Below are 121,896 nucleotides of genomic sequence, written 5' to 3'. Positions count from 1 at the left end.
CATTTTTTTACATGGAAAATTATTCTCAGCACATTTTTCCGGTGTATTTTCACTTTGGAGACATGATTGATCTGGTTTGAAGTCAGAAGCATGTCCCCATGTTGATGCATGGACAACAGTATGTCCTTCTAGGGATGGTCAAGGTCAACTTGGAGAGAAGACCTTTCACATTGCAACACTGTGCACTGACTTCTGAGAGTTGCCGACGCTACCAAGTGGAGTTCCTGTCTGGTTGCTGTTAGAGCAGCTTACAGATAGGTCATTTTCTGTGGCTTACGTCTGAGTAGAAGGGAGGCCAGTAACACGAGGCAGCTCAAGAGCAGGAGCCCAGATGCACCCCACAAATGGACATGGTGCTGCCTGAAGGATCCAAACCTCCAGTTTCCATTCCTGTTTGCTAATGAGCTGCACCACTTGGGAACCAGTCTGGAAGTCTGGCTTTTTTAGAATGGTTCAGGGTGATATGCTGAGTATGAGTGCCCTTGTTTTTATCAGCTCCTATATCTGGAGAGAGAGTCAGGAGCGAGTGCTAAGGGCACTCAGCACTATAACCTGGAAAACAGGAAGAGGATGAAGGCATCACTGTAGTTGGAATCTGCTTGTCCAGCATCAGTGGACAAAGAAAGGTTGGGCCTTTTGTTCTTAACTGTTGACTTAATTGACGACTGGGTTTCATAGGCCTTGGTGACAAAGGAAAAGGAAAAAGGAAAAAGCAGAGCACAGTCTAATAATCCTTCCTAGGCTTATTCTTTCTCTTTATATTTTCATACAGTTGCATAAACTACACTTGTACATATCACCAGAATGTATGTAACACCAATGACAGTACAATACCATTGATATACCAGGGTTGCAGTGATCTGGAAACTTGTTAGGAGAACTGCTTTGGCTGCTTCCTCTCCTTTAAAGTCTTTCAACCAAAAGGAGGACAAGCACTCTGCTTACAGTCAGTGACGGTGTCATTGATGAAAATGGTGGTTTTATTGGGTTCTCCAAGTGCTGCACCCAGCGGCATCTGAAGAAGTAATTCAAACCGCTCTGGACCCTCAAAGATGGGCTGTCCCAGGTCAGCAAGGATTGTCACTCGGAACATCTGAACACGTACTCCTGGAGTGAAGTTCAGTTTTTGGCTGACGCCAATGTAATCTAATCCAGCTAGTGGGAAAGAAAAGGCCAAGAGTAAGATGCAGGAGTCACTACCCGCAGTTTCCCTTCAGAGAAAGACGGCTGGTCCTTAGCATTTTCCTGTGTATATGGCACCTTCAAACTCATATTTTGGCTTGATCCTCAGAAAGGGGAAATTTCCACGTTCCACAAAATGCCACAACCACCACACATCCGTCACCACGTGCGATCCCCACCAATGCTCCCAAGCACTTCCACAAAAATCCCACCGATACACTGAAGGCGCTCAAGGCAACTTCAGTTTTAATGAAGGCATTTCCCTTTTCTATTTGGAACTGTTAAGACCACGATTGTGACTTTCGTTTTGACCAGGTTTCAATCATTCACCTTTCTCAGACATCTAGTTTAACCTTAGAATATTCTGCTCAGTTTTACTGGGCCATGAAGTTCCTGCCATTTTCTCAATTATTAATCATTTTGTAAGCTGGCTCACCTCATTGTATCACTTCTTTGCTATTTAAAAAGTCATCCAATGTCATGACAAATTATAATCAAAGAGAACAGAACAAGAAACCCTGAGTAATGTATGTAAATAAATGGAAGAATAGAATATTTATGTTGTCTCATTATCTCCCCATAAAAGACTTCTTGGGGGCTACCTCAGATGGTAAAGAATCTGCCTGCAATGTGGGAGACCTGGGTTTGATCCCTGGGTTGGGAAGATCCCCTGGAGAAGGGAATGCCAACCCACTCCAGAATTCTTGCCCAGAGAATCGCATGTACAGAAGAGCCTGGCAGGTCCATGCGGCTGCAAAGAATTGGATGCAACTGAACAACTAACACAAAAAGACTTCTTAATTACAAAGGAAGAAAAGTAACTTCATAGTAAAGAAACCTGGCACATAGCAGCTTAACCACGTGAACAAAGTTAATATCACCAACAGCGGGATAAGTTGCAATTGTGTCCCATTGGCTAGAAGGCAGTGAAAAGGCAGTACCATTTCTGTGATATTCGTCCTGAAGATGCAGAGCCTGAATCTAATTATGAGGAAAATCAGACAAGCCCAACCTGGTGGGTATTTTACAAGACTAATTTGTAATATTTCTTTAAAATTTTTATTTTATATTGGAGTATAGTATAGTTGTGTCCGACTCTGTGACCCCAGGGACAGAGGAGCTGGGTGCGTTACAGCAGCCCACCCGACTCCTCTGTCCATGGTATTCTCCAGGCAAGACTACTGGAGTGGTTGCCATTCCTTTCTCCAGGGGATCTTCCTGACGCAAGGATCGAACCCAGGTCTCCTGTAATGCAGGTAGACTCCTTACTTCTGAGCTCCCAGGGAAGCCCCCTAGTTGATTGACAATGCTGTGTTCATTTCAGGTGTACAGCAGGATATTTCAGTTACACGTATATGCATATCTATTCGCTCTCAAAGTCTTTTCCCATTTAGGTTATTTCAAGACTATTAAGTACAATTCTTTGTGCTATACAGTAGGTCCTTGTTGATTACCTATTTTTATATATAGTAGTGTCCATCTGTTAATCCCAAACTCCTAATTTATCCCTCCCCCTGGTTTATAATATTGAAAAATATAAGTCATGAAAGTCAAAGAAAGCCCAGAAACTGTCCAGATGGTATACAAAACCAAACTACACGGTACTACATAGAATGTGATTTTGAACTGAGCTTTTTCGCTTTAAGAATGATCTGGGGGACAGCTGGTAGAATTTGAATGAGGTCTGAAGATGAGAGTGTAGTCATGTATCAGTACCCTGATTTCAAGCTTGTATTGTGGGTATACAGGAGAATGTCTCTATAGGTGTTGGCCTCCACATTTTTGAAGAGATGGTTCCAGATTTATCGGCAACTTGCTCTCAATGGTTCCAGAAAAACTGTTTTTTTTTTCTTTTTTTTTTTTTTTACTGTACTTATTACTTTTCTGTAAGTTTGAGATAATTACATTATGAAAAAAATAAGCTAATGTTAGAAAAGCACCAAGGCAGGAGAGTAAAGGAAAGGGGATTTGGGATCTTATGAGTCTGGGTTCACATGTTAATTCGGCTGTTTACTTGTATAAACTATTTCGTTGTTTGAGTCTCAATTTCTTTAACATCAAAATGGAGAAGATTATTGCTGTTTTCCAAAGTTGTTGTGAAGATAAGAGATAATACAGCAAGGATGCTAGCACAGAGCCTGTCAAATAGCAAGCATTCAGTACATAGAAATTATAATTTTTATGTCATAAATAATGATGAAATACACATGGGTTCATCATTATCACTGTTAATTCACCAACCTGAGCAGATGTCAAGTGCTTTCTAGACTCTAGAGATTATCAAGTCTAAACTGTTACCTCTGCATAGCTCCTGTTCAAACCCATGAGTCATGACCTCAAGCATAGATCACTTCCATCTGTCCATCCCTCCCTGAGGGCTAGCAGAGGGTCATTACTGGTATGAAAAGGAGTTCACCTAAATAGAATTTTTTTTTGAGGTGCTAAATACTCTTTATTTGATGCTATACATAAACCACACTAAAATGCCTTTCATTAGGTAAAAGGCTAAATTTTAGACAGAATTTTAATTAAATTGGCATAAAGTGGACTTTGTCAGTGATTTCCAGTCCTTGCCTTAACAGGCTAATGAACACAACTTGAAGTACACATGAATCCTACTCTGTTCTATGAGACAGTGAAGGGACCTTTTCAGTATTTAAATATATTAATATAACCAGTTCAGTTCAGTCGCTCAGTCGTGTCCGACTCTTTGCAACCCCATGAATTGCAGCACGCCAGGCCTCCCTGTTCATCACCAACTCCCAGAGTTCACCCAGACTCGCGTCCATTGAGTCAGTGATGCCATCCGGCCATCTCATCCTCTGTCGTCCTCTTTTCCTCCTGCCCCCAATCCCTCCCAGCATCAGAGTCTTTTCCAATGAGTCAACTCTTTGCATGAGGTGGCCAAAGTACTGGAGTTTCAGCTTTAGTATCATTCCTTCCAAAGAAATCCCAGGGCTGATCTCCTTTAGAATGGACTGGTTGGATCTTCTTGCAGTCCAAGGGACTCTCAAGAGTCTTCAACACCACAGTTCAAAAGCATCAATTCTTCGGCACTCAGCCTTCTTCACAGTCCAACTCTCACATCCATACATGACCACAGGAAAAACCATAGCCTGGACTAGATGGACCTTAGTTGGCAAAGTAATGTCTCTGCTTTTGAATATGCTATCTAGGTTGGTCATAACTTTCCTTCCAAGGAGTAAGCATCTTTTAATTTCATGGCTGCAGTCACCATCTGCAGTGATTTTGGAGCCCCCCAAAATAAAGTCTGACACTGTTTCCACTGTTTCCCCATCTATTTCCCATGGAGTGATGGAACCAGATGCCATGATCTTTGTTTTCTGAATGTTGAGCTTTAAGCCAACTTTTTCACTCTCCTCTTTTACTTTCATCAAGAGGCTTTTTAGTTCCTCTTCACTTTTTGCCATAAGGGTGGTGTCATCTGCATATCTGAGGTGATTGATATTTCTCCCAGCAATCTTGATTCCAGCTTGTGTTTCTTCCAGTCCAGTGTTTCTCATGATGTACTCTGCATAGAAGTTAAATAAGCAGGGTGACAATATACAGCCTTGACGTACTCCTTTTCCTATTTGGAACCAGTCTGTTGTTCCATATAACCAGTTATAGAAATCTAAATATAAAGCCAGTCTCTCATAGGTTTTGAGAAGGAATGCCCCATCTCCCTGAAAAGTTTAATATTCCTTATTCAAGTTCAATCATCTCTCTAGAAAGGGAAAAGTGATAGTACTTGTTGAACCGTTATTACTATCAAAATTAAAAAAGCTGACTGTATTCATTTAGCCACAAACCAATCTTATTTAAATCAGGAGTGTCCAACAGAATTATTCCATTAGCCGTTCATGATCTGAATTCTAGTGTATGAGATCCATTTAAATATGGTACACATAAAAAGTCATGAGACACTTCTGTTTCATAGTAAATAAGGCAGTGGCCAACTATTACTCATTGCTAGCTTTTTGGGATAAGCTATCAAGTCCTCCCTCTCTCCCTTCTTCTCAATGCCAGCAAAGATCATCTTGGTTCCAGGGATGTACTTCTTGGGATTCTCCAAGTACTCCATCAGCGCCTCCTCTCCCCAGGTGAAACCTTTGTTCTTGTTGGCATCTGTGTAAGAGAATCCAGCAGCCTGACCTGCCTTTCATCCAACCAGACCATGGAGGTTTGGCCCAGCCTTGTGCTCACCTCCCTTTTCCACAGTATGGCACTGGGCACACTTCTTTTTTTTTTTTAATTTTTTAATTTTTTTTTAGTTTTTTATTTTTTTAATTTTAAAATCTTTAATTCTTGCATGCATTCCCAAACATGAACCCCCCTCCCACCTCCCTCCCCATAACATCTCTGTGGGTCATCCCCATGCACCAGCCCCAAGCATGCTGTATCCTGCGTCAGACATAGACTGGCGATTCAATTCTTACATGATAGTATACATGTTAGAATGCCATTCTCCCAAATCATCCCACCCTCTCCCTCTCCCTCTGAGTCCAAAAGTCCATTATACACATCTGTGTCTTTTTTGCTGTCTTACATACAGGGTCATCATTGCCATCTTTCTAAATTCCATATATATGTGTTAGTATACTGCATTGGTGTTTTTCTTTCTGGCTTACTTCACTCTGTATAATCGGCTCCAGTTTCATCCATCTCATCAGAACTGATTCAAATGAATTCTTTTTAACCGCTGAGTAATACTCCATTGTGTATATGTACCACAGCTTTCTTATCCATTCATCTGCTGATGGACATCTAGGTTGTTTCCATGTCCTGGCTATTATAAACAGTGCTGCGATGAACATTGGGGTACATGTGTCTCTTTCAGTTCTGGTTCCCTCGGTGTGTATGCCCAGCAGTGGGATTGCTGGGTCATAAGGTAGTTCTATTTGCAATGTTTTAAGGAATCTCCACACTGTTCTCCATAGTGGCTGTACTAGTTTGCATTCCCACCAACAGTGTAGGAGGGTTCCCTTTTCTCCACAGCCTTTCCAGCATTTATTGCTTGCAGATTTTTGGATCGCAGCCATTCTGACTGGTATGAAGTGGTACCTCATTGCGGTTTTGATTTGCATTTCTCTAATAATGAGTGATGTTGAGCATCTTTTCATGTGTTTGTTAGCCATCGGTATGTCTTCTTTGGAGAAATGTCTATTTAGTTCTTTGGCCCATTTTTTGATTGGGTCGTTTATTTTTCTTGAATTGAGCTGCAGGAGTTGCTTGTATATTTTTGAGATTAGTTGTTTGTCAGTTGCTTCATTTGCTATTATTTTCTCCCATTCAGAAGGCTGTCTTTTCACCTTGCTTATATTTTCCTTTGTTGTGCAGACGCTTTTAATTTTAATTAGATCCCATTTGTTTATTTTTGCTTTTATTTCCAGAATTCTGGGAGGTGGATCATAGAGGATCCTGCTGTGATTTATGTCTGAGAGTGTTTTGCCTATGTTCTCCTCTAGGAGTTTTGTAGTTTCTGGTCTTACATTTAGATCTTTAATCCATTTTGAGTTTATTTTTGTGTGCGGTGTTAGAAAGTGATCTAGTTTCATTCTTTTACAAGTGGTTGACCAGTTTTCCCAGCACCACTTGTTAAAGAGATTGTCTTTACTCCATTGTATATTCTTGCCTCCTTTGTCAAAGATAAGGTGTCCATATGTGTGTGGATTTATTTCTGGGCTTTCTATTTTGTTTCATTGATCTATATGTCTGTCTTTGTGCCAGTACCATACTGTTTTGATGACTGTGGCTTTGTAATAGAGCCTGAAGTCAGGCAAGTTGATTCCTCCAGTTCCATTCTTATTTCTCAAGATTGCTTTGGCTATTCGAGGTTTTTTGTATTTCCATACAAATCTTGAAATTATTTGTTCTAGTTCTGTGAAAAATATGGCTGGTAGCTTGATAGGGATTGCATTGAATTTGTAAATTGCTTTGGGTAGTATACTCATTTTCACTATATTGATTCTTCTGATCCATGAACATGGTATATTTCTCCATCTATTAGTGTCTTCTTTGATTTCTTTCATCAGTGTTTTATAGTTTTCTATATACAGGTCTTTAGTTTCTTTAGGTAGATATATTCCTAAGTATTTTATTCTTTTTGTTGCAATGGTGAATGGAATTGTTTCCTTAATTTCTTTTTCTACTTTCTCGTTATTAGTGTATAGGAATGCAAGGGATTTCTGTGTGTTGATTTTATATCCTGCAACTTTACTATATTCATTGATGAGCTCTAGTAATTTTCTGGTGGAGTCTTTAGGGTTTTCCATGTAGAGGATCATGTCATCTGCAAACAGTGAAAGTTTTACTTCTTCTTTTCCAATTTGAATTCCTTTTATTTCTTTTTCTGCTCTGATTGCTGTGGCCAAAACTTCCAGAACTATGTTGAATAGTAGCGGTGAAAGTGGACACCCTTGTCTTGTTCCTGACTTTAGGGGAAATGCTTTCAATTTTTCACCATTGGGCACACTTCTGAACAAAAATCTTCTTGCCCTTCTCAACATCACCCATTTTTAAAGCGTTTTTTCTCTGTGCGTGACCGAGAAGTTCCCACTCACAAGCTGAACGTCCCGCTTTCTCCACCTAAATACATTTTAATTCTTTTCCCCAACCATAAAAAGAGTCCAAGGAGCCAAGTGGTCTATTCATTTTTGGCTTCACAAATATATATAGAGAGAGAAAGAGCCTGGCCTGAAAATTAAGCAAAGAAGGAGGGAAGAAAGAAAAGCCAAAAAAAAAAAAAAAAAAGCAAGACAACAAAAGAACTCAGAAGGAGTACCACTGGTGTCATGTACAGTATGATGGGACATATTTACTGACATGTTATAATATGGTAATTCTCCCAAGAGCAAGTTGTCTTCAGTTTCCTTAACTGTTTCTTGGATACATGATGAATCTGGGTGCACATTTCCATAGACACATTTTCTCTTCATGTCCTGTCAGTTCCTGTAGGTTTTCAGATTGCTGAGTTTTATTCACAAGATTTGTGCTTTTACTTAGTTTCTACCTTAACATATCCTCATGTGTCTTGGACTGTACGATACTAATCCTGAATTATGCTGCCTGTCACATCCCAGGAGATTAAGGTCCCTGTTTAGCAATGAAACAAATGTGGATTTCAATGCAGATGGAAATTTCCCTTTCTCTTCCTGAATCCTACTATGTGTGTGTGTGTGTGTTTTTCTTTATTTGTTTTGGTTTTACCAGCAGCTGACAGCTTCAACACAGAGAAAGTGATGTTCACAACCATTTAACTATACTGCCCGCCAGGCTTTGCTTGTCCACATCAAGAAAGGCAAAGGGGAGTAGGGTGTGAGAACATGCTGATTGAAGCTGAGGAAAATGCTGGAGAGTCAGAAGTGAGAGCCTCCTACCCTCCCAGGGGGCCAGTAGGTGCCTGGATTCTCCCAGGAGCTGGAATACCTGCTCAGTCATCTCAGGTACACTTTGGTATGACATAGTGTTTATGAGCAGCTTCAAGTCTCTACAAATGTTCTTTTTCGAATTAGTTAATTATTTTGGCCCTTGTCACTCCGCGCGAGCTTTCTCTAGTTGTGGGGAACGGGCTGCTCGCTGTGTGGTTCCTCTTGCTGGGGAGCGCGGGCTCCAGGGCACGTGGGCTCGGTAGTCATGGCGCATGGGCTTAGCTGCCCCGCAGCGTGTGCAGTCTCCCCGGCCCAGAGATGGAACCCTTGTCCCCTGCCCTGGCAGGTGGGTTCTTATCTGCTGGGCCACCAGGGAAGTCCTACAAATATTCCTTTTTTAAAAAATTTATTTTTAATTGGAGTGTAATTGCTTCACAATATTGTGTTGTTATATGCCAGTACATCAACATGGATATCCTTATGTCCCCTCCCTCTTGAGTCTCCCTCCACTTCCCACCCCATTCTACCTTCCCCCCTAGGCTGTCACAGTGAATATTCCTAACTTCAGAAGGTTAATCTGGACCCAAGCAAGTAGTTAATGGGACTTCCCTGGTGGCTCAGACGGTAAAGCATCTGCCTACAATGCAAGAGACCCGGGTTCAGTCCGTGGGTAGGGAAGATCTCCTGGAGAAGGAAATGGCAACCTGCTCTAGTATGCTTGCCTGGAAAATCCCATAGACGGAGGAGCCTGGTAGGCTATAGTCCATGGAGTTGCAAAGAGTCGGACAGAACTGAGCGACTTCACTTTCCTAAGCAGTTAATGAACGAATCAACAAATCATAAGGCCGCTACTCAAATATTCCGTCTCTTCCGTAAACAGCAGAAGTCATTCTATACAGCCAGGGAGGAGAAAATTTAAATCAGAGCCTCTCCACAAAGACTTGGCAAGCTACACTTGAACAGACCAGACCTCACCCTATATGAATGTCAGGATGGTGACACATTTTAAAAATGGGCTGCTCACCTTCTGCTGAGGCCGGCTCTGTTCTCTTGGAGCGCACGGTGACAGAGGATGCTTGGGAAAGATCTGTGCCTGTCCTCCGGACGCAAACCTCCACGGAGCCAGCACTTTCATCAATGTGATATTCAGCATCTCCAAAGTGCAGGGCAGGCTCTGGGGAGACAGGAAGGGACAGATTAAGAATGCTGCTGCCTCCCAGGACCCTCATTTCCTCTGGCCCCACGGGAGCCTGGGCGTTTGTCTCCGTCACCAGACTTGGCAGGTCCCACGGGCTCGAGAGGAAACAGGCAAAACACACAAATGACCACATCAAGGAGGAGTCTTATGCCATGATGGCTTAGATTCCAGGACGTGCAGTGAGAGAAAATCAGAATTCTATTCGTTTTCCTCCTTTAAGAGAGATCTGTTGTGCAAAGAATTTTCCCACTTGGGGAAAACTGGTCAACTAGCTGTAACTCCGGCAAGCCAGCTATCGTTTGGGAAAAGATTTTGGGGAACTAGGGAGGCTTTTTTTCTCAAGGGAGAAGGGCCCTTCATGTTGAGGCACAGTCCAGCCAAGAGTCTGAACTCAGCATCTGCTGCTGCACCTTTGTGTGTCACAAAGACAGACAGAAATTCTATTCCTGAACTGCTTCCCCCAGAGGCAAAAAAAGGGGTCCCCTAGAATAGAAGGCTGAGGGCAGCCAGGGTGGGCATCAGACTCTGAGAGCAGGTGAAAGCGACTGTGTTAGTTGCTGAGTCATGGCCGGCTCTGTGTGACCCCATGGTCTGTGGCCCACCAGGCTCCTCTGTCCAGGGGAATTCTCCAGGCAAGAGTACTGGAGTGGGTAGCCATTTCTGTCTCCAGGGGATCTTCCCCACCCAGGGATCAAACCCAGGTCTCCTGAATTGCAGGCAGATCCTTTACCATCTGAGCCGCCAGGGAAGGCTGAAAGCAGGTGAAAGAGAGGAATGCATCTAATGGGGGGAAAATCTGCCAAGTCAAGACTTGTCCAAGCAGACATACTCGTCCACTTCCAGTTCTCTCAGTTCTAGAAAGCAGCCTATGACTCTTCAAAGCTTATCCAAGTTTCAGCTGTTACACTTGACATGATAAAAGTCAGAAACGAATGCTTTTCCTCAGACTGTGACATTCAGAGGCAAAAAGATATCCATACCAGGCAGCAGCTTCACCACAGAGGCCTGACCACTGAGCTGGTAAATGGAAAACGGTGAATCAGCACCACAGAGACGAAACCTTGGCAAGTACAATACAACACAGAAGCATATCAGAATGGAATTTGGATTTTGGAAGGTAGAAATCCACTGTAATAAACAGTATTTGCCCAGGATGTATTTTAGCAGATCTCTTCATGCTGCAGAGAGTTTTACCAAACGTTTCACGGTGGTGTGCCAGAGCTCTCATAACCTGACTACCGTCCGTTCTTTCTGGAGTCTTCATGTACCGTTCCTGACCCTGCGCCCTGTGTGCCTGTTACACAGAACAGCTCTCCAGGCAGCCAGCACAGCACGTGGTCAGGGCCTCCATCTTCACTGGTGATGTCCTCGGAGCTGAAACTCCCTCCGCAACATGTTAACTTCACACACTGCTTTTGTAAGACTTTGACTGAGTAACCTGCTCTGGGAGGTCATGTGCGTGCCTGCATGCTAAGTCGCTCAGTCGTGCCCGACTCTTTGCAGTCCTATGGACTGTGTAGCCCGCCAGGCTCCTCGGTCCATGGGATTCTCCAGGCAAGAATACTGGATTGGGTTGCCATGCTCTCTTCCTGACCCAGGGATCGAACCCGTGTCTCTTATGTCTCCTGCGCTGGCCATCAGGTTCTTTACCCCTAGCGTCACCTGGGAAGCCCCGGGAAGCCATATATATGCCCTTAAGGGGGAAGCTGTTCCTTATCCTGTGCTCCCCTGACACTTTGCACAGCTTGCTAGTTGCAGTGATGGGTCATTCTTGCTATTTGCTGTCCTCAGATGCATCGCAGGTGGGGGTCTGCACTCAGAAAAGGGTGTGGGGAGGTCATTCTCTCTTAAACATTTTTATTTCTATTTTTGGCTGCACTGGGTCTTGGTTGTGGCAAGCAGGATCTTCAGTTGCTGCAGGTGGGATCTAGTTCCCTGACCAGGGGTGGAGACCAGACCCCCAGCGCTGGAAACACGCCAAGTCTTAGCCACTTAGACCAGTGAAGTCCCCATCCTCTCTTTTTGACTCAGAAGTTTCACTCCACCTCCCCATTGTTGCTGGCGGATGTTTTGGATACCTCTAAGCTTGGACAGGAAACAGGGTGGACGAGAGAAGCAGACAAGATCTTGATGGGTTTTATCACGGTGACTGCACTCTTGGGTCTTAGAAGATTGAAAGAGAGCAGATTCTGTTTCTCACGGGCACTTTGGTGTGTTCTTTGGAGATCTCTCATTCCCATGGCGGAGTACTTCTCATCTGCAATCCCTTTGATAAGGATGTGTGCGTGCTAAGGCCTTTCAGAATGCACCCCTAACCTGGCTGATCATCAATCCTTCCTCATGTTATCAGCATTTGGCGGTGCTTCTGTGGGGATTGTTCATCCCTCTAGATGGCGCTATTGGACAAGGCCTAAGACGGGTCCATTCTGGATCTCTTCTGCGAGGGTGGCTCGCATCTGGTCCAGGACAAGCCTCCCGCATCCTTTGCTTGATACACCCTAGGGATACTGCCTCATCCTAATGCACTCCCTCTTGTTTGATCATTTATCAGAGCAGCTAATCAGCATATCTCCTACACTGAGGTTTTCCAGATAGAGCCAGTTTCCTCCACACCGTAGGTGACACACTTTACCCTTATCGTGGTCTCATGGTTTAGCACCTCTTTAAAGAGTTAAAATGTTAAAGCCACCACTCTTATATACTGTTCTGTGTTATCAGAGCCTTACCAATACCTCAAGACCAGCGACCACATTCCACATCCCCTTAGAAACAGTTTGGTTGGTGTGTTATATTCAAGAATGTGTCGGGTGGCTAATTTTAATTTCCTTCTGATATACTTTGAACTTACTACAAATTATATTTTTTTTAAAGTTGAGACTAATGGATCTGCTTATTTAGCAGAGAATTTCCTCTGTGTGGTATTAGGGAAGGAAGAAAGGTAAGATTTAAAAAAAATTGAGTTATGTCACTGTTCAGAAAAAAAAAATGTAAGAATCAAGCTTCTCTGAATACCTTAAGATACAGGATGTAAGAAGAGGACAGCGTCACTTAGAAGAAAAAGCACTAAATTCTTCTGAGATGCTCTGTATACTGAGCATAAGGAGATTTGTTCAAATAGAGGAAAGAGATGCTCTGTGCAGCCCAGTGGTATCTCTAAGTAGTTGTCACTCAAGATCTGTTTAAAAAATTGAGATGCTGGCAATGATTCTTATGCGTGGGCAGTTATGAGAGTAGAATGTTTTGACCACTTATGTTAAATGGATTCTACAACCATAGCTGTGTTTTTCTTTCCTTTAAAAGAAAATGAACTTTAAATGGAAATAAGAAAAAAAAATATGACAAAGTAGAAAGGGAAACTTTCGAGAGAGGTATGACCATCATTTAAAAATGAGTTCACTGTGCAGATTCAGAGAAATTTCATACCAAGGTACAAAGAGGACTTACAGGGGAAGGCACAGACACGCTGTTGTTAAACTTTGCCAAACCACCCTGAACAGGAGAGAGGCCGAGAGATGGAAGACTGGGAGATGTTTTCTCAGTTATCTCGGAAGACAAAATAGATTCTGGAGACAAGAGGGAAAGCTTAATCACTAGAAAAACTCTGGACCCGTGTATTTCAACAGTTTCTGGATCTTTAGAAAAGGAAGAGGCAATACCGATGGGTCAGTATCAGGTTTTTAACATCTGGTTTCATGAAGTTAAGTTTAATGTTTTTCAGTTCAGCTAAACAGACATCTTTTGAGCATCCTCTATGTATTCTAACTATGGGGCAGCCACTCTGATGCCCATCAGCTGACCCTGAGTGCGCTGACAAAAGAAGGGACCACCTCAAGGCTCAGAAGGAGGAGTTTTGGAAGAAAATAACTGTGCTAGACTCAAAGAATGAATGAGAATTGATCCACGAGAACAGGGGAAGAACGTCCCTAACAGTGAGGCTCATATGAAAAAGAAAGGCCCAGAAGCATGACAAAGCCTCGGGTTTGGGAAGGTATAAAAAAGGGCGTTTCTTGGAAACGTTTAAGGTGAGAGTAGATGAACGAGGGGATGAGTTTTGAGAGGAAAGGAGAAATCAGAGCCTACAGAAACTTGGATCCACTTTAACTAGATAGGACTTCACTTTCTAGACTCTCCTTAGAATATAGGGGCCAATTTAAAAAATTTTTTTAAAAATTTTATTCATTTTAATTGGAGGCTAATTACTTTACAATATTGTAGTGGTTTTGCCATACATTGACATGGATCTGCATGGGTGCACATGTGTTCCCCTTCCTGAACCCCCATCCCACCTCCCTCCCCATACCATCCCTCTGGGTCATCCCAGTGCACCAGCCCCGAGCATCCTGTATCATGCATCAAACCTGGACCGGTGACTCATTTCAGATATGATAATATACATGTTTCAATGCCATTCTCCCATATCATCCTGCCCTCGCCCTCTCCCACAGAGTCCAAAAGACTGTTCTATACATCTGTGTCTCTTTTGCTGTCTTTCGTACAGGGTTATCATTATCATCTTTTTAAATTCCATATATATGTGTTAGTATACTGTACTGGTGTTTTTCTTTTTTGGCTTACTTCACTCTGTAAGTGGAAATCCAGTTTCATCCATCTCATTAGAACTGATTCAAATGTATTCTTTTTAATTGCTGAGTTATACTCCATTGTGTATTTGTACCACAGCTTTCTCATCTGCTGATGGACATCTAGGTTGCTTCCATGTCCTGGCTATTATAAACAGTGCTGTGATCAACATTGGGGTACACGTGTCCCTTCCTTTTTTTTTCTTTTTTTGCTCAACTTTTTTTTTGTCTCTTTTGATTCTGGTTTCCTTGGTGTGAGAATGGTTTGAAATGTTCACTGGTGTATATACTAGTAATGGAGTGGGAGATGATGACGGTGTGGGAGAGATGGATGTAGTTCGTGTCCTGAGCAGCATCCAGGGATTGGACATAGGTGGCTTCTAGGATGCCCTGCTGGTGTGGGATGGGGTCATCATAAACTCAGTTGGGAAGATAGGAGGGGAAACAGTCTTGGCTAGGGGTGGAAAGGCGTTAATGTGTGAATCGAGTTCGAGAATCAAGTCAGGGCTGGAGATTTAGGAGTCGCTAGTGTACAAGTTTGGAGAAGGCAATGGCACCCCACTCCAGTACTCTTGCCTAGCAAATCCCATGGGCGGAGGAGCCTGGTAGGCTGCAGTCCATGGGGTCGTGAAGAGTCAGACACGACTGAGCGACTTCACTTTCACTTTCCACTTTCATGCATTGGAGAAGGAAATGGCAACCCACTCCAGTGTTCTTGCCTGGAGAATCCCAGGGATGGGGGAGCCTGGTGGGCTGCAGTCTATGGGGTCGCACAGAGTCGGACACGACTGAAGTGACTTAGCAGCAGCAGCAGCAGCAGCAGTGTACAAGTTGTGGACAATCCTGTATTATTTTAGAGGGTATGATCATCCAGTGTGAATGAGTAAAGAGAATGGTTGTTGAGGTGTCAACCACCAGGGAGACTGGCAGAGGGGAAGAAACTCAATAAAACAGAGACAGAGAAAGAGTGATGGAGAGAAGAGTGGATCCAGGAAAATTGAGAGAGTAGAAAAAATTGAGAAATATAAGTGACCACAATGCAGCAAGTATAGGCAGAAAGATGTGTGCAAGCCAACAGTGCTAATCAGTGGCACAACAACCAAAATACACTTATTAAACTTCAAACGGTGTCAAGTGAGCTATAATGCCTAAAATAAGAACTGAAATAAAACTCTTTCTGCATTTAAAACCGTTAACAACTGTATTATCATATGACTAACCTTCTAAAGCATAGTGTTACTCTTCATTCCGAACAGTTTTCTGGTTTTTACAGTACAGCAATGTGTCTTTCAAGTTTTAAAAACATTTTGTGTTGAAGTTTATCTTGGCCCATAGCAATAGTATTAAGCATATTGAAAAAAAATTGGATGTAATTTCACCAAAATAACACTTTGTTTTTGTGCAAGTTTTCCTTACAGACTTTTCTTAAATCTGTCATTATTCTGTTATACGCCCATTACTGATAAGACCCTCATCTAGCTGGCAATCTTTACAGGCAAATTTAAACTTTTTTTTTTTTTTTTTTTGTATTGGGGTATTGGATTGGGGGCAGGAGGAGAAGGGGACGACAAAGGATGAGATGGCTGGATGGTATCACCGACTCAATGGATGTGAGTCTGAGTGAACTCCGGGAGATGGTGATGGACAGGGAGGCCTGGCATGCTGCGATTCATGGGGTCGCAAGAAGTCGGACACAACTGAGTGACTGAACTGAACTGAATTGACTGATAGCCAATTAACAATGCTGTGATAGTTTCAGGTGAAGAGCAAAGGAACTCAGCCATGTATATAAATGTATCTATTCTTCACCAAACTCCCCTCCCATACAGGCAAATTTTATGCATGTTATACAAATCTTATTACCTCAGGACAAAACTAAGAACCATCTGAAATTGGACAGCAATTCTTTTTTGTGGCAGATACAAGAATTTTCAAATGGCATGTTAGAAGTGCAGTGTCCAGCAGATAGGTGGAGACCTGCTATAACGTATTAACAAACAGAACAGACACATTGTGCTGATTAACCAGGGTCTTTAGTTTCATCTTGGCCTTGTTAAGTGCAAGTAGAAGCTAAGGTCTTTAGCAGGTGAATGCACAGGAAGCGCACTGTGCATCAGTTCAGTGAACATTTACTAGCCATATTCTGTGGCCTCTGTCTGCATGGAGCTGGTGTACCGGGATTTTCCTGTCAGTGCGGGGCCAGGGGCTTGAGTTGTTAGACTGTCTCTGCCCCTGTGCAATTTCTTTGCTTAGCATCACCCCACAGTAGTTGCCTTTACAAATACGTTCCTGCAGGTGACCCATCTGATGAGGGGATAGTTGATCTCTATTTAAGGAAGCTAAACATTTCCCAGAGTCTAGCTGGTGAGTCACTTCAGTGTGGCGACTCTGTGTGACCCCATAGACGGCAGCCCACTAGGCTCCCCTGTCCCTGGGATTCTCCAGGCAAGAACACTGGAGTGAGTTGCCATTTCCTTCTCCAATGTATGAAAGTGAAAAGTGAAAATTGAAAGTGAAGCCGCTCAGTCGTGTCCAACTCGCAGCGACCCCAGGGACTGCAACCTATGAGGCTCCACTGTCCACAGGATTTTCCAGGCAAGAGTACTGGAGTGGGTTGCCATTGCATTTCATCCCAGCTCTAACTCTTGAGCTGCTTGGCTGCATCTTTATGTTGCTATATATCGTGTCATCACTTGGCCTAAAGGAAAACAAGCTTTTGCTATAAGATGATGGACTTGATACTTCTGAAGAAAGGAAGCATTACTGGTATTTAACATGCGCTCAGACTGGCCTACTAGACACAAACGCTAACCCTGGAAAATGAGTATGGACTTTTCCCAATTTCTTTCAAGTAGTCAGTTTTGTAGGACACATGTTTTTATTCCTGGCTGAAAGAGCAATGGAACTACTTCCTGAGATGTGATAGAATTTGATCAATGTTTTTGCTTAAACACTGAATTAGGAGACGTGTCATTTCGCAAAAGTAGTCCAAAAGATTAGAATCATGTAGTAGGTGTGCTAATAATCACTGTGGTTGTTTCCTCAAGGCCAAAATATGATGGCACCATTCAAAGGAACCATTGGTATCATGAATGGCAAAATTTGCTCTTGGTAGACAGTCCCTAATATCTCTTTGGTTTCACAGAGAATATAATAGAAATTCTAAATTTCTGTTCAGCATACTGAAAATTGAGTATACTGAGCAAATTCCATTGTATGTATATACACACCACATCTTTATCCGCTCATCTGCTGATGGACGTTTAGGTTGCTTACATGTTGCTACTGTAAACAGTGCTGCAGTCAACACTGGGAAGCATGTATCTTTTCGAATTACAATTTTCTCTGGATACATAGTCAGAAGTAGGAATGTAGGATCATATGACAACTGTGCTTTCGAATTCTTAAGGGACCTCGATACTGTTCTCCAAAGTGGCTACACTAATTTACATTCCCACCAACGGTATAGGAGGGCTTCTTTTTCTCCACACCCTCTCCAGCATTTATTAGTTGTAGGCTTTTTGATGATGGTCGTTCTGACTGGAGTGACGTGATGTCTCATTGCAGTTTTGACTTGCCATTTCTAATAGTGATGTTGAGCATTTTTTCATGTCTTTATTGGCCATTGGTATGTCTTCTTGGGAGAAATGTCTATTTAGATCTTCTGCTTATTTTTTGATTGAGTTGTTAGCATTTTTTATATTGAACTGTCATATGCATTATTTTAAGAAAAACAATAGTTATCTTTATTCTAAGGGGGCACTTTTTTAAAAGAAATTATACAATGAAGAATGCATAGACATCAGAAGTGAAGTGAAGTTACTTAGTCGTGTGTGACTATTTGCGACCCCGTGGACTGTAGCCCACCAGGCTCCTCCGTCCATGGGATTTCTCCAGGCATGAATACTGGAGTGGGTTGCCATTTCCTTTTCCAGGGGATCTTCCTGACCCAGGGATTGAACCCAGGTCTCCTGCATTGTAGGCAGACACTTTACCATCTGAGCTACCTGGGAAGCCCTGGTATAGACACCAGACACTTATTCTTCTCTCTTGAGACTTGTGAAAATATATTTGGGAACTGAACTTAGTCCCTGGCAACTTTTTTTTTTTTGAGTAGAGCAAAATTGGCCTTTCACAGCATTCTGAGATTTTGTCCACAAGATACAATATCAACAAACAAAATTTAGGAGACAAAACAAACAAAAACCAAACCAACTTTAATCTCACTCATATTTTCCTTTGTCCTAGAACAACAGGACCCCTTGGACTGTAGCCCTCCAGGCTCCACTGTTTGTGGGATTTCCCAGGCTAAAATACTGCAGTGGGCTGTCATTTCCTCTTTCAGGGGATCTTCCTGACTCAGGGATCAAACCTGGGTCTCCTGCTTTGCAGGCAGATTCTTTACCATCTGAGCCATCAGGGAAGCCCCAGAATGATATGTTCAGTTGCTCAGTCATGTCCGACTCTTTGCAACCCCATGAATCACAGCACGCCAGGCCTCCCTGTCCATCACCATCTCCCGTAGTTCACTCAGACTCACGTTCATCGAGTCCATGATGCCATCCAGCCATCTCATCCTCAGTCGTGCCCTTCTCCTCCTGCCCCCAATCCCTCCCAGCATCAGAGTCTTTTCCAATGAGTCAACTCTTCGCATGAGGTGGCCAAAGTACTGGAGTTTCAGCTTTAGCATCAGTCCTTCCAAAGAAATCCTAGAGTTGATCTCCTTCAGAATGGACTGGTTGGATCTCTTTGCAGTCCAAGGAACTCTCAAGAGTCTTCTCCAGCACCACAGTTCAAAAGCATCAATTCTTCGGCGCTTAGCCTTCTTCACAGTCCAACTCTCACATCCATACATGACCACAGGTAAAACCATAGCCTTGACTAGACGGACCTTAGTCAGCAAAGTAATGTCTCTGCTTTTGAATATACTATCTAGGTTGGTCATAACTTTTCTTCCAAGGAGTAAGCATCTTTTAATTTCATGGCTGCAGTCACCATCTGCAGTGCTTTTGGAGCCCCAAACAATAAAGTCTGATACTGTTTCCACTGTTTCCCCATCTATTTCCCATGAAGTGATGGGACCAGATGCCATGATCTTCGTTTTCTGAATGTTGAGCTTTATGCCAACTTTTTCACTCTCCTCTTTCACTTTCATCAAGAGGCTTTTTAGTTCCTCTTCACTTTCTGCCATAAGGGTGGTGTCATCTGCATATCTGAGGTTATTGAGATTTCTCCCGGCAAGCTTGATTCCAGCTTGTGTTTCTTCCAGTCCAGTGTTTCTCATGATGTACTCTGCATAGAAGTTAAATAAGCAGGGTGACAATATACAGCCTTGACATACTCCTTTTCCTATTTGGAACCAGTCTGTTGTTCCATGCCCAGTTCTAACAGTTGCTTCCTGACCTGCATACAGATTTCTCAAGAGGCAGCTCAGGTGGTCTGGTATTCCCATCTCTTTCAGAATTTTCCGCAGTTTATTGTGATCCACACAGTCAAAGGCTTTGACATAGTCAATCAAGCAGAAATAGATGTTTTTCTGGAACTCTCTTGCTTTTTCCATGATCCAGCAGATGTTGGCAGTTTGATCTCTGGTTCCTCTGCCTTTTCTGAATCCAGCTTGAACATCAGGAAGTTCACGGTTCACATATTGTTGAAGCCTGGCTTGGAGAATTTGGGGCATTACTTCACTAGCATGTGAGATGAGTGCAATTGTGTGGTAGTTTGAGCATTCTTTGGCATTGCCTTTTTTGGGACTGGAATGAAAACTAACCTTTTCCAGTCCTGTGGCCACTGCTGAGTTTTCCAAATTTGCTGGCATATTAAGTGCAGCACTTTCACAGCATCATCTTTCAGGATTTGAAATAGCTCCACTGGAATTCCATCACCTCCACTAGCTTTGTTTGTAGTGATGCTTTCGAAGGCCCACTTGACTTCACATTCCAAGATGTCTGGCTCTAGGTGAGTGATCACACCATTGTGATTATCCAGGTCGTGAAGATCTTTTTTGTACAGTTCTTCTGTGTGTTCTTGCCACCTCTTCTTAATATCTTCTGCTTCTGTTAGGTCCATACTATTTCTGTCCTTTATCGAGCCCATCTTTGCATGAAATGTTCCCTTGGTATCTCTAATTTTCTTGAAGAGATCTCTAGTCTTTCCCATTCTGTTGTTTTCCTCTATTTCTTTGCATTGATCACTGAAGAAGGCTTTCTTATCTCTTCTTGCTATTCTTTGGAACTCTGCATTCAGATGCTTATATCTTTCCTTTTCTCCTTTGCTTTTCGCCTCTCTTCTTTTCACAGCTATCTGTAAGGCCTCCCCAGACAGCCATTTTGCTTTTTTGCATTTCTTTTCCATGGGGATGGTCTTCATCCCTGGCTCCTGTACAATGTCATGAATCTCATTCCATAGTTCATCAGGCACTCTATCTATCAGATCTAGGCCCTTAAATCTATTTCTCACTTCCACTGTATAATCATAAGGGATTTGATTTAGGTCATACCTGAATGGTCTAGCGGTTTTCCCTACTTTCTTCAATTTAAGTCTGAATTTGGCAATAAGGAGTTCATGATCTGAGCCACACTCAGCTCCCGGTCTTGTTTTTGCTGACTGTATAGAGCTTCTCCATCTTTGGCTGCAAAGAATATAATCAATCTGATTTCGGTGTTGACCATCTGGTGATGTCCACGTGTAGAGTCTTCTCTTGTGTCTGGTTTATCTCTTGACATGGCTCTCAGTTTCACAGAAGCCCTGCACTGTATCTATGCATTCACACAAATTTTGAGTCTGTGATAGCTGCCCAGTCTGATCCTATTTAGATCTGAACACAGCAACTCACAGCCACTCAAATCCTGAGAGAGGTATATTTGAGAGATGAAGTGCTCAATCAAATTTGAGACTCATAATAAAATAGTCAGATGCTGGCCTTGTCTTTATCAATATTTTCTCTTAAAAGTGCCTCTTGTAGAAAGAGCAATTACTAAGAAAGTAATACTGGGCTTGGTATTGGGAGTCGGGGGTTGGGAGGGGTTGGTTTTGAGGAGTGAAGAGCATCCTATTCTTTCCTGTCTCTATGCTTCAGCTGGGACTAGAGCCAAACTCCCAGGCGGGTAGGGCTGGGAAAAGAGAAGATCTGGATGGCTACACATGGGAGCTTCATGGCACCCTTGTACCACTTGTAGCCCTCATGTTCCTATTGTTGGGAGGGAGGCTCCTTGGACTGCTAAGTTGAGGGTCCTGTGGGGCAGTCCTGGTTGAGTGATCAGACATTTAACCTAGGTCCTCTTCTTGGCTTCCTTAAAGTCTTAGGTCACTTCCTTGGGATGTGCTTTTTAAAAATAATTTAACACACTCACACACAAATGTTTAATCTTTCTGCATCACTGCCTTGTTCTTGGTATTGGTGATAATTATGTATCTGAAAAGCCACTCAGAGATGTTAGAGAAGGAGCAACATCAACAATTTCTTTCATAGGTCACTTAAGCTTGATTTGTCTTTCAACTGTTGAGGGAAAGGATGAGAAGAAAGCAGCTATAACCAAGAGTGGAGAACAGGAAATAGGCTTACCATCATCACGATCAGCCAGAAGAATCACCTTGGCGGTGGGGAATTTGGCCCCCAGATGTCCTCCCTTTGGCAGGCTCAGTGAAATGCTGAAGGATTCTTCCTCTTCATAAAGAGAGTCATTGATGATCAGGACCCGGCAGGTGCTCTCAGCCTCATCCTTGTCAAAGTGGAGGATGCTGGTGTGGTCGCTTGGACGTGAGACGTAGTCAGAGAAGGAGAACTCTGCAGAAGAAATGGTGCCTGTGGCAGAGCCTATGTAAACAGGAGACAGAACAGAGCGAGTGAGAAGAGACAATTCTAAGCAGGGGACCTGGCCCCGTGGGGTCTTCAAACTATTTTTAGATAATAGAGAATGAGAACAGTTGCTGTCGTGTTTGACTGGTGTTCGACTGTAGCCCACCAGACTCCTTCGTCCATGGAATTCTCTAGGCCAGAATACTGGGTATTCTTGGGGTACCCATTCCCTTCTCCAGGGGATCTTCCTGACCCACGGATTGAATCCAGGACTCCTGCATTGCATGCAGATTCTTTATTGTCTGAGCCACCAGGAAATGGCATTTTAAAAATAACAGCTCTCTGAATTATAACGTACACTTGTCTCTTACTTGTCTCTCATGAGTAGCCATCATGGTCAACAAAAGAGTCCGAAATGCAGTACTTGGATGCAATCTCAAAAATGACAGAATGATCTCTGTTGGTTTCCAAGGCAAACCATTCAATCACAGTAATCCAAGTCTATGCTCCAAGCTGTAATGCTGAAGAAGCTGAAGTTGAATGGTTCTATGAAGACCTACAAGACCTTTTAGAACTAACAGCCAAAAAAGATGTCCTTTTCATTATACGGGACTGGAATGCAAAAGTAGGAAGTCAAGAAACACCTGCAGTAACAGCCAAATTTGGCCTTGGAATGCAGAATAAAGCAGGGCAAAGACTAATAGAGTTTTGCCAAGAAAATGCACTGGTCATAGCAAACACTCTTCCAACAACACAAGAGAAGACTCTACACGTGGACATCACCAGATGGTCAACACCGAAATCAGATTGATTGTATTCTTCGCAGCCAAAGATGGAGAAGCTCTATACAGTCAGCAAAAATAAGACCGGGAGCTGAGTGTGGCTCAGATCATGAACTCCTTATTGCCAAATTCAGACTTAAATTGAAGAAAGTAGGGAAAACAGCTAGACCATTCAGGTATGACCTAAATCAAATCCATTATGATTATACAGTGGAAGTGAGAAATAGATTTAAGGTCCTAGATCTGATAGATAGAGTGCCTGATGAACTATGGAATGAGGTTCATGACATTGTATAGGAGCCAGGGATGAAGACCATCCCCATGGAAAAGAAATGCAAAAAAGCAAAATGGCTGTCTGGGGAGGCCTTACAGATAGCTGCGAAAAGAAGAGAGGTGAAAAGCAAAGGAGAAAAGGAAAGATATAAGCATCTGAATGCAGAGTTCCAAAGAATAGCAAGAAGAGATAAGAAAGCCTTCTTCAGTGATCAATGCAAAGAAATAGAGGAAAACAACAGAATGGGAAAGACTAGAGATCTCTTCAAGAAAATTAGAGATACCAAGGGAACATTTCATGCAAAGATGGGCTCGATAAAGGACAGAAATAGTATGGACCTAACAGAAGCAGAAGATATTAAGAAGAGGTGGCAAGAATACACAGAAGAACTGTACAAAAAGATCTTCACGACCTGGATAATCACAATGGTGTGATCACTCACCTAGAGCCAGACATCTTGGAATGTGAAGTCAAGTGGGCCTTCGAAAGCATCACTACAAACAAAGCTAGTGGAGGTGATGGAATTCCAGTGGAGCTATTTCAAATCCTGAAAGATGATGCTGTGAAAGTGCTGCACTCAATATGCCAGCAAATTTGGAAAACTCAGCAGTGGCCACAGGACTGGAAAAGGTCAGTTTTCATTCCAATCCCAAAGAAAGGCAATGCCAAAGAATGCTCAAACTACCGCACCATTGCACTCATCTCACATGCTAGTGAAGTAATGCCCCAAATTCTCCAAGCCAGGCTTCAACAATACGTGAACCGTGAACTTCCTGATGTTCAAGCTGGTTTTAGAAAAGGCAGAGGAACCAGAGATCAAACTGCCAACATCTGCTGGATCATGGAAAAAGCAAGAGAGTTCCAGAAAAACATCTATTTCTGCTTGATTGACTATGCCAAAGCCTTTGACTGTGTGGATCATAATAAACTGCGGAAAATTCTGAAAGACATGGGAATACCAGACCACCTGAGCTGCCTCTTGAGAAATCTGTATGCAGGTCAGGAAGCAACTGTTAGAACTGGGCATGGAACAACAGACTGGTTCCAAACAGGAAAAGGAGTACGTCAAGGCTGTATATTGTCACCCTGCTTATTTAACTTTTATGCAGAGTACATCATGAGAAACGCTGGGCTGGAAGAAACACAAGCTGGAATCAAGATTGCCAGTAGAGATATCAATAATCTCAGATATGCAGATGATACCACCCTCATGGCAGAAGGTGAAGAGGAACTAAAAAGCCTCTTGATGAAAGTGAAAGAGGAGAGTGAAAAAGTTGGCTTAAAGCTCAACATTCAGAAAATGAAGTCATGGCATCTGGTCCCATCACTTCATGGGAAATAGATGGGGAAACAGTGGAAACAGTATCAGACTTTATTTTTTGGGGCTCCAAAAGCACTGCAGATGGTGACTGCAGCCATGAAATTAAAAGACACTTACTCTTTGGAAGGAAAGTTATGACCAACCTAGATAGCATATTCAAAAGCAGAGACATTACTTTGCTGACTAGGTCCGTCTAGTCAAGGCTATGGTTTTACCTGTGGTCATGTATGGATGTGAGAGTTGGACTGTGAAGAAGGCTGAGTGCCAAAGAATTGATGCTTTTGAACTGTGATGTTGGAGAAGACTCTTGAGAGTCCCTTGGACTGCAAGGAGATCCAACCTGTCCATTCTGAAGGAGATCAGCCCAGGGGTTTCTTTGGAAGGAATGATGCTAAAGCTGAAACTCCAGTACTTTGGCCACCTCATGTGAAGAGTTGACTGGTTGGAAAAGACTCTGATGCTGGGAGGGATTGGGAGCAGGAGGAGAAGGGGACGACAGAGGATGAGATGGCTGGATGGAATCACGGACTCGATGAACGTGAGTCTGAGTGAACTCCGGGGGTTGGTGATGGACAGGGAGGCCTGGTGTGCTGTGATTCATGGGGCCGCAAAGAGTCGGACACGACTGAGCAACTGAACTGAACTAAACTGTCTCTTACAGTCACGAATATTAATATGGTAATTAGAGGACTTTGAAAACAGCCCCGGGTATTTTGGCGTGATTCACATTTAGTGGTCTTTGAACTGTTGTTGCTGTTCAGTTGCTCAGTCGTGTCCAACTCTTTGTGACCACATGGACTGCAGCATGCCAGGCTTCCCTGTCCTTCAACATCTTCCAGAGTTTTGCTCAAACTCAGGTCCATTGAGTCGGTAATCCCATCCAACCGTCTCATCCTTTGTTGCTCCTTTCTCTTCCTGCCCTCCGTCTTTCCCAGCATCAGGATCTTTGAATAGGATATATACTGAATAAGTTTCGTTTAGATTAGGGACTAAATAAACCGAGGGATCATAGGGTGGTTTAGCTTAATTTGTTCATATTATAGACTGGAAGACTGAAGAACAGATAAATTATGACCAGAGAATCTATACCATGATTATGCATGGATTTGCTCCCGCCCCTACCCTTCCCGTGGCAGCTGTAAGTTGTCACTCACCTTCAGTCTCTAAGTTGTGTCTGACTTTGCGACTCCATGAACTGTAGCATGCCAGGCTTCCCTGTCCTTCACTCTCTCCCTGAGTTTGCTCAAACTCTTATTCATTGAGTCAGTGATGCCATCCAACCATCTCATACTCTGTTGCCTCCATCTTCTCTTGCCCTCATTTTTTCCCACCATCAGGGTCTTTTCCAATGAGTCACATCTCAGTACTCTGACCCTCACGCCCTAGGTAGAGTTCTTTGTGTGATACTAAAATATAGCCATGGAATTACTTGTTATTTTATAAAGAATGCAATGTTGACTGAATTTCAGTTTAGAGACAGTGCATTTAAAATTTTAATTATAGTAATTTATACATGTCAAGATTCCCTAATTTAAATGCACTATTTGATGAGTTTTAACAAATACATATAATCATGCAACCATTACCACAAGCGTAGGATAGAACATTTTTTATCCACCAACACATGTACCTCTGGTAATCCATCTTCTTCCTTGTCTCCAAGCCCTGGAAACCACTCATCCATTTTCTTGTCACTACAGATTTATTTGCTTTATGAGAATTCCGTGTAAGTAAAATCACGCAGTTATTAGTCTTTTGCATCTGATTTGTTTCATTTAGCATAATGCGTTTAAGATTCATCAATGTGTCAGGATTTTGTTCCTTCTTACTCTTGAATAGGGTTCTCTATTGTGTGGTTACATCACTATTTGTTTTTCCATTTACCGGTTGATAATTTAGGTTGTTCCCAGTTTTTTAGCTATTCTGAATAATGCTGCCACGGACACTCAAATTCAGGTCTTTGAGTCAGTATGCCATGTTTATTTCTCTTGAGTAAATACTTAGGAGTGGGGTTTCTGGGATCGAGTGCATTATTTTCCTTGTGATAAAATAAATATAACCTAAATGTACCATCTTAACTATTTTAAAGTATATCTGTTCATGTTACTGAACAGATCTTCATACCTTTTTTCATCTTACAAAAAAACCTGAAAGTATGTACCCATTAAATACTTCGCCACTTCTTCCTGCCCCGTCTCTGGCAGCCACCTTTCTACATTTTGTCTCTATGAATTTGTCTACTCTGGGTACTTCAGTTAAGTGGAATCTTACAGTACTTTCTGGCTTATTTCACTTAGCATAATGTCCTCCAGTTTCATCTATATTGCAAGAATCTTCCTTCTTTCTTAAGGTTGAACAAAGTTTCATCGCGTGGATATACCACATTTTGTTTATCCATTCATCCAGTCAGGGATACTTGGGTGGTTTAACCTCTTGGTTATTATGAATAATGTTGCTACAAACACAGGTGCAAATATATTGTGACCTTGCTTTTAATTTTTCTGGATATATACCTGGTTGTATAGGTATATGTATTGGGCTTCCCTGGTGGCTCAGCTGGTAAAGAATCCACCTGAAGCATGGGAGACCTGGGTTTGATCCTTGGTTTGGGAAGATCCCCTGGAGAAGGGAATATATATTCACTCCAGTATTCTGGCCTGGAGAACTCCATGGACTGTATGGTGTAGGCCATGGGGTTGCAAAGACTCAGACACGACTGAGCAATTTTCACTCACCTGGATGTAGGATTGTTGGACCATGAAAGTGAAAGTCATTCCATCGTGTCCAACTCTTGGGACCCCATGGATTATATAGTCCATGGATTCTCCAGGCCAGAATACTGGAGTGGGTAGCCTTTCCCTTCTCCAGGGGATTTTCCCAACCCACGGATCAAACCCCAGTCTCCCACATTGCAGGTGGATTTCTTTACCAGCTGAGCCACAAGGGAAGCCCAGGAATACTGGAGTGGGTAGCCTAACCCTTCTCCAGCAGATCTTCCTGACCCAGGAATTGAACTGGGGTCTCCTGCATTGAAGGCAGATTCTTTACCAACTGAGCTATCAGGGAAGCCATATGATAGGTCTATTTTTAATTTTTGAGGCCCCTTTGTAGTGTTTTCCATAGCAATTAGATATCATGTCACAATCCCACCAACAGCGCAATTTAATGCATTTTTTTTTGGTGTTAAAAACATAGTAACACACAAGTATAGAGCTAAAAGAGTAAAGAGTCGTTACAGTAATTGAAATGATTTAGACAGAACAGTTTTAGGAGACAAAGACTGTTTAAAATAACTCTATGGTTAAGTCCAGTGGTTAAGACTCCATGCTTCTACTGCAGGGGCACAGTTTTGAATTTTGGCTGGGAAATTAAGATCCCACGTGCTGTGTGTGGGGAGAGGGAGTGAATGGGGAGACTCTGATGCCAGAATATACAGTGAACTCTTACAATCCAATATCAAAACTGGAAACACCCATTTAAGAAAGAAAAATAACTCAGTATATCAAATAAGCGATTTTTGTAAAGCACAGTTATTTCCCATCACACTTCTTAACAAGAAGCAATGGGGATGTGACAGTGAGCTTCTAGATGGGACATTCGAGGTCCTGCAAGGGTCTGTCTTGCTTATAGCTAAGGTAAATGCATATATGCATGCTGACGCCAATATCCACCTTCTTCTTGCTAATATGAATCAACGCACGTACAAGCTGATGTCTATGAGTGTGCACTACACGTATAAATATAGCTTGTTAAAACATAAGAATTGTTTCCAAATTGACTTCAGAGGACTTGCCCAGAAAAGCATTGACTCACAAAGTGTCTCAGGATGATTTTCCAATGGAACAAATTTTAGAATTAATAGGAAACAACAAATTAACTGGTTTGTCATTCCAGGAACCTAGAAAAGATTAGAGCTGGAAAAATCAATGAGCATAAAACATACTGGCTAGGGCAGACAGAGAAACTGTTAGAAATGGACGGCTTACAGGGGATTATCACCTGGTGAGGAACTTCCGGGGCCAGCCTGTGCTTTGGCTCCAGTCCATGGGGTCACTAAGAGTCGGACACGACTGAGCGACTTCACTTTCACTTTTCACTTTCATGCATTGGAGAAGGAAATGGCAACCCACTCCAGTGTTCTTGCCTAGAGAATCCCAGGGACAGGGGAGCCTGGTGGGCTGCTGTCTATGGGGTCGCACAGAGTCGGACACGACTGAAGCGACTTAGCAGCAGCAGCAGCATGACATTTCCACCCTGCTCAGTCCTGGGAAATCTACTCATGAAAGAGCTCTTGAAGCTCAAGTAAGGAAGGAGAAGTTGGTTCTTAGAATGTCAGAGGCAAGAGCTATCAAGTAGTAGAGACAGGCAGTCCCCAAGTAAATAAGAAAGTAAGTGGCCGGCATTCTAGAAAGGCCATTGGAAGCAATGAGAAACTCTGTCAAGGAGACTTTTTATGTTCCAAGGTATACATACAAAAAGGAAAAAAGTCATAAATTCTTATAACAATCTGATTAAGTAACAAGCAATGGTTGATATGTTTTTTAAGAGCCTGAAATTTAATATACATTGGAGAATATACTTTTTTATTTTCCCCTAGTCATCTAGAATGCAGAATGTTGGTAAGAAAGGCTGTGTAAAAAAAAAAAAGATCCCTGTCAGAAGCTACACATTTAGCCATTCTGAATAAATATTAAAAGCAGATACACACCAGACTTGCAGAGTAAGTACCCAATATTATCTTTATAAATCTTTATTAAATATATTTCTCAATATATTTCACCTAATGAATAGTCAAATATAGATTTATCACAATTCATGAAACAAAAGTGACTGGTATTTTTCCCCTTCCTGTTTAATTTTTTTTCAGCTGATAGCTCCATTGGTTGAAATACAAATGCATTTAAGTAGGTAGATTTCTGGGTCAAATAAAAGACTGAAATATAACTCTTATTGAAAATCATTTGACTTGTGGAATTCTGCTAAAACAGAAAGCAAAACAATCCATACAAGCTTTTAACAATGAGAGTTGATGGGGGAAAAGAGATAGTTTAATTATGTCTCATGTAATCAAAATATTCAGTTTGCCTAAATGGCCCCTTCTTCCTAGGATTCTGGAAATTTTACTTTGGGGAACCATTTGATCAGTTATATTCATGCATTGGAGAAGGCAATGGCACCCCACTCCAGTACTCTTGCCTGGAGAATCCCAGGGATGGGGGAGCCTGGTGGGCTGCCGTCTGTGGGGTCGCACAGAGTCGGACACGACTGAAGCAACTTAGCAGCAGCAGCTGCATGGAACAGTCAAGAACATGGAATACTGGTATTTATTTTAGTTATAAAAAAGGCTCTATTTTATTGACAGCAAGTTAAGAATCCCCAAGAGTTAGAGGAGAAAGTTTTGTTTCCAAAACATCAAATGTGACTTGAGATATACACTGAGGTCTCTTGCTATGATCTGGACAAATCCCTTATTTAATAGAGTCTCCAAGGAGTACTGAGGTGTCATTTCCAGGTTGCTTTCATAAAGACACTTTAGCAGCTGGCTCTGAAGCTGTAAGGGAAGCTTCCCAGGTGGCGCTGGTGGCAAAGAATCCACCTGCCAATGCAGGACATGCAGGAGAAACGGGTTCGGTCCCTGGGTCAGGAAGATCCCCTGGAGGAGGAAATGGCAACCCACTCCAGCATTCTTGGCTGGAGAATCCCATGGACAGGGAAGTCTGGTGGGCTACAGCCTGAAGGATCCTAAAGAGTTGGACATGACTGAGTGACTAAGCATGCAGGGTATTTATCAGTGAAGAAACTGAGGCAGAGAACACCCCAGTGTCTTGTCCAGGAGTCAAAGATTCATCTTCCGATTAGAGCATTTTTTAACTTCCCCACTTTGTCTTATTATATTACTTGATTATACCTTCTTGATTATACATGATACATTCTTTTAAGCATACAAATTTCCTTTAATACGTATTTTTAATAGGGCAGTGAGACAAGAAATCACCTTTCTTTAAAAGCACAGCATCTAATTCCTGATTAAATCAGACAGTGTCAGAAGCCCCCGGCACAGTTCATTTCATACCTAGAAAGGTCCATGACTTGGGGGAGGGGGACAGATTTGGAGCAGCGTGGGACTGTCTATCTAGAGGAGTCTTTGAGACTTCTGTTCCCAGCAATTTGGCTGGCTAGGTATTCTGAGATGCTCTCCCACTACAAAATATCTAGAAGAACTAATTACTCCATCTTTTCTGGGCTCATAGGAAGTAAGAGAAATCATCAAAGGGCAAAACAAAACAAAAAAAATACCCTAAAACCACCGAGCCCTAACCCCTCGATAGCTAGAGAAGCAAATCCCACTCTAGCTGGAAGTCAGAGTCGGCACTGAAGGGAGACTGGGCTGTGGCCCATCAGGGAGCTAAGCCTGAGACTCTGGGATCTGGTTCGGGATGCAGGGGAGCAGGAGTGTTTCTGGGTCAACATTGTTCTCAGATGCCAGAAGAGGCAATGCAAATCCTCCTTGGAGAAAAACTTCTTCAAGGAAAGTCCCCAGATCTTCCACAGATTCAGATCAAATCATGTGAGAAATCACTTAAATGCACAGAAGAGATAGTTCATTACAAAGGTGACTTTCAGACTAAGAGCAGACTTCTTGACAAGATGATGGAAGCTGGAAGACAATGGAATAATAACTTCAAAGTGCTTTGAGATAGTAACTGTCAATCTAGAGTTTCAAGACTGAGGTTGAAATAAAGACATGTTTTGATATGCAAGAGCATTTACCCTCAGTAGACCTAGAGTCAAGGAGCTTTTAAATCATCCAAAGAACTCCTCTGAGGTGCAAGGTAAAACTTCTCTAACTTAACATACACAACTATGACCAAATAAATGAACAGATTTTTTTTAAAGGAAAGAAAAAAGAAAGTCTTTTGCTGAATGTGCTTGGAAACTGCTTTTCATCTCCTCCTTAACTTTACCCAGAGAAACAGCCAATCAGAGAAGTGGGGTGACACATGACTGTGGCTGACCACACCATCCCTTTCAGCTGGATAAAGTTGATTATTTAAAAGCCTCAGCATGTTTGACTTGGGGTTGACCAAAACCACAGGATGATTCAATACTGTTCCTGTTTTCTTGGTTTTACATCCTGTGGTTTGCTCTTCACTGGCTGTCTTTCCAATAAAGAATAATTTCCTAATAAGAAAGTGACTAATGAGAAGAAAAAGACAGATGACATTTATCTTGAGAATAAGACACGGCTAGGAAGTGTCTAATTTGCATGTACTTTTCCAACATAGCCAATGAGGGACAATTTATTCCTCTAGCCCTTTTCCTCTCCCAACCGTTTTTTTTTTTTTTTTTTTTTTTTTAGTATAATACCTCTACATCATTGTCTGAGGACACTGATGACATTTTGGGACCTTGTGGTCCCCGTGAAATCAGAGCATAAAACTAGTTACTTCTTTCACCTGCTTGTAAGTAGAATACATATTTAGCATCCGTAAATTATTATTAATGTACAAAGAATGAGTCTGCTTTCCATTCAGCTGTTTACACATCAGCTTATACTTATTTTATTCATGAGAATAAGTAATTGGTAAGCATTTATTTTAGCAAGACTTTCAGAAAGGTTTAAATAACCAAATTAAACTTTTATGTACTGAGATATTTAAGCATCTATGGAGAGTAGGTGACGACGAATACCACAATGCTGCTTGAATGCGCATGCAAATTGTACAAGTGTTTGCTGTCTTATAATCTCACAGAGGTGTAGAAGAATCAGGATGCGACTGTGCACGCCCTGGTTTCATACTGTAGGTAAGGACCCTGACTCTGTCATACTGTCTCTCTTTAAACTTTTTGCTGCAAGCATGAGAATGAGAACAGTCCTTAGTGTGAGGAATCAAAGGGTAAAGCTCAGGGGCCAAGCAGTCTGAGCTGCGTGTGTCAGCTATGCAGGGAGTTTTCTGGAACACCAGCTCTTTTGAACCTAATGCCCTTGCCGGGAGGTGAGTTTGGGTGTAACTTTTCCCACTTGAGGTGGAGACATCTCCATATCACACTGTCAGACCTTCTGAGCTCTCTATTTCCTCTGCTTGTCATTCCACAGGGTAGCTCTTTCCAGAGGCAGAGGGGTGGCCTCTCCCAATTTAGCAATTATATACCATCTTCCAAATTGGATTGTTTATCACTTTATTTCTCCCATGCATAGAATCATTGTCCTCCAGACACTCTGCTTGGGGACAGAAAATATGCCACCGGTACCAGAAGTAGCCCAGCAGGAATCCTGAGCAGAGGATGAGGGCACTTCCTCCATCAGTGGCTCCGCCCACCTGTGGCCACGGCCCCAAAGATCCAGGCCCTTGTTCCTCTGCAAAGACTCCAACTAAAGCTCTGTGTGGACATGGGAGAGAGGGCTGGCACATTCTTCTGGGGATCAACTAGCAAAGAAGTCCTCAAGGACTACCTCACCTTGTTTTTCTTCTTGCTGCTTTTCCCACATGGGGTAATACCAGGGAAGAAGTTGAGTCATCCTGGAGTGTGAAGTCAAGTGGGCCTTAGGAAGCATTACTACAAACAAAGCTAGTGGAAGTAATGGAATTCCAGCTGAGCTATTTAAAATCCTAAAAGATGATGCTGTTAAAGTGCTGCATTCAATACACCAGCAAATTTGGAAAACTCAGCAGTAGCTACAGGACTAGAAAAGGTCAGTTTTCATTCCAGTCTCAAAGGAATGCCAAGGAACACGCCAAGGAATGTTCAAACTACCGGGCAATTGCACTCATTTCACATGCTAGCAAGGTTAAGCTCAAATTCTTCAGGACAGGTTTTACCAGTGCATAACCGAGAACTTCCAGGTGTACAAGCTGGGTGTCAAAGAGGCAGAGGAACCAGGGATGAAATGGCCAGCATTTGCTGGATCATGGGGAAAGCAAGGGAGCTGCAGAAAAACGCCTACTTTTGCTTCATTGATTACAGCTTTGACTGTGTGAGTCACAAAAAGCTGCGGAAAATTCTTAAAGAGATGGGAATACCAGACCACCTTACCTGTCTCCTGAGAAACCTGTACGGAGACCAAGAAAGAACAGTTAGAACAGGACATGGAACAATTGAGTGGTTCCAAATTGGGAAAGTAGTATGACAAGGCTGTGTATTGTCACCCTGCTTAGTTAACGTCTGTGCAGAGTACATCCTGTGAAATGCCAGGCTGCATGATTCACAAGCTGGAATCAAGATTGCTGGGAGATTTATCAATAATCTCAGATATGCAAATGATAACAATTCAATGACAGAAAGTGAAGAAGAACTAAAGAGTCTCTTGATGAGGGTAAAAGAGAAGAATGAAAGAGCTGGCTAAAAACTCAAGTTCAGAAAACCAAGATCATGGCATCCAATCCCATCAATTCATGGGGGCAAATAGATGGGGAAACAATGGTAACAGTCACAGATTTCATTTTCTTGGGCTCTGAAATCACTGTGGCTTGTGATTGTAGCCATAAAATTAAAAGACACTTGCTTTTTGCAAGGAAAGCTATGACAAGCCTAAACAGCATATTAAAAATTAGAGACATTACTTTGCCAATAAAGATCCATATAGTCAAGCTATGGGTTTTCCAGTGGTCATGGATGGATGTGAGAGTTGAACCATAAAGAAAGCTGAACACCAAAGAATTGATGCTTTTGAACTGTGGTGCTGGAGAAGACTCTTGAGAGTCCCTTGGATAGCAAGGAGATCAAACCAGTCAATCCTAAAATAAAGCAACCCTGAATATTCATTGGAAGGACTGATGCTAAAGCTCCAATACGTTAGCCACCTGATGTGAAACGCCAACTCATTGTAAAAGACTGGATGCGGGGAGAGATTGAGGGCAAGAGGAAAAGCGATGGCAGAGGATGAGATGGTTGGATGGCATCACCAACTCAATCGACATGAATTTGGGCAAACTCTGGGAGATAGTGAAGGATGGGGAAGCCTGGCATGCTGCAGTCCATGGGGTTGCAGAGAATTGGGCACAACTTAGCAGCTGAACAACAGCAACAAAACTTGAGTTGCTGAAGGTACAGGTAGTTGGCATATCTGGTGCTTTTGCGAGGGGAGCAGACTACAGGACTTCCCAACTCTAAACATAGCCAAACATGAACATCGTGCTACAAGGCCTTGTCCTTGTATTTGGTTATGTCCTATGCAATAATGTTATAGTCATGAAACAGTGCAGGACCCTATGGTCCTTACCTCCCCACCATGTCCTTTACCTGCCTTTTATCTGTGGAAAACTTTAGTCAAATAAAAAAATAAATAAATGTAATTGGAGAGGTGAGAAATGCAGAAACAAAGGAAAACAGTCAAAGGAGACAGAATATCAATGATGAGGTCATGAAGCATAGTCAGGGGCCTTTGGTTCTTTCTCAAGGGCATAGACAATAGTTTGAGCCATAGCCTATCAATGGTCTTACATATTAGAACACCAGGGTGAAGAAGCTGACCACACGATGACCAGAGTGTACTCATGACATAAGCTGCCACAATTCTGAGAACTGGCCTCAAGAAATGGGAACAAACAGATCCTGGAACTGAAGATTAACTGTGCCTTAAACAGTCAAGATGATGCTGGTCAGACCACCAACAACCAGTCTGAAGATGACTGTCAGAGCTGACTGGCTATTTCTGCAGATAGCCCCCTCTGTCCGTCTATAAAAGCTCTTGTCACTCTGGACACCAGTTGGGGCAGAGCAGGCCTTTGGACAGATGTCTGCCATCCACCCACCCCAGTTGCCAGGATCTGAAATAAAGCAAACTTTCTTTTCCACCGACCTGACTTGTCTCGCGGCTTTTGAGTGGCAAGCAGCCGGACCCCACCTCACTCTTTCAGTAACAGCTGGTATTTCAAAATGAATTCCTGACTTACTGCCCAATCCCCTGTCCCCTGGGGCAGAGGATAATTCATTCCTATTTCTCTTCTCAACGTTGGCACCACTGATATTTTAGACACCAGCAGTGTTAGATTCTCAGTTATGTGCAACTTTTTGTGAACCCCGTGGACTGTAGCCTATTAGACTCCTCTGTCCATGGGATTCTCCAGGCCAGAATACTGTATTGGGTTGCCCTTCCCTTCTTCAGGGGATCTTCCCAACCCAGGGATTGAAGCTGGGTCTCCTGCATTGCAGGCAGATTCTTTACTGTATGAGCCAAAGGGAAGTCCCTGTATTTTAGATAGATAATTGTTTATTGTTGTGGCTATGCTGTGTGTTGTCAAGTGTTTAGCGAGTGTAAGCATAGATTCTGACAGCCTGGACATATGGAAGATCAGATCATGTATAAAAATAGAACTCTGACACACAACCTGCAGCAACTAGCTGCTGCTAAGTCACTTCAGTGTCAAACCGCAACCACTATTAATCACCTATCCCAAACTGTGAGAACTTAATCAATAACCCCCAGCTTTTCTGATTCATGCCTGGCTTCCAATTTGGGAGCAACCAGAGAAAGCCGACTATGCTCCCCTGTCCATCCACAGGCTGCCTCCAGTTTATCCAAGATGACAGCGTCTAATCAGGGCACACCCTTTCTTCACTATAAAGCTTCCCACTCCTCTGCCTGCCTTTGCCATTACGGCCGTTCAACCCCTAAGGCTTCTCTGTCCTTCACCATCTCCTGGAACTTGCTCAAACTCATATGTCCATTGAGTCGGTGATTCCATCCCCCCATCTCATCCTCTGTCACCCGCTTCTCCTCCTGCCCTCAGGCTTTCCCAGCATCAGGGTCTTTTCCAATGAGTCAGCTTTTTGCAATAGGTGGTCAAAGTATTTGAGCTTCAGCATCAGTCCTTCCAACGAATATTCAGAGTTGATTTCCTTTAGGAGTCTCTGGCTCTGATCTCCTTGCTGTCCAGGAGATTATCAAGAGTCTTCTCTAGCACCACAATTCGAAAGCATCAGTTCTTCAGCACTCAGTCTTCTTTATGGCCCAACTCACACCTGTATATGACTACTGGAAAAACTGTAGCTTTCGCTGTATGGACTTTGTTGGCAAAGTGATGTCTCTGCTTTTTAATACGTTGTCTAATCTTGTCATACCTTTTCTTGCAAGGAACAAGTGTGTTTTAATTTGATGGCTGTGGTCACCGTCCACATTGATTTTGAAATTCAAGAAAATGAAATCTGTCACTGTTTCCACTTTTCCCGGTCTATCTGCATGAAGTGATGCCTGCCTTTGAGTCTCTGCCAAATGCAGTGATGGTGGTTGACCCTCTTGCTGTGGTGAACTCTGAATAAATTAGCTTGTGATGTAATAAAGTTTTGGATTTTGTCCCCATTTCCCAACACGCATCTCCTAAGTCTTTGAAGCCAGGTACCTTCTCTATGCTAATGGGCTTACCTTGTGGCTCAGGAGTAAAGAATCTGCCTTTCAATGCAGGAGACATTGGTTCAATCCCTGGGTCAGGAAGATCCCTTGGAGAAGGAAATAGCAACCCACTCCAGCGTATTCTGGCCTAGGAAATCCCGTGGACAGAGGAGCCTAGCAGGCTACAATCCATGGAGTGGCAAAAAAATCAGTCATGACCTAGTGACTGAAAACAAACAATGACTGGTAGCTGGTGCTCTCAGGGAGCTATCAGATGGGGACTGGTTGCCAGGGAAACCAACCAGGCGACAGTTGTAACTTTCAGTCCCACTCCCTGACCTCCAGGGAGAGGAAGGGCTGGAGGTTGAGTTAATCATCAATCATGCCTAAGTAATGAAGTCTCCATAAAATAGTCCTAGTCAAGGAGTTCAGAGAGCTTCTAGATTGCTGGGAGGGCGTGAAAGTTCTGTGTCCCTTCCACCCTCCTTAGCTTATGCGTCTCTTCCTTCTCCCAGTACTGAGGCTCCTCTGTCCATGGGATTCTCTAGGCAAGAATGCTGGAGTGGGTAGCCATTTTCTCCAGAGGATCTTCCTGACCCAGGAAACAAACCCAGGTCTCCTGCACTGTAGGCAGATTTTTACCGTCTGAGCCACCAGGGAGGCTCATCCTTTCTGATAAACCTGTAATCTAATAAGTGATCTGTTTTCCCGGGTTATGTTAACTGTTCTAGAAAATCACTGGACCCAAAGAAGAGGTGGTGGGAACCTCCACTTTATACCCCATCAATTAGAAGCACAGGTGACAACTTGGACTTGCTTTTGGCATCTGAAGTGGGAGCAGTCTTGTGGGACCGAGTTCTTAAACTGTGGGTTCTCTGTTGTCTCTGGGCAGATAGTGTCAGAATTGAATAGAATTTTAGGAAACCCACTCGGAGTCTGCATAAACCAGAGAATTACTTGGTGTGGGAAAAACCTGCACACATCTGGTGTCAGCAGTGACATGCGTACAGAAAAGTGTAGCTAACTTTCACAGAATTTGCATGTGGTTCCGTCATTTTTGCCCATCACATAATTCTAATGAGCTAGAAAACATGACCTTTAGGGAGTGGACACAGCTACATTCTGACTGTATAGCAGTGGTGAGGTCAGAAAGAATAGGGCATTGTGGCCTATTATAATTGGGGGGCATTTTTAGTTGTTGGCAGGGCTGGAGGGAGGAGAAGAAAGAGATTGAGTATATAGTGACTATTTCACACTGTCTCCAAGATGCAAACATGATTATTAAAAATAAGAATCCTTACTATATTTTTCACCAGCATATATAAACTAGTTTACATCAAATGTCTCATTTGACCCTCACAAAATTTTGTGGGTAGTCACAACAGAAGTTTTGTATTACTGTTATCATCACTGGCTGCACTGGGTCTTTGCTGTGATAAGCAGGCTTCTATACTTGTGGCCCATGGGCTTAGTAGCTCTACAGCACATGGGATCTTATTAACAGTTCCCTGACCAGGAATCGAACCTGCATCCCTGGCATTAGAAGCTCAGAGTCTTAACAACTAGACCACCGTGGAAACCTCACAACAGAGGGGCTTATTTTTTAAATTATTTTGCTTTGCACTATTGTGATGGTTTTTGCCATACACCAGTATGCACTGGCCATAGGCACACATGTGTCTTCCACCTCCTGGACCCCCACTCCCACCCCCCACCTCCCTCCCCACCCAGTCTCTCCAGGTTGCCACGGAGCAGCTGCTTTGGGTGTCTGGCACCCTCCATCACACTTCCACTGGCTGTCTATTTTACATATGGTAATGTAATGGAATCCTCATTTTGAATACGATTTTATCCCTGATCTAGGAGACCAGGGCAGAGGAGTTAGGATACCTTCACAGGGTTGCACGGGAGTCACCGTGAATGGTCCAGGCTTCCTTGTCTTCCCCAGCATTTGACTCACCACCCAGCTACTCCCAGCATCACCACAGTCCTGTACTAAGGGCCCTATTCCTGGATATCAGTGCCAGCAAAGTCTCATACCTTCATGCGTCGAGCAAATGACCGTGAGTTCCTGGCTTATGTCTCCAGACCGTCTTACAGGAATCAAAAGCTCCCCAGCATCCTCCTCTATTTTGTATTCTGCCTCTGGAATATAAACTGTTGATTCTAGAAAAGAGGAGAGATAACATTTTAGCAAGACTTAAGTTTGATTGGTGATACTGGTGATATTTCAACCCGAGTGGAAATGTACATAACCTTGACCTCTATATATTCCAGCTCTATGGAATATAGTAAGAATAGGAAATATCTGTCATTAAGTGGAGTTGGAGAGGTAGTGAAATTAAGTTTAGGAGGTTCCTTTTGAAATGTTAAAAGGGTTATCCAGCACTGAAATGGGAAGGAATATCAGCAATTCTTTTTTGGAGGTCACATTTTAGGTTTTCTAAATAAAGATCACAGATTTCCGTGTTTTACTTTTAATTTTTTTTAATGCTTTTAACAATCAGGTTATCTATTCATGAGTGTAAAGAAATGTTTTTGCTTTATTCAGCAAACATTTGATTCAACACATATCAAGCAGACACCATGGGTAAGACACAGGGCTGAGAAAAATAAGCTACTCATACTGCTCTTAATTCTTAAAATAATATTCCCATTGAAATTTTCTGAGCTGGATGTGTGTGTGTGCACATCTGTTATATTACCGTTCTCTGTCACACAGTTTGGGATGTAAAAACACACACATAGGCATCATCAGAACAGTGGCTGCAATATGAGTATGAATATTGGTCATTTCTTGATGTGTACTATTTTTCTTGGGGTTGTTCAATGTTTTCCAAGGCTTCTCATTAAGAATGCAGTGTATAGTTGAAATACATGTATTTGTTTTAAAAAAATAAAAATTTGAAGTGGATTGTTTCCACTCATAGAGTCAAGTGGCGAACTGAAGTGACTTTCTGAATCAAACCACATTTAATAGACCGAAATCTCTCCTCTGTATGATATATACATATATATTTATATTATATATATATATATTTATATATACACAAACAGTGCTCAGTCCGCTCAGTCATCTCTGACTCTTAGAGACCTCATGGACTGTAGCCCACCAGGCACTTCTGTCCATAGGATTCTCCACGCCAGAGTACTGGAGAGGGTTGCCATGCCCTCCTCCAGGGGATCTTCCTGACTCAGGGATCGATCCTGCGTCTCTTGGCAGGCGAATTCTTTACCACTGCGCCATAGGCACATAAACAAATTCTTCCTCTTGACAATGGATGCATGAAGAAAAATACTGTAGTTCACCATCCATTCTTCTTTTGAAAATACTACTAAGAGTTTGGGCTTCCCTTGTGGCTCAGGTAAAGAATCTGCCTGCAATGCGGGAGATCTGAGTTCAGTCCTGGGTTGGGAAGATCCCCCACCTACTCGAATATTCTGGCCTGGAGAATTCCACGGATTGAATAGTCCACGGGGTCTCAAAGAGTCGGACATGACCGGGTGACGTTCACTTCACTTCACTACAAGTTTACCCAGAATTCAGTGTTGAATTATCTAGTTATCATATGTTAATTTTTTTCTCCTTTATTTTCCTGCCTAAAATGATCTCAACAGATACTGGTGTCAGTCTTTAGAAAACACTGGTCCCGATTACAGAGGGAAAAGACGGGTGATCGTTTTCATTCTGCCATTTTAACCCCCTGTGGTATTCTACTGTCTGGACGCCTCTTGATTCAAAAGACTGTTATCATGGAAGAAGCTAAAAGTAATGTTATTAATGTTAAGTGAAAAAAACTGATACACTGGAACTCAGTTATCTAGTCATGTTCTCTATTTTCCCATTCTGAAAAGCCTGCTCCTATCCATCTATGAATCCAAATCCCATTTTATTCTTCAAGCCTCAGCTGGAATCCTGCCTACTACAAAAAGCTTAATAGTTGCAAATGGCGGTGATCTTTCTACTTTCTTAGCTCAGAACACTGGTTTTGGCATGTACCCTCACATGCAGCTTTCTTAATTGATTAATGTGTTTAAGCGTTTTTAATCACAAAACTAATGAAATACCTCTTCATTGGGTGGTGAGGGCAGTGTTTTCTACTTTTGTCTACTGGAGTGCCAAGCACGTGAAAAACAGTATTTCTCAAATTGTGTTTCAAGAAAATTGGAACTTAAAGATTTCAAAAGATATTTCTTGGGTACAACAAATTAAAAAAAATATCTATATTCTAATTTGAGAAAACTGGTTAAACAAAGTTAAACAGATTTCTTTTTTTCTTTAACTGAGATATAATTGATTTGCAATGTTGCGTTAGTTTAAACAGATTTCTTTGAAGAAGAGTTTTCTCAGGAACCTAATAAGCTAGTGTGAATTATGATGCTTCAAAGGAGATATCTGAAAAGCTTCCTAGATTTCTTTGGTCCATGGAAAGTTTACTGACTGTATTGTATAAATTGTATTCTATTTTCTGCTCTGCAGTTTGGGACATGCTGATATGGGGGATTCTTCAGCGATTCTTATGGCATTTAACTAAGACTTCCTTCCTGATAGTTAAGTCACCCACTTCTAGGGGATATTCAAACTCTTTCAGTTCTCATGATAATTGATATGTCTAATTAACATTCAGATGTGAATACTAAGATCCTCTTTTAGGGCCTATTTTTCTACTTTCACAAAAAGGAGCAGGAAAAACGTGACAATCATTGGCTAATTACTTTTCTTTTTTAATTTCTCTGGGGAGATATTTGCTGAATGAATGAACCAATAATGAACTGATGAATTCAAGACTGTTATGCAGAGCTATAACAGAACTTTGTGGAATGCACGCTAAAGTGAACCAGCTGGCTGATTCCCAGCAGCCGCATCTAGAGTGAGGGATATATGAAGTTCCCACCTGATCTAGTGGGGAGCTCCCAGAAAATTGTGAGAAGATGGAGCAAGCCCTGAGGATTAGCCATTTGGGGTCCAAGCTGTGCCATACTGAGTATGCAGAGTACTGAGAGTGAGGACTTGGGCATTTGTTAAAGTAACCTTGGCAAAGTCCTGTCTGTTTCACTCTCCTATATCCCTGAATATACAAAGATCCTAAACACAAAGAAAAATTCCTGCATTGAGGTGGTTTACCGAATTTGAAATCCAAAGTGCTATGAATGTGTCTAGTGGCGTATGGAGCTTGGTGGAGGTATAAATACCTGAAATGAACCCAGGAACCCATGAATAGATTGTACCAATAGGAAGCACGTACCGTCTTCAGGGTCCACAATTTCCACAGTTGCCACTTCTGGAAACTCCAGTACAGCCCCGACAGGGTTTGTCAGAATGATCTGGAAGGTCTCTGAAGCCTCATATTCATAGTCTGATAGAATTCTCACTTTCCACGTGGCTGTAGTCTGTCCGGGACTGAACTGGACTTGTTTCTGGGCCTTTCCTTTAAAATCTTTATCTTTTTTTGCAGTTTCATCTTTGGTTACAACGCCTAAACAAAAATCAGGAAACTATGAATATAAAGCCAAGTAACTGAAGGGAGTTTTTTCACAGTGGGTTCTACTGTTGATGAAATGCTAACAGCACAGAAATTGCTGCTTTTAATGTTCCCAGCAGACACTTATAAGCTAAATATATATTTTGGCTGTGTGGCATGTGAAATCCCAGATCCCTAACCAGGGACTAAACCTAGGTCATAGCAGTGAAAGTCTGGAATCCTAACCACAAAGCCACCAGAAACTGCCACTTTTGTGATTTTTTTTTAAAAATACAGTGGATTTACAATATTGTGTTAGTTTCCCATGTAGAGCAAAGTGGTTCAGTTACAGGTATCTATAATATATATTTCAGATTATTTCTGATTATATGTTCTTATGAGGTATGGAATATGGTTTCCTATGATATACAGTAACTCCTTGTTGCTAGTCTAGTTTATGTAGAGTTGCTTGTATCTGTTAATCCCATACTCCTAACTTATTCCTCCTCACTCCCTTCCTCCTTTGGTGACTATAAAGTTACTTCCTGTATCTGTGAGCCTGCTTTTATTTCATATATAGTTTCGTTATTTTTTAGATTTATTATTTATATATATATTTCATTATTTTTTAGATTCTATACATCAATGATATAATACAGTATTTATCTTTCTCTGTCTGACTTACTCAACCAAATACAATATTCTCTAGGTTCATTCACATGGCTGACAAGGGCATTATTTCATTCTTTTTTAGTGGCTGAGTAATATTGTATGTACACGTACTCACATATATGTATGTACTACATTCTTTTAATCCAATTGTCTTTTGATAGGGACTTGGGCTGTTTCCACATCTTGGATATTGTAGATGGTGCTGCTAGCAACACTGGGGTATATGCATCTTTTCGCATTAGAGTTATAAACTACCTTTGGCCAAGAGAGTGTGTCTAAGCAGAGGGGCACACAAAAAGAGCAGTGACAGAGAAAGGGAATAGGCATTCACTTCCTTATTTTAGCAAATGTCTACTGAGAGCATCTGAAGTGTCACACTCTGCCAGCTGCCTGGGATTCAGAAATGAGTAAGAAACTGCCCCAGCTCCAGAATGCTCAGAGTCTCTGTGAGCAAGGAGAGGAACAGGCTGAGCTGACTCCATCTGGAAAAAGAAGGAAACTCGATCTTGCACTTTCAGTGAGCTTTGGACTATGTGCCTGGTAGCCGTGGGGATAAAATACCTAGAGCCGAACTGGCCTCCCGGACTGATAAACACCAGATTCCATACCAAGATTTCCCGTTGCCAAAAAGAATGTAATAATCCCCTATGCAGTCAATCACCTTTGTAATCTTTATGGCACCGATTGGTGTAGGCTACAATGTATAACCAGCTGACCCTTCTGATTGTGAATCATGGTTATAACCTAATTGTATCTCCCTTTAACACTTTCCAGGCTAGGTTTGAGGAATCTGGGGATGTGGGCTTGAGCAGTACACTTAAGGTATATAAGGTTTTCACAAAAGTCGGTCAGGGTCCTTGGCTAAGAGGAGACTCTGCCTTGGGCCCGCCGCTGTAATAAACTGCATTCCACTGCCTGCATCGTCCTTCTGAGTGAGTTGTTTGCCGGAACGTGTGGCTATAACATCTGGACTCCAGAATGTGAACCCCATGGAGGTAGAGACCTTGGGCTGTTTGTTTCACTGGAGGACTCCTGGTAACTGCAACAGTGCTGGGCATCTTTGAGTTAATATTTTGGATCTGATCATTTCTGCAGTCTCTGGGAGTATTTATTGTTTAGTCTCTAAGTCGAGTCTGGCTCTGTGACTCCATGGACCATATCCCGCCAGAAACCTCTGTCCATGGGATTTCCCAGGTAAGGATACTGGAATGGTTGCCATTGCCTTCTCTAGGGGATCTTCTGACCCAGGGATTGAATGCACATCTCCTGCATTGCAGGCAAATTCTTTACCACTGAGTCACTAGGGAAGCCCTTCTGGGAGGATAACTATAGGTTATTTTCTCAGACAGACATTTAGTCACAGTGGCTTGACTTTTCATGTGTTTACTGATTTTTTTTTTGTCTTTATCTACTGGTGTGTTTCTTTTGTGTGGGATTTAAAAAAACCGTTTGTAGTCATATTTTTTTTAAGAAAAACTTTATTTTTACTTATTTATTTATTTGGGATCTTAGTTCCCTGACCAGGGATCGAACTCATGTCCCTGCAGTGGAAGCACAGAGCCCTATCACACTCACTAGACTGCCAAGGATTTTCCCTATGTGTGACTTTTTAACCATTTAAAAAATCAAAGCATAGTTACTTTACAGTGTTGTGTGCTTACTGATTTTTGATGATAAGAAAATTGTTAGTAATTTTCCAGACAATTAGGGCACCGTTGGTGGAGATGGAAAGCTGGGAATAGATTTCAGCTGTGTTAGGAAATAGAAATTAATAAATTACTGAAGCAAATGAACAACACCACAGTAGTGTTAAAAATGCCCACTGTGAGTGGTTAAGACTCCACCTTTCAATACAGGGAACATGGGTTTGATCCCTGTTCAGGGAATTAAGATCCAACATGTGGCACAAGGCAGCCAAAAATAAATAAATAAACACATTTTTTAAAAAAATCAAGGGGGTTCCCTGGTGGCTCAGTGGTAAAGAATCTGTGTGCCGATGGAGGAGACGTGGGTTCGATCCCTGGTCCGGGAAGATGCCACATGACACAGAGCAGCTGGGGTGGTGTGCCGCCACTGTTGAGCCTGTGCTCCAGAGCCTAGGGGCCACAAATCCTGAGCCCACGTGCTGCAACTACAGAAGCCCATGCACGCTTGAGCCTGGGCACCACGAAAAGAGAAGCCACCGCAATGAGATGCTAGCCTAAGGCAGCTAGAGAGTAGCCCTCACTCGCCACAGCTAGAGGAAAGCCCGAGCAGCAGTGAAGACCCAGCACAGCCAAAAGTAAATAGTTTTTAAAAAATCAAGAAAACTATTTATTGTGAGATACAAGGGTGGCAGATGGTAGCCCCTCAAGACTGAATTGATCCTCCCCTCTCCACAGAATGTTCAAGAAGTATTCTAGTATTATTTGGTTTTGATTTGACACCCCAGTGAGTACCCAGTGGAGTGCAAACAACCATGTCTCATCACTTCAGGCCTCATTATAAGGTTTAGACTCTGCAGTTGTTTGAATGTATGAAATCAGATATCATGACCTGACACCAGTTATCACGAACAAGCTTTACATAAAATGAGACTCATAGCCCCTTGTGCCATTGTCTCTGTCTCATTCTCAGAGAATCTGATGTCACGTAAAAGACACCCAAAGCTCTAATGTGTGAAAATAATTTCCAGGATAGAAGAGCTGGAGTTGACTTTTCAAAAGCGTTGAAGAAAGTCGGCATTAATCCTAGTTTGGTGACTGAGAATGGATGTCCAGTTTTGAAGCGCCTCCTTTGGTCCCATGTTGAGGTGAAGATATGGAAGAGGGGTGTATCCTTGGCTACACTTTATTTTTCTCATTTTTAAAAGTTGGAGTATAATTGTTGTACAATATTATATAGGTTACATATGTACAATAATGTACATGTGCAAAATAGTCACAACTTTTAAAGGTTATTCTCCATTTATAGTTATTATAAAATATTGGCTACATTCCCCATGTTGTCCAGTATATCCTTTTAGCTTATTTTACATGTAATAGTTTGTGTCTCTTACTCCTCTATCCCTATACTGCTCCAGCCCCTACAGATAACCTACTAATTTGTTCTCTGTATCAGAGTTGTTTCTTTTCTGTTATATTCACTAACTTGTCTATATATATAGTGTCTACACACACACACATACACACACATGTACACACAATACATCTTTATCCATTCATCTTTTGATGGACACTTTGCTTGCTTCCATGTCTTGGCAATTGTAAATAATGCTGCTAAGAACACTGGGGTGTGTGTATCTTTTTGAATTAGAGTTTTTGTTTTCTACGTACATACTCAAAAGTGGAATTGCTAGGTCATGTGGTAGCTCTATTTTTAGTTTTCCGAGAAACTTCCATGCTGCTTTTCCAGTGTTCAGCCAGAGTTTAAACAGAGCTAGTGAGCACTGCTATATACATCGTGCAGGCAGGTGGCTGCTTATTTAATTTTGGGTGGGTACTGGCTACCAGGTGCTAAGGATGTAATGCTGAATCAGGTCCAGCCGCCACTACCGCTGAGGGGTCTACAAGTCTGTGGGGGAGATAAAGAGGTGATTTCAACTCTGATGTATGAAAGCCATGTGAGAATAATGGCAGGTAACATTACTGAGTATTCCATGTGTGCTAGGGACCAGGCAAGGTCAGGGACCTTTGGTTCCTTCTCAAGGGCTCTAGATTATATTCTAAGCCATGTCCTGGGAGCTGCCTTATAGACACTGCCAGATGGAGGAAGTTAACAAGCATGGCATAAGGTGCCACTAGACACTGCCAGATGGAGGAAGTTAACAACAAGCTGGCCAGACAGTAGCCATGGCATAAGGTGCCACAGTTCTGAGAAGTGGCCTCAAGAACTAGAAAAAAATCCACTCTGGAACTGAAGATTGAAGTGAAGTGAAGTCGCTCAGTCATGTCCGACTCTTTGTGACCCCATGGACAGTAGCCTACCAGGCTCCGCCGTCCATGGGATTTTCCAGGCAAGAATACTGGAGTGGGCTGCCATTTCCTTCTCCAGGGGATTTTCCCAACCCAGGGATTGAACCTGGGTCTCCTGTATTGCAGACGGACGCTTTACTGTTTGAGCCACCAGGGAAGCCCCAGTTGAAGATTAACTGTACCTAAAACAATCAAGATGATGCTGGTCAGACCACTGATGACCAATTTCAAGAAGACAGTCAGAGCCGACTGGGCTGTTTCTTCCTGTAGCCCCCTCCCTCTATCTATAAAAGCTCTTGTCCCCAGATTGTCAGGGGGGAGTTGGCCTCTGGACAGGCATCAGCACCTCCTCCCACCTCCACTATTGCTGGCGTCGAAAATAAAGCAAACCTTCCTTTTCACTCCTCTGGCCTCTTTATTGACTTTTTTTTTTTTTCCCATTCCCCTCCCCCTCTTTATTGACTTTTGAGTGGTGAGCAGCCGGACCCTGCGTTCAGCAACAGATTTTTGCACTCTACTAACGTTTAGACTACTAACTCCAGCATCAGATAGGGTGAGGGGATTAGGAGGGCTTCCTAGAGCCCTGAGTGAGGTATTTTATAGGCTCTCTTCTGTGGTTTGACATGTTTGTTTTTAGTATTTATTTATTTAATTTTTTGGCTGCATCGCGTCTTAGTTACATGTGGACTCTAGTTACTTGACCAGGGATCAAACCCAGGTCCCCCACATTGGGAGTGTGGAGTCTTAGCCACTGGGGCACCAGGGAAGTCCCTGATGTCATTTTAGGTGGCATTTTAGAGGACAAAAGAGCTGATTGTAGTTTGCATAACAACAAATATTAGGTGACTACCATATGTCCCAGGCTGTTTTGAGGATTGGCCATCACCCAAGATGTTGTTCCTGCCCTTTTGGAGCTGGAAATCTGCTGAGGGAATCAGGGCAGTTGGACCTGAGATGCCCGTCAGGGGTGGTTAGTGCTCTGAAGAACTTACGAGCAGGGCACGGAGACAGTGTATAAGGAGGTGCCGAATCAGATAGGAAGACCTTTGCACCTCTCTGAGGAGTGTAGTTCCTCTACAAATATTCAAATGACTCTGGGAAGATGGACAGTGTTTTCCTCCTGAGTCATACAGGATATGAAAATACCTCTTGACATAAAAACCCAAATCGTTGCCTATAAGAAATGCCCAAGATAAAGAATTATGGAGACAGCCCTACAAGAGAAGGGAAGAGTGTTTCAGCTGAAGTTCTTGGCAGAAAGTTCCACTGTGTGTTGATGAAGTAACCTCTGGGTAGTAACTGAGGCCCAGGGCCGTGCAGAAATCATGGTGCTCTCTGGCTGACCTCATCTCCTAGGAGAACTGTCCCAACTCAGACACCCCGAGCCTGGAGAACAGACCTGGGAAAAGCTTGCCTTTCCTTGATTGCCTGTTCCCAGCCATCTGCCTCCTGGCTTCTCTCCAGTGGTTTTGGCAGAACTCTAATTAGACCCCAAAGGTCTCGGAAATTCACAATGCCCACTTGTAAAATGAAGGCATTTTATTGTCTTCTATTTGTCTTCACAACAGATTATGAAAAAGATAAAATGATCTCTGAAATTTCTGGCAGCTAGAGATGTTATAAAAATGTAATGCATCATTAGAGCAATTACTGTTGATTATTAGTGATGATAATGGGATGTATTATGTGGGCATTATACATCCATTTATCCCAAAGAGGCCTAGGTCTTTGTAGAATGCAGAAAAATTTCACACTGTACATGTCTTGGAGGAATTTATAACTTAATAGCAGGGTGGAAACAATTATACATAATCAAAAGAAACAGCTACAACTAAACCCAATAATGTGTCATGTACTCATAAATAATTTTTAAAAAGAAATGCTAGAACTAAGCATAATAATGTATTCTACGCTTAAAAACAATTGTGAAAGAAATTGAGTGATTTGGGGATTGTGGTATATGGTTACAAAATGTCTTCATTTTCCTAGAGTCCTTCAACTTAAAGAGGAAGGGGGAAAATAGAAGAAGAAAAATTGCCGTATATAAACCTGTAACTCACATGGAGTGAAAACCATGGCATAAATTCGCACATTAACCTTTTAGAAGTTCCCCCAAATATGTTTACTGGTTCTCTTCCAATCTATTCTCTTATACTTATTTTTAAGCTTTAATTTCACGTTTTTGTTACCTTTTGCCAATAACCAAATCAAAGTTACTTACTGATAAAGGATGTTTCTCCAAGGGATCCTCTGCGTGTCAGGGTAACTTCTAAGAACGTGGAGTCTTCATCCACAATGTAATACTGTTTCTCCAATGCAATCCAAGCCCAGGAGAGGCGGAAAGGTTGATTCGTCAGCTTATTTCCTCCTGTAATTGACAGGGGTCAAAGAGGTGCTAGATGAACTATTGGATGAAAAAATATGAATGACCAAAGTTTGCATTTTACTTCTGAAGTCGAGTTTTTAAAAATAAGTGCTCATTTTTATATAGAGAGGAAAAGAGCTTTGCTTTTTTTTTTTTTTTTTTTTTTTACAGTGCGAAGAGCACCATTTAGAGCCCTGTTTCCCCTGCTTGGTGTGGGATTATTACTGTGGGTCTGTTCCTGAAAGGCCTAAGGCACCAGAATTCTAAAGAGCTTCCCTGGTGGCTCAGTTTGTAAAGAATCTGCCTGCAGTGCAGGAGACCTGGGTTTCAATCCCTGGGTTGGGAAGATTCCCTGAAGGGAATGGCAACCCACTCGAGTGCTCTTGCCTGGAAAATCTCAAGGACAGAGGATCCTGGCAGGCTACAGTCTATGCGCTCACAGGAGTCTGATATGACTTAGCGACTAAACTACTACTAAAACTAGGTAGCTTAATTTTATTTTTTAAAAGATTTTTTTTGGTGTGGACCATTTTTAAAGTCTTCATTGAATTTGCTACAATATTGCCTCTGTTTTGTTTTGGAATTTTGGCTGCAAGGCGTGTGGGATCACAGCTCCCTGACCAAGGATTGAACCTGCGCCTCCTGCACTGGAAGGTGAAGTCTTAACCACTGGGCCGCCAGGGAAGTCCCAAGCTTGGTAGTTTTAAATTCAATTCATTTGACACCTCCATCCTTCCCTTGCTGCCTCCCCTTGTCTGCTTCCTTTCTCCATGCCTCTTTGCTTGGGTTTCTTCCTCTGCCCTCTGACCTACTACTTTGTATTATTTGTGTATCCATTTGCTTGCACACTGGTCTAGAAGTTTCTTGAAGACAGTGCCCACTTTATATTTTCTTATTTTGTCACTCTAGAAACCGAGTACTGCGTCTTGAACTCGGATGTGTAAAAGTCTAACAATTATGCAAGTAGAGGGCAGCAGACAAGGCTATAAGGTCTCTCTCTGATTTTGTCTCACCCACATTAGGTCACAGGTCTCTGTTGATGGTCAGCCTTATTGGCGAAGTGGAATGTGTACATTATAGAAGATTCAAGAAACTAAGATCATGGCAACTGGTCCCATCACTTCATGGCAAATAGATGGGAGAACAATGGAAACAGTTAGTTTATTTTCTTGGGCTCCAAAATCACTGCAGATGGTGACTGCAGCCACAAAATAAGAAGACACTTGCCCCTTGGAAGAAAAGTTATGACAAACCTAGACAGCATTTTAAAAAGCAGAGACATCACTTTGCCAACAAAGGCCCATATTTGTCAAAGTTATGGTTTTTCCAGTAGTCATGTACAGATGTGAGAGTTGGACCATAAAGAAGGCTGAGTACCAAAAAATTAATGCTTAAAATTAATTAATTGTGGTGTTGGAGAAGACTCTTGAGAGTCCCTTGGACCTCAAGGAGATCCAACCAGTCCATCCTAAAGGAAATCAGTCCTGAATATTCATTGGAAGGACTGGTGCTGAAGCTGAAGGTTCAATACTTTGGCCACCTGATGAGAAGAACTGACTCATTTGAAAAGACCCTGATGCTGGGAAAGATTGAAGGCGGGAGGAGAAGGGGCTGACAGAGGATGAGACTGTTGGATGGCAACACTGACTAGATGGACGTGAGTTTGAGCAAGCTCCGGGAATTGGTGATGGACAGGGAAGCCTGGTGTGCTGCAGTCCATGGGGTTGCAAAGAACTGGACAAGACTGAGTAACTGAACTGAATGTTCTAAAAAGAGAATGTAAGCTCATAATAGGCGATAGGGGTAAAGAGGGAGGAACATGCACCCTCCATGTGCCAGGCACTGAGCTAGGCAGTATAGTTTGCAAACAAAAAAGAAAAAGCGGAGGTAAACAAGATGAAAGAGACAGGAGTCAGTGAACAGGCACTGACCGGACCCACTAGGACAAGGAAAGCGCCTGGTGAACAAAAGGTGAATTTTGGAAAAGAAATGATTGTAAAAGCAATAATTAAAATAATAATGGAGAAAAACAACCAAATGTGGAATTTATAGTTTGCTGAGTTTGAAAGGCATAATACATTTATGTTTCACAATGCTATCTTATTAGGTTGAAGAAAAGGAATCATACAGTAAGCATTTTATCTAAACACTGTATTCAGGAATATTTCATTTTGATATAAATGATTTACTAATTCTTTCAAAAATGCAATGATTTAAAAATTAAAATGAAGCTTTAAAACCCCAAAGAAGAGATTATACATGCCTGAAGACAACTGTGAAAATGTGTTTAATGAAAGCAGATGCCCAAGTAGGCAAAATCAAATCCTGAAGGATAAAGCAGCAGCCGTTGCCAAATGTTAGTGGTTTATGACCCTGAACGTGGAAAAAGATTTAACTGAATAGGATATTTGATCTTAAATATTTAATAATTACCCAATGAAACTGTAATATTACATATACTTGTGTTTCTACTACTCCATTGCCATTTTCAAATAGCTTCATTGTCATAAGCATTTAGCTTCTACGGCTACCTGCCTAACAGAACTTGATAAAGTATTTGAACTCCATAAACACCTATTCATCATACATTTGGAAATAATACCTATAACTAACGATTGTCACAAAGTGTCAGTTAATGTCATTAGTCATTTGGAAAATGCTTCGTTGTGCCTCCTTGGGAGGAATTGTGCTCCTGCGGATTGTGACTTGATGTATACAGCTCCGGCTGTATGTCCACAGATTGTAAATAGAATGGGTTTTTAAAATAGAGTTATACATTCAGGGAAAAGAGAGTAACTTGGGATAAAAGAATTAGAAAATTGGGTAAGAGAAAAAGTCAAATTGCATATCAGACAGATCACCATTTTCAGCCCCTGTCTGTCTCCCTTTGACCTTGGAGCTGTAGGTGGCAATTTAAGAAAAGTGCTTTGTTAGCTGAAATATGCCATGTCCCCTTCCAGCACAAGAATATCGATTACTTCACTCCTATTTCTTTCATGCAATTCACTTCTATTCGCTGATTCCTTGGCCTGCCTGGTTTTCTCCCTTTCAGTTCAGTTCAGTCGCTCAGTCGTGTCCGATTCTTTGCAACCCCATGAATCGCAGCACACCAGGCCTTCCTGTCCATCACCATCTCCCAGAGTTCACTCAGACTCAGGTCCATCAAGTCCGTGATGCCATCCAGCCATCTCATCCTCTGTTGTCCCCTTCTCCTCCTGCCCCCAATCTCATCCATACATGACCACAGGAAAAACCATAGCCTTGACTAGACGGACCTTAGTCGGCAAAGTAATGTCTCTGCTTTTGAATATGCTATCTAGGTTGGTCATAACTTTTCTTTCAAGGAGTAAGCGTCTTTTAATTTCATGGCTGCAGTCACCATCTGCACTGATTTTGGAGCCCAAAAACATAAAGTCTGACACTGTTTCCGCTGTTTCCCCATCTATTTCTCATGAAATGATGGGACCGGATGCTGTGAGCTTCGTTTTCTCCCTTTGCTGCTGCTAAGTTGGTTCAGTCGTGTCCGACTCTGTGAGACCCCATAGACGGCGGCCCACCAGGCTCCCCCATCCCTGGGATTCTCCAGGCAAGAACACTGGAGTGGGGTGCCATTTCCTTCTCCAATGCATGAAAGTGAAAAGTGAAAGTGAAGTCGCTCAGCTGTGTCCGACTCCTAGCGACCCCATGGACTGCAGCCCACCAGGCTCCTCTGTCCATGGGATTCTCCAGGCAAGAGTACTGGAGTGGGGTGCCATTGCCTTCTCCGTTTCTCCCTTTAGTGGGTGCAAATACTCATGTTCCGGGACTGGGAAGGATAACTGTCTCCTCTTGAAATTTCCAGCTGCAAAGGTTCATGCCCATTCTTTTTGAGAAATGATTGGCTGTTTTGTGTATGCTCACATCAGGTTTTTCAGAAAAGAGTCGGCAGGGATAACCCAGAGCAGACAGATAAGCTATCGGCAGCCATGGCTCTCGCTGTGTTCTCCTAAGGTCAGCAAGCTTCCTTCCATGCAATGCTTCTAAATCCCCTTCTTCAGTCTTTGGAAATTTGGGGGTAGGTGATGGAGGAAGAGATCTTTGTGCTCACTTGCTGGGCAGTTGTGAGCCACAGAGGGTGGCAGGTTTAATGTGTTCTAAAAAGAGATATTTGGTATATTCTTTTTGGAGATGTCCCCAAACTGTTTTGATGCTATATTTGGCTCTCCATTTCAAAGACTATGAACCCAACATGTTACTGCTATGGATAACAATACAAGTATTCTGTGCCCTCTGCCTCCTTCTTAGAGTTTTTCCAATATAAACTCAGTGGAAGCAGTGTGAAAAAAATACAGACCACGAGCTTTTCTTAGATTCTTTTGTATGCTTCAATGGGGCCATCACTATATTCTGCTTTTGGCACAAAATAAAATTACCCCCCAAATTCTCACAGCAAGACTTTAGATAAGAATAGTAGTAAATTTTGAAAAGTTTCTGTTTGTTAATTATATGATTACACAAATCTACATACGTCATAAAAAGATACAGACCCAGTATATCAATGTCAATTTCCTATTTTCCAATTATTAATAGTATGAAAGTAGAAATAAAGTGATTGCATGACCAGCTGCAATGCCATTTCTGTTTGGGAGTTGGGGTTCCATATGGCTTAACTGGAAGAGAAAACATCGTGCCTTTCTTCTCTAGAGTGTACAGGATTCAAGGAAGATATGAAACATACTGTTCATTCCAGAGAATGTAATGTAATATAGTATAGTATAGTGTAATGTAATGTAATACAATGTAAAATAATATAGCAACTTCCTATTTGGTGATCAGAGTAATCATTCTCATATTTGGATACAATCTAGATAGATCCATACAAATCTAACCTCATGTATTGAACTAGAAAATCTTTTCTTCTAAATTTATCTCATGCTATTTTCTTTTCCCTCCCCATTGGAGGCAAACACTATATTTGATTACTATGCTTTAAGTCAGGGGTGTTAGGGGTCTTTGTTCCCTCAACAATCTAGCAATTTAAATAAGTTGCCCTCTCCAGAGTTCTGATTTATCATTATCAAGGAGACACTTGTGACAAATTCCAGTTCCACCCACCAGACTAATGGGAGTGTGGAGGCAGCAAGAGGGATCATGGCCCTCAGTATCCTGGAGAGCCAGTAGGTGCCTGACTAGGTAGGTACCACATCCAGGCGCATTTCATTTTCATGTTTCTTTATTACTGACTGTGTGAAACAAACAATTTATCTTATTTCTAAAATGTTTATTTGGCATTATCTTAACACAATTTTTCTTTCAGAGATTCTTCCCTCTGTGTTGAGATTGCTATGAGGATCAAATGAGATAATGGATGTGGAAGCTTTGGAAAAGTTTGAATTTCACTCAACGCAGCCTGGCAGGAATCTGAGTGGGCAGAGAGCCTCCTCCATGGGCAGAGGTCACGGAGGAAGAAGAATTCAGGCAGTAAGCTGGCCAGCTGGGCAGGTGGTCCTATTAGATCAAACCACAGGAGATGCTTCTTTTCTTCAGATCAAAAATGTCAGCAATTTTGTGTAGCTCAGCTTGACACGTAGCAAGGTGTCAGGATGCAGTGAGAAGACAGCTGGGCTCAGGGGAAGGAGACGGAGGCTGTGGTCTTAGGGGCACCACTAACTAGAGGTAGTCCTGGAGGAGATGCTTCCCTCTCAAGACCCCATTTCTTCTTCTCTCAAATGAATATGTGGAATTAGAACCTTTCCTATCCAGTTTTAACCTTTCATGATTTTTCTGCTTTACCTTATTAGCTGGTACCATCACAGCTATAGAGAAAACATATTAACTTATTATGTTCCAGTTTGGACAAGCAATAACATTACTAGTCTAAGCTGGTGTAACTTGATACATTAAATGTGAGCGGTTAGCTCTCCTGAGCCCTAAGCACAGACAAGGCGAAGGAAGCCTCTGGAAGGCACACAGACTATCTGGGCACAGAAGTGCACTGGCTTATCTAGAGGCATGATCATCACCCCAGCTGCGTATTATAACCCGGTCCTTTCATATCTATTACCTCACATGAAAATCCAATCAACAGCAACCTTGAAGAGGAGAGGGCACACTTGATATTATACAAATGAATCATCTGCTTGACAAATGAAGTACTTATGATTCGGTAACTACGCCTCACTCGAGGTCACAGAGCAAGTCAATAAATTAAAAAAATAGGAAAAGTTCTCTGCAATCTGGATCCTCTCCACCTCTCTATTCTCTCCTACTCTCTTGCTGCCTTGGAATGCATAAGCTAACTATATACTAAGCTATGTGCAGTGTGCCAAACTCATGGTGCTGTTTCTGAGTTCAGCTCTGAAAACTCTTATTCATCCTTCAAAGCCCAGATTGGGCATTACTTCTTGATGAAACTTCCCTGGGCGATCTCTCATCTCTGCCCCTTGGCAGTGCCTCTCCTGGTACTGCAGTTAATTGTTCCATGTCTGACTCTCTTTCTATTGTATATCTGGAGTTGACTGCTTGTGGCTTTTCATAATGCAGTCCCTACCACATAGCATGGTGGTTTGGTGGTTTAATCACTAAGTTGTGTCTGACTCTTGTGACCCCCAAGTACTGTAGCCTCCCAGGCTTCTCTGTCCATGGGATTCTCTAGGTGAGAATATTGGAGTGGGTTGCCATTTCCTTCTCCAAGCACATAGTATAGTTCCCAGCAATTAATTGGGACTCAATAAATATTTATTGAATGGCTAAACAACCAAACTAATCAAAAAGATCACATGGACCACGGGCTTGTCTAACTGAATGAAGCTATGAGCCATGCCATGTAGGGCCAACCAAGATGGACAGGTCATGGTGGAGAGTTCTGACAAAACGAGGTCCACTGGAGAAGGGAATGGCAAACCACTTCAGTATTCTTGCCTTGAGAACCCCGTGAACAGCATGAAAAGGCAAAAAGATATGACACTGAAAGATGAGTTCCCCAGGTCGGGAGGTGCCCAATATGCTACTGGAGAAGACTGGAGAAATACCTCCAGAAAGAATGAAGACAGGGAGCCAAACCAAGGACAACGCTCAGCTGTGAATGTGACCGGTGATGGAAATAAAGTCCGATGCTGTAAAGAACAATATTGCATAGCAACCTGGAAGGTTAGATCCAAGAGTCAAGGGGAATTGAAAGTGGCCAAACAGGAGATGGCAAGAGTAAACATCAACATTTTAAGAATCAGCGAACTAAAATGGACTGGAATGGGCAAATTTAATTCAGATGACCATTATATCTACTACTGTGGGCAGGAATCCCTTAGAAAAAATGGAGTAGCCATCATAGTCAGCAAAAGAGTCTGAAATGCAGTACTTGGGAGCAGTCTCAAAAAAGACAGAATGATCTCTGTTTGTTTCCAAGGCAAACCATTCAATATCACAGTAATCCAAGTCTATGCCCTTACCAGTAATGATGAAGGAGCTGAAGTTGAACGGTTCCATGAAGACCTACAAGACCTTCTAGAACTAACCCCCCAAATGATGTCCTTTTCATTATAGGGAACTGGAATGCAAAAGTAGGAAGTCAAGAGGTACTTGGAATAACAGGCAAATTTGGCCTTGGAGTACCAAACAAAGCAGGGCAAAGGCTAACAGAGTTTTGCCAAGAGAATGCACTTATCATAGTAAACACCCTCTTCCAACAACATAAGAGAAGACTCTACATATGGATATCACCAGATGGTCAATACTGAAATCAGATTGATTATATTCTTTGCAGCTGAAGATGGAGAAGCTCTATACAGTCAGCAAAAACAATATTAGGAGCTGACTGTACATCAGTTCATGAAGTCCTCATTGACTTACAGACTTACATGGAAGAAAATAGGGGAAACTGCTAGACCATTCAGGTATGACCTAAGTCAAATCCCTTACGATTATACAGTGGAAGTGACATATATTCAAGAGATTAGATCTGATAGACAGAGTGCCTGAAGAACTATGGATGGAGGTTTATGACATTATACAGGAGGCAGTTATCAAGACGATCCCCAAGAAAAAGAAATGCAAAAAGGCAAAATGGTCGTCTGAGGAGGTTTTACAAATAGCTAATAGAAGAAGAGAAATGAAAGGCAAAGGAGAAAAGGAAATATATAACCACTTGAATGCAGAGTTCCAAAGAATAGCAAGGAGAGATAAGAAAGCTTTCCTGAGTGATCAATGCAAAGAGACAGAGGAAAGCAATAGAATGGGAAAAACTCCGTCTATGGGGTCGCACAGAGTCAGACATGAATGAAGCGACTTAGCAGCAGCAGCAGCAGCAGCAACAGAGATCTTGCCAAAGAAATTGTCAAGTGATACCAAGGGAACATTTCATGTAAGGATGGGCACAATAAAGGACAGAAATGGCATGGACCTAACAGAAGCAGAAGATATTAAGAAGATGTGGCAAGGATACACAGAAGAACTATACAAAAAAGATCTTAATCACCCAGATAACCATGATGGTGTGATCACTCACCTAGAGCCAGACATCCTGGAATGCAAAGTCAAGAGGGCAATAGGAAGCACCACTCTGAACAAAGCTAGTGGAGGTGATGGAATTCCAGGTGAACTATTTCAAATCCTTAACGACGATGCTATGAAAGTGTTGCACTCAATATGCCAGCAAATTTGGACAACTCAGCAGCGGCCACAGGACTGGAATTCCAATCCCAAAGAAAGGCAATGCCAAAGAATATTCAAACTACTGCACAATTGCACTCATCTCACACAGTAGCAAAGTAATGCTCAAAATTCTCCAAGCTAGGCTTCACTAATACATGAACTGAGAACTTCCAGATGTTCAAGATGGATTTAGAAAAGGCAGAGGAACCAGGGATCAAATTGCCAACGTCTGTTGGATCATAGAAAAAGCAAGAGTTAAAAAAAATCTACTTCTGCTTTATTGACTACACCAAAGCCTTTGACTGTGTAGATCGCAACAAACTGTAGAAAATTCTTCGAGAGATGGGAATACCAGATCACTTTACCAGCCTCTTGAGATATCTGTATGCAGGTCAGGAAGCAACAGTTACAACTGGACATGGAACAACAGACTGGTTCCAAATAGGAAAAAGAGTACATCAAGGTTGTATATTGTCACCCTGTTTATTTAACTTCTATGCAGAGTACATCATGAGAAAGGCTGGGCTGGAAGAAGCACAAGCTTGTCCCGGAATCAAGATTGCCAGGAGAAATATTAATAACCTCAGATATGCAGATGACACCACCGTTATGGCAGAGAGTGAAGAGGAACTCAAAAGCCTCTTGATGAAAGTGAAAGACAAGAGTGAAAAAGTTGGCTTAAAGCTCAACATTCAGAAAACGAAGATCATGGCATCTGGTCCCATCACTTCATGGCAAATAGATGGAGAAACAGTGGAAACAGTGTCAGACTTTATTTTTGGGGGCTCCAAAAGCACTGCAGATGGTGATTGCAGCCATGAAATTAAAAGACGCTTACTCCTTGGAAGGAAAGTTATGACCAACCTAGATAGCATATTCAAAAGCAGAGACATTACTTTGCCAACAAAGGTCTGTCTAGTCAAGGCTATGGTTTTTCCAGTAGTCATGTATGGATGTGAGAGTTGGACTGTGAAGAAAGCTGAGCGCCAAAGAATTGATGCTTTTGAACTGTGGTGTTGGAGAAGACTCTTGAGAGTCCCTTGGACTGCAAGAAGATCCAACCAGTCCATTCTAAAGGAGATCAGTAAGGGTGTTCATTGGAAGGACTGATGCTAAAGCTGAAACTCCAGTACTTTGGCCACCTCATGCGAAGAGCTGACTGATTGGAAAAGACTCTGATGCTGGGAGGGATTGGGGGCAGGAGGAGAAGGGGACGACAGAGGATGAGATGGCTGGATGGCAACACCGACTCGGACATGAGTTTGGATAAACTCTGGGAGTTGGTGATGGACAGGGAGGCCTGGTGTGCTGCAATTCATGGGGTCGCAAAGACTCGGACATGACTGAGCGACTGAAATGAACTGAACTGACCTGATCACTATCATAGTATAAACTGTAGTTTTATTCTGCATGCCTGCATGCCAGGCTTTTAGATTCTTAACTTTGAGCTTTTTCTTCTACAAAATACTATGCATATAGAGTATGAAACAATCTTCAAGTTTGATTGTTTTGTAAGTTTGATTGTTCTACGGAAATATTTAACATGATAAAAAAATGCTTTGCATTTCCAGAGTACCTATTATTTAAACTTCTCATAGTCAGAATTCTTCTCATGTTCTAGAAACTGATCCCATGACACTGGTCACATCAGCTTGTCCTTGATTGGCATTAGAAATGAGATAGCATAAGGAAAGAAGGAGGGAAAGAAGGGAGGAAGCAAGAAAAAAAAAAAGAAAAAGACCATTTTCTGAAAACCCCTAATGCACTGTACGCTTTAGGAAGATGTAATCCCTTACTAAACCAAGTCGCTCAGCTCCTTCTAAGTGTCCAGTGACAGACAACACAGGCACCAGTGTGACTATGTTAAGGTCAGTGACAAGTGACTCAAATAGTGGACATAGCATCCAGAATCACCTTTTCTCCTAAGAAGAAAGAGATCATTTTCATATCCCAACCCAGCTTATGAACATTGCATGCTCAAAAGAGATACAAGACTGTTCCAAGAGCAATTTGATTCATACATATAATCACAGGGAAGGAGAAGCCACATGAAGTTTCGCATGAAGAAAAAAGAGATCAACAGGAAGCCTCATGGAGGTGTAATAATAAACTTCTACTGATCACAGACCAGACTTTAGAGCCAAGTGTATGGACATGATATTTCAAGTGAAAGTGAAGTCACTCAGTTGTGTCCGACTCTTAGCGACCCCATGGACTGCAGCCTACCAGGCTCTTCCATCCATGGGATTTTCCCGGCAAGAATACTGGAGTGGGATGCCATTGCCTTCTCCGATATTGTAAGTGGGTTTGGTCAAAACTTGGAACCCTCCAACAAATCTTTAAATGAATGGAGGATGACCCCTGGTGGAGAGCTCTTCTTGAGGTTTGGCAAAACAATAATTAGGGAGGAAAGACTGAGAGTTAAAGTAAAAACCACAGATGCAGCTCTGTAGCAATCATCTCCATTGTTAGTCAGCTCTTTACAGAAACGGTCAAGCCAGAGAGCCAACAGATGTCATTAGGCTCGTTCTTGGCAAGCGCTTATCAGGCGAAGAATGTAAGCTGAACTTTTCCTTCCAAGGGAAGTCTTCCACTTGTCAGCAGTTCCTTTTTGCCAGACCACCAATCAGCAACTGCTAGATAAATGAAAAGCTTCCACTCAACTTACAAACTCTTGGGTAGAATATTCATTTTCTAGAAAGTAAAAGTCCTTTTTAAAAATAGCACAAGCTATAAACAATCCCAGTGGTTTGCACTAAGGCGATCATATGTCAAATCCATAAATCTTGTGGACCCTTAAGGAAAATAGAAAGGAAATGACTAGCAAGAATAAAAGATAGCAGAATAGGTTATAGCTCATAGGTCTGTGACAATCCGGACTGAATCCCTGATACTTGTCTATATTAATGGTAAAGGAAAATTCAGTTTAAAAAATCATTTATAGCATATTCTGAAAGTGGAAGTGTTAATTGCTCAGTCGTGTCTGACTCCCTTGCCACTCCTAGCCCACCAGGCTCCTCGTGATTCTCCAGGCAAGAATACTGGAGTGGGTTGCCATTCCCTTCTCTAGGGGCTTTCCCCGACCCAGGGAAAGAGTCCAGGTCTTCCACGTGGCAAGTGGATTCTTTACCATCTGAGCCACCAGGGAAAAATTATTTTGATGACTGTGGATTATACGTATTATTGTTTGAATTATGTCACTGTGTAATTGGATATGGGATACTATTATATAATGATCAGGGGACATTTAAAATGGAAAGAAATGTAACTGGGGCCAAACACACACAGAATAGTTTAGGCTTCCTGTCTTCTGTGTCTTTCTTTCTCTCTTATTCCCTTTCTGATTGTGTGTGGTTGTGACTGTGTGTATGTGAGATGTGTTTATTTAAAAAAAATTTTTTTTGCCAAAGCCCCTTCTCCTGTCTCTTTTATCTTACCTTGCTCCCATGTATCTGCCTCTCCTTCTATAGTCCTAGTTCTTTGTCTTTGTTTGAACATGAACTCTTGCCAGCTCTAGAACACTGGTTAGTATTTCTTTACACTCTCCTTTTAAAATTTAAAACATAAGAAATTATTTAATAAGCAGCATCTACAAAGAAGTCTCTTAGTTTATTCTTTGCCTTTATCCTACCACTGGAATCCAACTTAATATTTCCCTTGAAGTTTGTGATAAGAGTTCAAGGTAAATCTCCCTTATCTTTCTTTGAACAAAGAAACAGAAAAGGGTATAACCTGTGAAGTCATTTCCAGTCTAGGTCTATGATTCTAAGTGAACATAATAATAACAATAATAGTTATTTCATTCTATTTTATGACTGGGTAATATTCCTGTGTGTGTGTGTGTGTGTGTGTGTGTGTGTATACACACATGTATATATATCACTCAGTCATGTCTAACTCTTTGTGACCCATGAACTGTAGCCCACCAGGCTCTTCGGTCCATGGGAGAATTCTCCAGACAAGAATACTGGAGTGGGTAGCCATTTCCTTCTCCTATATATAGGTAAATGTCTATCAACAGATGAATGATAAAGATATGAGATATAATATATTGATAGACACTTAAGTTGCTTCCATGTCTTGGCTATCGTAAGTAGTGCTGCTATTGAGCTGACCTTAAGTGAAGCACAGTGTGGGTGGATTTCATCTAGTTAGTCGATGGCCAAAAAAGGACGGACTGAGGTTTCCTCAAGAAGCAATTCTGGAAGAGTTTGAGTAGGATAGGTGTTAGCTCTTCTCTAAATTTTTGGTAGAATTCAGCTGTGAAGCCATCTGGACCTGGGCTCTTTTTGTTGGAAGATTTCTGATTACAGTTTCGATTTCTGTGCTTATGATGGGTCTGTAAAGATTTTCTATTTCTTCCTGGTTCAGTTTTGGAAAGTTATACTTTTCTAAGAATTTGTCCATTTCTTCCAAGTTGTCCATTTTATTGGCATATACTTGCTGATAGTAGTCCTTATGATCCTTTGTATTTCTGTGTTGTCTGTTGTGATTTCTTCATTTTCATTTCTAATTTTGCTGATTTGATTTTTCTCCCTTTGTTTCTTGATGAGTCTGGCTAATGGTTTGTCTATTTTATTTATCTTCTCAAAGAACCTGCTTTTACCTTTGTTGATTTTTGCTATGGTCTCCTTTGTTTCTTTTGCACTTATTTCTGCCCCAATTTTTATGATTTCTTTCCTTTTACTAACCCTGGGGTTTTTCATTTCTTCCTTTTCTAGTTGCTTTAGGTGTAGAGTTAGGTTATTTATTTGATTTTCTCTTGTTTCTTGAGGTTGGCGTGTATTGCTATGAACCTTCCCCTTATCACTGCTTTTACTGAGTCCCATAGGTTTTGGGTTGTTGTGTTTTTATTTTCATTTATTTCTATGTATATTTTGATTTCTTTCTTGATTTCTTCTGTGATTTGTTGGTTATTCAGAAGTGTGTTGTTTAGCCTCCATATGTTTGTATTTTTAATAGTTTTTTTCCTCCTGTAGTTGACATCTAATCTTACCACATTGTGATCAGAAAAGATGCTTGGAATGATTTTAATTTTTTTGAATTTATCCCAGGATGTGATCTATCTTGGAGATGGTTCTGTGTGCACTTGAGAAAATGGTGAAATTCATTGTTTTGGCATGAAATGTCCTATAGATATCAATTAGGTCTAACTGGTCCATTGTATTATTTAAAGTTTGTGTTTCCTTGCTAATTTTCTATCCATAGGTGTGAGTGGGGTATTAAAGTCTCCCACTATTATTGTGCTATTATTAATTTCCCCTTTCATACTTGTTAGCATTTGCCTTACATATTGCGGTGCTCCTATGTTGGGTGCATAACTGTTATATCTTGGATTGATCCTTTGATCATTATGTAGTGTCCTTCTTTGTCTCTTTTTACAGCCTTTATTTCAAAGTCTATTTTATCTGATATGAGTATTGCTAATCCTGCTTTCTTTTGGTCTCCATTTGGGTGAAATATCTTTTTCCAGCCCTTTGCTTTCATTCTGTATATGTCCCTTGTTTTGAGGTGGGTCTCTTGTAGACAGCATATATGGGAGCCTATTATACAGAGTGAAATAAGTCAGAAAGAAAAACACCAATACAGTATACTAACACATATATATATGGAATTTAGAAAGATGGTAATGATAACCCTGTATGCAAGATAGCAAAAGAGACTCAGATGTATAGAACAGTCTTCTGGACTCTATGGGAGAAGGCGAAGGTGGGATGATTTGAGAGAATAGCACTGAAACATGTATATTATCACGTGTGAAACAGATCGCCAGTCCAGGTTCGATGCATGAGACAGGGTGCTCGGGGCTGGTGCACTGGGATGACCCAGAGGGATGGGATGGGGAGGGAGGTGGGAGGGGGAGGGTTCAGGATGGGGAACACATGTACACTCACGTGATTCATGTCAATGTATGGCAAAACCACTACAATATTGTAAAGTAATTAGCCTCCAATTAAAATTAAAAAAAAAAAGAAGCAATTCTGCTTCAAGACTGCAACACAGAAAGCCTGCCGGAGTTTCTTGCCTGCTGGAAATTTCGTATTCACCAGTTACACAGCTATGTGAGTCAATAAACCTATGTCTCTGCCACACACACACACCCCTCTTACCATTCTGTTTCTCTGGAGAACCCTGATGAATGCAGTCACCACAATATTCTCTTCCAGCTCTCTTTTTCTGATACAATACACTTTTCTGGAACTTTTCTAAATGCAAGCACCTCCCCACATGTCCTGCCCTAGTTAATTTTCATCATATTTACACGTTCAGACCCTGTCTTCTTGTTTTATTTGCTTATTTTAATCCAGCCAGAAGTGTTTAGCTTATAGGCTTTGTAGCAGAAACGTTCTATAGGGAGAATTCTTCCCTTTCCCAGTGAGAGAGAGAAAACACTTTAATGCTACTCAGTTAGCAGCGAGCTATCAAGATGCTTTAAGCCCAGATCAATCATAAAAGAAAACATAATGGGCAGAAAGAAAAATAAATCTGTTTCTAAAACCAATGAGCATTTAGAATGGCTTGAAAATACTATGAAAGATTAAAAATATAATACAAAGGCTTAAGAGTATTTTTATATAAAATATACCTAATGTATATAAAAGACATCTAATATCCCTTCAAAGATCCTACAGAGGAAATGTTGAGTTGTGAAAGTGATGCATTAACAAGTTTATTTAAAGTGTTGTGTGGGGATATGTCCCAGTGTATTTTTTGCAGCTAAGGACTCATTTTTTATAAAATTAAATTCTGGGGCTTACGATTTTAATAAGGATAGTTAAATTAGGTTCCTGGCCCCAATCATAACATGTGTGTGGGAAAGCTTTCCACATGACATCAGGGTGTGCAAAAGTCCAACTCAGTTCTGACACTATCTACCCAGAGATGGCACCAGATTTCACACAGCTATCAACTCCTCATGGTAACTAGATTCTCTCTAGCCACACCGTATTTCACATCCTATGATCCTCTGCTCATCTTGTCCATCAGGCAACCCTCTGATCAGCACTTCAGTTTTCTGGAAGCCTCTGCCTTTCTCCTGACACCGTACATGGCTGTACAGACTCTTGTTTATTATTCTTTGTAAAATTAAATACAGTTGACCCTTGATATGGAGGTTAGGAGTACTGACCCTCGTTCAGTCAAAAATCCATGTGTAACTTTTGAATCCTTCAAAATGTAATCATTAATAGCCTATTGTTGACTGAGAACTTCCCTGGTGGCTCAGATGGTAAAGAATCTGCAGACCCAGGTTCGATCCCTGGGTTGGGAAGATCCCCTGGAGAAGGGGATGGCTACCCACTCCAGTATTCTTGCCTTGAGAATTCCACAGAGAGAGGAGTCTGGTGGGCTACAGTCCATGGGGTTGCAAAGAGTCAGACACGGCTGATTGACTAAGCCTACACTGTTGACTGAAAGCCTTATCATTAACAGAGTCGATCAACACACATTTTGTATGTTATTTGTATTATATACTGTATTCTTACAATAAAATAAAGAAAAAATGTTACTAAGAAAATCATAAGGGAGAGAAAGTACACTTACATACTGTACTATATCAATATCATAAGTTAAAAATTTTTTTAAATTGTTTGTTTCTTTGGCTGCACCAGCTCTTAGTTGGGGCATGAGGGATCTTTAGCTGAGACATGTAAAATCTCAGGGCATGTGGGATCTAGTTCCCTGACCAGGGATCAAATACGGGCCTGATGCGCTGGGAGTATGGAGTCTTAACTGCTGGACCACCAGGAAGTCTCAATATCACGTTTGTCATCCATTTACAAGATGAATCGTTTGTTGGGATCTACATCAACATTATTTCACTATAGATGTTACATGTATTTTTAACGTCAGATACCAAAATGAAAAGATAATGTGAAAAAGAAGTTCACATTTATTTACAGGTGTAACAATTCATGCATTGATAACAAAGAAGCACCAAAATGATAGCTTTATGGAAGTTGAGTGGAATCAATACAAGTGGACCTGCATAATTCAAACCAATGTTGTTCAAAGGTCAGCTGTACATTCATGCCAACCCAGAAATAAGGAATGCCAGCCTGGAAATGTTAATAAGCCCTTTCACAAGATTTAAATTTCCCATTGTCTTGAGGTATCAACAATTCATGCTGATCACAATTTACTCATTTTACTTTAACCCTTCCTGGAAGAGTTAGACATTTCACATTTTGAATGAGGCTTTCTTCCTTGGCTTTGAGTAGTTGAGTTAGAAAGCTGTGTACACACCATTCTCTCGCCTTGCCTGTCAAATGAAACTCACTTGCAGTACAGGAGTGACCAAGGAGCCTCCACACTCTTGCTATAACGTACTAGGCAACAGAACTGCTCCACACAATGTACTGGCAAATCAAGGCTCTGCTTCCATGCTGGTTAATACCTTCTGTTGCTTCTGGATGAATGTTTCAGGACCAGTTGAGGGGAATTTGCATAAAATTAAAAATTTAAGAACAAACCAATTGGTTGTTCAAATTGAGTGAATGATCAATGAAAAAATGTTGTCTGCCATATTAGTAAGTGAAGGCTGTTGCAGCCATCAGTCCATCACACTGCAGACACCCTCAGGGATGTACCCTGAGGAGAGTCTGGATGAGAAGGCAGAGGATACTTGCCCCATATAGCTGAGGTGCATATCAAAGGAATAATTTCAGTAAGCCCAGATCTTGCATCTTCCCATACATGGAAAAACACTAAATTCTTTAAGTTGAGATGCCTGGTTTTCTTTAAGTAAAAGTACTTTTTGATGTTCTGACAATCTGGTCTTTGCTGCAAGAACTTCTTTATGTATACCCTGGCTCCTCCCTCTTGGGGTAGTCCCTTAGAGGTATCTGAAAGGCTACGTTTCAAATTTAAGTGGCCAGTTTTGTCCACTGAATAAAACATGACTCTCAACTTTTAGGCTGTGATTATTGTTATTTTTTAAGTTGACAAAACCAATCCATAACATCTACATTCATGGTTTGGACTTGGAAAATCAGGAAGTCAATTGGGAGTATTTTATCTGGATGAATTAGAAAGCTTCTATTATTGTTCCTCATTATTGCTATGGTCAGATTAGGTCAGTTCAGTTCAACTGCTCAGTCATGTTCAACTCTTTGTGACCCTATGGACTGCAGCACACCAGGCTTCCCTGTCCACCACCAACTCCTGGAGCTTGATCAGATTCATGTCTATTGAGTTGGTGATGCCATCTAACCATCTCCTCTTGCCTTCAATCTTTCCCAGCATCAGGGTCTTTCCCAATGAATTAGTTCTTCACAGCAGGTGGCCAAAGTATTGGAACTTCAGCTTCAGCATCAGTCCTTCCAATGAATATTCAGGACTGATTTCCTTTAGGATTGACTGGTTGGATCCCCTTGCAGTCCAAGGGACTCTCAAGAGTCTTCTCTAATACCACAGTTCAGAAGCATCAATTCTTCAGCTCTCAGCCTTTTTTGTTGACCAGCTCTCACATCTATACATGACTACTGGAAAAACCATAGCTTTGACTAGATGGACCTTTGTGGGCAAAGTAATGTCTCTGCTTTTTAATATGCTGTCTAGATTCGTCATAACTTTCCTTCCAAGGAGCAAGCGTCTTTTAATTTCATGGCTGCAATCACCATCTGCAGTGATTTTGGAGACCAAGAAAATAAAGTCTGTCACTGTTTCCATTGTTTCCCCATCTATTTTCCATGAAGTGATGGGACCAGATGCCATGATCTTATTTTTTGAATGTTGAATATTAAGCCAGCTTTTCACTTCCCTCTTTCACTTTCAAGAGGCTCTTTAGTTCTTTTTCACTTTCTGTTGCAAGGGTGGTGTCATTTGCATATCTGAGGTTATTGATATTTCTCCCAGCAGTCTTAATCCCAACTTGTGCTTCATCCAGCCTGACATTTTGCATAATATACTCTGCATTATATGTTAAATAAGCAGGGTGACAATATACAGCCTTGACGTACTCCTTTCCCGATTTGGAACTAGTCCATTCATGGTTTGGACTTGTTCCATGTCCGGCTCTAACTGTTGCTTCTTGATCTGCATACAGATTTCTCAGGAGGCTAGTAAGGTGGTCTGGTATTCCCATCTCTTGAAGAATTTTCCACAGTTTGTTGTCATCCACACAGTCTTCCCCACCAGGACTTCCCTGGTAGTTCAGACGGTAAAGAATCTGCCTACAATGTGGGAGACCTGGGTTCAATCCCTGGGATCCTCTGGAGAAGGAAATGGCAACCCACTCCAGTACTCTTGCCTGGAAAATCCCATGGACTGAGGAGCCTGGTAGGCTATAGTCCATGGGGTTGCAAAGAGTTGGACACGACTGAGTAACTAAACTTTCACACAGTCAAAGGTTTTGGTGTAGTTAATAAAGCAGAAATCGATGTTTTTCTGGAATTCTCTTGCTTTTTCAATGAACCAACAGATGTTAGCAATTTGATCTCTGGTTCCTCGGCCTTTTCTAAATCCAGCTTGAACATTTGGAAGTTCTCAGTTCAGGTACTATTGAAGCCTAGCTTGGAGAATTTTGAGCATTACTTTGCTAGCATCTGAGATGAGTGCAATTGTGCAGGACTTTGAGCATTCTTTGGCATTGCCTTTCTTTGGGATTGGAATGAAAATTCACATTTTCCAGTCCTGTGGCTATTGCTGAATTTTCCAAATTTGCTGGCATATTGAGTGCAGCACTTTCATAGCATCCGCCTTTTAGGATTTGAAATAGTTCAGCTGGAATTCCATCACTTCCACTAGCTTTGTTCATAGTGAAGCTCCCTAAGGAGCACTTGCCTTCACTTTCTAGGATGTCTGATTCTAGGTGAGTGATCACACCACTGTGGTTATCTAGGTCATTGAGATCGTTTTTTGTGTAGTTCTTCTGTGTATTCTTACCACCTCTTCTTAATATCTTCTGCTTCTGTTGTTAGTTCCACACCATTTCTGTCCTTTATTGTGCTCATCTTTGCATGAAATGTTCCCTTGGTATCACTAATTTCCTTGATGAGATCTCTAGTCTTTCCCATTGTATTGTTTTCCTCTCTCTTTGCATTGATCACTGAGGAAGGCTTTCTTATCTCTCCTTGGTATTCTTTGGAACTCTGTATTCAAATGGTTATATCTTTTCTTTTCTCCTTTGCCTTTCACTTCTCTTCTTCTCTCAGCTATTTGTAAGGCCTCCTCCGACAGTCATTTTGCCTTTTTGCATTTATTTTTCTTGGGGATGGTCTTGATCACTGCCTCCTGTATGATGTCATAAACCTCCATACATAGTTCTTCAGGCACTCTATCAGATCTAATCTCTTGAATCTTTATGTCACTTCCACTGTATAATCACAAGGGATTTGGTTTAAGTCATACCTGAATGGTCGAGTGGTTTTCCCTACTTTCTTCAATTTAAGTCTGAATGATCTGAGCCACAGTCAGCTCCTGGTCTTGTTTTTGCTGACTGTATAGAGCTTCTCCATCTTTAGCTGCAAAGAATATAATCAATCTGATTTCAGTATTGACCGTCAGGTGATATCCATGTGTAGAGTCTTCTCTTGTGTTGTTGGAAGAGGGTGTTTGCTATGATCAATGCATTCTCTTGGCAAAACTCTGTTAGCCTTCGCCCTGTTTCATTCTGTACTTCAAGGCCAAATTTACCTGTTACTGCAGGTATCTCTTGACTTCCTACTTTTGCATTCCAGTTCCCTATAATGAAAAGGACATCTTTTTTTGGGTGTTAGTTCTAGAAGGTCTTGTAGGTCTTCATAGAGCTGTTCAACTTCAGCTTCTTCGGCATTAATGATTGGGGAATAGACTTGGATTACTGTGATATTGAATGGTTTGCCTTGGAAATGAACAGAGATCATTCTGTCGTTTTTGAGGCTGCACCCAAGCAGTGCATTTCAAACTCTTTTGCTGACTATGATGGCTACTCCATTTCTTCTAAGGGATTCTTGCCCATAGTAGTAGATATAATGGTCATCTGAATTAAATTTGCCCATTCCAGTCCATTTTAGTTTGCTGATTCTTAAATTGTTGATGTTTACTCTTGCCATCTCCTGTTTGGCCACTTCCAGCTTACCTTGACTCTTGGATCTAACATTCCAGGTTCCTATGCAATACTATTCTTTAAGCATGGACTTTACTTCCATCACCAGTCACATCCACAACTGGGTGTTGTTTTTGCTTTGACTCCATCTCTTCATTCTTTCTGGAGGTATTTCTCCACTCTTCTCCAGTAGCATATTGGGCACCTACCGACCTGGGGAGTTCATCTTTCAGTATCATATATTTTTGCCTTTTTATACTGTTCATGGGATTCTCGAGGCAAGAATACTGAAGTTGTTTGCCACTGCCTTCTCCAGTGGACTATGTTTTGTCAGAACTTTCCACCATGACCCATCCATCTTGGGTGGTCCTACATGGTGTGGCTCATAGTTTCATTTGCTAATAAATGAATCAGGTCAATTGCTAATAAAGTCACAAATGCTATAGTGCAGTCACTGTTCCATCCATTCATACAGAGGATGAATCTATGATAAAGGAAATCTGGAGTTATGCCAATAAAGACAATTATATTGCATGAATTTAGTCCCTACCTCCCATCAGAATCCTTGGAGAAGGAAATGACTGCCCACTTTAGTATTCTCGCCTGGAGAAGCCCATGGACAGAAGAGCCTTGTGGGCTACAGTCTATGCAGCTGCAAGAGTCAGACACCACTTAGCAATTAAACCACCACCATCCCATCGTAATAGTGTTGTAGACTTGAAAATTTGATAATTTTCCTATCCTGTAGTCACTTGGTTTTGTCAGAGATGAAAACCAGGAGAAGGGACTGCAGAATTTCCCACTTGCAGCAGCTCTTGCCTAAGAGATCAGAATTGGATGCTGTACCACTCACAGCTTTTTCTAACCAGCCAGAGAATATAAATGACTATGAACTTAACCCTCTCACCCGCTGAAGACCATCGATGACTCTGATATGCTAGACCCTCACCAGACCCAGCTGAAGAGTCTTTTAGGTCACTGAACAATGGTGTTTGTTTTATCTATGACATCTGTGCTATGGAGTCATTCCACCTGCTCCTGTGCCCCATCCTTAAATAGCAGCATCACAATGAGCTGCCTCCTTCTGGGGTACGTTGGCCCCTGTCATCTCCTCTCAATGAACCTCTTTGCATCTCTTCACTGGTACGTGTTTCCTTTCTTGGCAAGTCAGTGAACTCAGTGCTTACTGTTGTTGCTGTTGTTTCGATTCCTGCAGTGAATCAAAACAAATCAAAACTTCTTTTAATAATGTTTGTATGTTTTCCTATTACTCACTATTAAACAGGAGATAATGCTATCTGACTTTTGCCAGAAGCACAAATAAGTAAGTCCGCAGTGTTAAACCAGGACTTGAGAAACAACGGAGCCTTGAGGGGTTTAAAAAGCACATCCCATTTCCCTGTTTTGAACTGTCACTTGTTTTCTCTAAATTGTCATAGACTCTACGACCAAATAGTTAATGCTCACCTAGTAGATGGCTTCTGTAATTATTGTTTTGCTACATCTCTTTAAGCATTGGGCTTGCTGTACATGAATCAAGCAAGACACAGACCTTTGATTTCCAATGAATTCAACAGGCATTCAGAGGATGGGTGGAAGTACACGACAAGAGACCAACATTTCAATTCTCAAATACTCAATGACAACGAGCAAACAGTCCCATTGCCCTTGATGGGGATGTAGAAACACACAGCAGCACAGAACAGGATGCTAGGATGCTGTAGTGGGGTGGGAAAGGGCTTAGAATTCGTTTGCCACCAGAGGGTAATCTGGCTTTCATTTCAGTGGTTACTGATTAGTAAAGTGGTCAAATAAGATGCTATAAATCTGTCTCTTTATTAAAAAGTTGGTCAGACCCTAGAAAAGATCTAGCTTCTACATAATTAAAACTGTGCACACTCAAGAAGAATATCAGAATGCATACTGACCCGTAAGAAAGCAGTTTCTCTTTGTACCTCTTGGAGGATGAAGGGGACAAGGGAGGTGAGTAAAGACGGCATACGTTTGCTTTTATACAGAAGAATCAGTTGAGTGCCGAATGAAACTGTATTTTAATTTAATAGTATTAATATTTTCATTTCAATGGGCCAGTTCTTGGAGCTACATTTTTTTCAGCCTCTGAGAAACAAACAGTTTAAATTTTTTCCATGTTTTATACTTCTGTGTAAGTCTCCAGTTGTGCATAGCATCTCACCATTTTGTACTTAATTTTAACTGTTACCAATTTCTTCCTCGTTTATTCATTTTTTTCTGGTGTTACCTAAAGACTTAGTTTTAAAAATAACTAAGCGACTCATTCAAAAGCGCTTTTATCTGCCTTGAAGAGGAAATAATAAAACATGAGAGTTCTTAAAGCCGTGATGAACAATAGAAAACGAAGCTGGCAGATGAAATGGAATAAGAAAAAAAGCCCATTCAGCCCCTCAGTGCCTTTGGATCTTGGATCTTGTGAGTTGGGAGGACTGAGGTAAAGACCATGCCTGTGTGTGTTCTTCCCAACACCATCAAACAGTTCTTCGACCCTAGCTGGGTGTCCAGCTGTTTAACACAGCTCTGATACTGCTGCGCTGTGTGCTAAGCCGCTTGGGTCATGTCTGACTCTTTGCAACCCTATGGACTCTAGCCTGACAGGCTCCTCTGTCCATGGGATTCTCCAGGTGAGAATATTGGAGTAGGTTGCCATGCCTTCCTCCAGGGGATCTTCTTGACCTAGGAGGGAACTTGTGTCTCTTTCATCTCCTGCACTGGCAGGTGGGTTCTTGACCACTAGCCCCACCTGGGAAGCCCAGTTCTGACACTGTCCACCTGGAAATAGCACCAGATCGCTCAGTCCTACAACACTGCACCCAAACCCCCACCATCTTTAGAAGTCAATCACAAGTACATGTTGTCACCCATGCTTCTGATCAGTGGCTATTGATTGAAGGTTCCAATGAACCCCTTCCTCGTCTTCAACTAACTTGATGGAGAGGCCCACAGAACTCAGAGAAACATTTTCCTAGATTATCAGTTTATAACAAAAGAAGGTAACTCAGGACAACCAGACGGAAGAGATGTGAAGGGCAACGTATATGGGAAAGGGCAGGAGCTCATGATCTCTGGATGCGCCATTCTTCCCAAATCTCTATGTGGTCACCAACCTGGAAGCTCTTCAAAGCCAGTCCTTAGGGTTTTATGGAAGCTTCATTACACAGGCGTGAATGACCCAATCACTGACCATTGGTGATGGATTCAGTCCCTCTCCCTTCTGTGGAAGTCAGGAGGGTGGTACTGAAAGTTCCAACCCTTTAATCACATGGTTGGCTCTCTGTGTGTGTGCTAGCCCCTCAGTCATGTCTGACTCTGTGACCCCATGGACACGAGCTCCTCTGTCTCTGGGATTTCCCAGGCAAGAGTATTGGAATGGGGAGGCATTCCCTTCTCCAGGGAATCTTCCCAACCAGGGATCGAACCCACATATTCTGCAGTGCAGGCAGATTCTTTACTGCCTCAGCCATCAGGGAAGCCCAGTTGGCCCTCTGAAAGTGAAAGTGAAGTCACTCAGTTGTGTCTGACTCTTTGCGACCCCATGGACTATATCCTACCAGGCTCCTCTGTCCATGGAATTTTCCAGGCAAGAGTACTGGAGTGGGTTGCCATTTCCTTCTCCAGGGGATCTTCCCAACGCAGGGATTGAACCCGGGTCTCCTGCACTGCAGGCAGACGCTTTACCCTCTGAGCCACCAGGGAAGCCACCAGGTGGCCCTCTACCGCCATGTAAAAATTGCCACAAACTAAGGAGTTGAATCAAACACATATTTATTATCTCATAGCTTCTGTGGGTCAGGAGTCCAGACAAGGCTTCAATGAGTCCTCTGCTCAGGGTCTCACAAAATAGCAATCAGAATGTCAGCAGCAAGTACTGCATTCCCATCCAAATTCTTGACTAGGAAGAATCTGCTTCCAAGCTCTGTCTAGTTACTGGCAGAATTCATTTTCTTCTGGCTGTAGGACCGAGAGTCCCAGCTTCTTACTGTTTATTGGTTGAAGGCTGCTCTTAGTTCCTAGAGGCCTCCAAAAGTCCCCTGCCATATGGATCTTTCAGCAGGTAGCTTACTTGCAACATGGCAGTTTGTTTTTTCAAGGCCAATGGAGAATCTCTCTAGTGTGTGCTAGTAAGGTGGAGATTGCATATATATGTATACTATTACTAAGTTGCTTCAGTTGTGTCCGACTCTGTGCGACCCCATAGATGGCAGCCCACCAGGCGCCCCCATCCCTGGGATTCTCCATGCAAGAACACTGGAGTGGGTTGCCATTTCCTTCTCCTATATATATATATATGGCTTCCCAGGTGGCTCAGTGGTAAAGAATCTGCCTGCCAATGCAGGAGATCCAGTATACATGGGTTGATCCCTGGATCAGGAAGATCGCCTGGAGGAGGAAACAGCAACCTATTTCAGTATTCTTGCCTGGAGAATTCCTTGGACAGAGGAGCCTGGCAGGCCGCAGTCCATGGGGTCATAGAGTTGGTCACAACTGGGTGACTGAGTACATGAGTGCACACACACCCACACACACCCACAAGTCAGGAAACAGATCCAACCTACACTCAAGGGAGGAAAGTTATACAGGAATCGCACACTCGGGTTATTTCAAAATTTTGCCTGCTACAGTTTTCAACTTGATTACACATCACATTTGCCTGGGGAGTTGCTAAAAAACATTGATGTGTAGGGTTTACTTCAGACAAAATAAAAGGATTCGGAGGGTTGGAAAAAGACTTAAGTTTTTATAAAACTTTCCAGGTAATTTAATTATACAAACAAATAATGTCACAAGGATAATGTATGCCTCTTAAGTAATTCTGGAAGTAGCTGACCCTCCTCTTTTGCTTGTCAGAATGATTGAAACATTAAAAAATTTTTTAAAAAGCTCTTTTCAGTAGGTGGTACATATGGTAAGAATTTTTATACAAGCTAAACAGTGGCTAGCAGTGGGCTAATATCCTTAGGAGGACTACTGGTTTAAATAGATTTAGTACAACACATTTTTGTCTACAAATTAACATTAGCAACTTGGAGTGTAATGGAAAAACAATAAAATGATTGTTGGGAGATGTCAGAGGAAGAGATAGTCAGAGTGAATCCAGTTCTTTCCAGCCTTCTAGCTCTACTTGCTTCCCATCAAGTGTGGCTTATAGATGTTGGCATGCGATGTATATTCCATGTTCTTCCTAAACAACTATGACTAATGCAGTACCAACCGCTAATCTGGACTGGCCTCATTTTCCTTGATATTTGGAATTCCTCTGTAAAGAAAAGGAAGACTCAACCATCCTGAACTTGCCCAACAGAAACTTGTGAAACAGTATTTCCAAACGTGTTGTTTTTTCCATTATGCCATGCTACTTTGTGATGAACTGTGCAGAGAGTACGTTGGGCCAGGTAAGGAACCAGGTTGGAATTAAAGAGAGATTACAAGGAGCAAATGGCTGGTGGGAATGGCCGTAGCAGAGCTGTTCTCTTCACTCCCACATCAGGTGGTTCTTCCAGGTCAGTGAGTCCTAGAACTGTAAGGCTGTGGCTACGACCTACAGTCTCTGTAGAAATCTGTCACAGATCCCCTCCAGATAACCCTATCATTCATGCACCAGCAATCCCCTACTTGGGACTCTTTTTCCTAACAAATGAATTCATGGGAGAGAAAAATCAAAGCTACAAAGGAAAATCAATTTAAAGCATGAAAGATGAAATTATGTAGAAAAATATCACCCCTTCATCTTCATGAATCAAAGAAAATGTGTTTGCCAGCATGAAGCAATTTTATCAGAAAACAGCCCAGGTGAATGAGTTAAAGGAAAAGGCATTACCAAATCCAACTCTGTCCCACATGACAAATTGACAGAAGAGACACATTGCGGACAACTAAACTGTGTTCAGAGGTTCGTGAAACTGGAGGGTTTTACATAGAGAGTAATTTTCATGAATCTCTTCTCAGTGCACCAAAACTAACATTTGGATGATTTCTAACTAACTGTTCCAGTCAACTTAATTTTTGAAATGAAGAGCAAAGGTGTAAACTCAGAAAACAACCCCATTTACAATGACAAAGAAGAAAGAAGAAAATACCTAGGAATAAATTTAACCAAGAAGGTCCAAGACCTGTACACTGAAAACTGCAAGACACTGTTGAAAGAAACTGGAGATGAAACAAAGAAATGGGAAGATATTCTGTGCTTGTAAAATGGAAGAACTAACATTGTTAAAATGTCTGTATTACCTAGAGCAGTCTACAGATCCAACATAGGCTCCATCAACATCTCAATGACATTATTCACAGAAACAGAACCAAAAAAAAGAGAAAAAAACCCAAATTTACATGGAACTACAAAAGACCCTGAGCCAGAACAATCCTGAGAAAAAAGAACAAAGTTAGAGGTTTCACAATGTTATATATTCACAATATATTAGAAAGCTAATCAAAGCAGTGTGGTATTTGGCCAAAAAACAGACACATAGACAAATGGACCAGAACTGACAGCCTTAAAATAAATCCAGAAGTACATGACAGTTAATTTACAACAAAAGGGAAAAGAACATGCAATGGGAAAGGATAGTCTCGTCAATAAATGGTGTTGGGAAAACTGGACAACCACGTGCAAAAAAAGTGAAACCAGACCACTACCTCGTACCATACACAGAATTCAACTCAAAAAGATTAAAGACGTGAATGGAAGACCTGAAAGCATAAAACTCCGAAAGAAAACACAGGCAGTATGCTTGTTTATATCTTCCTGGATGTCTCCTCAGGCAGGGGAACAAAAGCAACAATAAATGGAACTACATCAAACTAAAAAGCTTCTGTACAGCAAAGAAATTATCAATAAATTTAAAAAAAAAACAACTTCAGGGAGAAGAGATTTGCAAATCATATATCTGATAAGGCATTAATATCCAAAATATATTAAAAACTCATATAACTTAACAAGAGTAAAAGAAAGAATCTAATTTTAAAAAACTGGGCAAAGGAGCTGTAATCTGGTCCCGTCACTTCATGGCAAATAGATGGGAGAAATAATGGAAACAGTGACAGACTTTCTTTTCGTATGCTCCAAAATCACTGCAGATAGTGACTGCAGCCATGAAATAAAAGATGCTTGCTCCTTGGAAGAAAAGTTATGACAAATCTAGACAGTATATTAAAAAGCAGAGACAATACTTTGCCCACAAAGGTCCATCTAGTCAAAGCTATGGTTTTTCCAGTAGTCATATATGGATGTGAGTTGGACAACAAAAAAGGCTGAGTGCTGAAGAATTGATGCTTTTGAACTGTGGTGTTGAAGAAGACTCTTAGAGTCCCTTGGACAGCAAGGGGACAAAACCAGTCAACCTAAAGGAAATCAGTCTTGAATATTCATTGAAAGGGCGGATGCTGAAGCTGAAGCTCCAATACTCTGGCCACCTGATGTGATGAGCTGACTCATTGGAAAACACCCTGATGCTGGGGAGGATTGAGGGCAGGAGGAGAAGGGGACAACAGGGGATGAGACAGTTAGATGGCATCACTGACTCAATGAACATGAATTTGAGCAAGCTCTAGGAGATAGTGAAAGACAGGGAAGCCTGGTGTGCTGCAGTCCACAGGGTTGCAGAGTCAGACACGACTCAGTGACTGAACAACAAGAAGGACTTTCCTGGTGGTCCAATGGTTAATACTCAGTGCTTCTACTACAAGGGGTATGGGGTATGATCCCTGGTCAGGAACTAAATCCCGCATGCCACACAGTGCAACCAAAAAAAAACAAAAGAAAAAGAGATTACAAACACTATATGACTTCACTCATATGTGAAATATAAGAAAATAAATTCTTTAAAAAATGAACAAACCAAACCAAACAAAAGCAAAGATATAAACACAGAGAACAGAGTAGTAATTGCCAGAGGAGTGAGTGGAGTGGGGTGGTAGGTGAGCGTGAAACAGGTAAAGGGGATCAGCTCTATGATGATGGATGGAAAATAAGCTTTTAGTGGTGAGCGCCCTGTAGTGTATACAGAAGCAGAAATATAATATTGCACACACAAAACTTATATAGTGTTAATCCTCACTCCCCCAAAAGGCAAAGTGGTAATTTTGGCAAAATGTCTACAGGTCTGTGGGCCACTGACAGTGGTCACGGTTTAAAGATTGTACAGGTGGTTCTAGTCTTTCATTTTGAGCAAGAACTAAGAGAACTCTCTCCTCCATCTGAGAAGTTTTAAATTAAACAAAACAAAACAAAACAAAACACCTGTACATTTGATAAACTCATTATTTCTTAAATATACTTAAACACAGGATTTTTTTTTTTTTCCTTTAATGCAGACTCCTTTTAACAACTAGTTCTACAGGACTCCATTCAGGAAATAACATTTAAATTATTTTGAAGTCTTGTTAAAACTACCTGAAGAAAATAGATTCATTTCATCAGGGTTTTTCAAAACCAGAATAACCCTCAGGGCATATGAAAGTGAACCAGTCCTGAGGAGGGGAAGGGAGCAGGACCTGGGGCATAGCTACAGGCTGTGAGCTTGGAAGTCTCAGAGATACTTTTAAAAATTCCCTATGAATTTTGTACTCTGCTTCGTAACATGTGAAAGTGAAAGTCCCTCAGTCATGTTTGACTCTTTGCGAACTCATGGACTATACAGTCCATGGAATTCTCCAGACCAGAATACTGGAGTGGGTAGCCTTTCCCTTCTCCAGAGGGTCTTCCCAACCCAGGGGTTGAACCCAGGTCTCCTGCATTGCAAACGGATTCTTTACCAGCTGAGACATAAGGTAAGCCCAATAATCCTGGAGTGGATAGTCTGTCCCTTCTCCAGCAGATCTTCCTGACCCAGGAATCGAACAGGGTCTCCTGCATTGCAGGCGGCTTCTTTACCAACTGAGCTATCAGGAAATATAAGCACTTGTATTCAAAGGAAAGTAAAACTCTGCTTGCTGGATTTGTGCCAGATTTACTGAGTCTTCCCATACCCTCTTGCTCTTGGACACAACTCTTTTATTAAAGAACAATAAAGGGCTTCCCTTGTGGCTCATCCTCTGTCATCCCCATTTCTCCAGCTTTCAGTCTTTCCCAGCATCAGGGTCTTTTCTAATGAGTCAGTTCTTCGCATCAGGTGGCCAGAGTATTGGAGTTTCAGCTTCAACATTAGTCCTTCCAATGAACACTCAGAACTGATCTTCTTTAGGATGGACTCGTTGGATCTCCTTGCAGTCCAAGGGACTCTCAAGAAGCTTCTCCAATACCACAGTTCAAAAGCATCAATTCTTTGGTTCTCAGCTTTCTTTATAGTCCAACTCTCAGATCCACACATGACTACTGGAAAAACCATAGCTTTAACTAGATGGACCTTTCTGGGCAAAGTAATGTCTCTGCTTTTCAATATGCTTCCTAGGTTGGTCCTAGCTTTTCTTCCAAGGAGCAGGATGAGATGGTTGGATGGCATCACCGACTTGATGGACGTGAGTTTCAGCAAGCTCGGGGAGTTGGTGACGGACAGGAAAGCCTGGAGTGCTGCAGTCCATGGGGTTGCAAAGAGTCAGACACGACTTAGTAATGAAACAAACAACAACAATCACTTGCAACAAGTATTATCGAAGCTTTGAACTCTCTTAAGAAAAAAGATCACTGCTGCTGCTGCTGCTGCTGCTGAGTCGCTTCAGTCGTGTCCGACTCTGTGTGACCCCATAGACGGCAGCCCACGAGGCTCCCCCGTCCCTGGGATTCTCCAGGCAAGAACACTGGAATGGGTTGCCATTTCCATCTCCAACGCATGAAAGTGAAAAGTGAAAAGGAAGTCGCTCAGTCGTGTCCGACTCTTAGCAACCCCATGGACTGCAGCCCATCAGGCTCCTCCGTCCATGGGATTTGCCAGGCAAGAGTACTGGAGTGGGGTGCCATTGCCTTCTCCAGTGTTTATGTATAATGAGTAATATTCCTATAGAAACACACTCTCTCTCTCATACACACACATATCACATCTTATTAAACCAATCATCTGTTGAGGGCATGTGGGTTTTTTTCCATGTCTAGGTTATTATAAATAGTCCAAGCTCACTCTTATTCAATAATGTAGCATTTACACAGCCATTTTACTTATCCCCAGTTAAACTGCAAGTTCCTTGAAAGCAGAGACTATGTCTTTTTTTAATTTCCTGTCACATCCCATGTGTCTGGAGTAGGGCAGGTACTCAATAAATATTTGTTAACTGGATGAACGATGCTACAGTCAAGTCATAACAGGACCATGCCTATTCTAAAATTCTAGCTGTGTGTCTTGTTCCATACTTGATGACAATCATATTTTGAATCCTGAACAGTGAAATTAAGTGGTTAAAGAAGTTTTCTCTTTTAAAACAGAAGTTAGAGGAAGCCTATAGAGATGGCAGAGTAAGAGACTCCGTTATCTGTAAGATAACAGTAAGATACCATGTAATGGTTACAGGGTGTTGGTTGCACATTGTGAATGAATGTGTTTCACAATGTTTTACACTGACTACAGCTGTACACAAGAGATGCAAATTGTTGAAACACTGTATTTCTCGCTCTTTTTTTGTTCCCCATTCACTAAGTTGTGTCCAGCTCTCTGTGACCCGTGGACTGCAGTACGCCCGTCTTCCCTGTCCTCCACTATCTCCCGGAGTTTGCTCAAACTCATGTCCATTGAGTCACGATGCCATCCAATCATTTCATCCTTTCTTTTTAGAACTCCAATAGAATCGATGATTAGATCAACCACATTTTAGGAACTGTCTTGCTTTTCAAAGTGTATTCACCTAACTGGCCCTTCAGTTCAGTTCAGTTCAGTTGCTCAGTTGTGTCCGACACTTTGTGACCCCATGAATCGCAGCACGCCAGGCCTCCCTGTCCATCACCAACTCCCGGAGTTCACTCAGACTCGCATCCATCGAGTCAGTGATGCCATCCAGCCATCTCATCCTCGGCCGTGCCTTTCTCCTCCTGCCCTCAATCCCTCCCAGCATCAAAGTCTTTTCCAATGAATCAACTTGCCCTTAGGCTCTGGTATACTTAAAAGCCTTAACTTATACTTACTCATTGAATTGCATGTTTTGTTTTCTCAGAATATGTTTGTTGGTAAAGATGCTTATTATGTTACCAATCAGGAAAACTTGGCTCTGAAAGCATTTTTAAATGTTATTAGTATAGCCCACTTGTACTGTACTTCTAAGATAATGCAAAATCACTATTTTTTTGTAATGACCATACATTTTAGTTCCTGACACCAAACACCTGACAGGATTTTACAGATTTGAATTATTTTGCCTTAGACGAAAGAGAAGGTGATGTGCAGATTCTGGACATTTTTGGGCCACAGAAGCCCTTTGGCAGTCTACGTTCTTAGAACAACGTCTCTAAATGCACAGGATCATGTAAATGCATAGATTACAGAAAATGCATAGGATTACGTAAAAAACAATTATGTTGTAACACAATTATGAGAACATTAAAAGAGAAATTTCTAATGCTGCTGTGGGAAGCAGTTTGACAGCTGTTAAAAATAAGGAAACATAAAATAAGCGTGAGACCCAGCAATTCCACTTTTAGGTATATACCCAAAGGGACAGAAAGCAGGGACTTGAATAGACATTTGTACATCAGTGTTCATTAGAGCATTATTCACAACAGCTAAAAGGTGGAAACAACCCAAGTATCCATCAACAGGATGGATAAAGAAAACATAGCGCATGCAGGTAGAATGGAATACTAACGGCAATGTATTACAAGTCTTTCCCCAAACAGTCATTTAACTCCAGTAGTTATATCCAGTCACTTAAATGCGCACACACACACACACACACACACAAAACTAGACCGCCACTGTCTCAAGGAACCCATTTTCTTTTCTCCTAATTCCTTGCCAACTAATGCATATTTCACATTTCTTTCATCACAGGAAGCAGAGATCAAAGGCCATTTTCAATCTACATAAACTTTTTCAGTTGAGTCACTGCCAGCCAGAGACGCTTCCAGATGTAACACAGCCAGTCTCAAGAGGCTCTGCCCTAAGGATGGCTTGGTGCCTTCTTGGATTGCTAAACAGAAGATGGGAGCTCCTTGAAGCTCAGTGAACGAGTAAAAGATTTTACATACCAATCTCAAAGGGAATTCAGCTTCTCTCTCTTCCCTAGGACTTTATTTTTCTAGTAGAGTTTCCTAATGTTCTTGGCTTTTTAAAAACTTCATGACAACACATTCTGTTTCAGAGAATGTTTACTTCTAGAGATAGTAAATTAGGGACTTCCTTGGTGGTCTGGTGGTTAAGAATCCACCTTGATTTGTAGGGGACTTGAGTTCAGTCCCTGGTCCGGGAACTAAGATTCCACATGCCCCGAGGAAATTAAGCCCATGCTCTGCAACTAGAGTCTGTGTGCCACAGGAAAGATCCCGCAAGATGCAAAGAAGATCCTGCATGCTTCATCTAACACCTGGTACAGCCAAATAAATGAATATTAAAAAAAACCCAATATCCTGCACACCTTCTTCAGCATATTTATTAGATACGACTCAGGTCAGATAGTTGTTATGTCAGGATTATTTGAATAGCAGGATTGTAAGCTTCCTGCAAACACTCTTTAATAAATTAATCAAAGGATGCTATAGTTCCTGAAAACTATTTTGCCACATGAAAAATTGGGTATAAGTAGGATTGAGTAATGTGAACAAAACCACAGGTGAAGCACAGGCAGGGCTGGAAAGTGAACCGAAAACTGCGGAACAGGATAAACATGATGTACATCTAGAGCTCACTCCATACACTGGGCTGAAGAAATGTAAAATGAGGGAGAAAATGAGCATAGAGATTAGAAGGAGAGTTAGGAAAAACGCGATAGCAAGAGCCAGGACCTGGAACACTGATGATGTCGCTGACGATGATCTGGAGCCCTAATGCTCCCTCTGCTATGCCACACGGTGTGACCGTAACTTCTGCACTCACGGTCTCAAACGACCGGCAAGAAACATAAGCAAAAACAGAACATTCTGCTTCCATGTCAATGACGAAATAGTGTGATGCTTGATCACCTTACCTCTAATGTTGGCTTGAGATTTTATCAAGGGGCTGATATCATATTGCTACTGACTTTCAGTTTTGTGCTATTGCTGGGAAATTCAACCAGGTTAAAATATCAGCTCTATTTTACATGTGTTACTATATGTATAGGGTTTGATATCCATTCTGCACTTCTTACATATATTTTGTTTCTCTGCCAGTGTCTCATCAATTTAGGCTGAGAGAAGCTGTATAGATGGATATATACATATATTTGTTCCTTTTTTTTTTTTAAATAAATCACTTTGGAAGAGCCTCAGTCATTGTCATACAGGGAGACAACCCAGTGTGTCTGGGTCCTGATGAAGAAAGACAAGCAAAATGCCCAGCAGCTTGATTAATTTTAAGGTTAGTCTGAATACAATCTGAGGATAATTTTTCTTTTAAAAATATTGTCTTCAATGGCTCCAGTCATTCAAAACCATGGATGAGTCATCCAACCCGCTGTGATTTCTGCTTCCTGAAAGTGGAAATAGCATCATGCAGGCATTCATGCCCCTTGTCATCCCCTTACCAAAGGATCTGTTTTATGTCTGTGTTATATATAAACATCAGCCTCCAGATGTTAGCCTATAATTTTTCTTATAAATTAAATGTCTTCTGCCTTCCAGAGAAACATGTAATTTTTGAACAAAAACCAGATCAATGCATTAAGGATAAGTTTTATAGTGACTTAGTTTTAGAAGGATTAGGATTTTGTGATTTTCTTATCTTTCCACATGACTCCCTCAGAATGTTTAAGTGCTAATAACTTTAGTAATAATAATCATTTTACTCAATGCCATCAGGGTTTACCTTCTTTATGCATAAAATGGGGGAATAATATCTATCTCATGATTTTGGAGATTAAATGAGAAGGCTTCCCTGGTGGCTCAGATGGTAAAGAATCCTCCTGCAATGCAGGTGACTTGCCCAGGTTTGATCCCTGGGTTGGGAAGATTCCCTGGAGAAGGGAATGGAAACCCATTCCAGTATTCTTGCCTGGGAAATCCTATGGATAGAGGAGCCTGGCGGGCTACAGTCCATGGGGTTGCAAAGAGTTGGACGCGACTGAGCAACTAATACTTCCTTCCTTACTAAGGTATTTAAATGTCTAGCATGATACCTGGGACAAGAGTTGTTGCTGCTGTTTAGTTGCTAAGTCATGTTCCACACTTTGTGACCCCCCTGGACTATAGCCCGCCAGGTTCCTCTGTCCATGGGATTCTCCAGTCAAGAATATTGGAGTGGGTTGCCATTTCCTCATTTCCTTCTCTAGCGAGTCTTCCTGACCCAGGGACTGAGCCAGTGTCTCTTGCTTCTCCTGTATTGGCTGGTGGATTCTTTATCAGTAGTGCCACCTGGGAAGCTATATATGCATGCAGGTGGAATTTAAGACTTAATCTTGAGGCTGTAAACTTTTCTTTTAAATTTATCCCTGAAGTGACTATTTAAGGGCTCACATAAAGCAAGACAAGATCAGCCTTAATTCTTTCAAGGAATAAATTCTCTTTTCAAGCAATAAAATGTTTCTTAAATCAATTTGAGTGCAAATCAGGATATTTAGCAACTGGAAAATGAAAAGCAAGAGGTACGCAACAATGTGATCAGAATTACACACTATATATACCTGACTATAGCAAGTATTGATTTACTAGTAGAGAATATTTAAAGACTCATCATTCATAGCATTTTTTTTCTTCAAAAATGGTTTCTCCTTTCATTAATCATCTTTGAAAAGTGTGATTATTTTCTTATGCTGAAACTTTCTTAGGTTATTGCATGCTCATACTGGCTTTCTATTTTTCTGTGTGAAATTCCATCATTAAAAAAAAACTGATGAAAAATAAACTTGTGTTTTATATTACAGGGAAAAACATTGAACAAGAATGCTTTCATGCAATACTCAAAGAGATCAAAGCTATTTTTCTTTGATGCTCCTTATTGTTGATCAGACAATACATGTTTATTTACTTATAAAAAGTCTCCTTACAAATAATCCACAATTATGATCAATGTTATTTAATTTTTTAATTTTTTAAAATAAAAAATATTAAACTGAGGTATGGTTGAGGTGTATGACACAGCGATTCACAATTTTTAAGAGAGCACTATTCTTTTTTAAATCACAGCTATAATTAAACATTCAACCTCTATCAGTCATGAAATGAATTTATCTTTGGAACTTTTTTCATGAATTTGTGTTTATTCGTCTATCAACCAACATGTTTGCACAACAATTATATGTCAAGTACTGTCAGGGAGGCATTTCAGTTCTAACACAGATCATGATCAGTATTAAATTATTTCACTGTTTGAATCAATTTAATTGGCCTGATTATCTTCTCTTCCTCTTTCCTAGTATACATAGGCCAAGGTACGATTCTAAACAGCTTCCTTTTACAGGAAGATTAAAACTTCACCAATAAGAAAAGTCTAAGTTTATCTACTATCTTCCAGGCTTCCAGGACTTTAAAAATTAATGGAAGACTTAATTACAGCTAGAGCTATGTATGTGTGCGTGCACACACACACACACACACACCTATACACAGAGAGAGTTTTTGACTTCCTGTGAAATAGGACCATAAATGGAAACGGGAAAGAAAACTTGCATTTCATCTTATGCTCTTCCCTATTATTTGAATTTGTTTTATTTAAGCACATATTTTTATTTTTTTGAAATACCGCAAAACCCAGAGAAAGAACTAGCAGAATCAAATAGAGAACCGAGAAAGTTCTCTGGAAATCACTTCACATTTGCCTCAATGAACAAAGAACATTTATCTTAAATCCCCACTTAATTTTCTATGTGGAAACTAAGTCTAAAGAACTCTAATTGTTATAAGGATATGGGAAAAGTGGCTATTTTTTTTTCAAGTGCTGGCAAGCTACATCATATAAAATAAAGCATGGGCATTGATTTCAAATTAGAAGGCTTAAGAGCCATTTGTTTTTACATTATGAATAAGGTGCAAGAGTGAAGCACCCAGGATGGATGTGTAATGTTTTATAGAGGGTGGTGATTTAACCCAACTCTGCTCTGTGACATGTAAATGGGCTCGGTTCTCCCGTCTCTTTCATTGTTCCTGCACATTCGTGCCCACGGCCCCTCTGACTAATGAGCTAGAAATTAATTACCAAAACTTGTTTTGATCTGTACTCAGACAAGAGATCTGTCTTAGGGCACACTGTAACTGCAGACTTAATTCTAAATTGCAGACTCAAATCTTTGCATGTTCAACACGACATACCTTGAAAACACTGGAGGTAAAGACTCTTCCGGGGCCAGCCCTGGCAGAGCCAGATAAGCAAGAACTACCACCTGTCTACAATTCCAGAGGTTTCTTGGTGCCTCTAACAGCAAAAATGCCTTTATTTTTTTCCCCCTTGCTCATACTTTTTTTTTTTTAACTTCTAAAGATTAGAAGTAAATTTAACTATTAAATTTGGAATAAGCTGCTGTCATATTTTCTGCCCCAGTTTCACGTCTGTCTGGGCATGTGTGTATGAAAAAGCCTTCTGATGTCTGAAGCAAGTATGACATTTAAGAAAATGTGAGAATGTTTTAGACGTTCAAATAGCTAGATTAAATCAGCATTTTCACTGCTAAGTAAAAATATACATTTGTATTTGAATGTAAGTTAAGATAAAGTTCATAGTAGAATTAAAACCAAAAAAGAAAAAAATGCCTCTTACTCGATAACCAGTTAATTAAGCAAAATACAGCCATAAAATGAAATATTATATAACTGTTTAAAAAGAATAAGGCTGTTAAGGCAGATCCATTTGTTCTAGTTCATAATTGATAAGTACATATAGCATATATAATATTCATATATTTTAAGTTAAGCAGGCCAGGCTTAGAACTGAGAATAGAAAACAATCTCTTCTGTGTAAATAAAAAGGATATTCTGCTATGAATAATTTTCTTTTTGTAAGGAAATATAGTGAACAGTTCCTCTTTGGAGAAAGGGACTAGGTATCAATACAGTTTAATTATTATTATTATTTTTTAAAATTTTATTAAAATATAAAGATATTTTTGGCTTGTGGGGAATCTTAGTTCTATGAGTGGGGATTGAACTCACGCCCTTGGCAGTGAAAGCTTGGAGTCCTAACCATTGGACTACCAGGGAATTCCCTATTAATTATTATTCTTTAACCATGTACATGCATTTATTTTTTTTAAATATTGATAAGACATCTGAGGAATTATAAGCACGTACATGTTTTTAGATTAGGTATGCTACAAATGCTTATGTGTTCATGTATTTTAATGCAAAATTTTAGACTGAAAGCTTCAGTTGTATGTATAATTAACAATGCTAAAAACAAGGCTGTGGTAGTGTGTCATTAAGGTTGTTAACAATATGTTCTTTATCATTCTCCCATTCGTTGAATGGGTTCCCCAATATGACTCAATCCTGGGTATTGTAAAAAGGTATTGCCACTTCTAAAATGATTAATTTGTAGTAGAAACAAACCAAAAAATTATCAGCAGCAACAGTCAGACTCCAGCCCTGGCCTCCATAACAGAAAAAGGAAGTGAGGCTGAGGGGGGACTCTGAAGAGCTTTTGAGGTGATCTAAAGATAAATAAGTAACGCTTAAAATTCTCCAAGCCAGGCTTCAGCAATACGTGAACCGTGAACTTCCAGATGTTCAAGCTGGTTTTAGAAAAGGCAGAGGAACCAGAGATCAAATTGCCAACATCTGCTGGATCATTGAAAAAGCAAGAGAGTTCCAGAAAAACATCTATTTCTGCTTTATTGACTATGCCAAAGCCTTTGACTGTGTGGATCACAATAAACTGTGGAAAATTCTGAAAGAGATGGGAATACCAGACCACCTGACCTGCCTCTTGAGAAACCTATGCAGGTCAGGAAGCAACAGTTACAACTGGACATGGAACAACAGACTGGTCCCAAATAGGAAAAGGAGTACATCAAGGCTGTATATTGTCACCCTGCTTATTTAACTTCTATGCAGAGTACATCATGAGAAACACTGGGCTGGAAGAAGCACAAGCTGGAATCAAGATTGCAGGGAGAAATATCAATAATCTCAGATATGCAGGTGACACCACCCTTATGGCAGAAAGTGAAGAGGAACTAAAAAGGCTCTTGATGAAAATGAAAGAGGAGAGTGAAAAAGTTGCCTTAAAGCTCAACATTCAGAAAACGAAGATCATGGCATCCGGTCCCATCACTTCATGGCAAATAAATGAGGAAACAGTGGAAACACTGACAGACTTTATTTTGGGGGGCTCCAAAATCACTGCAGATGGTGATTGCAGCCATGAAACTAAAAGATGCTTACTCCTTGGAAGGAAAGTTATGACTAACCTAGATAGCATATTCAAAAGCAGAGACATTACTTTGCCGACTAAGGTCCGTCTAGTCAAGGCTATGGATTTTCCAGTAGTCATGTATGGATGTGAGAGTTGGACTGTGAAGAAAGCTGAGCACTGAAGAATTGATGCTTTTGAACTGAGGTGTTGGAGAAGACTCTTGAGAATCTCTTGGACTACAAGGAGATCTAACCAGTCCATTCTAAAGGAGATCAGCCCTGGGTGTTCTTTGGAAGGAATGATGCTGAAGCTGAAACTCCAGAACTGTGGCCACTTCATGCGAAGAGTTGACTCACTGGAAAAGACTCTGATGCTGGGAGCGATTGGGGGCAGGAGGAGAAGGGGACGACAGAGGATGAGATGGCTGGATGGCATCACTGACTTGATGGACATGAGTCTGAGTGAACTCCGGGAGTTGGTGGTGGACAGGGAGGCCTGGTGTGCTGCGAATCACGGGGTTGCAAAGAGTCAGACACGACTGGGTGACTGAACGGAACTGAGCTGAAAGATAAATAGGAAGTACCTTTTCTATCTTTCTATAGGGAATCAATGGTTTCTAACCTATAAGGTAAAAGAATCTAAAACATATACATATATATGTAAGTAAGTAAGTAATTGTTAGTCACTCAGTTGTGCCTGACTCTTTGTGACCCCATGAAATGCAGCCCACCAGGCTCCTCCATCCATGAGATTTTTCCCTGTAAGGACACTGGAGTGGGTTGCCAGTTCCTTCTCCAGGGGATCTTTCCAACCCAGGGATCGAACCAGGGTTTCCTGCACTGCAGGAAGATTCTTTACTGACTGAGCTACAAGAGAAGCCATATATAAATATATATGTGTATTTTAAATATATTTTTTATGTATAAAAATATATATAAATGAATTATTTTCCTGTACACCTAAAACTAATACATTGTAAATCAACTACAATAAAAAAAATCAATGGTTTCAGTATAAAACAAAAATGAACAAAATCTAATTGAATCATGAATGACACAAAGGGAAGTTATCTAGCGTATAGATCGTGTGATAGCTGATACAAAATTATATTTACACCAAATCAGCAAACTTGGCCCTGTGTGGCTGTATATTTCACAGCTCTGAACAGATTCTTCTAGAGACTGGCTCCGCTGAATGTGGAAACACTGGTAGTGAGCTCCCTCTGCCCCTCTAGGTATCTTCTCTGTTCCTCTGCTCCTGCCTTGCTTGTTGATCACCCAAGGGCTGGCAACTCATTTTTGGCCACCTTTTGCAAAGGAACTAAAGAAACAGCCAAGAAGGACTCATGAAGGAAAGAGTCAGCAAGCCTAACTGTTGATTACTTTCTGCCTGAGAAGCATCTGCCCTGATTCTCTTTTGTTTGAATTTTTGAATTCTTTGCATTATTAACTGGGACATTTTTGAATCATTTATAAGCCAGTATCACATGGTTAGCCACTTAAATCTATATTATTGAACCAGATGGTTCTGATGTATTCAAGAGTGCACTTTTGTTAAATGGAAATTGAGTTTTTCAGATAATAATCATGGTCATTGCAAAAGCATTTACCCAAGAAAATGTAAGGGAAAATCAAAAGAAAATAAAAATGACTTACAATCCATCATTGCCATTGTAAACCATTTTGACATCTTTCTATCTATGTTTTAGATGTTTTCATGGTTATGTAGTATATAAATGTATTTTATATGAAAATGTAACATCCTTTATGACTTTACACTATTTTCCACTGGGGTTTCTTCATTTAATGATAAATATAGATTTATTATGACATCATCTTGAACGCCTGCAAAATGTCTCTTAGTCTTACTGCAGTTCTGACTTCTGCTATGTGTATTATAAGTAGCTATAGACATATATTGGGCTTCCCTGGTAGCTCAGACGGTAAAGCGTCTGCCTACAATGCGGGAAACCCAGGTTCGATCGCTGGGTCATATCCCGTTGTTAAATTGCCTTTTGAATTCTCATGGATTTGAGTTCCTTATCTGCTTATTTTAACCTATGTCTTCTGCATTCTGTAACTTTTTCTGCTTTTAAATCCTACTCACTTTTTCCTGCTACTTTTATTTAAAATACAATTACACTTGTTTGGGAAATAAGAGTAAACAGACTCTAAGAAAAGGCTTCTTTGAATCAGGTGTGAAAATTTCAGGCCAAAGATTTTGATAATTTGACTACTCAGTGACATTTCTGCCTTGCTTTCGAATGTTTCAGTGGATTTTAGAGAGGTTAAAGTTGTAAATAAACATGATATTACCTTAATTGCAGGTTAGACAGATATACTGGATTTATGATTAGTTGTATTATTATTCCCCAAAGCCCTTTTTATCTGTTATTATGTATTTCATTTTCACACTTGCTTGAAAAAGTCAGCTCATTGAAACAGAAAATTAGTACTCACATGAACCATGAGACAAGTATCAGGTCAAATTCAAATATTAAAATGCATAGTGTTGATCAAATTGGCTTTAAATACTAAATAATTTAAATTAAGAGAAAAATGAAATAATCTGTTTTTGGTCTTATGAACACAAATATTCACAGTACATCCTCAAACTGAAATTGCCTCACTGCCATATAGCTATTCAGTTTGAGTTATTAGGAAGAATTGACTTGGTTCCTCTGATGCTTTCTTTCTCTGATTCCTTTAACTCCTCAAGCTCATTTCCTCATCTGAAAATTTGAAATAACAATTCCCATCTCACAGGTTGTGGTGAGGATCAAATGGAATAACATTTGTGAAACACTCTGTAGAAATATTATTGTTGTGATTTAGTAACTAAGTCGTGTCCAGCTCTTTTGTGACCCCATGGTCTGTAGCCCACCAGGCTCCTCTGTCCATGGGGTTTTCCACGCAAGAATACTGGAGTGGGTTGCCATTTCCTTCTCCAGGGGATCTTCTTGACCCATGGATCGAACCTGCATCTCCTGCTTGGAAGACAAATTCTTTACCACTGAGCTGCCTGGGAAGTGTAGAAATATTAAGTCATATATAAATTTTAGGTAATGTTATTCTACGGTAAGTGGAAAAGACCATTCATCATTATGTATAGCAGAGTTATGCAAAACTTCAACATAAATCTGTGAATATAATAACTTTGGGAGAGGATGATAAATGAACATGACACTTTGCTTAACTGGCACAGTTCAGAGCTTTAGAAATCTAAAATGTATTTCCCATTTACCAGTGGCTTTCACGATAACCTTGAATATAATGAAATTTCCCATCGATGTTACAGAGTAGATGGTGATTTCATACTGAAATAATCTTAGGCTGGATAATTCAAAACTTCAGAAATTGATGGAATCTACAAATTAGGTACATTGTAAAAAATTTTTGTTTGATTTCCCAGTTTATCTGTGTACACAAGTATAGTTATGTCCATAAATACGTGAAAGGAAAGAAAAAAAGAAAATTCAAATTTATTAGGGAATAATAATGCTAGGCCTTATATTTTTGGTATATGTTACTTCATTTGATTATAGCAGAGCAGAAGGGAAAAGGCACAACTGAGAGGGAAAACAAGGTGAGAACAGGCATGATATTCCCGTGTAAAGCCGCCTAGCGTGTAGTGGAAAAGACAAGAACGGTGGGTTTAAGTTACTTCCTCTTTTTTCCTTGGCCCCTTAGTGAACTTCCAAATATGAAGTCAGTTTAGAAGTGGGCAGAGAAAAAGAGATAAAAAACCAGGGTTTCCAGGCAGCACCCCAATAAAGAAATTTACCCTAATAGTATAAAATTTGACCTTCTATAATCAAGTGATCTAAATATAGATTTCTAGGAATAAATGATTAAAATTCTCTTTATGTAGAAGAGAAATACAAACTTTGTATTTCTAAAGATAATTCTAAAGATAATAATATTTATTGAGTGCTTGCTATGTGCCAGGGGTTCTTAAGTGCCTGATGTGTGTTGATTCCCAGAATGCTTGTGGTAGGCAGAATAATGGTCCTCTAAAGATGCCTGAGCTTCCCAGGAGGCGCTAGTGGCAAAGAACCCACCTGCCAGTGTAGGAGACATGAGATGTGGGTTCCATCCCTGGGTTGGGAAAACTCCCTGGAGGAGGGCATGGCAACCCACTCCAGTATTCTTGCCTGGAGAATCGCATGGACAGAGGAGCCTGGCAGGCTACAGTCCATCAGTTCAGTTCAGTTCAGTCGCTCAGTCGTGTCCGACTCTTTGCGACCCCATGAATCACAGCACGCCAAGCCTCCCTGTCCATCACCAACTTCCGGAGTTCACTCAGACTCGCATTCATCGAGTCAGTGATGCCATCCAGCCATCTCATCCTCGGTCGTCCCCTTCTTCTCCTGCCCCCAATCCCTCCCAGCATCGAAGTCTTTTCCAATGAGTCAACTCTTCGCATGAGGTGGCCAAAGTACTGGAGTTTCAGCTTTAGCATCATTCCACAGTCCATAGGGTCAAAAAATGTCAGACACGACTGAAGCGACTTAGCACAAAAATGTCCATATCTTAATCTCTGGACTCTGTGAATGTTATACTACATGGTAACAAGAACTTTGAGGATATGATTAAATTCAGAATTTTGAGATGAGGGAAATTTGGCTGAATTACACAAGTGAAACGAATGTAAATCACAAGCATTCTTGTAAGTGAAAGAGTGAAGGAGAAAATCACTGTGAAGCACCTTGAGAAAGACCCAGCTACTTCCAGCTTCAAAGTTGGAGGAAGAGAACAGCCTTTAGAAGCCAGAAAGGGCAAAGAAATGGATTCTCCCCTAGAATCTCCATAAAGAAATACATCTTTATCCAAACCTTGATTTTAGCCCAGTAAAAGTCATGTTGGATTTCTGGCTTGCTAATCTATAAGATGATAAATTTGCATTGCTGAAAGCCACTAATTTTGTGATAATTTGTTATAGGAGCAATAGGAAACAAATAATATCCTCATAGTTATCCTATGAGGCAATTGCTATAATTACCTCTGGCTCACAGATGAGGAAACCAAAGCAGAGTTTCTCGAAGATACATAACCATTAAGCAGTGAAGCCGGGATTTGAATCCAGGTAGTCTACGGGGTTGCACAGAGTTGGACACGACTGAAGTGACTTAGCAGCAGCAGCAGCCTGGTTTCAGAGCCTATGAGCTAGAAGCCTTCCTGTTTTCCTGCCTTCAGTCTTGGGGTTTCAATAAATTGCAACGCTAGGGTCATCTTGCCAGTACTTCCACCTGTAAGACTCTGGTGCAAGGTCTTACATGGACAGGCCTACTGCATAGTCCTGGAGGCAAGGCGCAATCTTCTAATGGCTCCAACAACGTTGGTGCTGCAAATAACAACAAAGTCTATTTCCAACCCAGTAGTGAAAAATACATCCTTGGAAGAGTGTCCACCCCAAATTCCTTAAATAACCGGAAGCAGTACTTTATGCCAGTGCTACATGTCGTTAGGAAAGACGATTATCAATAGATCACATTGTGTTCACTGTAGCACTATTTACAATAGCCAAGAAAGCAACCTAAATGTCCATCAACACAGGAATGGGTAGAGAAGATACAGTGCATATATACAATGGAGTACTACTCAGCTATAAACATGAATTAAATAATGCCATTTGCAGCAACATAGATGGATCTAGAGTTTGTCATACTAAGTGAAGTAAGTCATAAAGAGAAAGACAAATATCATACGATGTCAGTTGCAGGTGGAATCTAAAATATGACACAAAGGAACCTATCCGTAAAGCAGAAACAGACTCACAGACACAAAAACACACGCATGGTTACCAAAGGGGAAGCAGGGGAGGGAAAAAAGAGGAGCTGTGGATTGACAGGCATACAGCACACATATGAAAAAGGTAAACAGCAAAAACCTTCTGCATAGCACAGAGAACTACACTCAATATCCTGGGATAAACCATAATGGAAAAGAATAAAAAAGGATATATGTGTATATATATATATATAACGGGATCACTTTGCTGTACAGTAGAAATTAATGCAGCCTTATAAATTAATTATACTTCAATAAAATAGAACAAACAAACAAACAAAAGACCACAGTGCAAGTTTCATTAAACATTCCATTTGGGAAATACCTTAAAAAGTGGGGAAATTTTAAAAAGAAAAAAAGATTAAGTTGGCTATTATAAAGATAGACATTCATGAACTTTTAAAATAGCAAATACAAAAAAAGTTTAGAGTGAGTCTTTCGTCAGAATTTGTAAGCTATTCCAAGAATGTTCCACATAGATAGACATGGATTTTAGCTCCATGTCTAGTACTTAGAAAACAATTAAAAGCATCCACAGAATGACTAAATGACTGTTAAATAAATATTAAAAATATTTAATTAGCTTATGGACATGCATACGCTTCAAGATCCGACTATGAGCAAGCCTGTCCTCAAATGCTCTGGAATTTGTTTGGCCATTCTGACCACTTGAATTTATAAGGTGCTTCTTTGCCAGGTTAGGCAGTGCTGTGTGCCCTGTTCTCTGACTTCTGCTCATGATTTCAGTTTCCCAAAACAACAGCAGCATAGCATTAGTGGTTAAAAGCCCTGGCTTCGGAATCTGTGAGATCTGGGTTTAATTCCAGTTCACCTTCAGATGACTTCAGGCAAGTTATTCAGCCTCAGTGTCTTCATGTAAAAATGGGCCTACTAACATTTGCTTTTTATTTTGCAGTGACTGGCCCACAAAAGCACTCAACAATGGTAGCTATATAAAATTCACATTATTACCATCACTGATTGACTCTTGTCTCTGATGTTGCCCAGAAAGCACAGTGTCCAAGTCAGATGTACATCTTTTCATATCATCCTCAAAAACAGAAAAAAAAATCATTATAAACCATCTGAATCTTATAAGTGTTTACTTTAGTGAATCAGTTGAGAAGGCTTAAATTCATCATCATGTTTATAGTAATTTTGATTTTTGAGAACTTAGGGAAAGAAGGAAAGGGCTGTTAAATTCTAAGTGAAAAGACGGAGAGGAGGGATCAGTGGTTGCCACTGTAGTCAGTCTCATCAGAAACAGAGAAGGTAACTAACTCTTATTATGCATCTGCTGTGAGCCAAGTATGGCCTTTCCAAATGGCTCAGTGCTGAAGAATCCGCCTGACTAGAAGGAGATAAAAGTTCAATCCCTGGGTTGAGAAGATCCCTTGGAGAAGGAAATGGCAACCCACTCCTTTGTCTTTGCCTGGGAAATCCTATGGACAGAGGAGCCTGGTGGGCTATAGTCCATAGGGTTGCAAAGAGTTGGACATGACTTAGCGACTGAACAACAACAACGTGAGTCAAGTGCTTTACGTACATTATCTTGTGACCCTTTGGAAGAGGTATGAAGACCATCATTTTAGAGATGAGGGAAATGAATCACAGAAAGGACAAGGTAACCTGTTCAAGGTCACAGGGGGCCAATTGGGATTCAAACTCGGTATACTGTATTGTCTCTCATCGAAGACTGTTTTTCAGTAAATACAGTCCTGACTGATTGCACATGATTCAGGCAGAAAATTCATGTTATTTACTGAGAATGAGTAATGATTTATACAGAAAAAGGTTATAGAGTGGCAAGTGGTACATGGACATAATTTCTGCAATTATCCTGTCTTACTGCAAAATGATTGCTCTTGACCACATAATCAGTACATCCCTGGCTGAGTAAAGAAAATGCCTTCTGTTAACTAGTTGCTGCCCAGTATGCTACTATGGAGACAGAGTACATGCACAGAGGCACAGCATAGATCGGCATGTTTTTAAATGAAAGCTTTCCTGTGGGCCAGTCATTCACCCCATCTAGGACTATTACACTTCTAAGATCAAGGAGTCACTAAGACTCAGCACTGGGGCTAAAATGCCTAACAACATCTAATGATCAATTTTTAGATTTATTTATTTTCATTTTTTTTTCTTTTCTTTTATTTAGTGGAGTATAGTTGCTTTACAATATTGTGTTAGTTTCTGCTGTACAGCAAAGTGAATCAGCTGTTCATATACATATATCTGCTCCCTCTTTAACCTCCTTCTCACCCCCACCCCCATCCTACTCATCTGGGTCACCATAGAGCACGTAGCTGAGCTCCCCGTGCTATACAGCAGCTTCCTGCCAGCTCTCTGTTTCAGGCATGGTAGTGTATATATGTCAACGCTAGTCTTTCAGTTCATCCCAACCTCCCCTTCTGTAGATTTGTTTTAGTTTTAGAGTAAGACAAACTACCAGCTACATTCTCAGATCCTCTTGAAGAGGAAATTTACTTGCCTATAGGATGTCACACATAACCTTGGTCAGGTAAAATACTTCATATTAATTACTGAAACTTTTCGTTGCTTTCCCTTCCTAAAAAATGATTTGTCAAGGATGCTTTGGCAGAAGACTACAAATAAAACCAAAAGAATTCATTTGGCGATATTATGACATTACTGATTGTGATTACTATGTACATGGTTAAATTCTTTTCCATCTCATACTGACTTGACTTAACCAAGACTACCAGGTATGGTCTCAATACTGACTTACCATTGTCTTCGGCAGAGAAGTAGAAGATGTCTTTAGTTGCCTTGCTGCCTTCATTCAAGATGTAGTAGATCCTCATCTCATCAATGTCAGCTAGTAAAAGAGCAAGCATCATACACACGCCGTGTTGGCACACAGAAAATGAGTATGATGAGAACTTCAGTGTTTTTTATAGGGCATGAAAATACTACAATTAGTAAATTTAAAAATGATTGAACACACATCTAACTTTTTAAAAAATAATAAGGTTACTAAGAATTTAAAGTTGCAATAGCAAAAAAAAAAATGGAACCTTATAATTTAAAATTCTGTAACTGTGCTACTCTGTGTATGATCTCTGGGATGACGAGATGGGCATCCAAGAAGGATGCCCAGGTTCTACCTACGCACACATCACAATACCATGGTTCTCTACAGACAGCTTAATCCAGCTGGTGTTAGGCCTTCTATCCAAGGTTGAAATACTCGGATACTCATGAACTATTTGTTGAAACGAATTTAAACAAGAATAACTGTTGCATCCTCAGTAAAAAGGAAATAAGAATAAAATCATGACGTTTTTCTATTGCCCATTCTCTTGGATATCTGAGAATGTGTCAGTTGGGTCTATACTTGTGTTTTTGTATTGCTAATACTAGTATTTTCAAGACAATTTGCATTTTGGGGTATTCGTTTGCAAGAACAATTTTTATAGAACCTGACATGATTTCACTTGGTTTAGAAGCAATTCTGAAAATGTAAAGAAACTGCTTTTTAAACAACCTTCTTTAGTTTTACTCTAAAATTGCAACCAGCTTTATGTGTATTGGATGTGTAAAATTCCATGTATCTCTTCACATCTCATGCATAGAGCTACATGAAAAAGTTTCATGACCATGTGAAGAGCAGTCAAAGGTACCAGTGTCTTATCACCTGGGAAGCCAGAGGGACCTGCCTTTCGCTCACCATTAGTAGTAACACCAAATATAAAAGAAAAATGATCATTAAAACATATACTCCCATAGTTAGGCAAACTTCTGTGCATGCGTTTGTGTTCAGTTGCTCAGTCCTGTCAGACTATTTGCTATGGACTATAGCCTGCCAAGCCTCTCTGCCCATGGGATTTCCCAGGCAGAATACTGGGTTGCCATTTCCAAGTGGCCCTAGGCAACCTTAGTTCTATGCATTTTCTAGATACAGAAATTGAATTTGAATAGTACAATAAAATGTGCAGTGTAATTTTTATATCTGAAATCAAGACACCAAACCACTATCTTCAGAAATCCAGACTTACTGGTAAACTATGCAAGTGATTCCTAGGTATGTCATTCTTTACTTAAAATTCAAACTTAAACTGATCTTTTCAAAATCATTGTAATCTTCTAATATTTCAGAAGCAGAAGCTGTCCACCTATATTTGGCAGTTTTAATGTGTAACTACAAACCTGATTGAATGAGAGAACCAGTTTAAAGAGCATGCCGATGAAACAGCTGATAATAGATTTGTTGCCTTTGTTTGTTAATTTCTCATTCCATTGTATTTCATTAGAATTAGAATCTTTCTGCTAAAGGACTGAGGTCAGGACAATTTCATGCAGAGCTGGGAGGGCTTATCTACTTAAGGAGCAGGAGAAAGGCATCAGGGGACACTGTGTACTAACCTTGTGTAAAAACTCGCGTGCTCTCATTTCCAAGGCCAGTGTTGACAATGAAGCCATGCACCGGTCCTCTGGTTACTTTATACTTATGGAGCCTGCGGGAACTGTCCCAATCCTCTGTCTTCAGAGACCTGCTGGTAATCAGGAAGCCCACATGTCCAGGATGAAGGTGCTTCAAGGCCAGGGCATCTCTGTTAAAGGCAGTCTGGGAGAACCTGCTCTTTAGGGAGTTTCTTATGTGAATCCACATTACCTGAGGTCTGTGTGTCTCCACAGCAGTGTTTGGGAAGACATAGAAATCAGCATGAGTGCCATCTGTCACAGTCAAGGAGAAACTATCTTCAGTTGTCTCACTGCCATCGTGCCAGTAGCAAATCCAGTTCTCGTTCAGGTCCCGTTGGGTGAAGGTGGTCACAGGACGACTGTCATTATACACAATCCTGCCATGGATGGGGACCTGGGTGATGGTAAAGAGGAGGAGGTCATCCGGGGTATCCTTGTCTTCCGCTGTCAACTCAAAGGGAGTGATGCATTTTCTCTCCCCCTCTTGCAGTATCAGTTTACGGATGGTCATGATAGGTTTCTTATTATTCACATCCGTGATGAAGATCCTGAAGGTCTGAAACACGGGGTTATGCTCACCAGTCTCTTGAAACTCAAAGCTGTCCATCTTTATCTCATCATTTGAAGTGCGAACATAGACTATCTTGTTGCCAGCCAACTGCCGCTGAGTGAAAGAGGTAATGGGCTCCCCAGGGTGGTCAGAGATTTCCAAGTGCCCCAGGCGAGGAGCCCGCGTGATGCTAAAGTGCAGCTGTTCATCAAAGCTGCTGATGTCACTGGTGTTTAGCAGATCCATGGTGAGGGTCACTCTGCCACCTTCTGTCAAGGTGACCCCTTTGCTAACCACCTCAGGGAAGAAGACCCTGTCTAAGCTGCCAATGGTGATGTTGAAATAGCCATCTAGCAAAGTGTTAATCCCATCAGTCACATCAAACTTGATAAGGTCATGAAGTCCTTGGCTTGTGTGGCTGTAACAGATGAGGCCTCGGTCAATCTCACCCTGGGTGAAGTTCATTCCCAGGGTGAGGTTGTTCCTCACCTCCCCTCTGGGTTTTCCCAGTCGCTGTAGAAGCCCTTGTTGAGGCCCAGAGCGGAGGATAAAACTGAGGCTCTTATCATCTGAGTCAAGATCTGTGGCTTTGAGGACCCGATTGGTGATGAGCTCAGTGTGTCCAGTCTCTACTTCCAGCCCATTGTTGATGGTCAGCCGAGGGGTTTCATCGTCCACCAGGATCACCACAATGGGTACCGTCCTGTGGGTGGTGTGCTTGCCGTCACTCAGCCAGACCTCAAAACTGTCCTCTGTGGTCTCAGAGTCATCGTGCTCATATACAACAGTGGAGGCCTCCTGAATCTCCTGTAAGGTGAAGCTACGGATGGGCTGGCTCTCTGTGGCCAGCTGCTGTATAATTCGTCCATGCCGAGGGAGGGCTGTGAGCTGAAAGTGAAGCTCGTTTGGTGGCAGGTCAGCATCGGCTCCACTGAGCAGTGGGGTGTCTATGACGATGCTCATTCCCTCTAGTACCACAAACTCACGGGCAAAAAGTTCAGGCTGCTCATCATTGGTTGGTAAGATCATTATAGGAAAGAAGACATTTGGGGAGAAGTTGATGCCGTCAGAGCAATAAAAGGTGAATTGATCTTTTTGTGGTTCTACCCCCTTGTGGATACTCTGTACATAGTTGATATGTCTTAGCTGGACATCTCTGATGGAGAAAGCGCTGATGGGATAACCAGCCCGGGTCTCTTCTGATCCAGGAGCTGGTGTCATATTTTCCAGGTAGCCAGAGACTGGCTGACCAGTTACTGTGCAGAGAATTTCATCTTGGGGAGTGTCTGCATCTTCAATGCTGAGATGCTGTAAGGTCAAGGCACTCTTCCCACCTTCATGGACAACGTAAGGCTCCCTGACCAAGACCCTGGGGGCCACATTGTTGACGGGCAGCACAACCACCTGAACCTGCACCTCTTCCACTGTGCTATCTCCCATCATCCGCTGATGAGAATCCTTGGAGAGGGCAAGCCTGAAGGCATCATGCTGCTTCTGGAATCCAACTTCACCTCCTGTGTGGACATAGACTACTGTCCCACTGGTGAGGTCCTCTTGGGTGAACCGTTCTGTGAGTAAACCATTCACCAGAATAGCGCCCAATTTGGGGCTGTCTTTCACAGTGAAAGAGAACATCAAGTCGCCTGTGCCCTTTAGACCATGGATGATGTCCATGGTGATCTCAGTGGCTGTATTTTCTAGTACATCTATGGACACATCTAATAATGCACTACCTATAATAGAGGTCCTGGGACTTTTGTCAGCTGCTGCGGGATGCACAGAAATCTGGACAGTGATGGGTATGTGATGCACCTTGTCACTTACCTCCAGATGGAAAGTATCACTGCTGGCCTGGTTTCTGTGGTTCTGATAAGAGATACTCCCATTAACAACATCAGCTTGTGTGAAATATTCCCCTGGGACCATACATTTTTTTAAGTACTGCAAATGTCCATGTTGGGGACCCCAAACTAATATGAAGACAATCTGGTCGATGTCTGTATCAGGGTCTGAAACATGGAGCTCATTACTGCTGAGGCTGAAACTCTCTCCTTCTAAGACAGTAAAGCCTCTGTTGGTGACTTGGGGAGGCCGGTTGTCCACAGGCTTCAGGAATAATGTGAATGTGCCAGGTACACTATTGCTTGCAGCATCCTCTACCTGGTAGGTGAACTGCACAATCCGTGGTACAATACCCAGCTTCTTCCGGGGGGGCTGGTAGGCAACTTCATGGTGATTTACCTGGGCCTGGGTGAAGTGCACAATGGGTGTGTCTGGTGAATCAGTGAGCACAATTTCTCCAGCCCGGACTTGGTGGTTGCCATCTGTGTCAGTAGGGGGCATCAGCAGGGTGTACCACAGGTGCTGGTCATCTGAGTCCCGGTCAATATATTGGAGGAATTTCTTCTGGAAGTGAGTGAGCTGGTATTGCTGCACGGTCATTTCTAGGGTTGTTCCTGGAAACAGCTCTGGACTCTGCAGATCCACTGGTTGGACTCTGATGGTGAAGAAATGTTGCTTGGATAGATTGGGTGGGTCATGGTCATCCTGCACGTGGAAAGTTATCTGTGCCATTATGGATTGAGGGCCAAGGGGTCCAAGATGGCGGTAGAAGAGTCTCCCTTCCACTATGTCTTGTTGAAGCCACTCAGTCACCACCTTCTCATAAAGTCCTTCCTTTCCCACGTAATACCAGCCCTCATCTTCAGGAGCCCAAGGTGGTTCCGATTGCCGCAGCAGTATCTCCCCCAGATGCTGCCTTGAGCTGGAGGAATTGGGAGCCAGATCCCCCCCTCTTTCTTCCTCTTCTTCCAGAGGCTGGTCCTCCAGCACAAAGTGGATGGTCGAGTCCTCAGAGTCAATATCCATTGCACTCAGGACAAAGGGGGAGATCTGGACCACCTGCCCTTCTGTCACCGAGAGCCCAGCGTTGGCAGTGACCATTGGTGGTTCATCATCAACAGGGATGATGGTGAGAGGGAAGAGGAATTCCACCTGGTGGTGCCCATCCTCCATCCGGAAGACGATGTTGTCGCTGTAGGTGTTGCTGCCATCATGCTGGTACACCACTCGCCCTGCTGCCAGGTCGGTCGGCGTGAAATGCTTGCACCCTGCTGGCGCCCCAAGCACGACCAGCTGCCCATGTCTCAAGCCCCTGATGGCAGATACTTTCACCTCTCCCAGGTGATCACTATCACTGATCTGAAGGCTGTTGGCGCTGGAGAGGGGCCTTGACTGACCTTCGAAAACTAGTAGTCCCCGGTCATAGCTAGCCACCGGGGCCAGGGTGTTCAGGGGTTTCATGACCACCATAAAGGCAAAGGGGTCTGAGGTGGCACCATCTGTGTCCACCACCTCCATCTCCAGTTGGAAGAGGTGCTCTGCATCCAATTTCTCCGTTGGGGGCTGATAAGCAATTTTCAGTTCCTGCAGCTCCCGCTGGCTGAAGAAGGACACTGGAAGGCCCAGGGGGTCGTCAGTGCTGACCACGTAGCCCTGGTGCCCTGGCGTAGTGATGGGAGCATTGAGAACGTTGAAAACCAGGTCATCGGCATTAGACTCCTTGTCCTCCGCAGCCAGGGCGTCGGGCGTTAGGGCCGTCAGCAGGAACTGATGGACCTCCAGCATCATCGGAGCTGCGAGGCTGGGCCTGGGCGCCGTGTTCTCGGATCCCTCGAGGATCCTCACCAGCAGCTGGAAATGTTCTCGGAGCAGCAACTCCCCTGATTCAGCTCCTGGGTCCCCTGGCCCTAGCAGCTCCGCCACCATGGGCACATAGTCCCGGTTGGGCGAGGGGGTAGGGGAGGTGTGCTGGTAGCGCACCCCAGCCCGGATAAATGCCTCACAGTCTATGGCCTTGGCCCTGGGGAGAGGGGCCCCCGCGGCATCCACCAAACGCCCATACTTGGGCAGTGGGCCACCCTCGGGGGGAACAAGGGTGAGCCGGCACCTGCGCGTGGCCGCGGTCCCGGGCTCCGGGGAAGCAAAGGCCAGCACTCGCCTGTCAATGGCGTGGCTCCAGCCGCGCAGCTCCTCCACCGCCAAAGGCCGGTTGCGCGTCACCAGCTTCAGTCGGTGGAAGACCACGTCCACCGCGAGCACGAAGGGCAGCGCGAGCGTGGAAGTCCCGGCGTCGTAGCGCAGCTGCAGCCTCACCCGCGCGCGTCCGGGGCTGCGGGCGCCCCAGTGAGTGTACCGGACCTGGCGGGGCCCGAAGGCGCAGGGGAAGCGGCGCGGGGAGAGCGCGCCGTGGCGCGGCGGCAGGGCGTCCAACACCGTCACCTCGCACCGGTCCCCCGGCTGCACTCGAATCACCAGATCCCGGAGCGGGTCGAGCCAAAGCGAGCGGCCCACGGGTACCCGGAGCCCGGGGTTGGCAAGCAGGATGTTGGGGCCGTCGGGGCTGCTGCGGCCGAGGGCGCCCCAGGTGGGCAGGTAGGGCGCCCGAGGGGGCTCAGCCTCAGGCGAGGGTGTCTGTCCCTGTAGGGCAGGGCAGCTCAGGAGCAGGTAGGCGAGCGCGGCGGCAAGCTGCCGGGGCGTGCCAGCAGGGCGCGGAGAAATGCCAGCCATGGGACCCTGGCGCTGGGCTGCCTGGAGGGTATCCTGTCTTCAGAGGGGCCCGTTCAGCAGCAGGAGCAGGCGGTGGAGACGGTAGCTGCTATCCACTCTGGAGCGGGCGAGCGGACTCAACAAGAGCCAGGGGCTGCGCTTTAGCTGCGGCAGGTAAAGCAGCGGGGGGTGGATAGGGGCGTGCTGGTGGGAAGGTGGGGGGAAGGGGCGCAGCCACCTCTGCCCCTCCCCCTCTCCAGTCTGTCCACTGCAGGCGCCAGTTGTCCAGATGTGCCCCAGCGCTCAGGAGACCTAGGAGCGTGCAGGAGCACTCCCCTCTGCCCCTTGGTACCTTTACCCAGGGTATCTTACCTACCTTCGAGCCTGGAGGGGTGGCCGGCCACCATGCAACCCTGGGCTGCCTGCCTTAGATCAGTCGGTCTGGATACTCTCCTTCCCGGCCGGCTGAACGGGATTGTCCTCCAGGGCCCGAGACGGTGATCATCGCCGGGTCAATTCTGCTCGTGTGAGACGCTGCGCTCCAGCGGTCCGTTCATCCAGGCAACGGTCTTTCTGAGAGAGGGAAGAAACCCCATTCCTCTTCCTTACCGCTGACAAGAGTGCATTTTCCAGCCAAAACTGAGTCTCACTTCGGACATAAAAGATGCTAGTGGGAGCTCTTTTGCAAATAGGATTTTCTAGCTGTCTGCCTGATAAAGCAGCTTATTCCAAATCCTGTGATTCCTTGCTTACAGAATAACCCCGACATTTCTCCTTCTCAGTTTTGGGGGGAAGAGCACTAGCATCCAGACTGGTGAACTTGAACAGCTTTTGTTTCTAGTCAGTGGGTCTCACATACCACACAAATGGATGGACTGGATGGCTTTTATTTTCTTAGAGCGTGATTTCCATATCTGATCAACAGTGACTGCCTGTGAGTTTATTAGTTATGCTATTTCCTAATTACTGTCTTTGTAGAAAAATATATCGTAGCCAGAGGCGAGGATGTCAAGAGAAACGGTAACAGAAAATACTCAGCACAGTTACTTGGATCAATTTCTGTGAATTAACCTATTTAACATCTGTAATGGAATTTGGCTTTCAGATGAGGGATGGCTGCCTCCCCGGTGTGGGGTTAGGTTCTTAGCCTCATACTCATGTTTTAAGTATCAGTGTCCATTTAGCCACAGTGTGGAGTAATTTCTTCCTATAAATAAAATGGTAGTTAATGTGATTTTTAGAAAGCAATTAATGTAAATGTGAGAGAGACCTATTGATGATGGAGAAATAGATGCATCTAAAACTGTACCGATAAAAATGGCTTTAAGGGGAATATAAATCTGTAGAATGTTATTCTAAGTTATTCTTTTGATTTTTTTTTACAATTTTTTTTAACAGCCTGTTTTATTCACTTGAGCAGCAGCAACAACTGACTGACTCCCAGAGCAGGAATAAACTGCTAGTGGATTGAAATAGTTAATTTCCTCCCTAAATATTTAATTAAACCAACCAGTGGCATGCTATGGGTCTATGTAACCCACCAAAGTAGAATGCTGCTTAACAGACAGATTTGTTCATATAACAGAACGTTAAGAGATTGTAAATTTGAAACAATATATATTAGCCTAGTTATGCAGAGCTACTCTGGTGTGTCTGGAAACTATTACTAAGAATATTTTAAATTGAAACATGGGTCAAATTTCACTGTAAATGAAAGAGGCATTATATTTTATAAAATTCCTACCTTGTCCAAATTTTTTCAAAATAATAAAACTGTCATTTGTCTCCATATATTGAATTTTACCAAGTGAATATTCTTGTGTGAGTATAATTTTGGTTCCCATTCAAGCATCACTCAGTCTGGGCAACTAACTTGTTCACGCAGAGATGGGATGGGCTGTTGAGCTGACAGTAAAACTATGCTGGTGTTTTTGTTCTTGGATCTGCCCCTTCTAGCTAACATTCCTTTTCTTCTTCTTCACTATGAATCTTCTTGAAGGTGGTACTTTTTCTTCTTGTGTTTTGTTTGTTTTTGCTTACTATCTCCATTTCATAACCTCCTACCAACTCCCTCTTAGCATGCTTTCATCTCAACAAAACTGCTAAGGTCACTAGTAATCGAGATGGAAAAATCCAATAGCCATGCTTGGTATTGTCCATTTGCCATACCCTTCTGGTTTTCCTCTTTCCCTTCCTCACTCAAATCCTAATTTTTCAAAAAGTCGTTTTTCTATGCTCCCCAAGCCACATTAAATCTCTGCAATTATACATTTACAGACCATTTGATTAAGATCTGACTTCTCCACTAGACTTTAAGCTCCATGAGAGTGGGGAGTGTACTCTGTTCACACCTGATACCGAATGCTTATGCCCCCCACCCCGTAGAAGGTACATGATAACTGTTTGTTGACTGACTGACTGAATAAGAGAATGAAAGTCTTTGAATTAGTAACTACATGCTATAAAGCCAAGGTGTTAGGTAGAAAAAACCCAGTGCAAATGTAGGATCACTTCTTTCTTTCTGCTTCATACTATGGCAGTTTATTAGAGGCTGGTGATGGTTCTGTTCAGAGGACACAAATTTGACTTCCAACCAACTATTTATTAGAGTTTTCTTTGCACAGGGCAATTTCAGTTATCCATATTGCATTTCTTTTAACTCTTGCCTTCTCAAATTTCTCTTTTAAACCTGAGCTGCATTTCAAGTCTATGTTAAGTGGGAAAGAAAAGAACTACAGCATATATATGTGCATATATATATAGAATCTAGAAAAATGGTACTGATGAACCTATTTGCAGGGCAGGAATACAGACGCTGACCTAGAGAATGGACTTGTAGACGTGGGGCAGGGTTGGGGGGTAAGGAGAGATTGGGACAAATTGAGAGAGCAGCACTGACCTGTATACCCTGCCATACGTGCCATAGCTAGTGGGGAGCTGCTGTGTAGCACAGGGATCTCAGCTCAGTGCTCAGGGATGACCTGAGAAGGGGGAGTGGCAGGGAGGCGCGAAAGGGAGGGGATAGACTTATTCATATAGCTGATTCATTTTGTTGTACTGCAGAAACTAGCACAACACAACATTGTAAAGCACTTACAAAGAAAAAGAAGAAAGAACCACAGACTGTGTGCTATGCTGGTGGTTTTCATATGCCCTATGGACATGAGTCTGAGTGAGCTCCGGGAGTTGGTGCTGGACAGGGAGACCTGGCGAGCTGCGATTCATGGGGTTGCAAAGAGTCAGACACGACTGAGCGACTGAACTGAACTGAACTGATGTCACTGGATTCTTTTGGAACCCTGCAAGGTGGCTATGTGTCTTATTTTTAAATTATATGCAATGATAGACCCCATCTCATACAGCTATTATAAACATTAACTAGATTACTGCACACAAAAAGCTTTGAATAGTACCTGGCACACAGTGTTCAGTAATGAAGTTACTATTACAATTACAGATGAGAAATGGAGATTTATAGGAGTTAAGTAGAAAAATTTTACCTTGTGAACGAGTTCAACTAGCACTAAAAGTGTGTCCTACAGAGAGGAGTCCTCACTTGCCCCTGTCACCCCAGGGGACTTTCTGTCATGCCCACTCCGTAAATACTTGGCTCTGCCTGAAGTTCGTAAATGGTATTTAATAGGTCACTGAAAAGAGACTATATGTGCAAGCGTTGTGCTTGTGCTTTGGCAGGGAGACAATCCATTTTCAGTAAAGTCACATCCAACTTCAGGAGAAATGACTGAGAACAGGTGGAAGGCTGTGCCTCAAGAACTAGGAAGCTCCACACCAGTATCTCTGTTCCCCATCCAAGGCTAATGGAGACCAGTTATTCAATCTGATCTTTCCTGAAGCTGCTTTTTCTCTACTAACTGGAGAAATAAAAGGGCCTAAACCCTACATTTTGCAAGATGAATGCCTCACCACAGTAAAACCTACCCAGAGGCTCCCCTCTAGTTGACCTTGGGGCCAACGAAGGATTCTTGAACATTAAAGAACATGTTCCGGTAAGGCAACAGTTTTAAAAAAAAGAACCCTCTCCTCCCCAAAACTTTAAAATGACTTCCATTGGCTGTGTAGGTCCTATGTCATCTGCCAAGACAGCAGCTTCAGGAGGGGTTAAGCACACAGTCTGGCGTCGGCCAAGCCAACTTTGCCCCCATTGCACAGGGGTTAATTGGCATCTATGTTCCTATTGGTCCCTCCCAGCCTGAAGAATGCAGGGGCCACAGCTCCACATCAGTGGCTGTATCCCAGGACCACATCTTCCTTTGCATAATCGACAACGGTCTCCCTGCCCTGCAGGCTGGGCACCACTGTCTTCTGTGCCTCCACATACTACAGGGTGTTGTTAGAGGCAGGCTCTACCCAGCTGGCTACTCAACGGTGAGTAGCCACACAGCTTGTATCAGAGATATGATGAGTGCTGCATTAACTTGAACTCACCCAATAAATACTGCCTCTGCTGTTGTAGTTTAGTCACCCAGTCATGTCCCACTCTGTGACCCCATGGACTGCAGTGTTCCAGGCTTCCCTGCCCATCACCATCTCCCTGGAGCTTGTTCAAACTCATGTCCATTGAGTTAGTGATGCCATCCAACCATCTCATCCTCTGTCGTCCCCTTCTCCTCCCGCCTTCAATCTTTCCCAGCACCAGGGTCTTTTCAAATGAGTCAGCTCTTTGCATCAGGTGGCCAAAGTATTGGAGCTTCAGCTTCAGCCTCAGTCCTTCCAATGAATATTCAGGACTGATTTCCTTTAGGATTGACTGGTTGGATCTTTTGCAGTCTGAGGGACTCTCAAGAGTCTTCTCCAACACCACAGTTCTTTGGTGCTCAGCCTTCTTTATGTTTCCAGCTCTCACATCCGTACATGACTACTGGAAAAACCATAGCTTTGACTAAATTTATGGAGCTTTGTTGGCCAAGTAATGTCGCTGCTTTTCAATATGCTGTCTAGTGTTTGTCATAGCTTTTCTTCCAAGGAGCAATCTTCTTCCAATTTTGCGGCTGTAGTCACCATCTGCAGTGATTTTGGAGCCCAAGAAAATAAAGTCTGTCACTGTTTCCATTGTTTCCTCATCTATGTGCCATGAAGTGATGGGACTGGATGCCTTGATCTTGGTTTTTTGAATGTTGAGTTTTAAGCCAGCGTTTTCACTCTCCTCTTTCACCAACATCAAGAGACTCTTTAGTTCCTCTTTGCTTTCTGCCATAAGGGTGATGTCATCTGCATATCTGAGGTTATTGATATTTCTCCCAGTTATTGATATTGATACTGCTGGTTATGCTATTAATGTGAAATCAGCATGTTTGGGAACTGGATGGTATGGGGAAGGAGAGAGAAGAGGGGATTCAGAATGTATTTTCCTGCTCTTCTGAGATTCCAGCTAATGTCTGGAAGAGAGCAGATGGTTCTGGCTCTCTCATGCCAGAGAGAGCGGCCCTTCAGGCTGTTGGGTTCATGATCCCCCAAGAAAGGGCTCCTATGCAGACTGTTGGAGAAGGCAATGGCAACCCACTCCAGTACTCTTGCCTGGAAAATCCCATGGAGAGAGGAGCCTGGTAGGCTGCAGTCCATGCGGTCGCTAAGAGTTGGGCACGACTGAGCGACTTCCCTTTCACTTTTCACTTTCATGCATTGGAGAAGGAAATGGCAACCCACTCCAGTATTCTTGCCTGGAGAATCCCAGGGACAGAGGAGTCTAGTGGGCTGCCATCTATGGAGTCACACAGAGTTGGACACGACTGAAGTGACTTAGCAGCAGCAGCAGCAGCAGCAGATTGTAGCTGCTCAGGGAAAATGCTTGAAGGCTAAGGGTTAAGGGCAGGGGAGCTTATGGAGGTGAGTGAGGAAAGGACTCTTCTATTTTGCATCAGGACAAAGAACTGATTCAAATGCTTTCATTCCTGATTGAAAATAAGATCCTGGAAGACCAGAAGGGATTCTTCTAACCTGCCACATGATATTTGATTATCTTACTTTAAATCATACAACACTTAAGGAAGTAACTATATTTCACTTCAAAGGAAGGCGTTAAGAACATATGTTACAAAAAGAATCAGAGTTAAAAGATTGACTGATTTTTTAATCTAACTGATATTCTTTGCTCCCTGATTGTATATTTTGATATCATGTCCATTTAGCAGTGATTTCCTTTAAAGTAGTTTCAGAGGTTTAGGAGCCAAAGCTCACATGATGAGGAAGAGTGATACTATTTAATTAGCAGTGTTTTTCTTTTTTTTTTGAGAAATCTTAGTTGAATCTGATGTCACAATAATTTAAGAGGGCAATATTTTGTTCTTTATCCTGGCTTTCCATTAATAGAATTTGAATGATTTAATAGGAAGTCTGGCTTTTAAGCAGTTCTGTTTATTTGTCTTCAAGTTTTATGTGATGGGGAATTATTTATTTTTAGTGTTAGCATTTCTCTCTCTTAAGAATTGATCTGTTGCTTGTTATAATCATGGTTTCTAGTCCAAAATTTACAGCTCAGCCAAATTCTAAAAATGATTCATTAGTGTATTTATCAATTACATATAGTTACTATTGTTGCTGTGGTTCAGTTGCTAAGCCACAGTACCTCTCAGCTTTTTTTTCTTTTGCTTATGCTTTCAGAGTATTATATTTTGACTTTTTTTCCTTTCAATCAATAAGTATGGAATATGCATAGAAATACAGAACTAGTAAGGTATGATTCTACCTTTATTAAATATATTTTATAAGGAGATTAAAACTAGCACTAACTTACTGCAAGAAATGATCGATTGTTGTTAAACAAGTTCAACCGTCACGTAAATTCTGTGATTTTGATATCAATATGTTTTCTATGTTGAATTGTCATAATTAAACGGTGTTGCGTGTGTTTTGTGGGCTGCTGTAATACAGCGCCGCAGACTGGGTGATTTAAACAATAGAGCTGATCGTCTCATAGCTCTGGAGGCGCGTGGTTGGAAATCAAGGTTGATTCCTTCCAAGGGCTGTGAGGGAAGGCTCTGTTGCAGGCCTCTCTCTGTGACTTGTAGATGGCCATCCCATCCCTGTGTATCTTTTTTTAAAAAATTTATTTGGCTGTGCCAGGTGTTTGTTGAGGCACGCAGGAGCTTCAGCTGTGGCAGGCAGGTCTAGTTCCCTGACCAGGGATCAAACTCAAGACCCCGGCATTGGGAACATGGAGTCTCAACCACTGGACCACCAGGGCAGTCCCTTTCCTGAGCATCTTTGTATCATCTTCCCTCTGTGCATGTCTCTGTGCCCAGATTCCACTTTTCTTGGGACACCAGTCATATTGGATTAAGTGCCCCTCTAATGACCTCACTTTAACTTGATTACCTGGGTAAAAATCTTATCTCTAAAGAAGATCGCATTCTGAGGCGCTAGCGTTAGAACGTCAACATATGAATTCTGGCACAATTTAACCCAGAACACTCATGCTGTGGTCCCTCTAAATTCATGCCCTTTTCATATGCACAATACAGTCACCCCATTTCACCATCTCTGAAAGTCTTTAATCCAATCCATCATCAGCTCTAAGTCCAACATAGCCAAATGTCATCTAAATCAGTTATGGGTGAGGCTTGGGGTCTGATCTGGGCAAAATTCCTCTCCATCTGTGAACTTGTAAATGAAACTGAGCAGAATCCTGACTTTCCAGGGAACGGACATCTCTTGTTTGTAGAAAAACTCTGGCCTCCTAAATTTCCCCCAAGTTCCAAAGAGCAAATTTAATCAAAGAAGTGAGAAACTGTAGAAACAAAGGGGAAAAAACAAAGGAAGACAAAATAACTGTTTAGCCAGAAAACAAAGTCAAGAACCTTCAGTTCTTTCTCAATGTCTGTAGATAATATCCTGAGCTATATGCTCGAGTAGTTTTGCAGATACTAAAATCTCTGACAGGTGGAGGAAGTCAACTGTGGGCTGAGCATCAGCACATTGACTGGTTGGAACTAGAAAGCTGATGAATAAGATTCTTGAAACATAGCCTGTTACCTCACTCTCAACCGAGAGTTGAACACCAACTGATCTTGCACCCTGTGACCCTCTCTCTCATACTGTCTTTAAAACACTTTCCTGAAAGCCATTGAAGAATTGGGGTCTTTTGACCCTGAGCTGCCCATTCTCCAGGTTTCGTTCCTTCCAATAAACACAGTACTTTCTATCACTAAAATCTGGTGTTAGTGGATTGGCTTTGAAGTATTGGACAATGTTATATAAGTTTTAGGTGTACAACATACTGATTTCATTATGAGTTTTAAAAGTTGAATTATTCCAAAATTTATGTTCAGCTGTCATGGGTCACATGATTTTACAATATTTTATAAGTGGATTTTTCCAGGCTTGGCCTTATTCTCTGTGTAATACCCAGAAGAATAAATATGGTTTATGTTTTGAAGGGTGTTTCTATTTTTCTCTTTTCCTCCTCAGAACATTTTGAAACAGAAATCTTATAAACAGATGAAATATATAGTACACAAATTGCATTAAGTTTCAACCACATCCATTTAATATATTTGAACATGTAGACACTGCAATATGAACACTGCAATAGAACAATGAAAATTTATGTTTTCAAGTTTAAAAAGTTACGTTTTTGAGTCCTAAGGGAAAATTGTTAAAGTACTGCGAACGAATATCACATTTTGAAGTCTAGATTACTCTGGTGTCAGTTGCAAACTGTAAAATTTCAATAATATAAAGCAGCTGCAGTGGAAGAGGAGCACACTGTGCCAGCTGCTTTCTTTTGCTATTGTTGTGGAATGGGTTTATTTTTAGTAATGTGACATGTTGATTATTCTTTTAAAGTGATTGTAAAAGCAAATGCTGAATAGATGCTCTAAGCATATGCATAAATTCGCTACGAGTTTTCTTACTGAACACATTATCTTGAATAATGTTTTTATTGGTTTACTTGCTCTCAAAACATTTGTGGTGTTTGATACCGTTACTTTCACTTGCGTGCCTTATAATGTCAGTTGTGCTAAATTAAAGATGTGGTTGGTAATTACATAGCTATTTGAATTGGTGAGCTAAGTTTGCAAACTGTGGGCTTTATGAGAAAGAGTTGGATAACATTTTCAGACTTGGTAGAATTAGAGAATTTCCTTTTATATAAAAAGGCCCACAAGGGCATCAATAGAAAATGATGAACTGAGAGAATGCTTCCAACTAAACAATCTGTTTTCTGGAATAAAAAATCTTGTTTTGGTTTTAAAATAGCTAAATTCATGGGTAGGACTCGTTGAGTAACAGTTTAACTATTTCTCTGTATCAGTGATGCAGTCCAAGACATGATAGACACGTTTCATGTTTGGCATAATTACAGGTCCTTGAAACCCGAGGTCTGTAAAGCCGTTGCCAGGGTTATCTTTTATTTCCAATGTTTAGCATAGCCAGATGGCACTCCGACCTATTGGGCCTTTTTGGGTGCTGTAGTTTTAGGCAAAGCATGATCAATACATTTTTCCCTTTCTCTCCTTAATTTCTTCATACAGTCACAGAAGTTTTTAAAGGGTGTTAGGAAATTAGGAAAGAAGACAGTGATCGCAAAGAAAGTATTGACTCATATTGCAGAAATGATAGCAGGACCCAAGAATACTTTCGTAGTTCAATTACAGATCATGTGCGTTTAAGAGCAACGCGTGCTAAGTCACTTCATCTGTGTCCGACTTTTTGCGATCCCCTGCGCTGCAGCCCGCCAGGCTCCTCTGTCCCTGGGATTTTCCAGGCAAGAATACTGGAGAGGGTTGCCATTTCCTTCTCCAGGGGATAACACACATATCTTATGTCACCTGCCTTGGCAGGCAGGTTCTTAACTACTAGCGCCCCCCGGGAAGCCCATTAAAGGGAATAGGACAGCAGAAGTATTCCAAGATTACATCGTTATGGAATTTCATCATAGTTTTTTAAAGTGGTGAATTCTCTCACCACTGATTTTTCCCATTTTAATGAATAGTGACATTGTTCTTCTAAGTGGCTCACATTCAAAAGTGAGTAAAATCTTTCCCCTCCCTTGCCTTCTGTACATACTGGAGAATTCCATGGACAGAGGAGCCTGGCGGGCTACAGTCCATAGTGTCAAAGAGTTGGACACGATTGAAGCAACTAAGCATGCATGCATGCGTCTGTCCTGGAGGGGGCATAGAGTCTACTCAGATTTTTGGCTAGTTATTACTTCATTTTCTCATATCGTTGCCTGCCTTTCCTTTTCCTTTGTAACTACCCTCTTTCAGATATTGTCACTTTATGCCTGGAGTATGATATTATTATCCAAGTCTCTAATTATCTTGCAAGACTACTGCTCTGATCATACTTCTCTCTCATTTGCCATAAAGTGGTATAGACTTAGCATAATACCTTGTTTTCCAAATGCTTGATTCTAATTGTGTATTTGTGTGTGTGTGTAGCCTGGGCTTCCCAGGTGACCCAGTGGTAAAGAATCCACCCGCCAATGCAGAAGACGCAGGAGACATGGGTTTGATCCCTGGGTCTGAAAGATTCCTTGGATAGGAAAATGGCAACCCACTCCAGTATTCCTGCCTGGAGAATCCCATGGGTAGAGGAGCCTGGCTGGCCACAGGCCATAAGGTCACAAAGAGTCGGATATGACTAAAAGACTGAGTACTCACACACACATCAGTTCAGTTCATACATATCTCTATATGTATCTCTATATGTGCACATATATGTGTGTGTATGTATGTGCATACAGACACTATTTAAACCGTGTTACAAAAGCAACAGGTACATTAGATTCTGCAACTTTGCTGTTGGAGACAATCAAGAATACAGTATGTGCAGTTAGCTGATCTCAATTTTGTGCAGTTGTTGGAAAAATGCTTTTCCTGCAATCTTTGTTTATTGGAATTTTCCTGAAATTGCAAAGGGAGCTCTTCAAAACCTGTTATTTACGACTGTGTATCTGTTTGAAACAGATTTCCTTCCATGCATAAAAAGAAACAAACAGGATCCCCAGCCCATGAAACATCTAAAATTTTCATGGTGAGTAGGAGAAGCTGTGGTAGTTACCAACAGTAAGGTGAGGTGCCTCGGGTTATGACAGTGGGGTCCAAATCTGAGCTACTGGAGAGAGCCCCAGACTTGTGGTGGGAGGATCTGGACCCTGCTTATTAGTGATGTTCCTGTAGGCAAGTGCCACAGATCACTGTCTCCTTCTGGGTCTCTAGCCTACTGATGGCCATTTGTAGTTAATAATGCCCGAAAGTGAAAGTGTTAGTCGCTCAGTTGTGTCTGACTCTTTGTAGCCCTGCTGACTGTAGCCTGCCAGGCTCCTCCGTCCACGGCATTCTCCGGGCAAGAATACTGGTGTGGGTTTCCATTTCCTCCTCTAGGGAATCTTCCCAACCCAGGGATTGAATCTGGGTGTCCTACACTGTAGGTGGATTGTTTACCATCTGAGCCACCAGGGAAGCTCTTAACAATGCCTGCCTTGACCCAGTGAAGTCTGGATAAAGTCGTCTATGCAAACGCTCTTCTGTGACATGAATGACAACCAGGTCCAGAGCCCCGCTTTCTGTATTCTTTCCCATGTTCTCCATTGCACAGCGACCTCTGTCCTCTGGGACTGTCCCCTGACCTCTGACCTGACCTGGCTGTTGGGAATTGCCCTGTTACCCTTGGTGCTCTCGGCTTCCCTCGACAAACTGACTCCTCCCTAAGCCTCCCCTTCCCTGACAGATAGACAATATCTGTGGTGGGTTTTTAAATGGTGAATGTTGAACTTGAGGATTTGAGGCATGAGATATGTTGTATTCCTGAGATGAGACATTTGGTAAAGGGCTATGAAATGCTGCCCTTACCATATTTCATTTTTAACCTTTCAGTGATAACAAAAGATACAGCTTTCACATTACCATTAGACGATGAATTACAGGGAGAATTTGTCTCTGGGTCTCATGTCTGGCACGGAAATTTTACCCAGATTTAGAAAGTCTGCTAGTGATAGTCCAACCTTTATGATTTTTAAATTCAGAAATACATTTTTGAAGAATGATTAAAAATTTTTGAGTCTTTGGTGGAGATAAAAATTTCAGTTCCTCCAAAGGAGGAGCTATTATAATGATAATGCTAATAGTTAAGAATTGATGCTTTCAAGATGAGGTGCTGGAGAAGACTCTTGAGAGTCCCTTGGACTGCAAGGAGATCTAACCAGTCAATCCTAAAGGAAATCAACTCTGAGTATTCATTTGAAGGACTGATGCTGAAGCCGAAGCTCCAATATTTTGGCTGCCTGATGGGAAGAGCCAAGTCCTTGGAAAAGACCCGGATGCTGGGAAGGATTGAAGGCAAATGGAGAAGAGGTTGGCAAAAGGAGAAGAGATGGGTAGATAGCATCACTGACTCAACTGACATGAATTTGAGCAAACTCCAGGAGAGAGGGAAGGACAAGGAAGCCTGGTGTGCTGCAGTCAGGGAATTACAAAGAGTCTGACATGACTTAGTGACTGACTAATCACAATAACAGCAATAGTTAAGAGGGTAATGGAATCTTTGTCTCAGTTTCTATATTTGAAAAAGTAGAAATGAGTTAGAATTTTCACTGTATGTTGGGAGAGAGAATGACAACTAAGCTTTCTAGAATCTGGAGCAAGTAAGAGAGATTATATATCAAGTGTGTGCTAAAGGAGAAATTATTTCATAATTATATCCTCAGTGTGATATGGAAAAGTAATTTAAATCTTTGGGAACAGATAGAAAGAGCATGTTTAATCTTTCTGCAAGAAGAGTAGGAACTATAGAATAAAATGAAGTATTTGTAGTTGGGAGTAGACCTTTTATGAAGTATTTGATAATTTGTGTTACATTTGTGAGTAATGTAATCTTCAATGAATTTGTGAAGCATGATTTCATGTGATGTCAGTTTATTGATAAAAACGGAATAATTTCACTGGGATTAATTAGGCAAAAACATCACAAATAAAATGTGCTGGAGAAAATATTTTTAAAATCTATAAACAGTAAATGCTGGAGAGGATGTGGAGAAAAGGAACCCTTTTGCAGTGTTGGTGGGAATGTAAATTGATACAGCTGCTATGAAGAGCAGTATGGAGATTTCTTTAAAAACAGGAATAAAGTTACCATATGACCTAGCAATCCCACTACTGGGCATGTACCCTGAGAAAACCAAACCACAATTCTAAAAGACACATATACCTCAATGTTCACTGCAGTATATTGACAATAGCCAGGGCATGGGAGCACTCTGGATGTCCATCAACAGATGAACAGATAAAGAAGTTGTGGTACATATACACAATGGGATATTACTCAGCTATCAAAAGGAAAGAATGTGAGTCCGTTCTAGTGAGGAGGATGAACCTAGAGCCTGTTATACAGAGTGAAGTAAGTGAGAAAAACAAATATTGAATATTAACATGTGTATGGAATCTAGAAAGATGATACTGACGAACCTATTTGTAGGGCAGCTGTAGAGATGCAGACAGAGAGAATGGACTGTGGGCACAGTCGGGGGAAAGGGAGGGTGGGATGAATTGAGAGAGGAGCATTAAAGTATGTACATTTTCACATGTAAAGTAAATAGCAGCAGGAATTTGCTGTATGATGCAGGAAGCTGAACCTGGTGCTGTGTGACAATCCAGAGGGATGGGATGGGGAGTGGGAGGGAGGTTCCAGAGGGATGGGACCTATGTATACCTATGACTGATTCATGTTGATGTGTGGCAGAAACCAACACAACACTGTAAAACAATTATACTCCAATTAAAAATAAAAATGAAAATCAAATCAAAACAAAGCAAAATATCTACCTTTTATTATCTGTTGCATGCCATGTTAGCTGAATTTCCATTCGGCTACTGGTAGAAAGGGTTTTACGGTTTCTTTATCCTTTAAAGCATTTCCCCTTGGCTTTATTTTTTTAAAAATTTTCTCTCTTTCTTTCTTTCTTTATGTTTTTTTTTTTTTTACATTTAAATTGGAGGCTAATTACTTTACAATATTGTGCCCATACTCAAAGGAAGGGGAATTTGGCTTTCCCTTTGGAAGAGAAAATGGTCAATAAAAGTGTAAGCATATTTTTAAAACTACTATAGTCTGCTCTTTGGCTGTGTTTGTGTGTGTGTGTTTATTGTAGTAAAATAAAACATAATAAAATTTACCATTTTAAGTATTTTTGAGTGTCCAATTCAGTGACATTAAGTACATTCACATTTTTGCATGGTCATGTATATTACGCCTTCTGTCCACATTCAAACTACACTCACTGCCTCCTACATCCCATTAAGATCTCACCACATAGCTGTCAGCTCTGGGGTGTGGTTTGACCCTCCTGGAAACACTTCAGTCTGTTTCATGGATGCTGGATGTGAAATAAAGACTTTTATAACTCACCGAACAGCAGGAGCAGAAGCAGCAAGTTTACATCAGTTCCCTGGCTCTCTAAGTCCCAGAGAGTGACTCAGAAGGGTCCAGGCAGGCCCCAGGGTGGCAGAAGGCAAATGCAGTGGGTTTCCGTCACAGTTGTGGAACCGTGAGTTTGGGGAATCCACCCTTTTTACATCCAGCTGCCCCTCCTCTGGAGGGAGAGTACTTCATCCCTTCAGGTTGCTTGCTGAAAATACAACCCCAGGAAATGGTCTGGGAACGACTAGTCAGGACTAGGCTTTCCTGGTATATCTGGCAGAATAGGACAGGCGCCTTGGGTTTTTCCCCCAGCATCCTTCTTTCCCCATTTAGAGAAAAACTATGGTAAAAAACAACCATTTAGAAAAGCAAGAAGAGAAAACACATAGCAGTTAACAATCCACAGTAAGAGGAAATCATGATGAAGAGGGCTTGACCTGGCTGTGGAGTAAATTCTCAGGTTAGATTGACTGGTTCTTCTCTCTGGATGGACACCAATATCTATTTCCCCCATTCCCCAGCTCTCCACTCTGTGTGTTTCTTCATTTTCTATCGTCCTCCGCACACATATCTGATGAAGATGCTGGAGAATACGCCCTATAAAAGGGGTACAGAACTTCTGTAGCCTGTTTATTTCTTTTCCTGGTGCAGATTTAGGGATGTGTGCAGCTTTACTATTTGAAGGCCTAATAGTTTCAGGTTTTTCTTTAGCCAAGCTTGCTGTTTTCTTGACAATACAATTGCAGTATGATTTAATAATCTTATGGGCTATTTGCTTCCAGTCATTTCCATGTCAAAGGAACATCATTTAAAATTCCCTTCTATTCATGGATTTTACATATTCTAAATCTCATCTTTTTAAAAAATTTACTGGCTTCTGTTCAGATCATTTCAGCTTCCCCCAAATAAATGGAGACTACCTTGAGGGAGGGCTTTCCTGGTGGCTTAGATGGTAAAGAATCTTCCTGCATTGCAGAAGAACTGGATTCAGTCTTTGGGTCGGGGGGGATCCCCTGGAGAAGGGAATGGCTACCCACTCCAGTGTTTTTGTCTGGAGAATTCCATGGACAGAGGAGCCTGGAGGGCTATAGTCCCAAAGAGTCAAACACTACTGAGCGACTAACACACACACACACACACACACACACACACACACACCTTTTGAGGGCATCTGAATCGATCAGCTTGGGTGCAAAGACAATAATCTGGTCTTTCTTTTTCTTTTCTAAATAATTTGGCTGCACTGGACCTTCACTGTGGCGCTTGGGCTTCTCTTGTTTCAGAGCTCGGGCTCTGGATTGCCCCGTCTCAGTAGCTGTGGTGTGCAGGCTTCTCTAGTTGTGCCCTGTGGGTTTAGTTGCCCAGCAGCATGTGGGATCTTAGTTCCCTGAGCAGGGGCTGAACCTGAATCCTTTGCACTGGAAGGCAGATTCTTAACCACTGGACTACCAGGGAAGTCCTACAACAATCGATCTTTATAGCAGGATCAGCTCCCCTTGACCATGTGGTGATCTTATCTCCTGTTATTTGGGGACCAGTACAGATGGATTTCCTAACCCTTCAAGACACTAAACTGACTATACTACCAGGCCAGCTATCAAGAGCAGGCCTTAGAATAGCTGTGTTTCCTTCTACATCTGCTTGTAAACTGGTTAATTCTTGCCAGAGCTCTTCTCCCTTTCATAATCTCTTTCTAAGAGCAACAAACCACCCACTGGCCTGCTGGCTTTTCCTAACCTCTTCTCAAAGAACACACAGTTTGCATGGGTATGAGTGGCATGCTGTTTAAAACACTGTAGGTGACAGTTTCACCAGTTGCTTGCACAGAATAACAAGTGTCACCAACTTTGCAGCCTGCAATGTTTTTTAACCTGATCAACTGTGGTCTGATATTAATGGCGCTGAAATTCTGTTTCCTCTTTTGTAAAATGGAAATAATAACTTACTACCTATCTCATTAGTGTTTTTATAAGAATTAAACTAGTTAATACACTATATAAAAATCTCTAAGTATGTAGTAGGTACACCATAGACATTGATTTGTTTTTTCTTCTTAGTAGGATAATGTTTGGGTATTTCATTATTGGTGGTGTTGGAGTAACTTTTAAAATATAAATATAGCAAAATAAATAAATAGATAAAAGTTAAAATACAAATATAGCAATATAAATAAATAGATAGATAAAAGTTACTCCAACACCACCAGGAATAAAATATCCAGACATTACCCTACGAGGAGGGAAAACCAAGTTAATGCCTGCTGTGGACCTACTATACACTTAGAGGTTTTTAGATATTATACTATCTTGTTTAATTCTTATAAAAACACTAATGAGTCAGGTACTAAATTATTATTCCCATTTTACAAAAAAGGAAACAGAATTTCACTATGTGGGGTTCCCTGGTGGCTCAGTCAGTAAAGAGTCTGCCTGTAGCATGGGAGACCTGCATGCGATCCCTGGGTGGGGAAGATCCCCTGGAGAAGGAAATGGCAACCCACTCCAGTATTCTGGCCTGGGAAATCCCATGCACAGAGGAGCCTGGCAGGCTACAGTCCATGAGGTCATAAGAATCAGACTTGACTTAGCGATTAAACCACCATATTAAAATAGTATGTAGTGTATTAATCTATTTTTAAGTTGATTTTTATTGGAGCATAGTTGCTTTGCTCTGTTAGTTTCTACTGTAGAGCAAAGTGAAACAGCTGTACATATACACATATCCCCTCTTCTTTGGATTTCCCTCCTATTTAGGTTACCACAGAGCCCTGAGTTTGGGTCCCTGAGCCGTTCAGTAGGTTCTCATTGATTATTATTGGGTAGCTTTTAAAACTACTTGCTCTCAAAGTCTCTCATATTTTTTTATGAAAAATAAATTCAATAAAGGTATAGAGGTCAACTTTGATGACCTCTTTGATTCTATAGAGCTGTCATTACCAGCTTTAACCTTTGTTTTCAGCTTTCCAATCCCTGTTCCTCCTACCCTCAACAGAGAAAACTAAGGCCATCAAGCTAGAACTCTCTCAGTCAACTTTTCTCCCTATTATAAATCAGAAACCCTCACCTAAAACTCCCTTACCCCTCTCATCTCCTCTCCTCTTATCTCAGAGGATGTGATGATGCTCCTGTATATGGTTTAAAATCTAAACTTTCTCTTCTCTGAAACTTTCCTCCCCAGACCATCACCTTTCTCTTCTATTGCCTGCATCACTGAAGCTCCATCAGCAATGTTCCCTCCTTCCTAGCAGGGATTCTGCAGTCTCTTTTATATTAAAAATGTACATCAATCCTGCATCTCTCTTGAGCTTAGCTCCACCTGTAGCTTTCTTTTCCTTCCTAAGTTTTTAAAAAGAGTGAGTGCCTTTCATTTCTCCTCCCTGATTCTTTCCTTAATCCACTGAAATCTTAGCCTCCACTCTGCCTCTCTCTGGCAGTTTGATGGTTTTAGTGACTTTGACAATCTTGATCTTACTTATGTGTTGCTGTGAATCATTCTGGAATTGTTCCTTTGTTCTCTAGAACATCACTTTCTGACCTATTCTCCCCTTACCCCATGACTATCCACTACTGGTTCTTTTTCACAGTTTCATCTTTATTTGCATGCCATTAAAAGTTGGTGTTTTCTGTGTCTATTCTTGGTCTTCTTTTTTTCTTTTTCTTTTTTATAAAGACTTTATTGAATTTGTTACAATATTGCTTCTGTTTTACGTATTTTTTTCATTTTGGCCACAAGGTATATGGGATCTTGCATCCCTGACCAGGCACTGAACCCACACTCCCTGCATTGAAAGGCCAGGACTTAACCACGGCGTTGCCAGGGATGTTCCTATCTTTTTTATTCATTTTATGTCTTCTTTCTAGTCTACTTTATCCGAT

General features: G+C 41.8%; 1 protein-coding gene across 1 annotated transcript; it reads right to left on the bottom strand.

Annotated features, from left to right (window-relative positions):
• Window positions 1–731: 731 nt before the first annotated feature.
• FREM3 (FRAS1 related extracellular matrix 3) lies at window positions 732–103,719 on the bottom strand. Its single transcript, XM_069556806.1, has 8 exons — window positions 98,485–103,719; window positions 96,848–96,937; window positions 49,145–49,291; window positions 42,083–42,313; window positions 38,877–39,002; window positions 21,895–22,146; window positions 9,577–9,726; window positions 732–1,155 (listed from the first exon to the last, which is right to left on the bottom strand). Exons 1-8 carry the CDS (start codon window positions 103,661–103,663, stop codon window positions 914–916), a joined length of 6,417 nt encoding a protein of 2,138 aa, XP_069412907.1. The 5' UTR covers window positions 103,664–103,719; the 3' UTR covers window positions 732–913.
• Between the last annotated feature and the right edge of the window lie 18,177 nt (window positions 103,720–121,896).

The sequence above is a fragment of the Ovis canadensis genome, chromosome 17 (genome assembly GCF_042477335.2).
Source record: "Ovis canadensis isolate MfBH-ARS-UI-01 breed Bighorn chromosome 17, ARS-UI_OviCan_v2, whole genome shotgun sequence".
Taxonomy (NCBI): Eukaryota; Metazoa; Chordata; class Mammalia; order Artiodactyla; family Bovidae; genus Ovis; species Ovis canadensis.
This window is presented reverse-complemented; position numbering and strand designations above follow the sequence as displayed.

Bases quoted from the DNA above. Each gene is read 5' to 3' on its own strand.
- FREM3 (XM_069556806.1), bottom strand. From the start codon at position 103,663: ATGGCTGGCATTTCTCCGCGCCCTGCTGGCACGCCCCGGCAGCTTGCC. The intron at 39,003-42,082 runs GTACGTGCTTCC...CCTCTTTTCTAG, and splicing joins AATTGTGGACCCTGAAGACG to AATCAACAGTTTATATTCCA. The intron at 9,727-21,894 runs GTAAGCCTATTT...CTGTCTCCCCAG, and splicing joins TCTGGCTGATCGTGATGATG to AGCCTGCCCTGCACTTTGGA.